This window comes from Cinclus cinclus, chromosome 4 (assembly GCF_963662255.1).
Source record: "Cinclus cinclus chromosome 4, bCinCin1.1, whole genome shotgun sequence".
NCBI classification, from domain to species: Eukaryota; Metazoa; Chordata; class Aves; order Passeriformes; family Cinclidae; genus Cinclus; species Cinclus cinclus.
In genome coordinates this window covers 53,764,912-53,909,090 of record NC_085049.1, presented here as the reverse complement: position 1 = coordinate 53,909,090, position 144,179 = coordinate 53,764,912, and the positions used below count along the sequence as shown (strand labels likewise).

Genomic DNA, 144,179 nt, shown 5'->3' with positions numbered 1-144,179 from the left:
GTCAGCCTGCTCTGGCAACACTGGCCCTCAGAGATCTTCATCTGGCCAGCACAACGTGGCCTCAGAGCCTCCCTGAAGGGGTCATCCCATTTTCCAGTCAGTCATTGTGTATGGAGATCACACAGGTATATCCTCCACTGAGGGCATGTTGCAAATGTCCAATTAGTCCTAAAGAGAGCTCAGCCCAGGCATCAAGGGAGGGAGAGACAATAGCAAATGCACAATATTCCTCCTCAGTGATCCCTTTACCAAGAAGAGGATGTAATTATTGTGTGGCTTTTAACATCATAAAGCCTATATGTTCATCCTGCACCCAGCATCCTGGGGCCTCTCTCTGCTGGGACCTCTGGACATTGCTGTCACCACATGCATGACAGAGACCTGAACTAAAAGAGTAAAATGGAGATTATGGTACAAATATTACTACAACAAGCTAATTTACAAATTCTCTCAGGCAAGTACTCAATGGCATAGTTGTCTCTCAGTTTCTGTAAAACTTTAAATAGAAATAAACCCCCAAAGAGTCAAATCCATATCTATGTCACTCCCTCCCCTTGTGTTTCTCAGTGTCCCCTCATGTTTTCACCTGCTTTGTTTAAAGAATATGTTGTGTGAAGCTCCAGAGAATTATAAAATCAGTGAGTGTTTTCAGAAGAATACAAGGTTTTAGGCTCAGTTTTCACTATGTCAATCAATACTATTATTTCTAGGGAGGTGCCTAAAATTCACTCATTAAAAGAAATAAAAATGCTATGACAGGCTCTACAAATCTAGAGATTTACTGTCTGAGGCTACGTTTAATGCCTAGAAGTCAGAAATTAAAGAACAGATTTTCTTGGGACATCTGACAATTCAGATGTGATTGAGAGTCTCAGTGCTGGAATTTGATGTAGATAGGCTGCCTTTCCTGCCAGACAAAGAGCTCGACCACCTGCTGCCTCGATAAAATAGACCCCCAACCTCATGATGTCAGAGTGAGTTCTGCCATGTCCTGGTCTAGTTTTTAATGGATCAAAATGTGTAAGTCCATCACCCTCTGATGCTGAGTCTGTATGTGCTCTAAGGATGCTAGCAGCACTGTGGAGGGTGAAAAGGGAAATAAAGAGGGAGGAAGGGAGACAGCCTCATCCTCCTCTCCACTCGTCTTGTTGATCAGTGAAGCAAGACTCCTAACACCTGAAAAGTAATATTATTCTTTGTATTAAGATCTTTCTTATTCCTCTTTAGCTGGGAAAATTTTGCACTTTGAAATCCGAGTTTAGAACCTGCCAAGCAGAATGCCATTTCACAAGGTGTTTTGCACCTCAGTAGTGATTGTTGAGCAATGCTTGCTGCCCTGCTGCTAAAGGGAGAACCATATTCCTGCCACAATCCCAGGCTTGACTGTCATTTACCTCCTTTCATTTTAGAGAAACTAATACCCTGGATCCCGATTGTGTGTTCTGGGGAAAGTTTCACAGCCTGATTTGCAAAGGAAAAGAACAACAAACCCCCTTCCTCCCCCAAAAATCTCCCATGACAAAAATTAAAAGTAGATAAGAATGTGACATGTTTCTTGGGTGATATGATAGAATTTGCCATGACATTGTTATTTCCTTTGAACAGGCTATTTCTTTCAACAGAGGTGAGGAAGGAAGAGATGAAAGAAAAAAAAAAGTTTACTTTGGCAGTTGCATTCAGTACTGCCTCAGAAATCCTCTGGACTGGGGACTTCTTGTATTAAGGGCTATATGGTGGTGTTTTAAGATTAGTAGAATGTACTGATGTTATATTGTATCCATCATATCAGAGAATTCCATAAGAAATATGAATATATGCTAAAGTGGGTTGCTCAACAATCTGCAACAATCTTGTCATAGCCATGATCTGTTACTCTCTCTACAGTATCTTTGTTAAAATGTGCAAATAGAGTTGTAAAAGTTTCAGAGTAATGTGCTACTAAGAGTGTATGCAATCTTATGTTTCAATCAAGAAACTTATTCTAAGTTTGCAGTATGACTTGTGTAGGTGTGCTCCTACATAACCTGTTGTGGAACTAAAGAGGTTATTGCAGTATACTTTTCACAGTTTAAGAAGACATTCCAACAGAACTCACAATGCCATATGAGAGTACAAATGCCAAATACTGATCTTCGTTATTCTAATCACAAACACACGTGGCTTGTCTCACCACTTCGCTCCCTTTCACAAGTGCCCTGGGCTTGTAAGCCTTTGGGAGCCATAAATTTTTGGACCAGTTTATACTGTACTGTATCCTATAGTGTGTACAGTCTTTAACAATCTTCAGTGAACAGGATTTCTAGTAGGAAATCAGACTCATGCTAATTCAATATCCTAATGTAAGGAGGGATCATATATGTCATTTCACTGAATGATGCAGCCAGCCCAGGAGCTGCTGATTAGGACATAATGTGCTCTTGGGGAAAGGCTCTTCCCAAACCCGTGGAAGGGGATGATGCCCTCAAGCCAGAGTTCATGTCTCATTCTCACTTTTTGCTTCTAATGCTTGATAGTTTGATTCTGTGCTCTCTTCCCAGATTAGTATTGAGTGACCAATCGAACAAACTGGGGGTTTGAGCAAGGCTGGAGTGAAGTTGGACTAATAGATCATGTTAAGTACTGTGGAGAGAGGCTGATGAAGGAGCACAGAAAATGGATGAGTGACAGCTTCCTTATGGATTCATTTGCAAACACATTAATAGAAGAGCGATTCTTTTTACTGTTCTCTTTTCCATTTTCTAATGTGAATTGCTCTGCACAAAATCTATTCTTAACACAGATTTATTTTTATCCTTACACATAAAAGATCTCTATTACTACCTCAACACACACTCAGGATTTCTTATGGTTTGTGAATATAGGAACTAAACCAAAATCAATTTGACACCAGTCATGTACAGTATAAAGACCGAGATGGGGTCTGAGCTTGAACTTGCGCAAAGCTGAGTAATACTAGACTGTTATCTCATCATTAAGAATTGCTTTGAGTCCCTATCTGTTCAGCAACTCTAATTAATGATCATTTAACTGTACTGTCAGCCCTGTTTAAATCTGAGTGTTGCCAGTTGCTTCCTTCATGCAGGCAGCCAATAGGTGCTGGGGGATTCGTTCATGCATAGCATTGTCCCAGTGGTGCTGGGCCTATAGCATCCCAGTTTAATAGGGCATTCAGGGCTCATTAGCGAGGAAACACATCAGGAGTGACCGCTCCACTGCCACACGTTGCAACTAATAGCCTCGCCGAACAGAATCGTTTCTGTTTCTGCTCACTTGTTTTTGAATCCTTTCAATGTCAACAAGTGGTCATGTCGGCAGGAGCCCGCCATTCTCCCCAACAGTTTTATCCGTTGCTCTCCTGAGCCAGACTTGTGTCCTCCTCCATTGTTCCAGCCACAATGGAGCCTGAGCAATCACAAAGGCTTCACAGCCATTCATCATCAGCTCGAGAATTCTGGGGTTGAGATTACCCGCCAAACTCTTGGGCCATCGTTTTGGCATAATGTATGAATGCCCATGAAATACAAATAGTTTCTGAAGTTTACACTTTTGTTGCAAATGCATAGGATGGCAGTGGGGGGCTGTGGTGAGGGGTCTGGATGGAGGGAAAGAAGAGGAAATAAAATCCAACGTTGCTCTGGCTGGAAATAGACAAGATCCTGTGGAGGCAAGATAAAAGACAATGAGTTTTCTGCTGGAATGAGAGGTGTAGAAAGGAGCAACCAGGGAAATGGAGGTGTGTCCAAAAAAAATATGATCCCACTTTTGGCTCACAGATTTGGAAACAATCCCTTGGCCTTGGCAAGGAGGCATGGGCAGCTCTTGTCTTGATGGGATCCAGGAAGTATAGGGAGAGGGTGCCCCTGGGTGAGCTCCCCTCCTTCCATTCATGCGGATAACCAGCATTTTTCCTGGTTACTGGAAACAGGACTGGCAAAACCCTCCCTGTAAGCACACACCTGCTGCTTGTTATTTGTATGAGGTTAGCATTTAGCCCTTGTTGTGCTAAATGGAGAATGAATGGATGTTTCGGACCTGGTAACATGAGATTTGAAGATGTAGTGGGTTTACCAGGGCCATACTGTTAAAGTCAGAGATGAGAATTAAAGCTAAGACTTGCATGTGTATGTGTTTGTCAGTTTATTTTATGTATTGCTTCTATGGTGTTGTGTTCTTCCCTACATCTCCAGTGGTTGGGCTGAACCCCACCTGCTTGACTACTAGGCAAATCAGACATTCATTTATTGTATACTGACAACCAACTACTCCAAATGATCCACATCCCAAGCATCCTCCAAATGATCCACTTGGAACGATGCAGAAAGAGTGCACTGCGGCCATGGTATTTAGCAGTGCCATCAGATGTTGGCTGGGCACATGGCACAGAGCTTGCTGCACCCTTCCACCTCTTCCTTACCATGCCCTCTTTCAGACAGTTCACATTGTGTTGATTTTTCCTAAGTCAGGATTATTGGCTAAATTCCAGTAGAAAGAATTTGATTTGGAAATTTTTGGAGACATTTGGAGATCTCTGTTAGTACCCTTCAGACTCTTCCCAGTCATTTTAACATGCCAGGAAGTTATAAGGAAATTCAAAAGTGATCATAAGAAAATTAAAAGTGTTGGTTTTTTTTTGTCTGTGACTGAAAAAAAAATATTTTTTTTATAAACCACAGTCATAGTTAAAAATGTTTTTGAGTGCAAGCTCTGAAAAATGGTCTCCTATTCAATTTTACACTGTAACTTTTTACCTATTGCAATAATCAGAAAGGGAAAAAATTGACTGCCTTTACCCTTTTTTTCCTATCAGGTCGGTATCCACTTTATGGCCCAGATTATTATAAAAGTACCAAGAAGCATTACATGTGTATCAAACACATTTCCTGACAAAAGTTTTGGGGGTAAAGCTGCAGTGGTCTCCAACAACAAAGGAAATGGAAAACACTGTGAACATTTTTACACCATGTTTTATGTGATCATTGCCATTCAAAAACAGCCACAAACCACTGATGGTGTAAGTACTGTGTTTTTTGTTATCACATTAAGGTCTTCTGCCATCACAAAGGACTGACTTTGGAAAGTGGGCTGTGCCTGAGATTAATAGTTCTCCATTGGAGAGTTACACCCAGCTGACACTGCAGCAGGGCAGGTGATTCTTCTCGCCTTGCTGCATTTTGCACGTTACTGATGGGCACAGGGATCACTGATTGTCATGTCTTGCAGACAAGATAAGCAGGAGGACATCACCACAAGGAATCTCAGCAGGTTCAGGTGTAGTCTAAGTGCATTCCAGACATCAGGACTTTAAGGGCATACCCTTATCAGCACTATATCTTTAGGGATCCTGAGAAATACTAGAGCAGGGTCTCCACTTGCACACAGGGTTAGGCAGCAGCTTTGCAGATTTTATGTGCAGATGTGTGTAGTGGAGCAATGGAGTAAAACCTTGACTGTGGTAAATCAGAGAGGGTTTTGGCCTCAGTGTATTTTCAGGTACTTGTCCCAGTCACTCCTACCAGACTCATAAGGGTATGCATCTATTCAAGCTTTTCAAGGACAGAATTTTTCTTTTATCCTTTTTTTTTTTTCTTTTTCCCACTCTCTAAAGCGGCTTAGGAAAGAGGTAACTGCTCCTTTTCACAGTCAAAGCAGGATATTCTGAACAGAATGTTAACTAGACTTGGGGCCAGACTGGAGAAGGGTTTTAGCTCTGGGTTTTTGGCTTCAGCACCACAAGTAATAATGTAGAGGGGAAAGTGTATCTGGAAAATTTATAGACATCATACTTTAAAGTTTCTTTAGTTATCTAAAGAGTTGGAAGTTTTCTCTAAGAGAAGGGAAATAATGCTGTGTAAAAAAGCTACATTTTTTTTCCCTGTTGTTTTTGTTGTTAAATTTTCCAGCAATTTTATGGGATTGTTGATTAGTTGAATGGACTTGAAGGCTTTGGAATTGAAAATGTTCCAGGCTGGGTAGGTAAAGCATTCTGGTGCTATTCACAAAACTCGTCCCTGAGATGCACAAAGCCCTCTACAGCTAAAAACCAGACCTCTTAAGTCATAGTCCTGCAAACATTTAACTCTGCCTAAACAAACTGCTCCTTTGCTTAAAATTCTGCACATTTTGGTGAGGTTTTGTTATTCTGAAAGAGAAATTCAGTGAAATTTATGTGAAAGCCTAAATTTGTGGATTTGAAGCATGTTGCAGACAAAGCAGTAAACTGAAATATACACTTGCCTCAAAAAATAGATGTTTCTCACTAAAAAAATGCCTTTTATTCATAGATCCTAAAATCACATCTGAACACATAATGTTTCACTGCATAGAGAGATGATGATTGGAAGTTAATTTTTTAAAATATAATTTATAAGGAAAGTATCTTGGAGGGAAGTATTCTGAACTATACTGACCAGATGACTAGGAGCAAGCTTTGCCCCTGATACCAACCACCTCAGTGAATTATATTGATTTCTTGTACCAGATACCATGCTATGTGGTATTTCAAAATGCCACATCTGAACTGTGGCTTCTTATCATCATCAGCAGGTATATTTTTCAGTTGTGAGTAAGTAAATTGAGAACCTGATATGAGATACAGGTAAATAAGGACCCAAGACCTGTGTTGCTCTGCATCTACCTACAAGAGTTATTTTAAGGGCAAAAAGTTATAAAGTTGAGTCAAATCAAGGATCTCCCTTGGCTCAGTAATGATGCAGAAATTAATCATGTGTTCTTCCATTTCTGTGCTTCACATTTGACATTTCTGTGTTTAAATAGTAATATTTATCAGGCAGGGTAACCTTATATACAGCAATAGTACAAGATAGCTGAAGGCTGGTTATGAGATGGAAAGCTCAGGCTTCAGTAACAGGCCCAGGGAACTGATGAAAAAAGTTAATGATTAAGAAACTTACTTTTCATTGCTGCATGCTCCTCTGAACATGGGGGACTGCCATTTGTGCAGAGTTCTACATCTTCAAAAGTGAAAATCCCTTCACACTTTCTAGGGATGTGATTTTGTGACTTGAGAGTAGTTCTCATTATCTGGTGAAAAACCAAGTGAGCAAAACCAAACTCTGTTTTAGTGCAAACTTTGTGGTGTAGTTGTTAGTTTCACTTTCTTTTTTTTTTTTTTTTTTTCCTTAGGGCAAGTAAGTTAAAGAATAGCCTTTCCTTGTTGATTGCTCTACCATTCATTGGACAACATATGGTTTTTGTCTTGGGAATCATCCAACATGTCACAAAGGCAATGATACTGGACAGTTACTAGGCAGCTTTTGTATACTTTGGGGATAGGGGAAGATGGTATTTTAATAGATTTCCTTGGGGATCTCTTAGAAGGGTAATTTAATTGTTGAAATCAAATTTTGGGCTCCTGTCACAAATCATTACCTTATCTTTCATCCATTTATTCCCTTGTTGTTCAAACTAATAAAACATGCACACAGCTCTCCATTCATGTGACCCCCTTCATAGGTTTTTAACTGGTAACCCTGGCTAATAATGGGTAGGTGGTCTGTTTCTGGGTGAGGATTTTTTTTAAGGGATGGATAGTTTCTCTAGCTACCACATCAATAAGGGTGGCAACACTCATTCACTAAAGATTAAAAGCTACAAACCCACAGGAGTGTTGGTGAAATTCAAGTAGGAATGCCTTGAAGAGGAGGATGCAACCTGAGGCACCACCTCAAATATTTGCATTCTGGACTCTGGCAGGCAAATTCTGGGCAACTGAGTCATTGCAGAAGTAATCTTGAGACCCTTCTTGTGGAGCCATTTGTAACCATTGCTATGGTAGCATTTAATCAGCTCCAGCTTTCACTCAGTAATGCTCTCAGAAGACAGATTGCTGAATTTTCTTGCAGCTGTTTGATTGAAGCATCTAAGATGAGGTGCATTAAGACGATGGGAAACAGCCTGTGGTCCCACTGCTCCAGCTGCTCTTCACCTGATCCAAGCAATGTGCCACCTGCAGAAACATATTCAGGCAGCACCTGCGTCTATCCTGTCTCAGTCTCTTCATCCTCTGTAGTTTCTCTCATTCCTTCAAGGACTTGCAGCTCCCTGCTATCACTTTGAGTGCTGCAGCTCTCCTGGGCATGCAAAACTGAGGATCTTTATTCCTGCAATTCAGACAGCAAGGAGACAGGGATGGGGGTTGAGGAGCTCTGAGCTAGCAGAGGCCAGTTAAGGCAAGAAAAAGTGAGTAGCCAGCAGAGCTGGGGCAACATACACTATGAGGTTAGTGGTGTAGTCTTGGGGCATCCTTAACCCTTTTGCTAAAGCTCAGCTGACCTTCAAACTTTTTAAATTTGATGCTTCAGCCTTCTGGTTATCCCTTGAATTTAGGAGTGGAGAATAGAAATTGTGCTTATTTCTCACTGTTTGAAAACATTGTTTAAATGTCTCTGATTGTGTAAATGATTGGGTTAAGTGATTATTTATAGACAAGATTTCTGAGTTTGTCACAGCTCTACTTGCATGGAGATAACTGGGGGTTTTAAAGAAATTAATCACTGCATCATTCCAAAGTCCTCTTTAAGGCCCTCTTTAAGTGCTTCTTTTGCAGGCAGTGAATCAGCAGCATCCATCCCTACCACTAAATATTTACCAACTAAAAAAGCAGAAAACAGAACATTGAGGAGCATCAGGTCCAAAAATAAAAATGCCTGTGTTCAGACCAAGGAGGTAATAGGCAGAAACTGCATGGTATTTGCTCACTCATTTATTTGCTACATACAGTTCTGTGGTTACTTCTTGTTTTTCACTAAAACTCCTTAAAATTCTGTTCCCTTTCATCTTAAAAATATCCTTTTGGCTTTGTGAGCTCAGAAAAATTGTATTTAGAAACACAATGAGTGACTTAAATAACATTTAGGTACAGCTCCTATCATCCTTGCAATCATTGCAAGTTTATATGTGGGCTTCTAAAATAAAGGGATTTTTTTTCCCTAGTTACTTCTGTGAAAACAAAAATTAATCTAGTATTTTATGCACTTGGGAGCTGATGCTGGCTAAGTGCAGTTCTTATACATGTCTTTATTCCCAGTGCTAAGAAAACCCTATTATTTTTTTGTGTGTGTTTTTTGTTTTTGTTTTTTTTTCTTTTTTTTCATCAAAAATGTTTTTCTGGAACAAACCAAAACAAACAAAACCCAACCGGTCTTTTGTTGGTTGCTCCACTTACCAAAAGGGTCCAGGGCACTCAGTGACACAGCATCTGTCTTAGATGCTATTGAAGGCATTCAGCCTCTAAATGCTCTTCCACTGACGTTCTTTTATGCTGTGGTATTTGAAAAACTCATACAACTGAGCTGGAGGAAAGGAAAAAGGCATCTTTTGAATAGGGTGGAAAATATTTAATCTTCTCTCCACCTGATTGATCCCTTAAATTCTCAGGAACTTGTCTGTGCTGTTTTTCTACTTTAGGGAAAGCGAAGTATCCATAGATCTTTATTAAAATTAATATTGTTTTTGCTATTAACAACAGGTTATTGGAATAGTCCCCTGTAGGATTTTAAATTGAAAACTGGCTGAGGTCTTCAAGCACCAGTGTACTTTTACTAAAAGTGTTCAGGATTAGACCCTAGATTTGTGCTGCTTATTTTGAACTCTGTGTTCACTACTTTTAAAGGAGAAAATGAATTAATGCAATTTCTTCCTTAGCAAAGCTTGTGGACTAATGTTGGTCTTTTCAGGACTGTCCCTTTATACCATCTGAGGTGTTTATTTTGTGTATGAAGAAAGACTTCACTGCTCTGAGTAATGTAATCCTGGCTGTGTGTAGAAATGGGGTGGGTGTATGTGTGTGTGTGGACAGAGGAAGGCCAATTGTTCTTTTTGTTCTTAAAAATCAGTGTTGCTTTTTATAAAGAGATTTTACTGTAGCCCTCAGTATTCTTCCTCATTATAGAGAAATCCAGTGAAATTGTATCTCTTTCCTCAGACTGCTGTCCTAGATACCTTAACACCACATGGGTAGTAGAAGTGCTAAATTAAAGGGGATTTTTTATCACCTTTGTAGAAGTGTTTGTTCTTGTATCTTTTATTTTACTTCATAAAAAGGCAAAAAAAAAAAAAACGTAAAGAAAGAAAGAACAAGAAAAACTTCAGAGAACAGTAAACCTGAGACATGGATTCGAATGCCAGACAGTTGAATGAACAGGATAATCGGGGTATTTTTTTTTGACAGGTGCGACAGCCTGCCTATGACTGGCATTATAATCATTACCATTTTAATAAGGCTCTAATAGGGGGGCCGATAATTCAATGGGGTGTGAGGATCCTAATTCAGCTCCCAATCCCACATGAATGTGCTAGAATTTGTGGGCTTTGTTTTCCTCTTTTGTACCCCTGAATGCAAATAATTACTGGCTATAGATTCAAAAATTCTTAGAACTGGAAGCTAAATTAGCTCTCCTAATACTGCACAAGAATGTCAATACTCAGGAGGGAAAAAAAGGAAGTAAGTGGTTTTTGGTTTTTTTTGGTTTTTTTTTTTTTTGGTTTTTTTTTGTATTACACTTGTGCTACTGCAAAGGTTCTTTAGCTTAAGTGGTTTGGTTGGCAGTGTGAATAGTACCAGCACTGTTTGTAAAGGACGTGCAGCTCCCTTTCCCCTGCTTCTCCCAAAAGGAAAAGTAAATATATTGGTCTGAAAATAATTTCTACTGAAAATCATATGCTGCTTTCTACTTGCCATTTTTTGTTGATGTTGCCTCACTCTGCTCCAGATATGCCTGTGGTCTCCATATTTTTTCAGCAGTGGCAAGTGGTATGTTCAGGATCTGTGGCTGTGCTTTCACAGGAGCAGTCAGTTCATCCCATTCAGATGATCCTACAACACAATTTCAAATCCCGAGGCAACACCCCACACTGCAGTTGAGGCTGAGTGCTGAAGATACCCTGTGGGTGCAGGAGCTGTTTAACACCTGAGAAAAGTGTTTTCAAATGTAAGAGAATACACCAATCTCTGCTTAGGACACCACTTACATTTGTGTTTAATGGCATCTGAGTAGCTATTTTAAAACCCAGGAGGTTAAAGGGTCAGCAGCCCTCCTTTCTTTCTCCTACCATGTGTCTGACTCTTGGGATACAGGACCAGGTAAGGGGGAATGGACTCCTCTCTCTGTTAACAACCAGAACAAAACCCTTTTTTTTTTTTTTGTCTCTGCTAACCTATGCAATGAATTTCTCTATTAATTTTTGATCGACAGTGTATATTATTATTTCTAGCTAACAACCAACAGTGCTACATGGGACAAGCCTTTGAAAAATTGAGAGGAATATTTCCATATAACCCCTTGCAGCTGGAATCAGCTTCTCCCGCCCACCATTTCTGATCCTAAATTAGCTGTGGAGTCTTGCCATGCTTTCAGCCCTCTTTCTCTTTCTGCACATGCATTGCCTAATGTACAAGGAACATGACCAGTACTTAGTGTATAAGGGAGTAAAAGATAAACAAAGGCACTCTATGTCATGTAAGAGTGGGAAATAACTGAGGTGGACAAACCAATCTGTGAAAACCAGCCTGAAACTTTGCCCCAAACTGAAATGCAGAGTTTTGGAGCTTGGCCAAAATCTGGTTAATCTTTCTCCCTCTGTGTCTTTTAATGGTATTTATGGTTTCACAGCACTTCCTGGTTTCATCTGGGTCCAAAACAGGAGACTGAAATATCACTGAAGAGGCTATTCACAGAGTTTCCAGCTGGCTAGGACTATGAAATGAAAGATCTCTCACAATCAGGTCTGTTCTAGAAGGCTTTCTGCCCAATTTCTGTCCCAATGAAGTTCTGATAAGCCAAACTGTTAGAAAATTATCCTAATTAAGTTGAAACTTTGAAAATATGCCCATCCACAAAATAACTTACATCCTTCACCCGATGAACCTGTGCACAGAGAATTAACTCATTAGGTTTCTTTTTTGCCTTTTTATGCAGAAGATACTATTTTTTCTTGACCTGGGAAAGCTCCTCATGGACTTAATATGTACACAGGCTATTTGTGCTCTCTTTGGTATAATGTTTTTTATTAATTTCCAATTTTCATGGACACTAAGATGCAAAAACAAATAGTTTCTTTTTGATTCAGACATTGAAACTACTTCTCAATCCTGTGGCTTCTTTGAGCAGAAAATGACAGGATTTGTAAAAAATCACTGCCTTTCTGCAAGTTCTAGAAGAGCACTTGCTGCTGTTCCCCATTGCATGTGGTTTGATTTAGGCTGGATGTTGCTACAGAGCAATCTGAGATGCTGGGACAGGCTGTGAGGAGCAAAACATAGAGATGGAGAGGGTAATCTTTCCGTCTGTTTTAGCTTATCTTTTGCTGCCTTTGTGGCTAGTTAGTGTTCCTGTGTGACAATTTTCCTAGTTTGAATAAAAATTTGTAGAGAAATTTGTGAAGAACCAACTGAAGATGTCCCTCTTCTTAAGCCTTATTCAGTTTTCGGGGGGGCAAGGTAAAATCCAGTAGTTTGGAGAGGACTTTGATAGTACCCAAAACTCTCCCTGCTGATTTGGACCACATAACATGGTTGACTTTCTTCTAGGCACTGAGCAATAACTTTATTCTTCTCTGAAATCACAGGAGGCTGTACTAGACTGGCTCCTGTCTGGCAAGCACTGTCTTTGGGGATGCTCTCTGGCTGAGCAAAGGTTCCAGAAAAACAATCACAAATATTTTAAAGATTCATGGTGGATATGTACTCACCTGCTATTCCTCTTATCTGTCAGATTTGCTACTGTTATCATCACTGTGTCATCACCATGTCCAGATGTGGGCCCAGAGCTGAGCATGGCTCTGGAACAGCTGTCCTGCCCCAAAGAGCTCAGCAGTCTGAAAAAAAGTACAGCATGCCTGAGGAACATAAGGGAACAATATTTGTCTTTCTTGTGATGGAGAAAAACTGTTTCTAAATTTTGATGATTTGTTTAGGCTACTGAAAAGAGAGTACAGTGTAATTTATCTTGTTTTAGAGCTCTCCACGTGCCCCCTGTTGCCCGTCTGTTTGAGTAAGGTTTCTTCTTGGGTCATGTTTGAGCTATTGCACCTACATAAGATGTTCAGGAAAGTGCTCCTGTGGGTTTAACAAGAGTGGTTGTCAGTCTGAAATCCATGAGGAGAGATCCAAGTCACCAGGACTCTTCCCATTTGACTCAGCCCAAATGAGTCCAAACCTGATAAGAAACACATAATAAAGAAAAACTTTGCCTTCCCTATTGAGGGACAAAGCAGGAGGGGAAAAAAGGTATGTGAAGATGCTGATTTACCTTCCCTAATAGGAATTAGGAAATTAGGCAGAATTTATTTGTGCTGTTGAACTTATAATTGGGTAACAAACTTTCTTGCAGGTGAAAGATGAGTTAGTTATAATTGTCCCAAAAAGCCAAAAGAAAGCAAATACCACCCTATTAATAATTTTTAGTGATGTTACCCGGATCCAAAGGGCTATGACGCAGCAGCCAAAGAAATTATTTCTGCCTATGTCACTGGTTCCTGCTTTTCACTTCCCTCTGCTGCAGCTTGCCCTTGTCAAAGCAAGATCTAATACTGAGTTGTCCCTCAGCAGATTTGTTCAAGGCTGATGAAGTGTTTTGGAGAAGGGACTGCTGCTAGAAAAGCTGCTGTAAAAGTTTTGACCATTAGCATTCACTTTGATGTATCAAAAGTAACCATTTTTCCCTAAAGCGTTGGAAGTTTCATTGTGCAAAGAATTTAGATTAACATTAAATACGGAAGGTTTTAGAAATCATTCACCTTGAAGACTAGCAAAACTGGCATATTCACAGCAGAAGTGAAAGACGTGTTTTATCTGTGTTGTCCTTTGTAATTATGCTGCTGAATAACAGGAGTATTATCACACCAGGGTAAGTGCCAGAGGATTACCCAAAGTTTTTCAAATGGGATGGTAGAGTGGTGCAAACAGGTGCATAGACAAAGAGCAAAAGAGAGGAGGAAAATAAGAGAAAGAAAGCTGAAGCCTCCCAATTTCAGCCACATAGCAAAATTAATGGTTTCTCTAAGTGAATAGCATAGCTAGATTAGTACTGAGCCTGTAAAGTTAGAGGAATGGATCAGATTCTTCATTTCACTCCTTAAGTAAAGGAGGCCACTTTAATTGTGCTTTACCTAAAAAAAAAAAATCTTTTCATTGCAATAATTTTGCAGTGGATAAAATCACTCATAAGAAGAAAATGGGTTCTGAAATTTACTTCCCAAGAACTCCCTTTGCAAACTGGTTGCTGCAAACTGGGATTTCTTTTTGAACATTCCACATGTGTATCCATAAAGAGTGAGGAAAGCATTTCTAAGTGAAGTTAAAATACCTTTGCAAGCAAAACAGTAAACATAAGCACATGCTCATTATATTTTGGTGTTGCTCTTTTTTGTATATATTTGTTTGTGGATTTATTTGTGCATTAGAGCGAGATGGGTATTTCTTAACCTCTTCAGAAAAAATAGTGATGTACTTTCGCACTTTCCCTTTGCAAGGTTAAACTTGGAGAAAGTTTTTGGTGCCACTTTTGGGTATGAAATGTATCAACAGATGCATTTTTGTATTTACTGTTAATTACCACAAACAAAGCTGTTAAGGTTTTGGATATGGATGTCTGGAATAATCTGGGAAGGGAGAGAACAGGACATTTGGGTATTCTGCCATCTTTCTCAAATGGTAGCTTTGGGATCATTTTGTGGTGGAAGGAAGCAATACTTCAGGAATTTGAGTCACTGGGGAAAGTGGCCCATCTCAGATTTCTGTGTTACCTCTGTTTGCTGGCTGTCACTGAGAACAGGGGAGTATTTTATCCTATTGATTTCCCTGCTTTTGATGTAAACCTCCAGGTGACTATAGGCTGGTTTCTACCACTTTGGTCCCCACAAAGATCTGTAAGAGTGACAGGGGGGTTGGATGGGTCTGGGATGACATATTGTTGTTCCCCTTGACTACTGCCTACAGTGGGATTTCTATGATTCTAGGCAAGACTTTGAAGGCATCTGTGACTTTGTTCTGTAGTTAGAATGTGGCAGTCTCTGAAAGGAGGTCTCCTTAGAATATTTGCTATAAAGAATTATCAGTATAAGTATCTGTAATTGCTGGTCCCTGAATCACGTGGTGGGGACAAACCACGGGCTTCAGGGCTATGCAAATAAACAGCAGCCTTGCCATGCCCTGTCCCCTCTGTTTTCCTGTCATCTCTGCTCTTGTGCATCACTAAAGGGCATTGAAATTGCACAAGTCAGTCCTCTCAGCGGGCTTGGTGCCCCGCTGGCTCGCAAGAAAAGGGCCAGCAGGGAGTTTAGGGGCAACAGAGTACACATGTATGTGCTCACTCCACATGCACGCCCTGCCTGTCAGCCCAGCAAGACCCGTCACCCTTCTGATTGTCGTTTTGATCCCATTCCTTCAGCTGACATGCTCCGAGTCCTCCAGCCAGGGCTGCCCAGGACTGACATTTTCCTGTCTCAGAAAGAGCCCTGAGATAACACACACAGTAGACTTTGTGGTAAATCGGATTCAGTTTCTATCTGAATTGGTGATGACTTGATGGCAGTAACTAAACATCGTTGTCTTACTTGGTCTGTGTCATGACATAGCCAAGAGGAGACATCTGAGATCATGCCTAGGTCTAGAGGGACTCACAAATCAGAAATTAATTCCCTTTGAATTACTTTCTCATTTCTGTGTATACATGTGAAAAAAATCACTTCTTTATGTTTTGGAACAACTTTACTGAAACAAAAAGTTTTGGCATTACCAAAATGGGTTTTTTTCCTGTTTTTAGTAACACAGAAAAAAAAAGTCAGTAAACTGAGTTTTGTTGACGGGGTCTGTATTGCCTAATAAGAAAGTATTTAATTTGAAAATGCAGGGTAATTCTAGTTACATGGTTCTCAGAACACTTTGCATTTGGTGAATATTTCATGATCCTGAAGCTCAAGCTCCTCATGAAAATTTGTACCTCCTGTGTGATAATGCAGTAGCTGGGATCAGCCGAAGTCTACAAGATAAGACATTCTTTCATTAGATATGGCTGAGAGAAAAGCTTCCCAAGTGAAGTATTTCTGTCTTGCTGGTTTGCCTGAAGTTTGATCCATGGATATGGATATGGTGAGGTTCTTTTATATTCCTTCTTTTTAGCCCTGCTCCCTAGGAAGTGATGCATGATTAAGCTGGCTCCAGGTCTCAATTTTTTTAACATGTCTACTTGGCTAGAAGAGAAACAGCCAGATGATCTTTATTACTGGAATAAAGCCTGAAACCTAATCTCAGCTGTATTATTACCAGCAGAGGATCTAAAGAGGCATGAGGAAAATGCAGATGCAAGTCTCCTGCTGGCTTGCTGGGACAGCACCAGGTTCCTTTGACCTTTTGTGGGACATCATGTCTTTCAAGAATGTTCCACTAAGACGGATGACAGCAAAATGGAGTTTGTTGTCGTCCTGACAAATTCACTCCTAGTGTTTTCTGCAGTAGCTTTAAAAGCCACTATTTCATCTCGTTTCATATAAGCCAGACTGCTAGTAGACACAATTCAGTGGTTCTCCATGGATGATTGTCATTTTCCATTAGCAATGGGGTCTGGCCACTGAACTTGCCTAGAGTTTGGATTAGTGTGTTCATAGGACTCATCAAACCAAGCTAGGAGAGTAAAGACTCTGTAGAGAAGATTTCCAAAGGCAACCCCCTCGCAGCTGTCAAACATTTAGGTTGTAATTGAAGTTCAGACAAATTGACTGCAAAATTACCCATTTAGAGTATGGAGAATTTTTCTTAAATAAATTAAGATGACTTGGTCAGGTGGGCTGGGACATACCCCTTATACAGCAAGTAAAAAAATCAGGTAAATTCTGCCTTATAAAAGAACTGTATGACAGGAATAAATACGGGGTACAGAGCACAGCACTTGTCACAGCGGTGAGCAAAACTGTGTCCAGAAATTTTGCGAGTGCCCAGGAAAACATGGATAAATGGATCCCTGCAAAAGAGAAATAGGGGCTTATTCTCCAGTTGCAAGGGAACAAACAGGATGAGAAAAGTGCTGGCTGTCATGCTGACTCATGTGGCACACGAAGTCAGGTGTTCCTGCAGCACTGGAAGCGATGGAGGAGTTGTTGTGCAGCACTGCCAGGGCAGGGCATCAGTCTTGCTGACAGACCAAAGCTCCTGGCTATCATTTCTCTGGTCTGCTCAGAACCACAGCCTGCTCTTTGATCACTGTGTACAGGGAATAAGCTGCAAACCCACAGGGATTTGGTTTTCAAGTAAAACTTTCACTCTTCCATAACAAGGGAGGAAGGTTACAAAGGAGGCAGGCTGACTTCAGCTTTGTTTTGTCGGATTTGTTTGTTAGTTTGGAGGGGTTTTATTATATCTGCTCCTCACCTGAAAGTTGTTGTTTGGTTGGTTGTTTTTTTTCCTGGAGCTGTTTTAAAGAATTCTAACATCTCTTGCCAGTGTATTCACTTTTGAAAGGGACAAAATCTAGAAAAAGTAATATTCTCACCATGGTCACCTTTACGTCTCAGAGCTGGCTGGAGCAGAGTTCAACATGTGTGTGAGGGCACCCACAAGAGAGGGGATTTCCAAAAGAGCTGAATAACCACCATTTTTATTTGCCTGTATATTTTATTTACATGAATTTATTAAAATGCCCTAGGCTCGGGGCGGGGGGGGAGTATTTTCTGCCACTATCAGATATATATTCAAATAAACAAACAAAATGCTATTGTACAGGAGGGTGATAATGCAGGAACTGACATTTTCCTTCTTCTCCATTTATCTCAGCAATGCACTCTTATTCTGGAAACTGTGATATTGAATATTGTCAGGTTGGGTTTCCACTAATTAATGAAAAACAGGCTGCAAGCACAAAGGATTAATGTGGCCTATTCAATCTGATCACAAACATTTTGAGAATCTGTTTAGCTTTTTTGAATGGCGTGAGGTAAACCAAGAGAAAAAACATCTTTTTTCAGCTAGTCAGCCAGAAAAAAAAAATCCACATGGATTTACCTAATGGGGTCAAAGCTGAGAAAAGCAGAACCTTGTTCCCAGGAGCCAGACAAGGCAGCTATCTTATGGAGAGGGATGATTCTGAGGCTCTAAAAACTTAGGAGCTACTAACCCAGTGAATTTAAGCAGGCAGATTTGCTCTGCCTTCAGAGGGAGTTTGCACTCCCAGGATCAGGTGGAACTAACAACTCCTGTACTTTCTGGGAGCCAGAGGCCCACTTACAGGGATTTTGCAATGAGTGTAGTATAAAGCATCTGAGTCAGGTTCTCAGCTGGTGAAATCAATGTACTTGGTCAATGAAGAGCCTGGCAGATTATATTCAGGTCCTACTTGGGTGGTGTGGAGTGTCTTTGATTAAACTGCAATCACAAACCAGCAAAGAGATAATTGGCATGTGCATTACGGCAAAACGTGTAAAACAATTCTGCTAGGCTAAGGCTGTAAATATGTACCTAGGCTGATGTGCTAGCAGTGAGCTGCTTGCTTGCTTCTAGGACTTAATTACATGTTATGCCGATCGATGAAAGGTTAAAACAGTTGAATCAATATTTTATTGCACTGCTGTAAACTGTGGTTACAGCATAATAGACTACGAGTGGCTGGGAAGTTTAAAAGCATGTAACTGAATCAAAGTCTGAGTAAGTGTTGTGTGTGCAATTTAGAAACAGTTAATACCTTCCAATTGAGAGGATTTGTTTCTAATTAATATAAAAGCTGTTTATTTAAATCCTAGGCAGGCAGTATTTAAATACACAACAAGTCACCTGGGAATTCCATCTAAACCACTCTGTGGAAAGCTGTTATGCTGTGCTGAAATAAATCCAGCATGAAGTAGCTATACTCTCTTCATTCAGACTGTAAAACTGTTCTCTGCGTGCTGTTTTCTATTTTCTTCTTCTTCCTGTATATGCTAAAATATTCTTGGCCTTGTTCCATGTTAAGGAATGATGAAAGTTACAGTGTTGCTGCAGTTTGCTGTATTCTTATTGCCTGCATATCCTCAGTCAGCCACTGGCTGCGCTTGTTTTGAAAAGGTGTCATGTATAAACAAAATGAAAGACAAGCCCTGAAAGAAAGGAACACAAAGTCAATAAGCTGAAGACACGTAGTATGCTGAACAATGACATTTACAGAGTTTTAAAATTATAGTTTCTAGAGCTCCTAGAATACATGAGACCGTGATTTTTTTTTTATTGATCGGGCTTTTCAAGTGGACTTGTTAAAATATTTTTAAAATTTTTGTGGGGTTTGAAGTGCTCATAGGTAGTGAAGATAGCAGCATCAAAAAGTCTTAAAACCTTGTTAGCAGAAGAGTTGCTGATTTCTTTGGCTTTAATTTTTAAATTTATTTTACTTTTCCCCCTTTCTTGAAATAGGGGAATAAGTAATGCTTTTATTTTTAAAAAATCCAAAACTTTAAAAGTTAAGAATATTTCTGCATAATCTGGAGTGAAAGAGTTTTAAAAATCTTCACAATTTCATGCTAGTCCATCTTTCACCAGCAGTACATACCTGTCATTAATTTTCTGCAGGTAGCTTCATTTCCTCCCCTCCACTTTCCCCCCATTTCATTCAACTTCTCCATTCCCTTTCTACGTGCACTGTGGTGACAGTGACACCTGCAGCTCATCCTGGACTATATCAAAGAAGAAGCCAAAGAGCATTGGGAAAGGTGGTTCTGGTAACTCCCTGCTTCATCTGCAGCTCAGAGAGCAGGCTGTGAATTTTAGCAGTTTCCTAAAGTGGGGGAGTGGGTGAGGGAAAATTTGATGGTTTGGGCTAGATTGTTTCTGTGGGTTGAGCTGGGTCCATGTGAGGAATCAGCAATGACTAGTTCCTTTACTGTCTCATTTTTATCATGCCCATCAAGTGATGGGCAAGTTTCTCCCTTGCAAACTTGAGGAAGGGAATGCTTTTATTTCATTTTCCCCTGGCATGAAATCAGCCTCAAACAACTTTTTCTGCTTCTTAATCATGTTCTAATGAGGTTTTTTATTGAGTATTTATTCCTTCACACATCTTCCTCCAATCCTCTGAAGTGAGCTCTGGCACTGCTCACCAATTGCCATCTCCCCTTAGCCCAGGGACATCTGCCCTGCAGGAAAGCAGGAGTGATGTAAACTGAGTGTTTTAGCTGACAGATCTTTTAATGGCATGTAGCATATTTCTTTGAAAGGAATAAACAAATCAGCTGGTTAAGCTCTGTTTCTGCAGAGCTTCCCTGCTGCAGATGGTTTCCTCAGTGTATTTTGTGGCACCTCTGTAATGTGCAGCTTTAAAATCTCTCAGGAGAGTAAAACCTGGTAGTTCAATCAGTGGGAAGGAACATTGTATCACGACTGGGGAGCAAGGAATGCTTGTCATGCAGACAGTTGAAACTTACAGGCTATAAATGAATCCATTTAGATAACAGAAAAATGAAGCCAATCCTCATCTGTCCTTTATTCTTTTTTCTTTTTTTTTTTAATTTTACCCAACATAGGAGAAGTTGCATTACCTCCTAACAAACTTGCTTCTGCACGTATCTACTTTTTCCTGTCTGCTGCACCTCTTGGCAGCCACCTAAAGTGTGTTTTGGGATGGATGTGCCACCAAGCAGGGGGAAAGTAATTTCCCAGAACAATTATAAATCCTACTGTAAATTGAGGGGCAATCTCTGCATGAGAAGCTTATGGATTTTAATTTTACTGACTCCAAGACAAGCACAACATTCAGTAGCTTTGAGGATGCCTTGGCTCTAATAGCAAGCTGTGTGGCTGGTGGCATGAGGGTTATCAGGAAGTTAGATGCCATCTTCAGCAAGGCTTTGAACAGGCTCTCCATAAACCACAGGTGCATTATGTTGTGTTAAGACATTTCAGATTGGGCTGCATGCCTTGGGGTGAATCCGGAAGAAATCACTGTCAGCGATCAAATATTGATATGTTGTCATAGCCACTGATGTTACCGTAGTTTGAGTCTTTTATGAGTCTTTACTTAGCAAAGACTTAGAAGTGCACTAACTTAGAGCCTGGGTTATCTCTGAGCCAGGTGGCCAGGCAGTGCTCAGGTGGGATTATTGCTGCCGACGGTGTTAGAACGCTTGCTCTGCACCTGCCTCCTCCTCATAACAAGCACACTAAAGATAAAAAGAGTCCGATTCCCTGGCACTGCCAACCAACTCCACCAATCTTTCAAAAACAAATACTCAACCTTGAGTGTAAAATTAAATAGAAAATAAGAGTTACCACTGCCTTCTATTGCACGTTGATTGACCTGAGCACTCTCCAATCGCAAACATAAAAGATTAGATATCACTTTCCATACAGGTGTATGCAAAGCATTTTTCATCTAACTGGGAGAACAAATTGTTCAAAGTTCTGGAAAATGTCCTCGTGCACTTTACAAGTGTACTTAACAAAAGGAAGGCATTGATTTATGCCTTCAAATGTGGTGATTTACAATGTCCTGTCTAGTGTTTCCAAAATGAAGAATTTTTTTAAGCTTAGCAGAATGTACTGAAAGGAGATTTCTGATTCAGTATGTGTGTTTACTGTGCAAATACAGGCACGGGCTTTTTAGAAATTAATTACTCAAAGTGATCTCACACAGGAAAGAGCCAGTGCTACAAAGGATGGGGGAGAAAGGATCTTCTTCTTAGAAACAAGAGAAACCTCAAAAAGAGGTTTCATGTGGTAAAGCCAGTCTTGGGAGGGATGAAGGCAACAAAGTGAAGACACGATTTCTCTTTGGAGGATGTGGACAACATCCTTGACTATCATAATGGTTTTGAATTCAAATTTCACTGATTGTCTTTACTAAAAAAGCTATAATTTTTTTTAAGACAAGGAAAGAGAGACAGAGAGAAAAGGACTACATTTCTGAGAAAAGATAATACCAAAACTAGGTAACAATCCTGAAAACAGCTCATAAAAATTTTAAGCTCAATTTTCAGCTAGCATTGTTCATTTATTACACTAAAGACTGTTCTATATGCTTCCTAAAAAAAATCCTGAACATTGACTTCTTGCTTGTTTCTTGAATGGTTTTCAGTTCCCTAAAATATATGAGTTCTCAATTTCTCTTTCAGTGCTAGTGGAATGAGTATTTTTTCAAGAATTAAAGATGGAATTTTTTCCCCATAGTGATGGGTCACAGCTGAAGAGGTATCTCTGCAGGTGAATTGAAGGGACAAATAATGTTGTTTGGACAAATAAATTTTTCTAAACTGGCATGGAATAACTAAACAACAACAAAAAAATGGATTCAGCTTCAGCCCCCAGCATCAAGGGGAAATGACAAAATTTCTTAATAAATGGTGAGCCCACAAGAAAAGGCCTACCTTTGCAGAAGTTACTTCAGTGAGAAGGAAGTCTGTCCCTCTTCTCCCCTCAAGGATTCGTTATTTCGGAGGGTAATTGTCCTAGTCTGAAAGGATTTATTGATCCAAGAGCTGAAAGGAAAAAACAAGTTGACATTTCTGCCTGGGCAAAGACAGCTTTTTTCCTAGTTGAGAGAGACTGTTAGCTGGATGCTACTGCTGCTGTGATCTATATCCTTGTGGCTATTTAAAATCAAGGACAAGATTTTTCTTTTCTTCACTGGTGTGAACACACAGTGTCTCATGACACAGAGCAGCCACTGAGGAGATGCTGTGTTTTAGTTGCTGGCATGTTTCAGAGTCAGTGGGAAGCTCTGGAACATTCTGCAGTGGACATAAGGTCGGGTCCACACTGCTTCATGGGTGTTTCCACATGAAAATTCTCCAGGTCTGGCAGACCACATATCTGGGCAGATGTGTGGTGGGTCTTGGCCAGGTGGGAGTTCTGAGGAGCTGGCCCTGGCACTCTCACATTTGCCTGGCTCTGTGCAGGCACCATGAATCCCTGTGGGAATAAGGCAAGCAGGCATCACATGCCACCATCACAGCGACCACCTTTTTGTACAATATAAACAAGCAATTTTACCTTGTCCTCTTGTCAGACTAATTTCAGACAGCTCTACCTAAAATTCTATTTCCTCTTTTATGCAGTCACTTCATGTTACTTTGGGGAAGAATATTCCTAATACATTACTAGACATTTGCCTTTCCCCCACAATTATTTTGAAAATGCTTTTCTATGCTTATTCCTTTTGTGGAAAGTTTCTTGACTAATGATTTGGGCTGGGAGATGATAATTTGTCTTTTAAGACCTACATACTGCTTCATCTCACTGTCTTCTTTTCAATGGGCTCTACAAATCACAGCTGCCCACCCTCCCTGAAGAAGGTTTTTGATTATGTTTTAATTCCCAGAGGATTATCTAGGTAGGAATAGGTTGACTCACATCACTGAAGACTTTTTCCACTCTTCAGGCTGTAATATTCAGATTGTTCAGTCCCAGCCAGGAGGTTCAAACTGTGACTAGGTGCCCTGTTTCCCAGGCTGAATAGGATCTGTACTCATTCTGGGACAAGTCAGAATCTGCATCATTAAGCACCGACTCAGCAGAGTAAATTGATGCTCACCTCCAACTATGCTCATGCATCTGGTCCTCTGCCTTTGGAACATGTGTGTTCAATTCTCCTCTCAGACAATGCAGATTAGGGACCTGCCTCTTCAGTTTCTTCGGTTTCTGCTGAACATCCTAACTTGCCCAAAGTATACATCAGCAGGCAGGGGCTGGAGTCCTTACTGCACCATTGCTCACTGTGCTGCAGCAGGGAGGAAGAGATAAGCTGTTTAAAGGATTGGGCTACTGCAAACTTGCTTCCTCTCTGAGCAGAGGCCAACTTGGGCTTTTCAAGCACATGCTGCATCTCTTGCTGCTCAGGTCTGTATTGCCTGCATTCAGCCTCTGTGGTGATGCCATGAATTAGACCCAAATGCTGTTTGACAGCCACAAGGCTGAAAATAAAAATGCAGTAATAAAGCCAGTACTTTGTTACAGCACTTTACACAGTATCTGGTACTGTGGTTGTCATGGAGGATGATTGCAAAGAAATCTGAGAAGTTAGGATTGGTAATAATTTAAAAGAATGTCTTTCCCTGTCTCACATCATACCTCACAAAACAACCAGAAAGCATGAAGGGGAGGGACGGTGGAGGGTCTTTTACTCTGCATGCTTGGCTGAACCTCAGACAGGGTGAGAGAGATCATGGCTGCATTGTCAGGGAGTTCAATGAAAAGACACCCTGTTGGCTCTGAATTTGCTAGTTCAAGTCCATGTGTGTGTTGACAGAGTGCTGAGCTGAGCCCAAATGAATACTCCTGGCTGAGAGGAAAAGCCCATGTGTGTGTCAGGCTGATAAAACTGCTCATCCTGCTGCAAGTGTGTCTGCATGGCAGCATGCTCTCCCATTCCCTGGGCACTGTGCTCTGCTGGGCTCTGCCCTCACTTCAAATTGATTTGGGAAATGGACAATTTGCTTGCTGTAAAAGGGTGGCTGCAAAGCTTGCTTTCTCCCACCTGGTACCCATTTAAACTGTCAGATCTATTACAGCTGTGAAAGGGTTGCATCTGGCACATCTACACCCTTATTTCTCATAAGCATTGTTAATTGAAGAGATTCTGGAGGTGTTTATGGATAGCTGAACACCACAGAGCACTCTGAAGGGTCTCATGGCCATTGGAAAAAATCCACGCTCTGCACAGCACATTCACAGAAACTCAGAACACCCTTTCTATTAGATGTGTTTTAAAAATCCTAGAGGAATGGCCATATGGTGTCTGAGAATCACAGTTTAACTGTGCCTTTAGTCCCACATCCCCAGTTTTACAAAGCTCAGGGCTTGTCTGGGTGAATACTGCTGTGTAGCACCCAAAATCTGTTTCTTCTGGTATCATAAAAGGGGGTGTTGATACAGCAAAGAGTGTTTGTGCACTTTGATCAAAAAAGATATTGACTGATACTTGATGCTGAGGATGTTAGACTAGGCTTTTCAGCTGAGGTCTGCGAACCTTGCGGGACATCTGACCAATGCAGTATGAGCAGAGCCTACAGCCAGTGGCTCTCAGTGTGCTGTTGTCACTCAGACCTGTCTGCCAGCCACAGAGTTAATTTCTACACATAGACTGCATGTCGTCCATCTATTAATCTGCTTCCATAAACATCACCAGCAGGTTCAGCCCACTCAATCCTCCTGCTGAAGCAGCCCCTTTTGTGCCCAAGTGGTGAGCACTAAGACTGGAGAACTCCAGCTCTTGAGTCCCAGTAACACCAAGTGAGCTTTAACCATTACACGTTCAGCAAGAACCACAGCCACATTCACCTCAAAGCTAGTAGTATCATCTCAGCCAGGCCATCACTTCTGAATTCTTCCCTGGCTAAGGGAGAAGCTGTTTTGTGGGTTCATGCTGGAGCGCGAGGTACAGTGTTGTTAAGGCTCGTATCACCACGCTGTATACAAGGTGTTAGAAATGTACCTGACAACGCGTGGTCATCTCAGGAAAAATGCCTGTGCTTTTGCTGTCCTGAGGAGCAGTACGGAAATGCTGCTTTGCTTGACGTGCTCAGCCACAGGAATGTTTTCCATGTAGGCGTATTTCCTCTGCGTTTAAACCAAGTGATTCTAAAAATTCCCTTTGAAACCAAAGGCACTCGGCAGGGATTTTGGCCCTCGCATTTTGCGGGATCTGAAAGCGTTTCCAGCGTGGTTTTGCCCGTCGCTCCCCGAGGGATTTCCGCGCTTCCCAAGCCCGGCTGCGGGCCCTGCGGCGAGCGGGCCGGGCCGGGCCGGGCGGGCTCGGCGGGCGCTGTCCGTGGTGCTGCCGGCGGCGGCGCGGGGTGCCCGGGAGTGTCCTGCCCGCGTGTGTGCCACGGGGGCTGCGGGCGTGTGCAGACGGGTCCTGCGGCTGGTTATGTGTCAGGGGCATCGTGGAATCACGCAATGGCTTGGGTCGGAAGGGACCTGAAAGATCATTTAGCTCCAAACCCCCTGCCATGGGCAGGGATACCTCCCACTAGAGTCCATCCATCCTGGCCTTGGACGCTGCCAGGGATGGAGCATCCGTAACTTCTTTAGGAAACGCGGTCCAGTGCCTCACCAAATCGTATCATTTTGATATAATTACACACAGTCAGGATCTCAGTGCAACTCTCACAATTTCCTTACAGGCCTGCAGTTTTCAAACCTTTCACAAGATAGATAAATCAATATGGGCCAGGGGAACTGTAAGAGTTAGTATTGTCTCCATATCCCTTTACTTTCCCTGTTAGAAATACCACACAGACACTTTTAAAATAGATTGAAATATTTCAGAAACCTTGGAGTGATTCTGCTGATTATTTTCTTCTCTGCTTGTTTCTGATAGAGAGCAGGATGTGTCCCATTAGTTACGGAAGTATTTCTGTTGTATAATAGTATAGCTGCTGGTTATTTTAAAACTTGCTGAAGAAAAACACCCTTTTTGCTACATTCTGTCAAGCTTGATTCATTCATGCAATTATGGGCACAGAAACCTCTGCCAGTTGCAGCCCAGATACGGGAATTGATATTTAATATTTCTGGGGTTCCAGAGAAACCAGTAGAATTGTTGGGCAAAAGCTGTCTTGCAGATGATATGTTCCACTGCTTCATTTCTGAGCAGCATTTCTTTTGCTGCTCATTAGCTAGAAAACTATTCTGATCTATTCAAGAGGCATGACCTGCTCATTCTGTCATGTTCTGCTGGTGGCAGGTACCTCCTGATGCTCATGCTCTCTTAAAGTAGGTAACCTGTGAAGAAAAACATTTAGACCCAGCAGGCTTTTCACTAGCAGCAGAATAATGTTCCCCACTGTTAGAATATGCAAATGTGGGTCTGAAATTCCATCCCTACTTGGGGTGGTGGGATGGTTCATTGTGCAGACTTCATGATTCATAATGTTCCTTTGCAACTCGCCCCAGGTAGCAGAGTTACCCAAATGCAATTGCAGCTAAGCCTCAGTGGAGAAGCCCAAAGCCTTTTTCTGTGTGTCTCCATGTGTTTTGATGGTGTCCTATGGGATACCAAATCCTTTCCCAGAATCGTAGCACAGGGAATATGACAGAGTCACTGAGGGCTATTTTGGTTCACAGGATGCCCACAGCAGCTGCTCCAGCTCTGGCCAGCTCTGGAGCATCACAGAGGCAGCTGCTTTGCACTCACTGAGGATCTGGGGATGTTTCCATTGCCTCATGCTCTTGGTTTGAACCTTTCAGTGTCTGTATGCTGACCTTTGCGTACTTACCCTCCTCTTACTGGAGTGAAAGGGACGAGTAGTTCTTGCCCCTTTGTTTCAGAAAGCAGTTCATTGTCCACTCTGTTTTCTAACACAAAATAAATAAGGAAATCATTTCATCATTACTTGTTAGTTTGGCTGTTTTTTAATAGGGATGTAGGGCAGCTGCACGGAGCTTTGAGAGTTTCCTTAGAAAAACCCCAGGCCTTAAATACAAGAAGGAAAGTCTTGGAGAGGGTACAGAATGGCAATGTACTTTGCTCTCTGTTTTTGACAGGACTGGCAAATGGATATATAATGTGTTTCTTAATGACAAAGAAATCTGCCATGTGATCAATTATTCTTTAATTTCATCACTTTAATAATACGTCATCTTGGAATTGTGACACTGTTGGGCAGCACAAATGACCAATGAGGGTGATTTGGCCTGTGTCAGTGAACAGCATCTGCTCAACCCCGTGCCTGCAGAAATGCCTAAGGCAAGGTGTGAGTTTAACTTTGCTCCCTTCCTTAGCAAATTCATGTTTCTAGGCTGAAAACAAGTATAGGATGTAAGGAAAATCATACCCTGCTGAAAAACCCATTATGATTTATAATTTAATTTGGTTGGGTTTTGTTTTTTTCAGAAACCAGAGAAAAAAGAAAGAACAACAACAACAACAAAATCCCAAGCCTTCTAGGATCCCTGAATGCAGGAAAGGTATTAATTTAGCTACTTATCTGGCCTATTGCCTAGAAACCCCACACTCCAGTGTATTCTTCTCCAACACCACCAGAACACAAAATGGGTGATTATCCTTACTTTACCAATGGAATCTGAAATACAAGGAGACAAACTGTAGGGTCAAATTGTAGGCCAAGGCCCTGTCTAGTTGGCTTTTCCAGATTGCCTTTCACTATAACACACCTCAGTTTATGCCAACAGGACTCTCTTAGTTTCCCCCTTTTCCCCTTCCAGCTGCAACTTTTGTCAAAGGTTAGTAGTAATCAGGCTACGAAAGGTAAATAACGGTTTCCACCAAAGATCTCTGTCAAGATAAATGCCTCTCCATGAATCAGATTGACATCAGGAAAACAGCTGAAGACACATTCTGAAGCCTCAGCCCCACAGGATCGTTAGGAATATTACTGTCCCGACCTAATGAGCTACAACTGATCCTAAACAATGTCTAGGACAAAAGAATAGAGGGGGATTGGCTCCCCTCACCCTGCTGCCTGCAGACTTCTGACAACCCATTAAGGTTATAGCTATTCAGCTCTGTTCAGACAGCCCTTTTTTCCTTCTTTTTTTTTCTCCCTAACAACTCCCAGCTAATGAGCAGACAGCCTTACTTTTATTTTGTGCAGGGAATGTATGGCTAAATAGGTGTCTGTGCATGGCTCTGGAAATTGGAATGAGGTGAGGAAAGCAGAGGAAAAGAGGCTGAAGGTCTTTTAGAAATGTCCCCATCGCCTTCATCTGTCAGGCAGAGACCCTTGGCTGGGGAATCCTCGTCTCAAGGATGGGTGAGGATTCGAGGCAGAGCCTGTGTGACACATCGGGATAACAGAGAGACAGCAGCCTGGTCCTGCCGATCCGTGGTTTTGCAGAACTGGGCAGGCGAGGCAAAGCCAAAAGGCATCTTGGCATGTGCCGTCGGCTCTAGACACTCCTTGGATGCTGCTCTTGCCATGTGCCTCCATCTCTTTTTACTATAAAAATTCCCGAAGGCGCCAGTCTCTCTCTCCCTGTGCCTGCAACCCCTTTCCCTCGTACTTTACTAAGTGATTGGAGTTGCCCTCTTCCTTTTGCGCCTTCCCACCTCCTTCAAGCTCCCTCTTCAGCGACAAGCAGCATCACTAATTGCTTTTTAGGGTCTCTTTTCTGCTCTCTGTTCAAAATTCATGGGGCATTCCCTGGCCCCATTATGCTCCTTTCTGAACCTTTTCAGCTTCTTTTACAAACTTAGCACTTTCTGTGCTTCTCTTCGCCTTGGTGGAAAAAAAAAAAGTTTGATTTTTTTTTTTTTTTGGCAAGCAGGCCCCCTCCCTCTGCAGCCCCCCTCCCTGCCAGAAAAGCACACGCACGGGCCCACCTCCCATTGAATGGGGGGCTTTGTGCAGGGAATTTCCGGAACACAGCCCAGGGCTGGAGGCGCAGTGTGAGTGGAGGGGCTTTGGGCAAGGAGCCTCCCCTAAGCCCACCCCATTACCACGGTCACTGTTTGCCCTGGGCTCTCTAAAAGGACTATTGTTGCCTGTTGCCAGGTATTCCCTAGCAACACTTAAGCCAAGCTGCCTCCTCTATTTATGGCAGAAACTTTTCAATGGTCTCCAAAACACGTGCTTGTCAACTTCAGAGAATACCTTCAAACAGACACAGAGGGGGAAAAAAATAATCCCAAGCACTTGCTTTAGTTGAAATATGTGTGTTGGGGGTGTTTTTTAATTTCTTGTCATTTACCTTGGATCAGAAACCCAAACAATCACAATTCAAAAACAAAAAGATCCCTCCCCATCACCTTCTCCCAGCCCTTGTCTCCTGCACTGCTGATCCTTTCCACCTGCAGGTGGGTGGGGGTCATTTATTAGATGGATGAGCTTTTGCTACACTTTGAATCTTGTTGCACAAAAGATTGCTTCATTATTTTACTACAGATTTTGATGTCTTTGTGTCTGCCAGAGCCCTTACAAGAACCACCATACTTCTTGTGTTGTCCACCACAAATGACCAATTATAAAGGGGGATGTAGGGTGCGAAGGGGGTCACTAATATACCTGTACAGCATAGACATGACACCAGCAAGTCACACTGCCAAACGGTTGAGGTAAGCCTGTGTGATGGATGCACACACCTGCGGATTTATTTCAGTAATTACGTCTTCTTACGCTCGCATTTCTGCCATCATTTGGTCAGCTACAGACAGTCGGTGGTTCAGTCGCGTTCAAAGAGGGAACAAAGCTTCTCCATCTCCAAAAAGTTGCCTGTGTATTTTGGTGATCAAGTGTAATGATGTGAGAGAAAAGCTTTTTACAGCAAGTGTCGATTGATAGAAATAGTCTTTGTGTGATGTTGTACAAAGAGCTCCAGCACAAATTGGTGTCTTTGCTTCTATCACATTACTTGCAGATTGTTACTGCTAAAAAAGCACTAGTCATTGCCACTTATAGGAAAACCTTATCAGATAAGCAGAAAATGTAAGTAAGGCCAAGATTTACAAAGACAGCTGAAGCAATGTGGCACCCAACTCATTGTGAATTTCAGTGGACCATGAACGTCTCTGAGCTGCCTCCCCACATATCCATGATATCAGTGGGTGCATTCCCAGGGCCGTGGAGGGCAACACACTGGTTCAGTGTCAGTACCATGTCTGGAGTTATAATCTGAACTTTTCCCATTTGCAAGTTCACATTGTGTTTCCTGACATGTCCTTTAAAGCTTCAGTACATTAACATGACATCCTGCCCTGTGACTTTTTCTCAGCTGTATGGTGAGAAAAATGTATGTCTTTTTTCTTGCTGCCATGGTGGCCCCAAGATCTGAGCATCCCAGAGCCTGAGACAGCTGCCTGTGATGGGAACACCATGGAGGCCTTCAGAACTGAAGCAAAGCCCCAGGAGTGAAATGGGACTGACTGACAGGGAAATGCTGTCCACTGTTTGCTGCTCTCTCTACCCAGTAGATGGCCAAAGTCAAAGTTGCCTTTCTTGATCTGAGCAAGAATCTGAAAATGTTGCATAGATGCAACTCATTCTGTGTATGATTTAGGGTTGTGATTCTCTGATGAGATATGTCAGGCTTTTAGAAAGATTAAAGCATATACTGCATGGTAGCTCTCTTTTATGACCTATAACTACGGAAGCTACTCAGTCAATGAGAATGCGTTCTTACTCCAAAATTATATATGGGTTTTATGATAATACATCTTTTCCCAGATGTGTGTGCCAGTGTCTCCACAGAGAAGTGAAATAAATGTAGTATACCCATCTATCTGCCCTGGTGCTTCTGCATTCCCATCTGCCATGGAGTAGTTCCTGCTTGCAGCTCAGCCTTCAGAATTCAGTTTTGTTTCTGTTTCATAGAAGTAACATAATTAGGAGATGCTAGATTTCCTGTTAACATATTCCCCTGCAGAGCTTGACATTACAGTGAATGTAAATGGTTTCATGAAGTGCAAAATTAGGGCTGTTTAAATAATTGTTGTAATTGAAAATTCGTGTATTATTATCTCTCAAGATGTTTCAGATTAAATTAATGAAGTTCACATCTGGAAGAGCAGATATTAACCCTTTATGTGTTTCTGATCCCTTAGCTAGGTAATCTGAAGCTCAGATTTCTGGTCCAGCTCCCATATCACAACTGTTCTTAGCTTTGAAAAAGACTATGTTTTAGCCCTTGATATTTATTCTATTAATCTCTGGATTACACTACTTGTCTTAGAGCAAATACATCAAAACCTACCACCTTGCTCTGTGGAAAGTCTGTCCCATAGTTCTTTCAAAAACCAATGAGTACACAAGACATAATAGGGATTTCTGCCTTGCTCTGCATTTAGTTAGCAACTATAGAGCAAAATATTTCAGAAGGCCAAGATTTTTATTTCTGGAACATTCATTGTTGTCCTTCTGGATGAATGGAGTCAGTGTAGGAAAGAGGCATTCATGTTCCTTTTCCAAGTGTCTCCAAAGTTCTTAGCTATTTTAGCCCTATGACCCAATTTAACCTATCTTTAGCACATGAAGGTGCTCAAATAACTTTAAAAGAGGCATGGAGAAAGGGATTCTCTATAGAGGGACAGATCACTCAAAACTTTCTATTTATTTAAAAGGGTTAACTTCTAGCTCCTGCCTTTGCAACTGGCTGACATGCATCCTAAATGTGATTCTGTAAGCTGGGCAAGAATGATGGTTCCCGAGTGAACAGAGGGATACAACAACTCTGGGCAAGGTGTTCTTCTGTGGACAGGCTTACCTAGGAATAGCTGTGGTCATCACTGCTTGCCTGTCTCAAATTATACAATTTTCACTTTAAAAACAACCCATAAAAATGGTGTTTGCAATTGTCAGCCATGTTAGCCAATGGCCCACACGATTTTCTGTTACACCTATTTTGAATAAATGATCTACTAGCTGAGGTAGTCACTGTGTCTTAGTTCGGCAACTACTCATTGATATATATGCCAGTGCTCAAAGTGATTCCGGGGCAGATTTTTCAGCTTGTGATGAAATTGAATTTTCTTGTCTCACTGACATGTAAAATCACACACTTGTCCACATCCTTGAGGATACAATATTTTACATTTATCAAAGGAGAAGTATGACTTCAGTCATTCTCAGATTCCGAAACACGTTAGTTTGCATCTTGAAGACACCTGTAAAAGTCTCTAACTTCCTTAAGACTTGAATCCCAGCAGCTGACCTCTGGCCATCCAGGAATACTGAGCCATCACTGAAGATCACAGTCTTTCCTCCTGAAGCACCTGGACTACAAAAAGGTACCATGAGCAAAACTGGAGTGATTCTCATTTCTCCTGTGTGGGTATACAAGTCGTTCTTGGAATGTAAACCATGTCTCTTGCATACCCAGACACCATGGTTTTCAGCCACCCAAAATCTCTGAAATCTCCATCCAGTTCACCTGTAAGCAACAGTTCAAACTAAGGTAACTAAGGAAATAGAGAGAGTGAGAGGTGTGAAATAAGACTGACCCCATCACACTACCCCACAGGCAGTTGGCTGTCTCACAGCTGTCCCACATCTGTAGCAGCTGGTTCCAGTAGAAAAGCCAAGGACATGGCTGTGGTGGAGGCTGTGTGTCCCTCTCAGTGCCATCTTATACAGAGTATGGTGGAAGTCTGATGCCAGTGGGGACTCTTGTCTTGTTCCCATCGATATTACTATTATTATGTTACTATCCATATGGATGCAAATGTGCCGAGGAACTTTCACGCATAGGAAGCAACCAAAGATGTTTTCAAATTAGCATTATTTTTTTGTTGACTTTTTCATCTTTCTCAGAATCACCTGTAGGCTCCCAGACAAAATATTTCCTCTGTATAGGCCTGCTCTGACCCCATTTTTATTGTGTGGGAAGTGCATATTTTGTTACTTCAGTGAAGTCAAAGGAGTCCCAAACAGACTTGGAGACTCCATCTACCTGAGAGGTCTGTCACTGGCAAGGCTGGGAGCCAGAGGCCATGGCATGCTGAGAGTGAAGGGGCTCCCTGCTGCTCCTTTGCTTCATCCCCTGAGTCAGGTGAGTGGTTGTCTCACACAGGCCAATGATCCCACTGCAGCAGGAGGTTTTTACCTCTCTGAGGCAGTATCTTCCAGCTATAAATGGTCTCTGTCCTGCCTGAACCCTGCTTTGGGACTGATAACTACAGGCTAGAAGAGCATCACTGGGAGGTTGTTGACCCTCTTCTAGTCCAATCCTTTGCCCTGAAGGCAGTGTCAGCTACACAGCCATTCAGAGATTAAGAGACTTATATGCACAGCAACACTATCATGGCTGTACAGCAGTCTGCTCACAGCTGATTTTATTTATTTATGTACATATTTGAGGCAAAGATTAGTTTAAAACCTATAAAACAGTAGGACATCCACAGTCCTACAGCATAGCTGTGGGTTGACTCTTGGCATAAGGATGAAAGCTTGGATAAAGAGAGAGTAAATGCTGCTTTGCTTGCTTATGTTCATAGCTAGATGTTTCCTAGCCCTTTCCCCTATCAGTAGGAAAGGAGTGGGAAACTGTAACTGCTCTGAGTCTTCAAGCTGCATATTGGTTTTTTTCCTGTTTGTGTTATAGTGTTAAAAATGTTTCTTAAAAGAGGTGTTCTCTAACACATTGGGATGTGAGGCTTGTTGTTGCCAACAGTGGAATCTGAAAGGCCTTCTTCCCAAAGTCTTGGAGACATCCCTGCCTTCACCCTGGACATAAACTAAACTGATTTATTTGCTTAAGCCTCGATGAAGAGTATCACTTACACTTGAATTGTCCATGAAGCCTCTCTGCAGTCAGGGTCTCAGGGCATTATCACAGGCTAGGAGACAGAATTCTTCATGGGGACTCAGTGCTGTTATGAGGCTGCAATATCAGCACACTGTTTGGAGCTCCCAAGCACTTAATTAATAATAAAAACAACAACAACAATAGCAATAACACGGACATGGATGTACATGGGTGCACGGACATGCTACATTGTCCCTCTAGTTCAGAACCCCTGTTGCCTACTAAAACTAAAAACTACAACTAGATGAATTATTAAACCAAATGTTACTGCAACCCAATTAATATGAGTTAATAATATTTTCAGTTGTGGCAGAATTATTTGGGCTTCATGTAATAATTAAGAATGGAAACAGGAACATATTTATGTTATCCTAAAATAATTTTTCAGTGGATAACTTATGTCTGAAAGACAGACTCCAACAGTAGATGTCTTCACCTTTCCTTTTTACATTTACTTTTATTTAAAACAACCTTATAAACAGAAACTGGATTTTCCAAAATCACTTTTATCAAGGTCTATGTTTTCAGAAAAAGTTTGTAAAACAGTTTTCTACAGACAGTTTTTAACTGAATACAGATCCAGTTGAAGTCTAAAAATAAATCCCATAGCCTATTTCTGTATAGAAACTGAAATGAAGACAAAGCTTTCACCTCAAAATCTGCTTGGATTTTTAGATTTCATTTATGGCATGGGCTTCCAAAGATTAACTTTTTCACTTTCAAACTGCATTAATAGCATTAGGCATCAATTAATCAGATTCAAAATTTGGAAACAAAGAAAGTATTTTGTCTGCATAATCACTGAGAGGCCATATACCAGGATCTTTTCTTACCAGCTTTTTTAATGATTATTTCAATCCAGGTTTTTTTTTTTTTTTAAGGAACCGCTAAAATCTAGGCTTTGAATTTTGTAAATGAGCCTGCTGCCCAACGCACTTCGCAGCAAGATAAGAGCAGAATGGCATTTGCAGAAATGTTTAGCTATCTCTCTAACAATCCTGCTTGGTTGTGGGCCCCTTGGTAACAGCTTGGCAAATCTGCAAAAGGAATGCGACTATATAGTTTGTGTGTGGATTGTTGAGTCATTATAGCCTCCAAATTGCACAGCAGATCATTAATCATAGGCCAAGATAGGCAATCACTGCAGAAACCTGATGAAAAGGCTCCAGAATAATGCCTGCTAAATCATGTTTAACATGCAGACCTTGCCTGTGCAGATATGGAAAGGGGGAGGTAAGAAAAAAAATTATTCCCCTTTTAGGAAAGAAAACTTCTACTTATCTTTGATTTGCATTCAGCCCTCCCTCAATAGTCCTTAAGCCTGTTATTTAATTCATTTTGGTGCCAGGTCCCATCACAAAGCAAAAACCCTAACCAGGACCTATGCAGTCTATGACCTCCAAACCCCCTGTCTTTTCTTGTCAGTTCTATGTCATTTGTGCAGTTGAACTCCACCAATTTGAAATGCTGACCTCTTCCATAGACAACCTTATTCTCCTTGAGTGAAAGAAAGGGCCAAGGCCTACAAACCACTCAAGCGAGAGATGGCAAGAAAAGAGAAAAGTGGTTGACTCGTAAATCAATTTCCACAGCCCACCCAAAACCCACATGAACAATAACTATGGTATTTTTTAAAAGTTGTGCTGTTGTGGTTTCCTTAATTGAGCTTATTCTTTTATAAAAAGTTTTGATCTAAGCAAAATTGTTTGTTCTGGGTGGAAAATAAGGCCAGATCTTACTCCTGATCCACTTCAGACCAGGGTATATTTATATCAAACGTCCATACCCACCTGTCATCTGCATAGAAAAGGAGCATATAGCCTCACAACAGGTCTTTGTCTGCCCTGGGAGAGGTGGCAACATCTAAATAAAGGGAAACATTTGGGGCATAAATATGTCTGTGCAGTACCAGTATGCGGGCAGAGCCATGGTACCTGCCTTTGTGCTGCACAGCCTGCCCACATGGAGATAGCTGTGCAGCTCCGTCTTTGGGCCCTGCCAGCCCCACATGTGTGTCTGTGGCCTGTCCCAAACCCCTGGTGTCCTGTGAGAAGCAGAAGAACATGCACACATAAGGGCTGCATCAAGCCAAGCACACGCACCACGCAGCACAGACACGCGAGCGGGCAAAGAAGCCAGCGAGAGACCTGCCACCACACAGTGAGGCAAATTTTTAAAGACCTATATTGCACTCCCTGGGGGTCTGATTCTGCCTGTGTTGTTCTCTCAGGAAGGTTTCCTGCTCCTCAGGTGGTCTCATTGGATTCAATAGCTGTGTCTTTGAAGAGCAGATGCAAAAATTGCCTGGAGCACACCATGCCCCAGGCCCCCACCCCCATTAGCATCTTTATGCTTTTCAGAGGCCTGAATCTGGCTGTGCTGTTTCTTACTGTGTAGTCACATCTCTGGGTTTAGGTCTTTAAGGGACATCCTTAAAGAGCACTATCCATCTTCTCAGTGGGAAATAGACCCTCTCCCCTGCCAGGCCTGTGTTTCTCACTCCTGCTCTCCCAGGATCGTAATCTTCTGGAGCATGGGATGACTTGTTAGTCCCTCAGCAGAGGCAGGTCTAGCCCTTAGGTTGAACATAACAAATAAATATTTTAAATTTTCGCATTGACTAGGTTTAGTTTTATATACACCCAAAGCTTAGAGTCACTTGCAACATATTTATGGCATGGCAGAAAAAAATCTCTGTGAGGAATTAAATAAAATATCATTTCCTTGGCTCCTCGCATCCTTAAGCCGTATGACGCTGAAGGTAGTATGACCATGTGCTTCCCTCTTGTTAATTTTTTCCTTCTACCTCTGGCATTGGCCCTTTCTGGGCTACTCAAACTTCCCCTCCAGCCTCACTTCCTTGAAACAGAATTATGGTACTTTATGATCTGAAAGTTCTTGATACCTTACAAGCAAAAACCACACAGTGTGATGTGTTGTTATGAAGGTAGGGAAGTTACTCCATCAGAAAAGAAATATCTACAATGGCAGACTAACTCCTCCAAGGAACCTGGCCTGTTGCATTGGATTTTCTCAAAATTTCTGTGAAAGTGCTGGTGGGATGTGTTCAGTGGGAAGGATTCCTCATCTGGGAGAGCAGATGCTCCAAAGGAATCTGCCTGTGGAGCCTGCTCAGCCAACAGGCCCCATCAGGTCTGTGCCTGCCTGCCCTGGGGCTTACCAGCTCTGAGCCCTTGGGCAGAAGGGAGATTTGGAGCTGTTTATCCCACTTGACCCTCCATACTGATGACCTTCCATCATCTGGGGCCAGCTGATGCTAAGCAGTAAATTAAATTCAGTGGCATGCTGTCTCAGTTCTCAATGGTGTTTCAGTGTGAGTGTTGGAGCCCATAGAGCAGGGATCATTACATGCTGCTGCAGCAGCTGGAGCTGGGGGGTGTCAAGCTCATTACCTTTTATAATATGCCCACCGATGGAGCTAGGTGTGCTCTAGATGGATTTGTCAGAGGCCAGCACTTTTGTCTGGGGGTGAAGCATTGCGTTAATCTGACAGGCAAGACTCCACATTATGTGAAAGGAAGAATTCAGCAGGAAACAGATGTGTGTGGATAAAAATTAATCAATGTTTTTGCAACCTGCACCTCTGAATGCAGCATCTGTAGCAGTAGAAAGAATATATTCTGTACTTCCTCATATCTTTTCCTCAGCAAATCAAAGCTTATGGCAAGCAGTTTGCAAAGTTTAACTCCAGTTCTGTGAAATTCTTGTATGTTACTGAAGTTTTCAGCAATAATTTTGTTGACTTTCTTGGTCATCTTTTTGTACATCATTGTAAAGACCAACAATATAGAAACTATTTTGCTCCTGAATTTTTGAAGTAATGCACTATAATCTTTATTTTACTGCTCTTCTTACTATTCTAGCATACACTTCCATTCCAAGCCCTGTTTTGTTTGGAATGCATTGCATCATGTTTCAGTACTCAGTGTTGCGTTCACCTAATTTGTACTGCGGAAAAAAAAATGTGACATGCCTGTAAGGAAGAGAAAATGGCAAAATCAGAGAAGAAAACTGGTGGTGCCCAGACTCCCTGGATAGATAAGGCATTTCTTGAATCCACTCATTAAAATCTAGATCTTTGGGGAAAAGGAACCTCGGGTGTGGAACAATGAAGTCAGAAGAACACGGCCTGCAGAGAGTCTCTTGCTGGCTACTGTCCATACAGCACAGCAGTGGAGAGCTGAACTGGAAAATCTGAGTACAACACATTTGTCATTGCAGACTGTCTTCCTGAGAGCTTTGTTTCTTAAGATTTTTAAGGTTAAAAGGCCCTTTCTGAAATTCTGAACTCATTAGTACTTTTTTATTATGGCCACTGGGTTACAGGTGGTGTACATGTCTCTGCTAGAGGAGTAAGAAAAGTTTACAGATCTAGGAGGGGATGAGCTCAAGGGAATGCAGTGATATCGTACACCTTGTCCTTCCTTCCAGTGCCTCCTGACTCACATTTCTCACATCCCTGTTACAAGAAGTAGGCTGCTATGTCTTAGGTGGGAACCTTATAAGGCCCAACACTGGGGCAGTCAATTTTAATTTCCTGTTTTCTTAGAAAGGGAGATGGCAAGAATATCTGTGAGTGGTCTTAATTACAGCAGCAGCAGCTAGCAGGCATGCATTTAACAGTGGTGTTAATAAGGCACAAGCTCCTGGTTGTGTCTCACAGAAGCAGTTGCTCAGCCCCTGCTTCTTTTCATGCTGTGGTGTCATCTGGCACAGCTAGATCCTTGTTTGGGTTATTTAATTGCTCCCTTGCCTACCTTATGCAAACTCCATTTGTAGCTGGGCTTTTGGGCACTCGGACTCATGACTGCACTGCATTTAGTAAGCACTCTGCTCTGTCTGCAGGCAGTATTTTACAGTCACCCAGTGACTTTATTCAGTTTGCTGGTCCCCAACGTTATTGTCACTTGCATCATTTACCAATACAATTTTCACAAACAAAATTAGTCATTGCAATGTAGGTGTATGGAAGCTGTCCCACTCTGGAAGGATTCATTAAAATTCCCATAATAGTCTCCTTGTCAGGACTCTTGCCTGCTGTCTGGGAAGTATTTCAACAAGTCTGTCCTACTGTTGTGTTAATTAAACATTGTTCTATTTATAAATGCTCCATTGGTCAGTAGCAATTCCCAACACAGAGAGAGCGGAGTAGTGGCAACTAAAAGTGAAGTGCCAAGAAGATGGGGGTTGGCCATGCAGAGAAACCAAGGGACAATGCAGAGTGAGCAAAGTGCCCCTCTTGGATCTGTCATTGTCCTCATCACCTGCCCTGGGGCTGCAGTGGTCTTCTGACATTTAGCTTGGAGCAGGGGAGGAGGGAAGGATGCTTTTTCACTGCTTTCTCCAGCAGCTACTTTATTTCTGTCTGTATATTGCAGTCTCTTCACAGTGATTGCCACAGGGTCTTGGAGAAGGTGCAAATATACCTGAAAATACATCTGCCTTCAGATAGAGATCAAGTAGCTGAATTAAGGATAGGGCCATTATCCTCCTGTGTTTGTTTCACACTCCTGCCAGCCTTCTCTACAAGCTTCTCTATTTGCACAAACACATCTTTCTGAACATATTCATGAACACAAGGAGAGGGACCTGCGGGAGCCCTGGGGTACTGCTGACTGCGACGGAATAGTCTCCTGGGCCTGGCACTGCCTGGGTGCCAGGAGGATCTGCTCAGCATTGCTCTTTCTATATGTTCCTATTTTACTGATCAGAGCCCTGCTTTGTGCTGTACACAGCACTGCTGTTTGGTAGGGCCCCCTCTCCCTGTCATGGCTTCTGTGACTTTCTGCCTCAGCATCTTGCACGGCATCCTCTGACACCACAGGTCCATGCCATCCTCCTTTCTGCAGATATAGAGACAATTGCCAGCATTTTTATCCAGCATTATTTTCTACAGGTTTGCTGGCCTCACAGGCAGAGGTTGGCCAACATCCTCATCAGCAAGTCCCTGAGGGGTAGAACCAAAACCTTTGTGAAGACCAGGGGTATTTGGGATTTAGGTATGTAGTACCTGCTATTAGATACTTCTGAAGTCTTTATCAGTGCTTTCCTCTTGGTTTCCTGGTCTCCTTTCAACCCATACTTGTTCTCAACATACTGTGCTAGTGAGAGTTGTGAGAATGTCTACATGAAGATGTTTGCAAATGTGTATTTACCCTGGAAGCTGGTTCAGGCATAATTCTCAAGCTGGTGCCAACCCAGATATGAGAAGTGGGAGGCCAAAGAGGAAGAAGAGAAGGAAGCAAAAATGAGAGGAAAAAATATAAAGTGCTGCCAGGCTCATCCATGGACATAGATCTGTCTAGAACCTTAATTGGCTGGTAAATTCCATCTTCAAATCATTGAGCGTGCAAAATCTATGAGAACCACAGGAGACTCTGGAGTTCATCTGAGCAGCAACACAGCCAGGAAGAGGTGGAAGTGATACTCTGGAAGTATGGAAGCTGTGCCTCTTTTATGTTTTTTTTCGTAGGTACCGTAAGTGTCCTTGCTAAATCAGGGCACATAACTAAGTAGGCCCATAATGATGTGCTTTGGAGTAACCTAAAATGTGGTTTGCCATGAAACTTAAAACAGCATGAAGCAAAGTGTGTCCCACTGCCTGTTTTTCAGACTTTTGAATCAGCTGCTCCAAATGGAGTCTGTATGGCATGGAGGATTATATACACACATATATGTGTAATTAAAAGAAACTGCAGTTAAAAGTCTTGGGTCTTTAAGGATTGCCCTTCATCTGAAAGTTTCAAATGGCTGGTTACTAGTGGTCAAAGTGACCCTTTGCTTGTAAACCAACAGTCTGATACTATTCCATTTATTGTCTTAAAGCTACTGCTGTCCCTCAGAGACACAGTAGTGGATGTAGGCAGGACTGTGGGTTTTGTGCCAGCTGGTTCTACCATCATTTGCTGCTGCATCCCCTGAGATGCAAAAGCAAAGATCTCCAGTACAGGGACACTAAAGTACGTCCTTAAATGTGACTGCCATTTAGGAGGCAGGCAGGCTTCCTGCCCTGCTCAGGGAAACCTCCATCACCCCCTTGCAGGCCCTTGGCAAGCAGGACGAGCAACCTCTCAGTGCTGTTGCCCAGGCTGTGTTTGTCCTGGATGGGAGGCAGGACTTCGCTCTCCCACACTGTCAGTCAGGTGCCTTTCAGGAGCACTGTGTTCACATCTACAAGTGCACACATGAATTACTGTTTACTCAATAACAAATCAAACAAATTCTCTCCTATTCAGAGCAAACCACAATGATAAAAAGGAGCTGATTTCCACTATTATGAGCACCGATTGATGTCTTCCCTTCTCTTGACTGTCTATTTCACTTACAGGTGGCTTTTCTTTTTCCTTTTTTCTTTTTCATTTGGAAATGTCATCACCGCTTAATTAGCAACGTGTTGTTACCTGAAAGTAAGAACAAATCTATCTTAGGCCATATGGCAGGGTTTTAATCTGCACTGTCACAGTATAATTGTGTTGAAATGGCTTCCCTTTTCAGTCAAAACTGCATTTCACACTTTACCAATATGGCGCTTTTCCTTTCCTCTTCCAAAATAATACAGCCCTGACAGTCCAGAAAGTGCAAATTAAAATAGTTCCAAGCTGTGACCAGCAGCAGGAGGGGAGAGTGAGCAGAGAGTGGTGTGACTGGTGGGGAGGGAGGAGGACTGCATCCCAAAACTGGAACCTGTTCTGTGATCTGCTTGTGTGAAATCGAACCAAATGAGTTTGGGCTCCATTTAGAAGAAAATTCTCCTCTCCCCTATAGCAAAGGCCTGGATTATGCCACTCGGGACAGTTACAGGAAGTCTTTGTGAAGTTTACGTTTCCTTCCCTGGTGCTATTTGGAGCTATATAGAAACAGAATCCAAGAAAGCTATATGTTTGTGCAAATCAGGAGTGACCAGCAGAAAACTTTGCAACTGACTGTTGTAGTTGTTTACAGGGTCTAAGAGAAGATTGAAATACATGGTTTGATGGGTAACATTTTCAAAGTAATTTTACTCCTAAGCAACTTACAGATGTTTACTCTGATGTTTTAGGATACGTAACTGTCCTTTTCTGGGTGTTAGGTGAAGACAAAAAACTGGATTGAATCCTGTTTGCAGTGGGACAAAAGGAAATATGGGTTGTCTGTCCCCCAGAAAAATAAGGTACGGTATTAGTATTAGCAGGCTCTTCCCACAGCACCTTGCAAAAAGCAGAGTCTGGATCAGAGAACCCCTCTCTCTTGCCAGTTTTTCATGTTCTCCCAAGGCTGCATATCCCCAGGCATCCGTGAGAAACTACATATGGTCTCTGTTTAGCATTTGTGGATCTCAGGCTAAAATTGATTAAGTCAGGACAAAGTCATAGCTAGCAATGAATCTAGATAGTCCATGAACAACACCCTCAGTTTCCCATGCCTGCATTTTTACCTATCTTACCCCTCTGTAATTAGAACAGTAAGTACCAGGTAGCCAGATAGAGGGAGAAAAAGTATATCTTGAAACTTCTCCCCTCTCCTACCAGTTGCTTGTGTTTCTCCAGGACAGAAGTGTCAGAGACAATGAAAGTCCCAGTGCTCTGTGAGGCTTTTCATTTGTCTACATCCTTCAAGGGCCATATCTGGCTTCAAAGCCACAGGAGATTCCTGCATTCTCTGAAGGGGAGTAGCAAGTACCATTTTGCCTGGATGTACTATGCTGCTCCAAGCTGTGCATGGGACAGAGGGCTGGGATTCCTGTCCCGAGGGTAAGAGTTTCCTCCCCACAGGATGTGTAGGGATCACACAGCTCTCTAACCATGGGCAGTCTGATGTCTTTCACATGCTGTCTGAACTGCGTTGCTGTATCCATTTACAGATATAGCCCCCAGAACACCTCAAATTGGAGGGTTGGAGGTACTCCTTTCCTTCAGTCACTTCGTATTTTGCTGGAATTTCATTTTTACAACCCCTATATGAACACTGCAATGCACAGCAGTAATCTATCCCAGTCTTTCCCACCCAGCAGAAGGCTGAATATAGAAGCTGCTCAGTGCTGATCTGCTCCTTATCAGTTATTAACATATAGGTGTATTTGCAATGAGACAACAAAGGCAACAAGGGCAAAAGAAAACAAAGAATTTAAGTGATGACCTGAGGTTTTGCTCACAATAAGAGATGAACCAGAGCTCTCTTGTTATTTGAATGACTGGCAAAACTGTGTTTTGGCCAGGAAAGTCGAAGTCTAGATGTTCACTTACAGAAATCAACATCAGTGCAGGGGGAGCTTTAAATATTGTAGTGTCCTTGTTGATAGGTATTTAACTAGGGAAAGGACTCGAGCATATGGCTAGTTGATCTGGCTAGTTAAAACTGTACATTTGAAACAGATTTTCCTAAGAAATTCTAAAGAGTAAGATGGATCTGGTGCTCTGCATTAGCACAGCTTCTCTGACATGAGGTCCTTCAGCCCAACTGCAAGTTGGCCACACTGGACATCTGCATGTTACGGAGATGAGACTGGAGGGAGAAAAAAGCAGAAACCAGTGACAGCTTTGTCGGGCTGCTGTTTGACCAGGTATCTCATGTGCTTTGCAGAGCTGATGCAGGAAAGGGTTGAAGGTGTAAAGGGATGGTGTGAGTGCGTGCGCGCGCGCACGTGTGTGTGTGTGTGTGTGTGTGTGTGTGTGTGTGTGTGTTTGTACAATAGTCCTGAGAACAAATATAGTTCTGGAGCATGAAACAGAAGGATGACTATCAAGTGAGAACATCCAGCTGCAGGTCCTTTCCTCTTTTTCCAGCTTTTGGATGAACTGCAAAGCCGAGGGGGACTCTTAACTGCCTGGGCCTATCCATTTGTCTCTCTCACTTTCCTTCTCTGTCCCTAACCCCCCCTCCCTCTCCCTCCTGCAGCTCCAGAGGGTGGAGGTGCGATTCGCTATGCCCGTTTTTTATTTCCAGCACGCTTGACAGGCTGGGCGAGGAAGGCGTTAATGTTTTCTGACAGGCCCCCTCTAATTGTTGGAGCTTTTCTTCTCTGCCTTTTCTGTGAAATTCTGACTTAGCGAGCAGCATAACAAAATGCTCTGGCATTGAAATGTGCGCTTGCACTACACTGGGCTCGGGGAAACAGCATTATTCATGAAGATTTTCAGCTGTTTTTGTCTTTTAACTAACCTTTGAGTTTGATCAGAGACTAGCCGGGCTCCCTTTCTCAAAAGGCGGTCTTGGCAACCCGACAATGGAGCCAAACTGTTTTCCCTGTTAAAGAGATAACTATGCCGTTGAGTTGGTACATGGGGGAAATTAATCTTCAGGCGCATACAAATGATAGCTTTACCTCAGCCTGCAATCGCATGCATGGGATTATTAATAGGACAGGGGTATGGAGCAGAAGGAATTCAGACTGGGGCAGGAAACTTAAAAAAAAATCGCAACCCCAAGCCCATCATCCCTTTTGATTGTATAAAACCTGCGATTGATTCTTCACCACTTGCCTTTTGCAGCAGGAATTAGCCCCGCATTGTGCGGCCTGACACTCTAAGAGCTCTCTCGCTTGGGAGCTCGAAGTTGCTGGGGCGCACCGGGAAGGGGGGAGTGGGAGGGGGTGCTACCGGGGGGGTCCCTTCTCCCCTCTCCCCTTTCCAAGAGGCGAGGAGCAGGGAGACGCAGAATCTCCCCACGCTTCAAGTCGAGCTAATCCCTGAATGCACTGAGTAATACGCGCTGCATTACGGAGCGGCGAGCCGGAGCGTCCCGTGCGCGTCTCCCCCTCCCCATCCCCGCACCCCCGCCCGGCCTCGCCCGCCTTTCCTTGGGCAGGTGCCCGCTTCCCTCGCGTGCTGCCGGCCCCTCTCCGCTGGGCCCGGGCGGCGCGGAGAGGAGAGGAGAGGAGAGGAGAGGAGAGGAGAGGAGAGGAGAGGAGAGGAGAGGAGAGGAGAGGAGAGGAGAGGAGAGGAGAGGAGAGGAGAGGAGAGGGGCGGGCGTGCGGCAGCTGCGTTGGGCGCACGCCGCCCCCGAGCCCGGCGGGTCCCCGCCGCGCCGCCGCCGCCGCAATAAAGGCTGAGGCACGACACGCGCGGGGACAGCGCTGCCCGCTGCCTGCCCGGCCCCCACCGCCCCCCCGCCTGCCCCTGCGGGCCCGCACACAAAAGGCAGGACCTGCGCCGCGGGGAGGGGCAGGACAGAAAAAGGAAGAAGGAGGGGGGACAAACAACCAAATAAAAAAAAGGGAGGAAATTTTTTTTTTAAAAGAAAAAAGATCTTTAGAACAGGGAAAGAACCCCCGGGCTCCCCAAAAGCCAGTGCTAGCGGGCCTGGGTGCGGGTCGGCGCCTCTCGCTGAGGGGAAGGTGAGAGGAGGGCTGGAGGCTCGAAGGAGTTCTCAGAGCCCTTCCCGGGAACAGGGCCTTGGGGGCTTCACCCTCCCTTCTTACCTGTGCGGGAGCGGTGGAGGCGCGGAGGCTCCGCGGGGCCGGCGCTGCTCCCGCGCGCGGAAAAACAAGTTTGTGCATAAGATGGGAACACGGGGGGAGCCGTGGGGAGGGGGCAGCGGCAGAGCTGCCCCGAGGAATGGGGAGGGAGGGCAGACCCCAGGGCGCGGGGAGGCTCCCGCACGGCTCCGCGGGCCGTGGTGCGGGAGGCCTCGCCGTGCTCCCCCTCTGCCCGAGGGTCTCGGCCTGGAGGAGGGCACGCAGTCTGGGAGAGGCGTTTGTTAGCGGGACACTTTTCGTGCATTGCGATAAATAAACGCGTAGGTAGGTAAATTAATAAATCCGTGGCCGAGCAACTTTCATCCGCACGCATATCCCTTCTCCGGTCCTCCTCCCCCAACCCCCACCGATTCCTGAGTAGTTCTAAAACTTATACTGCGCCCAAAGAAGTCCCTGATTTATGGAGTTTACTAATGCTAACTGAATACTGTCTGTCAGGCAGAGCTGAAAGGCTCTCTGCGCTAATACAAGAAAAGGCTTTGTGTTGCTAAGCGATTAGAGCAGATGTAATGAGATTTACCCCAATCCTGCTTTGCCCTTTCCCTATCTTCAGTAAAATTGTGTGTGTGTGTTTTCTTTCTTTCTTTCTTTCTTTCTTTCTTTCTTTCTTTCTGGAGGGGGCTGAGGGGAAAAGGGAGGGAGGAGGTGGTGAATTTCTGAGCCTGCCTTATACATTGTAGCGAACAACAGCGTAACTTTGCCTTTAGTTTAATGAGTCTGGATATTTACTATTCAGAAGTGAGCAAAAAAGAACACCTGTCTACACAAGGAAGAGAAATTTCGCCTTTGTAACAGAATGAAACATTATCCTAATGTTATATTCATAGCTATAAATTACTCGCTACACTTTCTTTGCATACCTTATCTGTACACTTGCAAAAGTGGGTAAATAAAGAGGGAGATGCTGTAAAGGGAGAGCGGATGGCGGCATATAACGGTTATTATTGTCATAACTAAACATTAGTTCCACGAGCGGTTAAAACAATGAGTGTTTGTGCTAAAGTAATGAGGGATTTCGTGACCCCACCGTGTCCCGTCCTCCCATCCCGTCCTCCCCCTCGTCTTCCCTTTCACCCCCCCTCCCCCGCGATTAAATCACGTATTGATCATTTCAGGGCGTGGGGGGAGGAGGGGAAGGGGCAAACGTGTGTGTACTTCTAAAGTAATGCAGGAAGGACTATGCATTGACGTACACACATATAAACATCCATGTGTGCGTATGCGTCCGTGCATACCTATATGTATATTTTGATATACATATATATATGTAGAGAGAGAGGCAGAGAGTTACACATACACGCTCGCAGAGGGAAAATTCCGGACTCCTCCACCAAAGCTTTCCCCACTCCTTTTTTAAAATCAACGCATCCCTTGTAACTCGACGGCACATTTGTAGCGGGGCGGACTAGTTTTTTGCTTTTTTTTTTTCTTTTAACTCCGTACTCCCCCCGATCTTTATTGGGTTTTGTGGCTTTTTTTCTTTCTTTCTTTCTTTCTTTTTTTTTTTTTTTTTAAGATGCATTTTGAGCTTTGCTTTCCGCTTGGCTTGGTGCACGCAAACTGAATTTGCAAGTGATGCAGAAGCCAGGCGAAAAGAAGGCGAATTCTGGTCACGTCCTTGCTAACTGACAACAAGCAGGCTAGCCAAAAAGAAAAAAAAAAAAAAAAGAAAAAAAAAGAAAAAAAGCGGGGAATGGGGGGAAGAGTCCAGTTTCTTTTTGAGTCTTGGTAATTGGGTACTTTTACAGGCAGATCACGCTATTTGGGCAGAACAACAAGTTTGGAAAGACCAACATCTCTACGCTGCCACCGATTTCTACTACTTTATTTATTTTTTTATTTTTATCTCATTTCTACTCTCGCTTCCCGTCTTCCTCGCGACGGTTTTATTTACCCAGCCACTGTCTTCGCAGAGGAAACACAGCGCCCCGTGTTTGGGGTGGCGGCGGCTGTGCCATCCCCCGTGTTTTCCTGCCCCGTTGGGTCAGAGCCGCGGAGGAGGACAGGGTCACACCGCCGAAACGCGGGATGGAGCGCCCTCTTTTTTTTAAGGCTCGGGCTTTGGGAGAATTCTGTAATGTGCAGTGATTTCAGGAAGGACAATGCAATCATTAATCATCCCCTCGCCTTTTGATTTGAATACACATTTGCAACACAGAAGGGCAAAAAAACAATGGTGATAGCTCTAGATCTTTGCATATTTATATCGAGATAGATAAAGATATATATGTTACATCCATCAGATACAAACACTTCATATGCAGCTTAGCTCTGGTATAACATCGATCAACATTCTGTCCTTACATTCGTCGTTGTCAATGGCAGAAAGAAAAAAAAAATGCATGCGGTAGGCAGCTGATAATTTTAATTTTAAAAAAGTTTTATTACGAAACTAGTTTGTATAAAATAGGGTTATACAGGACCTTTGTAAGTTTGTAATAAAACAGTAAGAAAAGGCAGTGGTGGAGGGGTTGTTTGTTTGCTTGTCTGGTTTTTCATTTTTTTTTTCCTTTTTTTTTTTTTCCCCGCCCCCCCCAAAACAGCATATGAAAACAAATGGCTACCGTTTTGCGTTTGGACAATAGCTGCATAAACTTTGTTCACTTTGAACATTGTTTAATGACATTATTAATACATTAACAAAGTTTCTATAAAGTAAGACACATTGGTGCTAAAGTACATCTGGAGGAAATCCAAGTCCTTTACAAAACCACATACAAAAATGGCAGTTGTAAGGTAACAGTGACTACGAGTCTAAACATGAAGAGGTAATAAGCATTACATATTAAAAAAAGTATCAAGATATACAGATTTTAAACCATTTGTACAAAACCTCTATAAATTTCTCTCTCTCTTATGTACAAAAATAGCTTAATATATCCCCAACCGGGTTAGGATAGATACAAATAGATTTTCTTATCATAAAAAAATTCACGAAAAAAAAAAAGATTGGAAGCATTCTATGATGGAAACGAGAGGAAAAGTTTGGATCGAGGGGAGGGAGAGGCACGCGGAGATGGGGGTAAATGGGGCTCCAGGGACTTCTTTGAGTACAGCATAGCTTAACTTCAGCATCTCCACAGACATCGGGAAAACTAACTTTGTCCACAGGTGATGAACGCCAGTCTCTGAATGGCCGCGGCGGCGGCGAGGTGCGGAGGCGGGCCGTCTTTCTGCTGAGGAAGAGGAAGAGGAAGAAGAGCTCCTCCGCCGGCCGAGGAGCGCAGCACCCTTTCCCTCCGGGGACAGCCCTCTTTCCCGGGGCTCCCCCGCCGGACACCCGCTCCGCCGGGGCGCAGTCCGTGGCAGTGCGGCGGAGTGCAAAGGCCGGCTGGTCTCCGGAGCCGGGGGCGACGGCCCCGACCGCCCCGCGGCGCGCAGCGCTGTGCCCGCCCGCCGGGAGACGTGCCCGCACCGCCCTCCGACGGCAGGGGAGCTGGAAACGCAACAGGTTCTTTTTCTGCGCGGATTTTTGTCTCTGTGTGATCTGATTTTTGTGGGTTTTTGTTGTTGTTGTTGTTGGTTTTTTGTTTTTTTTTTGGTTTTTGTTTGTTGCTTTTTTCCCCCCTTTTTCAACTGTCCTGTAACAATAAAAGAGAGAGGAGATCAGAGCCGCCCCGGGACCAGTGCAGCGTCGGGCCGTAGAGACGCTCGTAAGTACCGCGGGGAGCTCCGGCTGCGCACCCTCCCCCGGTGGCTGCGGCCCCGCCGCCCCGTGTCCGACCCCCCGCTATCCCCCCGCTATCCCCCCGGCCCTCCGCGGGTGCCTACCCACCTGCGGGGGGGCGGCCGGCGTTCAGAACCAGCTTGTGAAGTCGAGAAGCTCCTGCTCCTCGGGGCTGAGCGGGTCGTAGGAGCCCTCGTCAGAGGAGTAGGAAGAGACGGGGGAACCCGCCATGGAGTTCATGTCGTGGGAGTAGCTGGGAGAGATGGTGGGCGAGAGAACGCCCGCCTGGAAGGCGGCGCTGACGGCGTCATGCTCGTCGAGCAGCTGCTGCAGGGCGCGGATGTACTCGACGGCGGAGCGGAGCGTCTCCACCTTGCTCATCTTCTTGTTGGCAGCTCCGTTGGGGACGTGCTCCCGCAGCGTGGCGAAGCCCAGGTTCACCAGCTTCACTCGGTTGCGCTCCCGCTCGTTGCGCCGCGCCACGGCCGCCGGCTGCTGCTGCGGCAGGCTGTACCCGAACCCGCTGAAGTTGAGCCTCCTCTTGCAGCGCATCAGCTCCGGCGAGGCCGAGCGCTGCCGCTTGGCCGCCCGCGGCGCCGAGGGCTTGCCGCCCGGGGAGGGCTGCCCTCCCGCCGGGCTGAGCTGCGGCGGCGGTGCCCCCGGGGGCGGCCCCGGAGGGGCGGCGGCGGCAGCGGCGGCCACCGCCGCGGCGAAGAAGCACGCCGGCTGCAGGAAAGGCGGCTGCCCGGCGGCGCTGGACATCCTGGCGGGGCTGCCGCTGGCCATGGACGAGGGAGCGTCCTGCGAGGCAGGGGCGCCCGAGTGAGGGCCGGTCCCCGTTCCCTCACCACCACCACCACAGAGAAAAAAAAAAAAAAAAAAAACAGAAAAAAAAATCGAAAAGAGAAAAAAGAAAAACTTGCCACGATCAGTTGAATAAATAAATAAATAAATAAAAAGAGCTAGGCGACAGACGCAGGGGAAAGGGACAGCGGCAACCGACGGGAGCGGACGGTGGAGCCGGGCGGGCGGCTCTGCCCGCCCCCCTCCCTCTCGCCCTCCGTGCGGCGGCCGCGGGGAGGCTCGTGGCGCTCGCGTGTGCGCAGGCTGCTTTGCAAAGCCCCTTTTGCAAAAAAGTGGCTGAGGATTGTGTCTCTTATAAGGGGCGGACGGGGCTCGCTCCCCCCCTTCGCCTACACACACACACACACAGACACACACAGACACACAGACAAACCTCCCCCCGCCACCCCCCGCGCTCACACGCACGCACACCCTGCACCTTGCGCCTTCCACGCTCCCCGGCTTTGCCGGCCGCGACGCGCGGAGCGCCGCCGGCTTTTCAGCGCGGGACACACACGCACACGCACACACACGCACACGCGGACGGACGGACGGACGGACACACAGACACACACGAGCCCCCGCGCCCCCCGCCGCACACGCGCTGCCGGCCGCGCGGCTCCGCCCCCCCCCCCCGCCGCTCCCCCGCCCCGCGCGCCGCCCCCGCCGCTCGCGGGTTTGTTGTCGCAAGTGCGTGCGCCCGGCGCGTGCCGCGCTCCCGGCCCTGAGCAAACACCCGCGCCGGGGCGCCGCGCGGGCCGGGGGCGGGGCGGGAAAGCGTGAGGGAGGGAGGGAGGAAGGGAAAGGGGGGAGCCCTGCCCGCCGAGGCGAGTCCGGGAAGGGCCCCGCACCGCGCCGAGGGGCCCCGGGGTGCGCGGGGCATCTCCTGCCGGGGCCATCTCAGCGGTACCCGCCGGGGTCTGGAGGGGAGGGAGGGCCGCCGTGCGGGACGCTTAGGCGTCCCCAGAGCGGTGCGCGCCCGCGGGAGAAGCGCCCTACGGGGAAACTTCGTGTGCGGCGCCGCGGCTTGTCCTCGTCCCTAGAGAGCACCGGGACTGGTGCCTGGTATCGCTCCGGTAGCGCTGCCGGGCTGGGCTCCGCGAGTGTCCGAGCACCACCGCCGGGGGCTGTCGTCCCCGCTCCGCTTCCAGCGGCCGGAGCCGCCTGTGCCCGGCACCGCACCCGCCCCGCGGGCGGCCTGATGGCTCTATTAGCCAGCGACAGCCGCGGGTGAGCCGGGCTGGGTGATAGGAGGAGGGCGGCTGAGAGCAGAGCCGGGTAGAGACTTCTCTGGAGAAGTCACCTCGAATTACCCTTCCGGAATGCTGAGCACCACGGGGTGAGCCTGTCAGGATAAAATGAACAAACCACTCCTGAGCACGTCCAGCACGGACGGTCCAGCACGGGGAGGGAGGAGGTTTGCCTCATAAAGTCAGGGTGTGTTGGGCAGAGCTGGCAGGTGCGGATTCAGCCCACCCTTCGCTGCCAGATCCCATTTCCCAGGTCACACAGTCTGCTTGCCGGGCTGGGGAAGACGCTGAGCCCCTGCTCCTCCCGTGACACCATGCAAAATGGAAGTAGGTCACCAGCTCTCCAAACAGGCAATGGCGTTGACCTTTGACTGAGGACTCAGGGTGGACCTGGCCTATGCAGGGGAAATTATCACTGCTCCCAGGTGAAGTCTCACTTGCCGTTCAGGACCCAATGAGGAAAAGCAGCACTGAGGTGCTGGGAGTTTGAGACTGGTGTGCCTTAGGGGTCACACTGATTTTTGGGGCTGAAGGGCTGTATGCAGCCTGGGAGGCATGGCCAGGCTGAGCACTGGAGAATGCTGATCTTGGCATTCTCTCCCTTCCCTCCTGCCTTTCACATATCCATGCATTTCTGAAATCTCCAGCACATTTTCTGCCTTCTACTCTTGTCTTATTTCCACTTCTCGCTGTGCCTTTCCACTCTGTGAACTCAGATGTGCGCACTCTCTAACCCACTGAAAAGAGCAGAACCATGGTATGACAGCCTTGCCATGGTGATATTAGGGCTCTAGGAAGGCCCTGGCAGGTGGTTTTAATCCCTGGTACTCTCACCAGCTCCTAAGTATGAAAGGAGGGGACCTGCACAGTCCATGTTAAGGTCTGGAAATGACTGCAAAAATAAACCTTGTGCTGTTGTTGACCTCAATTACAGCAGCCTGGAGCTGTAGAAATCACTTCTCATCTGCTACCAGCTCTCTGACCCTGGCTGTGTGTGTGTGAGCTTAAAAAAGTGCTAACCAGGAACATAGCACAGGAGAACTTCAATGTGAACCTGCTAGCTAGTATTTTTATATTTTTTTTACATGTCAGCTTTTAAAGCACATGTGATGAAAAACATGAAGTAGTTCTGTGTGGTCATATTTATTTTGGGGCCTCTTCACTGGTCACTGACCAGTTTCTGACTTCTAGCCTGCTGTCTCACCATGTGGGAAATGTTTTAACTTATTTTCTCCACTCTTGGGCAGAACAGCCAGACTATAGCAGGATAAAATGTTTGCTTGTATTTCCTCTTTGGGAAGCTCTCCTTCTTCAGTTCCAGGTCTTCTGGATGGTTTGCTCAACATCCCTGGTCTGACGTCAGAACAGATTGCTCTGGAAGCAGTTGTTGCATCACCAGCTCTGTGTCGTTACTTTGGGAAGCGCTAACAGAAATTGCAGCCCTGTAAACTGTATATATATTTAAATAGACTAATTCTTCTGGAGCAGACAACTTCCAGAACTGGTGTAGAAGCACCATATAGGGACATTCCTGCCCTTTGTCCTGGAAGCAGCAGAGCAAGACTGGAATTTCTGGCTCCCTTCTTCTCCAGTCTCAGAGGCTCTTAAAAAGGCAAAATCTGTGAGTTCCAGAGGTCACTAAGTGTAACTCATGTAATTGTGCCTCAGTGGTCCCATACCAAATTTGGCTACCCCGGGTCACGGTATGTGTTTGTGTGTGGGATGGATAAGGGAGGCAGAGCCTTTTCCTCTCATCTCTTTCCTCCCACTGCCCCCGGGGAACCAAGTCACCCATCATAACTGAGGTAATTCCAATCTCACCAGCTTCTCTGTGTGCTCACTGGGCAGAGTAAGGGCTCTGGGGCTCTGCTCACTCTGCAGAGTGAAGGACCAGATTCCTAGATAATAAATATTGTTCCGAGGTCCCACAGCCTCTATCCACTCCTATGCACAGTCCTGCACCTGTGCCTTAGCATTCTTAATCCTAATATAATGATAAATAGCCCTTGCTCTTTTCATTTGGCACTTTTTTTTAGTTTATTTATTTATTTAAATATTGAACTTTTTCTAGTGACTTTTTAGTGTGCCTAAATTGTAGCCACACTCATGAAGACTTTTGAAGTCCTTCCCTTTTTTTTTTTTTAATTTTAAAAATACCCAACAACCCTGGTAAGCTTTTTTTTTTTTCCCTTTTCACTTCTTTTCTTTTTTAAAGGCCATTTACGTTATGATTAAATGCTGTCTTGGAAAAGCAGAACGAAAGTCGTTAATCTATATAGATCTTCAAAGAATCGATACATTCGGGACTTCTGTAGGATTTGTTACACTCCATTTTGTTACAGTAGGCAGCTCGTCTGGATTTGGGCACATGTGTTTCTCTCCCTCCCCTCGCCCTCCCCCTCTCCTTTCCAGCTTCCCCCCCAAGAGTGAAAATAAAGTAAAAGGTCTTTCATGGTAAACAAAACCAGCTTATTCTCCACATAGAACACATGAATAGCTGGAAAAAAAACTTACAATAAATGGTGCATTTTTTTCTCTGCTGGGTATAGCATTCAAGATCAGTCCAGTATTCAAGAAGCAGTCCATTTTTTGCTCAGCAAGAGAGTTTAGAAAAGAAGCGTGGGGTCTATTCAAAGATCTTTTCCCCCTTCACAATTGCTGGGCTTTATGAAACCTATCTTCCATGCCTTGTCAGAGTATTTCTGGGGACCAATTAGTGCTTTGTTGCAAGGCTTCTTTGCTGAATCTTTGAGCAGCAAGAAAAAGCTCTCTTGAGTCTCCCCTTATTTTGACTATTTCAGTCATTACTCAGTGTAATAATTAATATGACAACTGGATGCTGAAGTTTGTATAGAAACACCTCGGCTGCAGGAGAGAGCGTGCAGTGGGTGGTAACAAGCTACAGATCAGACTGAGAAGCCACACACACAAGGAAGGGGGGGAAAAAGAGAGGGAGAGAGAATAATGAATGAAAAGAAAGAGGGAAAGAATAAAGATAAATAAATAGTTGGTGCAGCCTGAAGAAACATAATACAGCCTTAGAAGGGAAAAAAAAAAGCACTTAGAATGGAGGGGGGGGAGGGGGGGATGTCAACTCCAGAGAGGTAAACTTATTTTGAAACAGTTTCCACGTGAATATAATTTTCAAAATTCGCTGTTTTCAGAAGTCAGGAAAGTGAATTTCTCCTGAAAAGGTGAAATGTTCCTTTGGGTAAGTAATGTTTAAGGACCGTGTGTTTGCACTTTTGCATACTTGATAAAGTTTAATTCCTCTTCCTAAGCGTCCCTTTATGGAAATAAGAATTTAACCATGAAACCTTATTCTTGAGTAATTGTTGCCCATCCTGCCCAGGGTGGAGAAGGCTGGTTATTGGGGTAGCAAGTTCGAGTTTTCTTGGTGTTGCATCGTCTACAAGAGGAATAAAGCCTGTGCCCCAATAAAGAATTAAAAATGACGTTTGACCAGGGACACTGCAGAATTCTCCTCGAAAGGCGTCTTGGGATGAACGCTCGTCACTTCTCAGACATTTCTTGGGCTGCCAATTAGGGCATAATAAATAATTAGAGGTTTTAAGCATATTAGATACAGCTCATGCTAATGAGCTACATCAGGTCTTGTGCTAACCCGAAGTGACAGTTTGCATATAGGGCTAAAAAAAAAAAACCCAAAAAAAAAAAAAAAAAAAACCCAAAACCAAAAAAACCCACCACCAAACAAACAAACAAAACCCCCCCCGAAAAACTCACAGGAAAAAAAAAAAACTACCAAAAAGCAAAACCCCAAAACTGAACCAGCCGCCGAAGCGGCTTCTGTTTTTCCCCCTGCGGCCCCGTCCGGCTCGACCCTCCGCAGCTCCCGCGGGTCCCGCCGGGCGGTGCCGCTCGCTGTTCCCCTGCCCTCCGCTTCAAACCTGCCCTCCCCTGTTTCCCCTGCCCTCCCCTGTTCCCCTGTTCCCCTGTCCTCCTGTCCTCCCCTGTTCCCCTGTTTCCCTGCCCTCCCCTGTTTCCCTGCCCTCCGCACCCGCGGAGCAGACCCCTTAGCTGCCGGCTCTGCCGGTGGCCCCATTGTGCGGCCACGAGTTGTGCGTCCGTCACAGCCCCGGGGGATAAATCACACCGGGCTGCCCTCCCGCATACCCCCAGCGACACTTTTTGGACAGCTGAATTTTTTGGGTGGGGGGTCGTTTGCTGCCGCCTCCTCCGAAGCGGTGGTCGCTTGGCAGGAGGGGTAGGAGAGGGTTTGGATGATGCCTGCGCAGGCTGGGAAGCGGATCCCCCCCCTATTGCCGGGGAGGACAGGCTGCGGGGAGAGAGGTCCTCATCTCTGCCGTGAGGACACAGTGCCACCTCCCGGCCACCCGCGCCCGAGTGAAGGAGCCAGGGAAATCCAGGGGGGGCATGGGTGCAGCCTTGAGGTCTCGGGGAGCTCGGCTCTGCAGTGAGAGCGGATATGGCTGGACGGCTTTGCCAGCACGATGCAGAGGCAGGTGCGAGGAAATGCTGCCTAACAGGGTTGTAAAGCAGAGCTACAGAACCATGAGATCGCTGGTAAATGCATTCACTATATTGATAAGGGGGATGCCCCCCTACCATGCACACACACACAAACTAGCTAAGATACTTATGGAATCCTCATCTGGGTGTTTTTCCCGGCAGCTTCTGTTTTCATTCGAAAATCTGCCTTCCACTGCTCCCTGCTCCCTCTCACACTGGCACATCCTGAACCAGCAGGGAAGGCAGGCAGCTGCAGGCCAAGGATAGCCCCAGTGTCCTGGCACAGGAAGGGACATCCTCACCCAGACACCAAAACTCACAGCTCCAAGGAAGCCACCACTCTGCAAATGGGCAATAAAGAGCAGTCTGAAAAGCAGCCAAAGTCCACGGCCCCTTGAACTAGCATCGTGCCGGCCAGGAGAGCCTGCCAACTTCAGTGCAAAGAGCCCTGTGAGCTGCAGCTGAGAGCACAGCCAGAAAGGACTACTTGTGGTGTGTACACCCAAAGAAAGTGTGTTTTGGAGGCAGAACAAAAACAGTGTGTTTTTAGGCAAAGACAAGGTGGGACATCAGTGCATGTGGCTGAAAGAAGAGGGGGTTCACAGGGCTGCAGCAAAAGCCCAGAGCAGGACTAACAGACTAAAGCCCAGCCATTCACACTGGCTGGGGAATCAGGCACATGAGGAAACTTGAAACCCAAATGGGAAAACCTGGTTGGCAGTGTAGTATGCTGAAGTAGTATTTCAAAGAGGACAGGGAAGCTCCAGCAATTTGGACTCTGGAAGGGCCCAAGGTAACAGATGCTGATGTAACTGCATATTCCTAGAGTAGTGTCACTGGGCACACAAGTACTCACACACCATAACACACCACTTTGCTCCAAAACAAGAGGATTTGGGAATTCCTCCTGGCAAGACAGAGCTTTGTTTCCTCCTGCCAGTGCCTTTTGCTATCAGGCAACCTCTGACAGTGCAGAGATTAAACAGTGCACTGGTGGCAATATGCTGGTGGTATTATTATGATTGCGTAACAACAAGGGTAAAATATAATCTTGCAAAATAAATACAAAAAGCAGGGGTTAGGAGGCAAAATAGATAATTAGAAAGATTTGGCATGAGCAGCATTTTGGGTATTTGATATTTCACTTGCCATTACCATTGGGTAGAGTGAACATATGTAAGAAAAGGGATGGAGAAAGAGAAGGAACAAAAACCAAAAGCAAGTAAAAGCCATAAAGAAGTAAAAGAGAGATGGAAGATTAGTGAAAAGAGAAGGAATAAGGAAAGAAGGAGGAAGGCACAAACAGAGGAAAGAATAGATTATCTCACTGAAAAATACACCAGATGGCAAGGCATGGTGTGTGGGGAAAGTAAACAAGACTTGTTGCTGGAGTCTGTCTTGTCCTGCGCAGGGGCTATAATCAGACTTGTCAGCATCCTCATTTCACTGTTATTTTTTTCCAAGGTGGCCTTCAGTCTCCCTGTCATGGATAGGACTGTGTCTTGTGCTGGACCAACACAGGACACAAAAGACTGGCTACTGTAATGAATTTACCGGCTGAGTAGTTAAAAAACAGTAGTTTTTCTTCTGCTGGTAATTACTGGGGATACTTGCCCCTACTGCTCTGCCTTGCCTCGCCCCATCCTACTGCCATATGAGCAGGATCCAATGTGTTTAGTGTGCATCACTTTTGGCTATCTTGGCCTGCCAGCCCATACCACAGGATTGTTGATCAGTTCAGAAAACTTTCTGTCCCTACAGGCAGTTTCAGGATGTTCTAAGAAGCAGCTCTTCTGAAAAGAGGTATGTATTTGCACCCAAAGCATTGAGTTACTTCAGATGTATGTTATATAATTGATAATTTTAGTGGGATGGATTCTGACTCCACAGTCATGGGGTCCAACACGGATTTGTAGTGAGAACCATGTAGATGGCTCCACTCAGTTCCCCACTGTAAGGCTGCTGGGTTTTGTACATATGAACAATTTACAGTAAGTCTTTGCTAGCATTCAGAAGTCTGAGGTTGCACAGATTGTGTAGTAGAGCTTCCCTCAAGGACAAAATAACCGTAAAGAGGATTTGTCCTCATCATGGAAACATAGCAACACTATCTGCCTTAGCACGATTTGTCTTTGTAAGACTTCATCTTCCTAAATAGCAAAATAGGTGCCTAGTTATTTCATTTTTTCACCTGTCCTCTGATATTGGGCTATAGCTTTCCAATTTCCTTTACCTCCTTTGGTGACTCTTTTCAAGCCAAATCTGGGCTCTTTCACATAATACTTTACTAACCTTTCCTGAAATCATTTATATGTGTCCCACCCTTTTCCCCTTGTGCTTTCCATGGCTGACACCATATGCAAGCACCCATGCATCATCTGCAGTCCTTCTTCCTGCCCTGGGGCTCTGACCTTCTCTTTCCTGCCCTTTTTCTTCCTTTACCTGCTCCCCTTTCCCCATGCTCAGGCCCATTTCCCAGTGTGAGGTTCATGGAGATAACACCTCTCTCATGCTTCCCTTATGCTGGTGTCTCTCTCCAGTGTCTAGTGAGTGGAATGGTGTCTCCTGCTCTCTGATCCCTTTGGAAGCAGCCCCAGAGGCTCTACTAAAGGATAAATCCCTCAGCTGCTGTGCCTTGCCAGAGCCTTCTGTGCCTGATGCTTGACATCCAAAGAATGTCCTGGAGAATGTCTGATGTTTGTCCAAGGGGAGTGGTCCCAATGGGAAGCCCACCTGAGGCTGAACACGCAGCTGCAGCAGGAAGGAACGGACCGGAGGCTGAACTGAAAACGATGTGTTGACAGGAAAAAATGAAAACAGCTGATGTTGATCAGGAGGAGGAAGGCTGTTAATTCAGAGCATGCTGCTCCTCCACGTTGGGTGCAGATAGAAACAATCTGCTGGAGAGCTGCTCCACGCTGGTCATCTCCTGCAAGCCCTATGCCTGCATGGAGCTGTTCGTGTGCCAGGGGTGGGTGGGGTGGGCGTGCAGGGAGAACGCCCCCTTGGCATTCTGTCCAGGGGAGGGAGCAGGGGAAGGGATGGCTTTGCCTTGCTTGCTCCACTTTAAATACCTTTGCACAGATTTCTGCCCTCTGCAGTTGGGTCAGAAGGCTTCACCTGCTGTAGTGAAGGGGCCTCCCTGTGTGGGCATTGCTGCTTCTGCAACATGGACTCACAGCACTACAAAATGAATGGTGACACTTTCCAGGTAAGTGATGGGGTCTGTACCTGCCTTTTGCAGAGGTGGAGGGGTGTCCTGCCTTACTGCTGCACTCCTATGCTTGTCCTCCACTCTCTGAGAGGCAGTGTGACCCAAGAGGGGAAGAATCAAGGTGGCCTGTTGTGATGCTTTGCAGTATCTGAACAATTTTGGCAGCCTCCATGCTTGTCTTCTCTTAACTGTGCTTATAAAAACGCAGTGAGAATGCAAACATTGCTACAGTATCCTTGCACACATGGCAAAAAGACAAAGAATCAGAAGCTTATTAGAGGTCTTAAACGTGTGTGATTAAAAAAAAACCTGTCTTCTTTTGTTAAAGGAAAACAGATGAAGTAACGTGCTGTTCTGGTGGAGTTTTTGTAACATTCTGTGACTCTCTTGTCCTCTTTTTTTAAAGTTTACTGACTGACTTTGAACTCTTTGCTTTGGGAAATACAGGAAAGACCTGAAGTTCATGCCTTTTGAATACAGGCACTGATGTTACTACAGGGGCAAGTCGTGTGACCTCAGGCCAGCATGGTTAATTATTAGGACAGAATTCTGCACTTACGTGTCCTATGCGATGCTGCTGAAGCCAGAGACAAGTTGCATCAGATGTAGAAAAAAAGAGGCTTCTATTTTTTATAAAAGCAGAGATGCCAAGGAAGCCTCTATTCCTACTGCTTTGTGTGCTGAGGCTGAACTCCCAAAAAATTTCTCTAGGGTCTCACCTTGCTGCTTATCCAAGTGATGTAATTGCTTGGTTCCAATGACAATTGCAGTGATCAGCATTTAAATGCCTTAAGAAATCTGACTTGGAAACGAGTTCCATTTTCACAAGTAACTTAGAAATATTTTAATTTGAATTTTTTTCCTTCCCCCATCCCCTATTTTGAGTATCTAGTAAGTTTGAACTTTATAACAGAGATATGAAAATTTTATATCCCTGAAAGTGCAAGAAAAAGTTTCTCAGGCTTTAACAGTGTTGGAATTAACTCTGAAGGGCTTTAGTTAAATGTCTCAGCAATGGATTAGAAGGCTGACAGGGCTGTGTTATTGACTCTTAATACTGCCACTTTCCAGGCACAACCACTTGTGTCAGAATGGCAATACCAATCCATGTGTGAAGTGCTAACTAAAAATGCAGGTTTGTGCTCAGGTAAACATATCCTTGCATTTGCATAGCACTTTCTTTGAGATTGTATTAGGTCCAGGGACAGTTGTTTATGCTCATCAACTGGTTCTTCTTTTATTTCCTGGAAAAAATAAAACCTGAGCTGGAAGAAAATTAGATCTGAATTTATTGTACACTAGAAATCACATATACATATCACAGATACAATATTTCAACACAATAAAACTGTTTATTTGACTCTGAATCTTGATCACAATAGTAATAGGACAGTAGAAGTACCCCAAAGCTGCAATTCCTTCATGTACGTTGAGGAACAAGAAATTAAAGTCCAAAATGAGAATGGAAAAACTGATCAACAGTTAAAAATATGCATAAGTACTGCAAAAAGCTCAACAATAATGTGAGTGCCTGTGTTTTTGCTGCTATCACCTCCAGTGCATGTGTTGAGCTGAGGTTAGTTGTATTGATGAAGGCTGCCTCCATATATACTGACAAGAACTGGTTACCAAGGAAAACAATCATTTAAGTCTTCCACCCCTTTGCAATTAAAGATGTCGCCTCTGTGACAGGCTCAGGCATGGACTGAGGCTTGTTAAAAAGCCTTCCAGGGAACTGAGTGTATATGCAGATGTGAGAGAAGTTAAGCAAGTATGAGGCTGTTTGCTGCATTAGTGCCTACTCCCCACTGCAATGTGTCTTTCTCTTAAGCACCAATATAAATCTATTTACAAGAGTGGGAAAATGACAGAGGACAAATTGAAAGCAGCTGATCTCAACACATCAAGGCTAGTGACCAATGAGTTTGGAAAGGTTTTCCAAGGCTTTTTTGTGTAGTCTCATTTTACAAAGAGATAAATTATTACCATCAGAATTACCTTGCAGGACTTCAACTTTGCATTATATCACCTGCAAGTATCCAAACCACAAATTCTTCATTTGTCACACACATTCAAGTCATTCTTGTAAGTTGGTCCTCACAGCGTAATTCAGTAAGAACTTTTAAAATATATAACTGCATGTCTTTTAGAGCAGTTTCACTGCCGACAGTTAAACCCAAAATCTCGATCCATTGGACAGACAATGGTGGAGCCAGTTCTGTCCTTAAGATCAGTTCTGGCTGTGGTGGGTGAAAACAGAAGGAAAAAGAAATGCACAGACAGTATTTGAGAGGACAGTTTTGGTCACACTACCATAAAATTTTAGTACTACAGACGTTTATTTTGACTTCTGCCAGATTCCTGTCATTGTTTTCCCTTGTGGTTTCTTGAGGTGTAAATGGGTTTTGTTAGCCAGCTGACACATCACTTCCAACTGCTTTTCCTCTTGGTCCTCCCCAAGCAGGAGCTGGATGAGGATTCAGGAGGCACAGAGATGCTTCAGGGAGTGTCACAACTGAACAGGTGGCAGTCTTCCTTCTGGTGCAGAAAGCCAGCACTTCTACTACAGTTCCTACTAGAGGTCCCTCACAAAGCTGGAAAACATTTGGAAAACCTTTGCAGCCTCTGGAAACAAAGCCAGATAGAAAAATGTGTGGTCAGTCTGTTAGCGGCAGCCTCGGAGGCAGCCTTGGAAATGGCTGGAAGAATCAGCAATTATTTACTTTACAAAAGAAGGCAGCTCTTCATAGCTCTGCCTCAGGAAACGTAGGCCCACCAACAACTTTATGGCTTCAGGGCAGCTGGATTTGATTATTAATTTGTTTTCTACAAAGGCTATCTTTACTGAGGACAATATTTGGGAACTGGGACTCTTTACTCTGATTTATATGTTCAATTGAGCAACAGCCATAATGAGGGCAAGCTCTGCCTGAAAATACAGATCTTTATGAGGAATATTTGAATGGGTACCTTGACTCCAGCTTTAGCCCAGGGCTTGTTACACCAGGACTCATCTGTGTTGCAGATGTCTGGTGTGATCTTTGAAATACTACAGGCAATTTGTCCAAGGTCAGTAGATGTTAAGAAAGAATTAAATAAACAAGTAAATAAGACATTAATGTGGCCTCCAAAAGGTTGTGCATAAAATTTACTCTGATATCAGAAAAATTTAGTCATTGGAATCTCAGCAGGCATTTACCTACCATGCCAAGTACTCGCCTTTTAAGATCTGCCTCCACTCCAGGGCTCAGTTTCCTCTTTCTGAACTGGAGAAATAGCTCTTCCCTGCTTAGCAGGGGTTTTGTGAAAAGAAACATGTAGAAACACACAAGGACATTCTACTAATAAGAACCATGAAAATAAACCTTTGAGAGTGCTGGAAATTGCCTTTTGGAATTTGCAGAATAGAAAATCAATAAGAGAAAGGGAACAAATATAAATGAAAACGCATCTTGCCTTGAGTCTTTACTCATTAAGGGATTTAGGGAAGATCTAAATATTTCCTCCAACTTTTTGTTGTTGTTATTTTGGTATTTTTTTCCTCCTTTGATTTTTCTTTGCTTGATATTGTTTTGGGTTTTTTTTATTTTAAATTCACCTTCCATACCCTTCCTGTGAATCCTACCTCTCTCCTGGGGGATACCTGGAAGTTACAAGCAGAACTGAAGATCATGGTCTGCATCTCTGCACAGAGCTCAACTACATTAACCCTGAGTATTGATGAAAAGGAAGCCTGAGGGGAGGACTTTGCACTGCAGCTGAAACCAAAGTGCAGTAATATTTCCAGTCATCCTTGAGGGGTGAAGTCAGGCAGGAATGCTATTAGGTTTATTTACATGTCCTTTTTGACTACCTGGCTCTGAGGAGGGCTCTAGTTTGAGAGAAGGGATTGGGGTCTCTACCATCATAAATCAGAGCAGCCCCAGAGCTACTCTGCTTCTTGCAGCAACAGTTGCCTTGATTCCCACTCAGAGCTGTTTTATGCTCTCTTTATATCACCAGTGCTGTGCAAAAAGAAAGTGGAAAAAGGCAAAACTGACTCCTAGGGTGAATGGCAGTAATTTTAGCTTGTGTATTTTTTTATTTCCTTTCAGGAATCTAGGTACATTGAAGACTCCCCCAATAAAAATGGTGTGATTTCTTTGATTTTCTCTCTGAAAGAAGAAGTTGGGGCATTGGCTAAAGTCCTGCGCACATTTGAGGTAAATATTTTCCTTCAGGTCCTTACAATTTTGTGTTGCAGCCACATTTTCTCAGGGTCCTGGAGATTGTGATTCTATTTCATTGCTCTTACAGGGGAAAGAAGCCTGCATTTCTTTTCTGAGCTTAAAATATCTTTACGTCTTAGAGCAGAAGCAGCTTTTTGAAACTAAAACCTCTACCTTTAACTGACATGAGTGTGGGGAAAAAAAAAACAGTTTTTTCCACTTAAGAGGGAATTATTTGATCATAACTGCTGTAGTAAGAGGTAGGAGTGAGTTGGGCTGTGATTTAAGATTGACTTATAACCAAATAATTTGCCTTATAACTTGGAAGGCAAACATAACCTGCATGTGAGCCATGTGACTTGCAATGTGCATTGCACAAGGTGTTTCTGCTGGGTCAGCTCTTGTCCACCTCAATAAGTCTGATATAAAAATTTCTACCATCTCCTGCCTGCAGTACAGAGTGGGTAGAGGGTGCCTACAGAACAGCACAAAAATGACAGCACTTTTTTTTACACCAAAGGGACTCAGTAACTTATGCTGAGTGATTTGGAAAGTTTCTTGGGGAAACAAGAAGCCATTCACCTTTCAGGACATTTTGTGCTTATTTATTCTTGCAGAAATATTTTCCAGATGTCATGAATGTTGTTTGAAAAGCACAAAATCCTTGCAATTCAGGATGGTTGTGTTGCAACACATAGAGCTGTGTACTCTGTGCTCCCAAGCAAATACACTTTTATATTGGTTCTGTGGCTATTTTTTTTTTTTTATGTAATAGTTGTGCCTGAAAACAGAAATTTCTTTAAAACACTCTGAGAAGTTGTGGCCTGCATATTTTCCATTCATAAATTGAATTTACTAGGAAATGAAAAGTTGTTTGTTATGGGTACAAAGGAAAAATAATTATGAGTTTTAGGACATATTTGATTCATTAAGATAAATGGAAATTTACACCAACAACAGAAGAGCAAGTCTAAATCTGTGAATTGAGCAGTAAAGTCCTGCAAAATATCCATATGTCACTGATGTGTATGTCTGTAAATGAATTAGACTGTTGATATTCTCTTATTAAATACATTGCTGTCTACTAACTAAATTGCTGTCAGCTATGAAGAAAAATTTGTAGAGGAGCTAGTATAGAAAAGAGAGAAGTAACCATTTTTTGGATATTCATTTTCTTGCCCCAAAGCAGATAGCTAAACTAGACCAACAAAATCATGGTTTTCCTCGGTGCCCCTGATTGCAGCTGAGAGGCTGGGACTCAGTTGGTTTTCCATCCCAACAAAGTGTATTCTTTTTGTGCATACTTGCAGCCTCCTCCAGCACCAAGGCTTAACAAGGCACTAGGCATAGGTGCTCTTATATCAGTTTTACATTTGGCATTGCAGTGGGGAGATGGATGGATGGATGGATTGAATTTAATGGTACAAAAGCAGCTCCTCAGGGCTGTTGTTAGTGAATTCATGGTGTAAACCAGAGCTGCCTTTGAGCTGTTGTAACTCAGTTCCAAAAACTGCACAGAGGTGTAAGTTACATACATGCACAGCTGCGAAAACCTTCCCCCTTTGCCATCTGGGCCATAGCTATGGTGGCCTCAGAGGAACAGACTTTGTGCTCAATGGCATCAACAGCACAAACAGGCCAAGTGCTGATAGGCAGGTGAAGAGTGGAAACAAACAGGAAGAACTTGGGGGAATTTTTTCATCTTGTACTCCTTCACTGTTTAATAGCACGAAGAGTGAGATGCTGCAGGGGTTAACTCAGACTCTCTGTGGGTGGGCTCCTTGGGCAGGGAGATTCCCAGCCTTGTCCCCTGGGCTGTGTCACCAGCTTGTTGCTGGCTTGTGGAAATGCAGTGGGTTTGTCTCAGATGGGCTTCACAAGAGCAGATGTGAGGATGGCTGCTCTGGCTGTCATTGCCTCATGCAGCCACATGCAGTAGGAGAAGAGAAAACTGACAAGCCACAAACAGGATCAGGCTGTTTCCAGGAACACATGTGGCACTGCAATTGTTGACTTCATGAAGGGGATCCACACCTTATACAGCTGCTGGTGCTGATGGCCACGTCTTGCATGTCTGTAAACTCTGTGCTCCTTGCTGAGGCTGGGAGCTACCCAGACTCCTGGCACCTCTCTGAGCACTCATGGGAATTCAGGCAGAGAGCACAGCTCAACACTCCCCTCCCAGCTCGGATTTGGGAGCTGTTAAGGGACAGTGCCTCTAGCACTGGCTTTGAGGACTTCGCCTCTTTTCTGAACAGTCTGTAAAACTTGTCTGGGACATGAAGGGGAGAGAGGGAGGGTTGAATGAGCTGTAAATATGAAAGACTTGAAAATTTGCCCTCTCTCCCAGGAAAGGAAGCAAGGGAAACAAGATCCAGACTGAGTCATAGGGAATTGAGGGAATACGTAAAGAAAGGAAAGATCTTGAGGTGCCATCAGCACATAGGATGTCTTTTTGTAGAGGAGTTTTCCGTATGGACCTAGAAAGATGCATCTTCTCCTTGGTTTTGAGAACTAGGAAAAAAGTAAATTGTTACTCTGGTAGTATTGTTCAGCCACTCTTGAGTCCCTTCCTGGGATGTACTCCCAGGTTCACATCCTGCCCATGTCCCACTCCTGTGCTGGGGTGGAACTGCCCAGATTTTGGGTCCTGCTGCAGCTTGTTCTCCATGGGCAGCAAGAGCCCAAAGGGCTGTAGCCTGGGTCTGCCTCTGGATACCATGAGGTCCAAGACTTCTGGCTCATCAAGTATCACGGCAGGTAAAATCTTTACTTACCCACAGAGTAAACCACCTAGGAAAGGAATTAGTGTCCAACACAGCCCAACAGCCCAGATGGAAGGGGTAAGCCCCCACTGTGGAAGCCGAGGGGGAGGCTCAAGACTAAGGGCTACAGAGTTTTCATGGAACAGAATTATGTCTAACTGAGGCACCAAGTTTGAGAGAATTTCAGTGTGTTTTGTGGAAAAAGTAATGTTTGTCCTACTCAAACAACCCTCAAGGTTGCTCATGGTAGAGTACTGCATGCTCTTGCATTTGTTTTTTTGCTCAAAGACCCAAACTCTAGTCTTCTCTTCAGGTCCCAGTTGCACACAAGTATGTAGCTACAGTGACAATTCTTGTTTTTCCTATGTAGCTTGAAGGTTTTTTTCCCTGAGGAATCTCCTCAATGAACTCAGCTTTTTTTGTCTGCTGTCTTTATGTCCAAAACCTACTTGATTATTTCTACGTTTTTCTTATGTTTACTTAGGAAGACCCATCTGAATGCCAGACCTCAGCAGGCTTCTAAGTTTTCTGATCCCTGGCTCTTGTCCCTTCTCTCTGGTTTGCAGATCCTTGCCTGACTGCATTAATCTGTTCCTCCTGGACTGGTCTCTGCTACTACTGGCAGTGCAGTCCCTGTAGCCCCTTCTTCATCTGTCCTGTGAAGAGATGTGTCTGCAGGGCCAGATTCACACTCTGATGTGCTGTAAAGTGCTAGCAGCTCAGTCGTGCTCAGCAATAAGCAGATTGCTAAAACTGAATCTACTTTCCTTCCACTAGCTGCTCTGTTTGTATATTGGGATGTGGCAGACATGCATTTTTTGCCTGTCAAACCGAATTCTTTTGCACATGAAAAGACCTTTGTCACCTCTGTCCTCATTGCAGGCTTGGGGGTGGCTGTAGGGACAGTACAAACCCACCAGCAGGGTCTTTACACCGACTTAATTTTAATAGGATCTACTGTACACTGAGGTACTCCTTGATGCAGTCCTGTGCTGTGTATTTGTGTTGTAGAAGATGGCATCTAGGCAGTCAAATCTTGAATAAATACCTTTGTCTGAAACAGAGCAGTACACGAGTGCTTATATATCATGCTTAAAATCAGGAAGACAGAACAGTTATTGTGAAATTGTGTTTCTTTTTTGATTCAGTGGACACATCAAAAATGTTCTAAGTTGAGACAAAGAGAGAAATCTTCCAGATTTCTTATCAAAACTGAAAAAGCAAAACTGAGCGCTTTGAGTTGTCCCAAGTGTTGCACTTGGTACATATATTTGGTTCTCTGCAGTGATAAAAGCCTATTGAAATTGAGGTAGCTTTTTTTAAACAACAAAGGTCATTTGGAAAGAAAAAAAGTGAAGGAAAAACCCACATTGTTCCCCCTCAGGGATTGCCTTTTCTGTAGTTAAATTCATCATTAAAAATTTTAGAAATAAGAATTTCCATATGCAAAAAGGATTGCATTCAGTTTCAACTGCAGATTTTCCACATGAATTTGTGAGTGCACTGATTTTCTCTGAAATTCTTTTTCAGATGGATTTACAAGTTGTAGATAATTAGCTGTTTTAAGTGGCAAACCCTGGAATACATTACCAGTTTGCTTAACCCTTTGTCAGAGAGGAGCCTTCTATCTTTTCCTCGCTGATGGGACCTTCTCAGATATAAAGCAGGACTTCAGGGCAAGGTGCAGCCATCAGTGGGTATCAGCCATCAGGGCTCTAGCTCAAAAGGAAAAAAAATAAAAAAGTTAATTTGAACCAAGTACTCCTGCTCCCAGAGTAAGTTACTGCTCTGTGAAAGGATGGGATGGGAGCAACAGGCTGTACTAGATGAGACCTGGTACTGTCAGAGTCAGCAGAGGTAACTGTGGTCTGTGTCTGTTTAGGAATTTTATTTATTAATTATTTATTAAGGTCCCCCGTGACTGTTATCTCTTTGTCCCCTAGGAAGGTATTGGCTCTGTGGTGGTTGGGGCTGTTTCTACATCAGGGGAAGCAAACAGTCACTGTGGCCAGGGGGTGTGTTGGGAGTGTCTACAGCCATAGGTGAACAGGTCAGGCTTGCCTCTACCACAGGATTGTTTTTTCTTTGTATTGTACATATGCGCAGCAATGATTATTTCATGATGCTGCTCCAAATCCACATCCTTGGTCTTATCCCTTCTCTTCCTACAGCCACAAGAGCAGGACTTCTTGTCTAATGAACCAGCATGGGTTTAAAGAGAGAAGTGCCCTCTTCACAGCTGCTTGTGCAATGCCACATGCTGTCACATGTTTTTGATTTGTCCTGCTCCATGTGTTTTGTAGCCAGATTCTGCTGCAAGCCAAATTTTAGGGTTGGAGCAGAAGTGCTGAGTGATGGACACCAGGGACTGCTCCAGGGCCAGCTGCCCTCTGGTGCTCTTTGCTGGCAGGGACCTGCTCTGGGACACTTTTCTTCCATGAGCTTGGAAGGAAGACCCTAGTAGTTGTGAAGGAGAAGATGGGGAAGTGCTGTCTCTAGCTGAGAAGTAGGCCCTTGGACAGTAAAGCTGAATCAGATGGCTGCCTTTACCTTTGCTTTGGGAATTCATGGCTGAAAGCATCACTGTAACTTCCTAAGTCCTCTGATCTATGAAAATTAGGCACTGAGCTTACACCTGTACTTCTGAAAGTGTCCTCTTGCAGGAAACACTGCACCATATCACGACTAGGGTTAGAAGAACAACTCATCTGGTCTTTTTGGTACTAGAAAGTGCAAGTAAAATCTTTATTTTGAGAGATTTTACCCAAATTCTCACTTAGTGTTGATTAGCGGCACCATAGTGTTGTTGAAAGTTCATCTGCTAACAATGTAGGGTCTCCTGACAAAGCCAAACCTAATTAATGACAACAGTCATGAAAACAAGCTGCAGCTGCATTTCACAGCTGTACTTAGTTTTAGAACCATATAAGGAGTTTTTAGTAATTAGTGAACAGAAGGATATGTGAATGTTATGGGAAGTAGTAACTCAAAATATTTTCAGAAAGTATCCATCCCTACTGAAAGCTTCTCTGTGTAGCTGTCAACACACAACTTTCCTTTTCCAGTGACCAGGCCATTAAACAGATGGTGGGACTGAATTCTCTTGGCAGTGACCTCAGCAAAGCTGCTGGTGTAGTGCAACATCAGTCTGGTTTTCTCCTGCTGGTGTGGGGCAGCTGCAGCATAGGTGTGCTCAGTTAGGATGGAATAACTGGGCAAGGGGCTGGAGCTGCTTCACAGACTCTGAGAGGAAGACAAGGCTGAGATCCAGCCCTGTGGGATCAGGCAGGGATGGACATGGGCAATCTCCTCCCTGCATCCAGCATTGCTTTAAATTGATATTTGTATTGCTGCCCCCTTCTGACTCAGAACTAATTCTAGCTTGATTTTTGAGCTCTGAGAACATATCTTGAGACTTCCTTCCCAATGGGCAGTGATAGAAGTACAGCTGACTTCGATATTAAAATAATGAAAGCTGAGTTCCCCCCCACCCCAGGAGAGGGGGTTTTAAGAAAAAAGAACTACAGCAGACACATGGCTGCATGACAGGATGTGTCCATAGGGAAGAGACTCAACCTCTCCCCTGGTCGTCAACCTGAAGAGAAGGAGAGAAGTACCAACCTGTCCTCCAAGTTCCTTGCAGCTGCAATGGGTGGTGGGGTGAATTCAGCAAAGACACATCTAATCTCACTCCATGGGCTCATCTGATTCCTACCAGCTTTTAAATAGGAAGGGCAGAAGAGATTCATGTTAGTAGTTTAGGTGGGAGTCCAGCCACAAACATGGGACAGTTGGCGTCTTCCAAACGTGTAAACTTAGGAGTTAGGTTCTATCAACAAAAAATAGATCATAAAACAGGAATAACTTTTATTAGCTGACTTTTGAAGGCATACATTGTCAAGATGTCAACCTCTACTAAAAATCAGAGACTGAAAACTGCTTAAAATGTATGAAACCAAGAAAGTGCCCCCCATTCTCCTTTCTCAGGTAACTATTTGTCTCCAGAAGTCAGTGCTTTAAACAAAACATCAGCTGTTGGGAGAAATGTGATGCAATAGCAAGATTTGGCAACATCAAAGATGCAAAAAATGTTCTGAACAATGTGAAACTATGAAGATTAAACACTAGATGGAGTAGTTGGACTGGAATGAAATTGAGATTTGTAAAGCAACTCTAGTAACAGAGCCACTGTAAATATTTTGAAATCGAGGGCTTAGTAGCAAGGCACAGCATGCAAAAACACATTTCTCCAGGAATGCCAGTTCAGGGAGTTGGACATATGCTGCTGGATTCTTGCTCCAAAAACAGACACCAGAAGGACTCTCCTTTCAGCTTCTCTGTTATGAGGTCCTGAAGTCTCAACACAAAGAGGTAACAGGTTGACTCTGCATGTTGCTGAGTGACAGATATCCCTTAAATAAACAGCAAAGCAGCTTGACTCTCTGTGGAAAGGTGTTCTGCTTCTCTCAGGTGCAAAAAAGGGAATTAACTCTCTCCGTGGACTTCTTCCATCTTCTTTTTTTTGCCCCCTCTTTTCTTCACTGTCCTAGGTTGCAATAGTTTGAGAGACACCGATACTCCTGCTGCCTTAAGCATGTATTGTGCCCACCCTGCAGCTTATCTCTTCATTCCCAGCCCCTGCATCATTCCATTAATTCTGGGGGCATTGGTGTCTGTGCAGCTGCTCACTGAGCCGAGCTGGTACAGTAGAAGAGTCACCTGATCAAAAAACAAAGGGATGCATTTTAAGGAGCCTTAAACTGCAGAAAAGAGAAGGTGCTGGGCTGATCATGTTGTGGCCCTCCAGTACTCAGAGGGGCCCTGTGAAAGATGGGGACAGAGTTTTCAGCAAGATCATCTGTGGTGGCACATGAGGTAATGGCTTTAAACTAAAAGGGTGTAGATGCAGAGTAGGTGTAAGGAAGAAAACTTTTAGGATGAGGATTGGTGTGACACAGCGAAGGCGCAGCAGCTCCCCGTGCCTGCTCTCTGTCAGAAGCTGCCAGTGCCTCACCACATGGACAGGACAATGTGCAGTCTGTTTGGGAAACAGGGCTTTGGGGGCCTAAAACAAACTGTCCCCAGGGCCAAGGACAGTTCAGGCCATTCTCTCCTGCAGACAGCCCTATGAGGATGGCATCTCTAGAGAGCAGCAGTTGGTGAATGTGCTTTTGACCTTTTCAACTTATTGTATTGGTATCTAGCCAAACAGTTTGAGTTCATCCATAGTGTGCAATGCTCAGGAAACAGAATAATGACATATGTTTCCTACCAGGGAATAAACTGCCTTTTGTGGAGGAGCAAATCAGGCCTTTGCTGCTGGTGGCCAGATGCCCTCCTGTGCTGTGCAAGAGGAGCAAAGAAAACCCTAGAGAGGCTTAGAAAGAGGAATGTACAGTTTTAAAAAATCTTCTATTTTTCTTCCTTGTAGGTCAAAAGTAGATCCTCACAGCATTACTTCATCCATTAAATCCTGACCCCACTGTAGCATGGCATTTGACGTTGACACCAGCAGGGCCATCACTTCACTCTGTGTAGTCTGGAGTCCTCTTTAGCCTGAAAGACAAAAAAGAAAATTTTCTCAAGGGATGCTGATCATCATGTGTCAGCCTCTCTGACTTTTCTGTGGGTAACGATTCTATGATTCTGTCATATTCAGGCCCAGATTTCCTCCAGGGATTTGTATATTACTCCCAGGGGACAGAAGCCCAGACCCGGCCATGGCATGCTCTGTCTGCAGCACCAGTGTGAGCCTGACAAGGTGGTCAGGAAGGTGGTCAGGTGGCAAAGTCAATGCCAATGGAAACCTTTAAAAGGTTTTCCTCAAAAAAAAAAAAAAAAAAAACCCCGAAAAAAAGCAATATTTTCATATTCAAATTATAGTGCTCAAGAAAACGTGTGAGTTCAGTTAACAGGAGTAGATGTTCCTGGACTTTTCTTTTTGGACTTTGTTTTGTTTCGGTTAATGTTTTTCCTGGACTTTTTGTTGGAAAAATGGGGTTTTTAGCTACTTGTTGCTTACACAGCAGTATGTCTGAGGTCAGGCTCCCACTGACTATAGTCATCAATGCTATGGTTGCCAATGATCTCTTTCTTCAGAGCTAGGAGACACTGCTGATGGGCAGCAAAGATTTTGATGAAACAGAACTTGAATTTCTGAGCTGAAGAAAAGAATCCTTCTCTGTGAGGGTGATTAGGCTTGTGAGCAGTTGCCCATAGAGACTGAGGAGTCTCAAAACTTGATTGGACATAACCCTGGGCAATCTGCTCCAGCAATCTGAGCCGATTCTTGTACCTGTTGATCTCCAGAGGTCCCATTCAACCTCACCAACTCCGTGATTCTGGGATTTAAAACACTCATCTTTTTATTTGCACAAGCCTGGGCTGCCTTTTTTTGGTGCAGATCCATGTTTCCCTTTGGATCTTTGCCCAACAGCTGCTCACAGCCCTGGGAACTGCAGGTGGCTTTGCAGGTGACTGTGCAGAGGTTTGGTAGAAGCTTATCTCACAGGGTGCCCAGCTGCCTGCTCCTCCAATCTTGTCTCAGGATGCTCATCAAGGCAGCATTCAGTTTCCCATGAGAGGGTACTCTACAGGTGGAATGCCTTCTTCCTGTGTTGATCCTGGGGAAATGCCTCTGTCAACACAGACAAGTTCTCATTATGTGCTTGAGGTACTGGAGTACTGGAGTTGCCATTTACAATACAAAGCCTGTTTACAATTTGTATCTTGCTTCTACCTTTCTCTAAGCCTTCAGTAGTGCCAGGTATTCCTGAGGGTGCTCTATACGATATGAATCCCACATACTTTTCATTCTTCCTTTCTGTTTCTCTCTGTTGTGGAAGTCCTCAATTCCAGTGGCCGCTTTTGAGTTATTTGGATGATACAATATGGTTTGTTGACTGATACATGTATTTATCCAGTCTTTATGTCATGTTCCTCCCCACAAAAACTGTGGTACCAAAATTTCTCTTTCTCATAGGAAAAAGGTATAAACTTGACCCACATTGAGTCCCGGCCTTCCCGTCTCAACAAAGACGAGTATGAATTCTTCATTAACTTGGAAGGCAAGAATGTTCCAGCACTGGACAAGATCATCAAATCCTTGAGAACTGATATTGGAGCAACAGTCCATGAGCTTTCACGAACAAAGAAGAAGGACACTGGTAAGGATGTGATGACAAGGTTAACATTGACACAGATTATTTATGTCACATACTGAAATTACTTATTTTTCCTGTGGTAAAGGAGATGCTCTTGGATGTTTATGACTGCATTTCCCTCTCTGTCTGTTTTTCCTATACTGTCAACTTTTTCAGTTGGAGATTTTTCGCTGTGATTCTGACTAGGTCTCCTGGGAAACTAGGGAGGCTCTGCCACCCACTTTGGTGGGAACAGGACTGTCCATTACTTTAAGAAATCCCAGAGAGGTCAGTTGCAGTTCTGCCTTCAGAGGGAAATAAGATTTTTTGAGTCGTTCATGCTCTTAATTCTCAGAGATTTGCTGGAGTTGTGGCTGCTTGGTGCAGCAGTGGCTGCCCAGCAGATAGTCTGAGACAGACTTATATGCCTCTTCAGATAACAGATGTGATTTTAATAGGATTTCAGACTTTAAATACTTTAGGTCTGGATCTTCCTCTTCCTTCCTAGGAACAACATGAAAGGACATTAATACCTTCTTGACATCAGTGCTGGTAATCCTTTTACCGTTTCCTTTGTATCCTACCCATGACATTACATTTGAAGATGAAAAAGAAGGCAGATTCTCTTCAGAGTCAGTTTTCTCCATTCATAGAGAAAGGGACAAAAGGTTGATTAGGTGATTTATGATCATGTCAGATCGAAGAGGTTCACTTTTGGGGGCACTTTTTCTTGTTTACAGAGGAAAGCTACAGGACCTACCAGGGCATAATTTTAACTTTTCTAGCTACTATGAAAAAGTTAATAAAAAACTTTATTAAATAATAAAGATGTCTATAAACATATATCAGAGTCAGACAGAGATACAGCTCTAAATATCATCCAGGAATGTCTTGTGTGTGAAATTCTGAACCTCACAGAAGTCAAAACTCCTGTGGTCAGCTGTAGGATTAGGATTTCACTTCATGTTACTGTGTTGATCAAAGGAGTTTTTGAGCTAGATTATCCTGTCAGTACTTCAAAAAGGGACTTGATCCTCTTCTGTCTGAGAGGATAACTTGTGTTTGTTTGTTGGTTTCAGCAATTCAGAAATAAAATAAAATGGGAACAATTTATTGCCGAGAAGAGAGAGGAAGATTGATATTTCTTTTTATCCTTTCTCTTTTTTTCTTTTTTTTTTTCAATTTCAACTCCTCTCATGAGTAATAAGGTTCCAGTCAAATTTAAATCCCCAGAGGACCATATTTTGAAAAGTCAAACAAGCCCTGCTTAGGGGATGAACTGTGGGTGGCAAATCCTGGGCAGAGGCAGCTACAAGGGCAGAGTGAGATGCGAACAGCCCGAGCTGTAGGAAGTGTGGTGAGATGCTGTCCTTTATCAGTGATGGCATTGACAAATAACAGGCCTTGTGGTGCATTTTAAGCCAGCTTGCCTTTCAAATTTATCCTCCTGGCAAATCTGGTCATTGTCCACAGATGTGCTGGTGTGAAATCTTATTCCCAAAATGCAGAACAAGGGCGCTATGCCTCCAGGGAGCAAAATCTCAGACAGATGGCTTATGGGGATGTTGCCACACTTGTCTCAGTGGGCAGGTAAAGGCTGGGAAGGTTTTCTTCCAGAGGCAATCTGGGATCTCGTGGGACTGATTCTTTTACTGCAGCTTAAGATACTCCCATTTCTTCCATGCAAAGGATTCATTTTGCTCCTGCTCATTATTTCAGGAAGAAAAACCTCGTTTTTCTGTTTCCTGTGGGAAGCACACAGTCCCATTCTTGGGGCACTGTTTTGTGGCCACTCGGAGGACATTTCTGTATTCTGTCCCTTCTGTATAGCTCAGTGTTAAACACTCTGTGTATGTGATTTATTGGGCAAGGGATAAATTAATGGCTTTTTATTTTTTATTTATATTTTCCTTTTCTTGGGGGTGGGTCGTCACTTTAACTGCTTTAGTATCTTTTCTTAACTAAATACAAAATTTAATTGACACATTCCAATAAGTACAAATATCATATTTGGATCAACAGTGTGTTTTTAGGTGAGAGCAGGCCAGCAAAGTGTTCTAAATCCAAATGTAGCTTTGGAGCTTCAGATGAGAAGGGCTGGCAGTTGCTGAGCCAAAAGCTCTTTGTGTACATGGAAAGACACAGTTGTTGCGAAAACACAGTGCATCTCTTAGTGGCTCTTTTTGGAAACAAGATGGGTATCTGCAGTCCACTTGGAGCCCATGAATAAAAAGGATTAAATATTATTCTGTTGCAGCATTAGGGAAATGCAGACAATTTATTGCATTTCTGAAACAAGCTGGGAGTTCAGGATCTGTAGGGGCCTTGTTTTCTAGACCCTGAGGCTGGCCAGAGCATTTGAGAATGTTTAAAAAAGGGCTAAACCTGGGCCTTGAACTGCTATAAATTGCATAGACCTGTCTTTGACCCTTCTCACAATGGTCCAAGTGGAGGATTCTGCAGAAGTCCTCACTGCCCCTGCTTTGCTGCCTCTCATATAAATGACTTATTAGCATTCTGCTCAGCAGAATTTGACCCCACGGTAATTTGGTCACCACTTGGGTGTCCAGCACCATCCCATAAATGCTGCTGTTTCACTTACAGGCAAATCAATATTTATTACTGATCAGCCCACGTTTGCTCCTCAGACCTTCACAGAGGCCCAGTGTTGCAAGAGCTCACCCTGGCAATTCATTAATGGCTGTGCAGACAGACAGCGAGTCTGGCAAACGGGCTGGAGGAGGATGTTGCAAACAAAATATGGGATAGATTCAGCCGGGGGTAATTTGATTTGATGTTTTGAATGGTTTCTGGGAGGGCTGGAGACAGCATCCTGGCACATCACATGTAGGCAGAAGACCCACCAGTAGCCTTTTTTCACCCTGGCCCTCAATGTGAGGGCTGTATGGGCTTAATGCAGTGTTTGCCCCAGAACTGTGCTCAGAGTCTTTGATTCTTGTTTCCATGAGAGCTGAGAAGGTTCAGCACTTTCCAGGACCCAACTTAACTTATGCTGGTGCAAGCAGCATTAATTCTCCTTGGGATTTCCCTTTCACAGCCTGCCACTTTCATCCAACTCTGCAAGGTCAGAGCTGCTCTCGTTCAGCTACTGCTGGTATTTGGGTAGGCAGGATCAGGGCTTCATGCCAGGAAGATGAGTTGCTGCTCCTGTGTAGGGGAACAGCAAGTCACCCATCTCCGCACCCAGGACTGACACCACGTCAGCCTGGAGTCAGTTTTCCTGCACCAAGTACGAAAGCAATCTCGAGAATAAAATATTTAATGAAAATAAGTCAGTAGGGAAAGTAAGTCAGCAATGGTTGAAACCCTGCCCAGCGAGGCCTTTCTAATTCAGGCCAGCAAAGCCCTACAGACATCACTGTTGAAATCCAGTGCTGATTTCAGCCCCCACCAGTTTTCTACACAGCCTGAACCCTTCAGGTCATGGTGCATCCCAGAGAAGAGTAGATTTCTCTCTAACACTGACAAATCCTTTGCTGTGGGGCTGCTGGCAGCTCTTTTTTCCCAGTGCATACCCCAAAACCATTCACCAGAGTGCCTCATCCCAGGCTGGTAGTGGGGAGTCTGAAGCACAGAACAGTGAAACTCAGTGATACAGTCAGGGGGTAAGCCCAGGTAGAAAATGGGCAGGGCATGGTGTAAGTAGTGACCCCTCTCTATGGATCAAACACAACTTTCTCTATTCCCCCCTGTGACTAGTTTAAGTGAAGGGGTTGGAGGCGCAGGCAACTTTCTAGCAGCGAGCGGAGAGAGAGTTTCTGGAGCAGCTGAGACCCAGCGGCGCATCCAGCAGCAAAGAAACCCATCTGGGGACCTTCCCGGGTCTGCTGCTGCCATCTAGTGACTTGCCCAGGTCTGTTTTTTAGGGCAAAGAGAAGCGTGAGCATCCTGCAGAGGGGCGGACCAAATCCCACCTGCGCTGTGCCGGAGGAGCGGAGGCACGGCCGGCGGTCCCTGCATCCCGGGAAGCTCGGACATCCCGGCATCTTCCCGGCCAGCTGCCTGCTGGAAAAGAATGGTCCCAGAATGGAGCCAGGCTGGCGATGGGACAGCAGTCAGGGGAGTGGGCACTCTGCCTGTGCGTGGGGCTGAGCAGCGGCCCCCAAAGCGAGCCCTGTAAAGATGCTGCTGCAGCGCAGGTGCCTCGCAGAAACACAGCGCCACAAGTGCCCTCCGTGCTGTGAGGCTCGGCACAAAGCACGGCGGAATAGTCCCGGAGACAGAAATCCTCTTATCCTCTAGGTGGTCCATCAGGTTTGGGATGAGCCCCATCACCAAGACGCTGCAGGGAACTCATTTAGCAGCTGCTGGCCGAGGATCAGGTTCGCTTGGCACAACCCCCAGAACAAAATATGAAGGTATGGCCGAGCAGCAGGGCTCCAAACTGAGCAGAGAGCCACAGAGGAGAATCAGCTGTCCACGCAGTGGCTGAGCAAGCAACATCCATTTGTACACGAAAGTCTCACAATGAATTGCAAACATTTTTTACTGATAGAGGCTGCCCCTGTTCAGTCTTTGTATTGAATTGCCATGAAGACACTTGAATTGCTCTTTTTTTAATCTCAACACATCACATCTGGAAATCCCTATGGTTCTTCTTTGTCCTTCACCTTATGTCCTTCTGTAACAAGGGGGTCACAGGGGCATTACACTCTGTGTGGACAACATGGTCCCTTCTGACATGCTGGCTGTGCCTGGGACAGTGTGTATAGAATATGAGGTACAAGGCAGTAGAGAACCATACCAAGTAAGTCAATCAAGTTAATGCATTATTGTGTAATGTCTGCAGTGATACAGTGCTAGAATGAGGTATTAAGGATGCCATTTATCATTTTGTTTCAGAATCCTAGCTCAAGTGGGGCCACCAAGTAGGTCTTAAAAAGAATGTTTCAGACAGTCCAAAAATTCTTTATCCTTGTTGTGCAGTTTCTCGTCCTTCCTTTGAAAGGGATAATTCTGGCTTATTGTGAAAATTTTCTGCATTTTGATAAGCCAAGAGGCCAGAAGTAATGTACAGAAAATCATAAGCATTACAAGGCAGCTCTGCACCAAGGGTCAGATGCTCTTGATCCTCTGTATTCTTCCAACAGTGTAAAACAATCACAAACTCGAGAGAGCTTGCTTGGTTTGTTCTTGTTTCCTGCTACGGGGAGAAGGATTGAAAGAATTTAGCCCCTTGCCCATGTTTCTTGATATATATCTGATGAAAATATGAAAATGTCAGTAGAAGTGCCAAAATCAAGTGACAAAGAAGGATGCCAGTCTCTATTCCCTTTGTTTTGCAGTGCCATGGTTCCCAAGAAGTATCCAGGAGCTGGACAGATTTGCCAATCAGATCCTAAGCTATGGAGCAGAACTGGATGCTGATCATCCTGTAAGAATTATTTTTAGCATTTTTTTCTAGTTATTGACACTGATGTTTCTCTCATTTAAATTTGCTCTTCTTTAGTACAGATCTAGTAGACCAAATCTCACATGGTACAGGACAAGAAGGCTACCACCTTTCTAGGGTTATAATCAGTCCAATCCCTGGTTTTGGATTAAATCAAACTAAAGGTTGCAATAATTGAGCAAATGCCAGGAGATCCTAAAAGTTTTCTCTATTCATAGACTACCATAGTAGTGGTTTTCAGAGCACAGGGCCACCACAAGGACAAATCTAGTGTTCCCAGGAGGCTCTGAATTAATGATATCAGGCTCATTTTGTGTATCACTAAAAAGAAAAAGAAGCAACATATCATAGCCCAGAGAAAGAAAGACTTTTTTCATCCTTGATTACATACACGTGATTAAGCTCAGTGTATTGTTATGTGGATGCTGAATCTGACATTGTACTTTTATGGTAAGACATGACAAAAGAAAAGGTTTTTGGTTCAAAGAATTTGTGGTTTAAATGGTAGCATCAGAAAGTTTTGTTCATTGACTTAGATGAGTAAAAAAAAAATGTTTTGCGGTTTTTCAGTTTTGTTCAGATACAAGAATATTTTCTGCCTCTGTTCCCTCTCCAAGCAAACAACAACTTACTTTCATTTGTCAAAACACACTGAGTTCCATGCAGCGCACCAGAAATTGCTGCTATTAGTTTAATTGAGATAGGGTGATTATAAATAAATTACATGCAGTGCACCAAAAATTGCTGCTATTAGTTTAATTGAGATGGGGTGATTAGTCATTCACTACCTATTGCTTAATTCGAGATGTGTTATGTACCATGTACAATGATTCATGATGTTCACTGTGGTCATATGAAAGGCAGAATGAAAGGAGGTACACTGAGCCAATGGCCCCCTTGTGTGTCATGAGGGAATAGACCAAGATTGTGTTTGATAAAAGAACCAAAAGAAAAGAAAAATATATGAAATGGAGTGAAGCGTCTCTCCTTCAGTTCCTAGAATTAGTGAGCACTTGTGCCTTAGAAAAGAAAGCCAGCTGTTGGGGTAAATAGGTGTGACAGTCCATAAAGAGCAGAAAAAGAGAAATTGAAGGAGCCCATGTTTTTAGTAGCTAAGTGATGCATAGAATTTAGTCACAATGACCTCCGTGACAGGTTAATCTTGGGCAGTGCATTTTTTGGGCCATTGGTTACCTCTTTTTGATTCACTCTCTCGAATTTACACTCCACTTCAGCTGCCTCCTGTACTTGGTTGTATTTTGTGGCCCCTCAGTCCAGTTGTGCCGTTCACCACTAAAAGATGCTTTTATGGACTGCTGCAGTGTCCAGGGAGCTGTTCCTATTTGCCCTCCAGAAGGGCATCCTAGCTCAGAAGGGCAATGTGTCTGCACTCCAGGTGGTGAAGGCACTCCTGCTCCTGAGGGTCTTTCATTCTAAACAGCAGGCACACTGGGGTAGGAAAATGGCTATCCCAGATGAAGATTTAGAGGTTTTATTTCTTATCGTTGGTTTTATTGCTAATTAGCTGCAAAGGTCAAGCTCCCAGCAACAAGGTCTATTAGACATTCTCTGTAGTCATTAATTGCCTTCAAATGGCTGAATTTGTACTACAAGTGGGTTTTTTTGGGCTGCCAAATGGCTACTGATCCTCTAGCAGTTTGAAAATGAGCACTTTTATGTGTGGCTCATGCTGAAAATCTGCCTAAAAAGTCCGATGGAGTTGATGGATGTTTTTCTAATGTGTTTTGATTCTGCTCCTCTAGAGCAGCCCAGCTGTGCCAGGGACAGCAACAAACTTCAAACCAGAAGGGCATGGTTATCCAAGCGCTGATAATTCTGGGTTGCTCTTGCCAGGAGCACCTCGTTGTTGCTGTAAAGGAACAAGTTTCCCTATCTTATAGGAAGTAGAAATAAGGAAAGACTTGGGCAGGGGGGTGGAGAGAGAGTGTGGGTGGATAGCTGCTCTGGTGGCTCTGCAGCCCAGGAAGGAGCAGTGCCCTGGGTGAGCGGAGCCTGGCAGAACAGTGGCAGCTTTCCCACCGACCTTGCTGCACTTCTTGGATGCACCAGCCGTGCCTGAGGGTGCTCACTGGGAGGAAGGCTCTTCAGCTTTTGCACTTACACATGGGCTGGCCATCACTGTTTCTCCTCAGGGGTTCAAAGATCCTGTGTACCGTGCCCGGAGGAAGGAGTTTGCGGATATCGCCTACAACTACAGACAGTGAGTACCCACTGCATGGGCACAAAACAAACCCTCATCTCCTGACCTCTCCAAGGGTCCTCACCCTTCTGGCGATCCTTGCTTTTCCACAAGAATCCTCCTGCTGTTGGCTTTTCTCTGCCATGTGTTTAATTCTTCCTGTTCATGCATTTATCCTCAAATCGCAGCAAAACAAAAGTAAATTGTTCCAGGCACACGTTCAGAAGAGACATCATCTCCCTTCTCTCCCCACAACACCCCTCTTTCCCAGCTTTGTTGTCTAATTGAGCAGCAGACTGTTGCTACTACAAAGACCTGAGCATTGAATAAATCTGGTATTCCCCATTAAAAGAGGGCTGGGGGAGGAGTGCCTATCATTAACATTAAAGCAAGATCTGCATACACTATTAAAATAATGAATAACTTATGGTTCTGATGCTAATCCAGTGTCTCTTACCCTACTTTTATCATGTCTAATCCAGCTGCAATCAGCAATTTGGGCTTTCATTTCCCAAGAAAAATAAACTAATAGAGATGATAAATTCAGTTAGAATAGGCTTATTTGATTGCTTTCAGTGATCAGATCTGGAGGAGAAAAAAATCTGTTCCCAGAGACACATGTATAGATCAGTACTACTGGGCCTGATTCTTGCTGGGACTGGTAAAAACTGTTTGTGAAAAGAAAAAAAAATGGATCTAAAGATAGCCCCTGAGCCAAAGAACTAATGTAATCACAAAATGAGAGACAAAATTGGGCTGGTTGATGGAAAGTAAAAAACGTCAGGTGAAAAAAGTCAGAAACCCAGTTTATAGCTAGAAAATTTGGGTAAGATTTTGTGTCCTGATGTGAGCAGATCAAATGTCCATTCTTAGATATCCCACAGAAGGTACAGAGAAGTGGGCAGGAGGAGAGGCACAACCAAAGTTATCAAGCTTCTCTGAAAAGACAAGGGTTCTTAAGTTGTGAAGGTGCTACACAGCTGCAACAGTGAGATGGATCAGTGGTTGCTTGCCTTGTATTCTTCCTAACATTAACACTTTTCTTGTATCTCTTTTTTTTTGTTTGTTTTGCATCTGTTCTTTCTTAGTGCTGTCTGCCTCTACTTTGCATTTGCTTTTTTGCTTCTTGTCATAGATTTACCCACTGTTTTTGTCGAATGCTTAATTTCTCTGATTTCTCTTTTCTTTGATTTTAGCTTGCCTCTTCCCTCTGCCTTTGCTCCTGGCCACACTGATCCCTAGAATATTTTTTATTAATTGGACTTTTAAAAGTTTTTAAGCCATAGCTTCCCCCTGTAGCCCTGGAAGGTGGTTGAGGACTATTTAAGAGTGCTATAGGAACAAAATCCCCGAGCAATCTCTCATAATTCAACATGATGTTTAAAGCTCCACAGATCAAGAGCTGATAAAGAGAAACAGAAAGTGATGGCTCTCCAGAGGAGCTGCCCTGAGGCTCAAGAAAAAAAATGGGAGAGTGGGAGATGGTGGGGTTGCATCAAGAGTTTAACAATGGGTCTCTGGGGCTTGGAAAGCTTCAGCATTATTCCAGCAGTGTTGTTAACCCTATTAAGTTACTTAAACCCCTTTGATTTTTCAAAGCTGCTGGATTCACCTATGGCCTTAACGTTATTGCTAAGGAATTGGTTACTCACAGGAGGCCAAACTGCATTGCTTGTGATGTATAACTCCTGTTAGCTTCAGCATGAGCTAAGCACGTGGAGGCCTGAGGGTGGGATTTAACTCATAATTACTCCTTATAATTATAAAAAGTCAAGCTGGCTGGAGTCTGCATCTGTTATGACACACAGAGCACAGGTCAGAATTTCTCTGCCACTGCAATGAAGTTTTATGGAGGTGATCCTTTCATGTTTTTACAAAATTAATATAATGCTCACTAGAGTAAGAAGTAAAAGAGCTCCTTCATATCTAGAAGGAAAAATAAATTGAAACCAACAGCCAGCAAGTATTTTTGGAAGAACACCTTTAAAAGACAAATAAGCACTGATCTGTTTTTAACACAATAATGCAGGGAGCTATCTCAAGGCCATTATCTCAGCCAAGGTCAGTAGAGTCCTGTCCAGCCAGTGCTGGGGACAAGTGAGGCTCCTGTTGCACCTGCATGTCACCCCAAAAGCATCTCTCCTCCTGCACCAGCAGCTCCTGGCCAGTCCTAGTAAAGCTGCAACATGAACCAAAATAAGAAAACTCTTTTGAAAATGGCAAGTGGGAAAGGACAAAGAGCATGTTGTTGATGGCATAGGACATTTTCTGCTGCTGCTGTTGAGGGTATCCATTTTCTTTCTAGTGGACAACCTATTCCTCGTGTCACCTATACAGAAGAAGAAAAGAAAACTTGGGGCACTGTCTTCAGGGAGCTGAAGAGTCTGTACCCAACTCATGCTTGCTATGAACACAACCACGTGTTCCCACTGCTGGAGAAGTACTGTGGCTACAGGGAGGACAATATCCCCCAGCTTGAAGATATTTCAAATTTCTTGCAGAGTAAGTTTGAAGCACCTAAAAGAACCAAATTAAATGAAAGGCCTCAGCTATCAGTGGGGGTGATGCTTCCAGGGAAGGAAAACAATCCCTGATTTTTCAAAGGCTTCCTGTGATGTTGGGCACATGACTTAGCCTGTGTCCCAGATTCTTCTCTAATGCTTCCAGGGTTACAATGGGACAGATGCTCAGATATGTGCTGGTGGTATACCTGGGCAAAAAACTGCCTGCATTTAAACTCTGTTTGACATAATGTGCTGGTTCGGCTTCAATGCAAAACAAAGATTAATAACAAAAACCAAACTACTGTCAACAAAGGTTCCCACTATGAGGAGCCTGGATAAGGGTAAATCAAACACATCACGGGTGTTTTTAGGATGCTGTCCTTCTGTCCCTTCAGGCTGCACTGGGTTTCGGCTGCGTCCTGTCGCGGGCTTGCTCTCCTCTCGGGATTTCCTGGCTGGGCTGGCGTTCCGAGTGTTCCACTCGACCCAGTACATCCGCCACTCCTCCAGGCCCATGTACACCCCTGAGCCGTGAGTACTCTGGCACACGAAGGGTGCACAGCTGCACCACACCGCCAGCAGGGTCACTCCAGCTGGGAATGACTGCAGGGGACTGTGCAGCACTCCTGGGAGCAGAGCTAAGGGAGAGAAGCTGAGGGACTGCCCTCTTCTGAAAATTTCTAGTCTGTTCAAAAATTTGCTGGATCTGTTTAATCTACTTCTGCAAGTTCTCCTGGGGCAGATGAGACAGTTTTGCTATTAAAGGTCTGCTTGTGGGGTGGCTGGGATGCAAGAGAGCAGTGTACCAGGGCATTTAACTAAGCTGTTAGCATCTAAGTAGTGCAGCAGGAACTCAACCTGTTGCAGGCAAGCTTTTGGCAGTAAGATAGGAGAAGCTGAGACCATTGAACCCATCTGTTTTTCATTTTGGAGTGTTTCTCTCTGTCCCTGTCCATTTTCCTTTTCTACTTGCCATTTTAAAACCAGATTTCTTATTCTGTTCCACATTGTTTCAATTCCTTGCATATTTTTTTTTTTTTTGCTTTCTACTTTCCACAAACTCTTTTCCCTTTCTTTTTTCTGTTTTTGATTCTTCTGATTTTCCTTCCTGCGTTTGTTTATCTCATTGACATCATACAAAGCTGAAATGTCTTCCACAGACTTGGCCTTTTTCAAACATCTTATCCCCTTCCCCTTTCCATCTCACCAAATCACTTCTCTGTATTTGAAAAATCTAAAAGTGCCTGCTGCTGAGGGATGTATGATGCAGAAGCACAGAAAACCATGGGGTTTGAAAGCATTTCCATCACAAGAATAATTTCAGAGCAAAATGTTTTCGTGTGAATGATATGTGCTGGTTGGAGGAAATGCACTGTGCTCTTGACTGTGTACTGTCTCTAGGGCATTCTTCCAGCATTGCTGGACTTCTCCTGAATCACAGTTATTCAGATGCCATGTTTTCCTGCAGTGATATTTGTCATGAGCTGCTAGGACACGTGCCTCTTTTTGCTGATCCCAGTTTTGCTCAGTTTTCCCAGGTAAGTGACTTGGTGGTTATGTTATTTATATAATTAAACACACATTAATAATTCAGAGGATTATCCAAGAGCTGTGAAGGGTGGTGTAGATTCACATTTAAGCGTACTGCATAAGAGCGGCTGAGATGGTTTATTTAGTGCTTGAAATCTGGACACAATTCACATAGGTGAAATCATAAAATCCAACTCCAAACATGATCTTGTGTGAGCTGCTTTTTGACAGGCCCTGTGAAGCCATCATCTTAAAACCTTCCTGCAGATGTTGATCCTTCTGAATGAAGTCACATTGCTCATGAATGAGATGGATAATTGCCTCACCATGATGTTCAAATGTTAGGGAAAGTGGATATTTTGTTTTGTTTTCTGTTGAAGCGACATTGGAGGCTGAGTGAAGTGAGGAACCGTAAGCATGGAAGAAGGCTGGAGAGGAGATTTCTTTTTAGTAGTGTTAATGCCTCTGGAATAGAAGCCAAGCCCTGGTGAAGCAGTAAACGTTTGGCTGCATCCTACCAGAAAACATGGAAATACACAAAATGAGAAAGGCATAAAGACGGGAAGGAAGGAAGGAAGGAAGGCTTGATGAAACCTCTCAAAATATAGCAGTCAGTTCAATGTAGTTAATAAATTCTCAGTATTGCCTTCAGGATTTGCCCTTTCCCAGAACTGGTGTTTCCTTCTAGATGAGCCCTACTGTACCTTGGCTTACTAGGATTTGACATGGTGACAAGCTGCTCCAATGCCTTTGCTGTGTCTGGGGCAAGCCCTCTGATTTTTGCAGTATGCAGTCCTCACTAGAGCAAATCAAGAAAGGAACCTGTATGTAGCCTCATGTGTCTGTCTTTTGAATCCGACTATTGCATGCCTCCTGAAAGAATCTCTATTAGCTCCCAAGGTATGAATAATCTCTTTCAAATCATGCCCTGTCATTCAGAAAAAAATAACTCATTCAAGGCTCCAGGGAAACTCCTTTAATCAGGACCCATCAAAACAAAGAGAAATATATAAGGTGTGCAGGTGTGATTGATTTGCTTCCTTTTGACCCTATCATTCTCTCAGATGTTCATTGTAGACTTGATCAAAAGCCTGTCAAAGCAAGAGGAAAATTTTATTTAACCTCAATGGGCTTTGTACCATGGATCATGCCTTGTAAATGACATTTGGACAAGACCCTTTGTTCATTTTTGGAGAAGTTTCTGGTTTAAAATTGATCTTGCATGATAGGAACATGTCCTGTAAACATTTGTGTGTGGTAGTAAGCAATGGTAACATTTAAAATGTGAGCAATTACATAAGATGGGGCAGGAAGAATGTTTGCAATAAACAGCTTGAAGAATAATGGTTTATTGTTACAGGAAATTGGACTGGCATCTCTGGGAGCTCCAGATGATTTCATCGAGAAACTTGCTACGGTAATTTAATAAATGAGGGATCAATTTTCCAAAGCACCCTGTGTTGTCTTAATTCTGCTGCCACTGAAGTCACTGATAGAACTCCCATAGAGCTGAATGGGATCAGAGTGAAGACCATGATTGGAAAACCCCACCCTGAAACAGTTGCACTAAAGAAAAACAGCTTTGGCACCCCTTATTCAAAGCGACAGTTGTGATTAAACACAGAAACCCAAACTAGATTTCCTCCAGCACAAACATATTGGGCAAGAAAAGATTTTTTGTTACTACATCCCCACAGGAAATTTCAAGGGGCAGCTTCTGTAGTTGTTTTACCTTCAAGCATCTCTTCCACTTTGCCAGGCAGGCAATATCCTCTGTAGTCAGCACAGATCACCTGGATGCCACTCAGAGCTCACTGAGACCCAGAGCCCTGAACTTTGAATAAAACCTGGGGTATTCCTCTGAGATTAGTGTCCCCACTGCCAACTGGGGGCCACCTGGGCAAAGAATTCCACCAGCTTTCACTCAGCTGATAGATGGGGGTAGCTTTTTCTGAGCCAGGGCAGGTATCCCTTCAAAAGGACAGACCCAGGAGTCAAATTGGGCCACAGACCATCTTCCTTTCCTATGGCACCAACAGCCTGTTCACAACCCTGCTGCAGTCAGATGCCCTGTGTGAAGCAGGACTCAAACTTGTCTAAACCAAAGTTCAGACTTCCACTGGGTTGGCCAGCCAAAGTGAAGTTTTATTGCTATAATTTCATTGTGCCTGCTGCCAAAGATAAGCACAGTAAAAAGCAGCTTTGTTTGTCATGGAACAGAGCTGATTCTCAGGCCGAGAGAAGCTAGTGCTGTGCTTCTCCCAAGAGAAGAATTTAAGTCTGAAGTGATATTTATTGCATTTACACACTTGAATTTGACACATGGCAACATTTTATATAGAAATGAAAACTCCAAATGCATTCAAATAAATGGTGTACACATATTACTTTTTATCAAGGAATCATAAGATTCTGTCTCATTTTCATTCCAGGTTTATTGGTTTACAGTTGAGTTTGGACTATGTAAGGAAGGAGATTCTCTCAAGGCATATGGTGCAGGGCTGCTGTCTTCATTTGGAGAGCTGCAGGTGTGTTCTAGGAAGTATTTCAAATATGTTTCAAATATTATTTGAATTTCTTTTTTGAATGTCTTCGGATCTTTGGTTTTGCTTTATACTTTGTGCATAGAAGTAGCATGAATTTAGTACTTCATTGTAGAGCTCTGATGAATGTTTTAGGTGTATGGTTACACAGGGAACTCACCTCCTTCTTTCCCAGTGACATTATCACTGTATACCACAGGAACAGCTCTTCCCTGAAGTGGGGTGGCTCTTTATTTCTTTCACAGCACATTCAAACACTCTTGCATTGAAATAAATTTCTTACCTTTTTGTTTATAGTATTGCTTATCAAGTAAGCCTGAGATTCAGCCTCTTGTCCTGGAGAAGACTTCTGTGCAGAAGTACCCTGTTACTGAATTCCAGCCTATCTACTATGTTGCTGAAAGCTTTAAAGATGCAAAAGAAAAGCTAAGGTACTCCAGTCATTCCAGGGAAGAACCCATTCTTGTCTGCTGCAAATGCAGTGGATCTCATTGCCATAATGGATCTTGGGTTGACAATCATGTTTTGAGAGGCTTTAGGAAAATTTGTGCAATGCTTAAAGATAATAAACATATGCTCAGAATCTTGGGCAAAAATTAGTAGTAACAGGAATATACCGATACAAAAATTTGTGCTTAGTGTAACTAAGAGCTTAATCTATCTAACGAAAATGCAACAAAAAGTAATTACCTGTTCAATGGCAGTGATATTAACATTTAAGGTCAAATCTGGCTAATTAATGCAAACCAAGTAACTTTATCATTACTGGAATTATCAGTCCTTGTAAAAAAAAAAAATCTCATGGCATCTATTCCTTTTCCTCTAGAGTTATGTCTAGGTTCAGTTCTGATTCTTGGAACAGGAATGGCTCAGCCTGTGTTGGGGTTCAGCTTGCTTTTTACCTTGACAGTGTTTGCACTCCTGTTAAAACACCACACACCACCGTATTTCTGGATGTTAGTCAAGCCACTGAGGGTTGGCCTCAGTTCACACTCAAAATATTTTTCACCTGGGGATGTCACATAGGGGCCTTCAGTCCCTTATCTTTCTAGCATTCACAGATAAATTGTTCTACATCCCAAGATATTTTGCTACCTCAGGCTCCCCGACTCTGGGATCTTCCTAGCTCTCTTCCCTTCTGTTTCCTTAGTTGCAATGAGTCTGTGGCTTCTCCTTGTGTCCTTCTCTCTGGGAAAATACCTGGGAAAGATGGCCTTCTCTTCTGGGCTGTGCTATTAATATCTTGTACAGAGTTTCTATTTTCTCTGTGTACATCTCTAACTGAATAGCAAGCTCCTAGAGGAAGTGGAAGATGCTGTCTTTACTTTGCTGCAACATAATACCTTGGAGCTTTTGTTTTTAATTATTTGTTTCAGTGATCAAATTGAAAAAAATTGTTTAAATTGAAACAGAAGTCCTGGGGATTGGTCCAGTTCCTATGTTAGTGGCTTGCACCTGGACATGTGTGATTTTGGGTAACAGAATACCTTTATGAAAAATTATTCTGAGATTGACCTCAAAGATCTCAGCTTAAGACATTCGTCTTCTAACTGGGATCTTACCTTCAGCTGAGATTTAGGAGAGCCATCTTCTAACGTGAGCTCTCCTGTTAGAAAAGCTCGACCAGTGTTGCTAAATTCACCATAGTCAACTTAATATTTTTTTCCCTGTCACACCTTGTGGCCTGTTCATACTGAATTCTGTTTGAGACAATGTCTTTAGCTGATAATAATTAGATTTAGAAGTATTGTGAGGGTGGCATCCAGCATATTCCACTGCTCTGGGCATATGGGATTTACCCTGCTGAGTCACAGTCTGTGTAGTGGGGCTCCATAATCAATTCCTGCGTGCTTCCCTTCCTCTTTCAGCAATAACTTCAGTAATCCAAAGCAGATATATAAGCCAGTATCCTGCTGGGGTCTACAAGGAGCCTGGAACAATAGCTCTGACCATCTCATCCCATTCAGAGCCCTTATTTCCACAGTTCTTTGGTTATGCAAATTAATATTTTCCCAAGACACCAAAATCTTAATGCTTCTGACACAGAATTAGCTACTTTGCAACAGAGAATGCTGCTTCACTCCATTAACTATTGTCTAGCTCTTACATTACCTGGTAGCTTCCAGGTAATGTAAGAGCTAGAACCATGCCAGAAGTTAGGTCTCTGCTTGTTCCATGGCATACCAGGATGGCATGGGTCCTTGACCTTAATTCCCCAGTAGCTCAGAGTCAAATTAGAATTCCAAAATGAATTGCAAAATTCATTTTGCACTAATGAAAGGAAAATGAGATTTTCAAGTTTGGAAGATCCCAGTTGCTACATAGTTGGCCTATACCAGAAGAAGTGTTGCCAAGACAATTGCTTAGTTAGTCCTGTTCAGAAAAAAACAGAGGTGATAAGGACAAATGCAGTTTCCAGTGAGCTGCAGAACATTATAGGTCTCAGATCAATCAGTAAGAATTTCAGTTATTTCCACCCACAAATTTTCTTATCCCCACAATCAACAAAGGCATACACCAAGAAAAGAGTTAGTGAAAAAAGAAATACTTTCAACTGTACATTTGTTTATGTTTTTTTCCCTCAGGAAATTTGCTCAAACAATCCCTCGTCCTTTCTCTGTTCGGTATAATCCCTACACACAGAGGATTGAAGTCTTGGACAATGCAAAGCAGCTGAAGAACTTAGCTGACACAATCAATAGTAAGAAAGTGCAGATTTGTTACCTTGAATTCCTCAAAACTTGGATCAGAAATAGGAACCACAAGGCAGATTCCATCTGGTTGCATTTAATGCTCTGAGCCTATCCGAGATAAGGCAGCACGTATCTCCTTTCTCATGAAAAAAATTACTTCCTAATTTTAGCCAAGCTTCAACAAGCATTTCCACTTGACTGTAACTTGTTAAATCTGAAAAACCCAGTTTTGGGGGAGATGCTAGGAGATGTCAGATGGCCTTGAGGGGGATCCTGATGTGCGGCTCTAGCTGTTTTCAGTAAGGAAGAGAAGGAGAACCATGACTTTGATCACATTTCCCCCCTCACACTGGCTAGCCTGCTGAGAGCCAGCTCCTTTAATCCTGTGAGCGAGACTTCTTTGGTTAATGAAGGCAAAGTAATGACTGCAGACTTAACTCCAGCAACAAATGTGTCCAGTTCAGCACTTCTCTGCTCACCTTATTCTTTAAGAGAACAGATATAAAGGGTAAGAAACATACAGGAGTGTTAGAAATGGGCTAGTCCTGGAATTAACTGTTCTGATTATTTCCTTTGCAGGTGAGATCGGGATTCTCTGCAATGCCCTCCAGAAGATCTAATGAAGATTTCCTGTAACTTGCTAGTGACCAGGAGCTATCATGTATGAGTGCCAGTCTTGATCTAGCCTCACTCTAATATCTTCCAGTGTACTGCCTTCATACTTATATATCTTAATTATTAGAGATTAGCAGAGAAACAGACATCTATAAGTGACCCTCAACTCTTCTGGCCTTCAGACACTAATCCATTTTTTCTCACTAATGTATAAAAATTACCTTATTCCTGGGAATCCTGGGGAAGTCTGTATACATTTTGTGCCAAAGGTAAGCAGAAGTAGATCTTCACCATGCAGACCTGTAATCTGCTGCACCTGTGAGATTTGGAACCAGGGATGGGACATCAGTGATGAACACCTTGGCTTCTCTCACAGTCACTCTCCCCTCAGTGCCTCCCAGTTGTCCAAGGTTCCCATGCAGTCTGAAACTCTACACCTTGCAGAGTATACAGGGAGATTTTTCAGAGAGCAAGGGGAGATTTTTCTTAACAGGCATACCCAGCTACTCACAGTGACTGGCTGATGTGTGAAGGCTACATTCTATGTGTGTGTGTCCTTCTCTGAGAGGTGTCTCTTAACTTTCTGGTCTCACAACCTGGAAGGTGGACACCAGCACCTTGGAAATGGAGAGGAAGTGCCTGTTACAATGCAGCTGAAGACATCAGAACCTTCCAATTCCTAATTCACAGCTAGAGTCCCACCAAAGCCAAGGAACACCTGGGTCAGCTGTGTCCCAGTCTAACTGCATTCAAATCCAAGCATGTTATCTTTCAAAACAGGTCCTAAATAATAGCACATTTTTGTATCTTCACTGTTCATCTGAGCTTTAATCTCCCTTTTTTTTTTTTTTTGGTGAAAGCAGATTTATTTTTTCTGGAGTATATCTCAACTGACTCAGCAAATGGAATCAAAAGTGACTTCAGCTTAACTCAATGGCTGAGCATGGAGAGAGAAGTTTTGCTTTTCAAGAAGCTGATTCTTTCTGTATTTATCCAATAAATTTCACTCAAATCAGCAAAATGCCCTCTTGGACTGGTCCACATTGTATAAAGCCTCCTCGTAGCTCCCTGGTTGAAGGAGGGAACTCAGCATCGGAAAATTGAAGCAGAACGGAGCAGAGCAAAGCTGAACAGCATTTCCAGCTTGAAACAATTTTGCATCATGACACTAAAATGGCTCGGGGTCACATTTCTGTTAGAAGATTGGAAGATGGAAAGGGATTTGAAAGCCCATGAGTCTCATACCTGTGATAGGACTAGTTTTGCATTTATAGTTTGAAAATCAATACTGCTTTAATGTAAGCATCATCCTTTAGGAAGACAGAAAGTACAGTTCTTTTCATTATATATACAGTGGGTAATAACATTAATCTAAGGATACCAGCTGGAACCCTTTCAATAGACATATACTTATGCAAAATGCTATAATTTTGGTGCTTTGAAGTAACCTTTTTTATCTCAGTATGTTTTTATTCCATTTTTTACTCATCACAGTGTCTCGCTAGATCTTTGAATCCCACTTGACATGTATTTTCGGTGTGAAAGTAGCCCATATTTTTCTCTCTTAATATAATAGGACCCATGAGGTAGCTGTATGCTACAAAGAGACAATTTCATCCCAAGGGTAAAGTCTTTCAAACTAATCCTCAGACAGCTTTCCAAGCTCCTCTACTTCTGGTTGTTGCTATGCATAACAGCAGCAGTTGATCTATAGTGATACTGAGGGCCCAGGATTCATGATTTTCTTTCATGTGCAAGTGGCATAGTTAGACAATATTGATGCCACATATCTGATTCTCTGTCCCTTAATGAAGGTTTAAATGAGCAGTAACTCCAGCCAAAGCAGCATAGCATGGCTGCTCAGCAAGACAGAAGAGAAAAAAGCAAATGTTCAACATTTTAAAAGCAGAGGAAATGTATGAAAAGTAGATTTTCTTGTAGAACAAATTATTTTGTACATAACCACTTTAAATACTAGATATAAATCACATTTTAAACAATACTCCTTAATAGGTGACTTCTTCCCATGCTTAAAGAAAGTTCCAGCTGTGTAGGAAAATGCTGTTTTTGCATTATCTGACCAGTGTAAATCAGTGTATGGTAACCACACAAGTCAACCAGAATTAAATACCCAGGTAGGAGAGAATGCCCATCTGAGGTGTTCCCCAGCACAGAAGAAGGCTGTCTTGGGCTGGTTGACTGTCACTCATCCTGCCAACATCATGAGACTGATATAAACACTTCCTAATATGTGCCATCACTTAGAAATGCCCAGCAAAGCCCAGCTTGCTCTACATTTGCATACTCCCCAAGTCCTTGAGTGCTACTCTCACCAACCTATCCCAAGCTAATATTTTAAGTAACCTTCCCATCTTCTCTCCTGTTATGATCATGTTTCTTGGCGTCCTCATCTCCAGCTTGGTTTCAGGTGATCAAAGAAGCTTTTTGTGAGGCCCTTTCCTTTACAGTGACCTCAGCCCAGGTCAATGGCTGTGACAGAGGGAGGGCTTGTCGGCACTGCTGGACTCCTCTGGGTATCTTACAGATGCCTACATCTGAGAGCAGCCTTGGAGAAAGGACATTTTATTCCCCAAAGAATGCAGAAATGGTTGAAAAAGGGATTAAGCACAGGAGCGGTCCAGAAGAACGCATTCCTTTTTAATCCCTCTCTGATTCTCCAAACTATGCTGGGAGCTATCAGAGAAGACATTTTGATGTTCAGGTGTAACCATCTAAATTAACTTAAATAAACTAAAAATATTAATGTTGCATCCATCTCAAAGGAGTGACTCTCTGTTCATACAGGATAAAGATATCTGCAGTGGTGCCATATAAAAAAACAGGGCAGGTTGTTTGTGGTGATCAGACATGGCCTTCTTCTCCTGTGCCCAGCCTTGCCACTACTGCTGAGGGAACATGGGAGTGGGAAGAGCTTTCTTTCTATTAAAGCCCATTTCTCCATCCTCCTAATTCAGTTGTAGCCGCCATTCAACCATCTCTGAGTTGCCCGCTTGCCCTCCTGGAGTCACCTGGGACACAAGCCAGGCCAGGAGGGTGCTGCAGTGTTCATGAGGGATGGATTCTACATCAGGGGTGGGTTCTGCATGGCAGATAGTGGACTGCCCCATGGCCCCTGGGCACAGGCTGGCCGTGGCTGGGACACCTCTCTTCCCAGGCGGGCACCCACTACACCCTGAAAAGGCCACTGCACATGAGGTCTGGAGGAGCCAACATTCCTCAGAATGCTGAGACCTCCCTCCTGGGTACAGCACTGTGAAATTCACCTAGGGTTTGTCTATCAGCTGGGAAATAGAACTTCCCAGTGCTCTGTCTAGGCCCAAAGGAAAACGTGGTGGTGTCAAGATCCCTAGAGAACAACTTTTTCTTATACTGTCTTTATCTACCCCAGCCAGGGAAGAGGTAAGAGCATGATAACACTTAGGGGTGTGACAGAGCCAGGATAAGCTAAGGGGCTCATAAAAAATGGCTCCATCCACAAAGGGAAGTCAGAGGGTGGTCTTATCTCTGGACCTGCACGATGACTTTCACTGGGTGTCTGGCACACTGCAGCTTTAGGTATGAAGATATGGGTGCTCATATCCAGATTTAGGTTTTTTATGTCAAGTGTTAGGGAAGGGAAGATACGTCCACCCTGTCAGGAGCAGAGCTAAATCCCCCTGGAGCTTGTCCTGCCACCCACAAGAAAGATGTGACCCTGATCTTCTTGAGAGTCTACTTCACTGAAGATAAAATCAGGACAGAAACAAGTTTCAATGGAGGAACATAGGCTGGAGGCAGCACTCCTCTCTTGGAGGGGTAGGGTAGAACAGGTTCAGATCCTGTGGGTAAGAAAAGCTCAGAAGTAGGCAATGATTTCTGACTCTGGCTGAGGTCCCTCTGGCACTCCCAGAATTGTGTCTGTGCAGAAGAGACAACACTCAGATTGGGCTATGATTTGGGAGAAGAGCCCATTTGCTCACTGGGGATATAGACAATACAGAGACAGTTCCAGTGAGGTAAGAGAGAGTGGAGATGAAGAACAGTCTCAGACATGGCACAGGTCAGTCCAGACTGGCAGATGTAAGTGGAGCTCAGGCTAATTGGCTGCCTCTCCACAAAGGAACACCTATCCAGGGCTGAACAGCTTGCAGAGACCTTCAAACAGAGCAGGAGGACTGCACTTTGAAGTGACCCAGGGGAGGAGGGCTGTCTTGGGCTCTTGCGCATGTCCTACACGGGCAGCCGCCCTCGATGTGCCTGGCACGACCAACATAAATGCCCCTGTGCCTAACACACACATCCAGCTCGTGTCCCTGCTTCTGGCAGCTCTAAGCTCACCACACACAGACACACTACATCTCCAGTCCCACCAATTCCCCTGGCCATTGCTCCCACACCCTCAGGCATCTCAACATCTGGCTCCACTCAACATCTGGCTACTGCAATCCACTCCCCTATCTCCCAATGAAGACTGATTTGGTGGGGATGTCAGGCCCAAAAGAAGAGGCCAACAAGGAGAAGGAGATGTGTGGCAAAGAGTCATTGAACAGCCAAGGCAGCCTGGATTCCAACAGGGAGGATGACAGAGCTTCTCTCACCCTGACCCTCACCCTCTACAAAGTGAGGAAGATTGAGCTCTCTAAGGCAGCTGAAGTCTTTGAGGTACAGGCCTCAAAATCCCCTTCCTTTGCTGAGCCCTCTCTTCTGTCTCTGCTGCCTTCATGTCTCCCAGTCTGCATCTGTCCTCCACTCACCTTTCTCCTGCTCCCTGCCTGACTTACACCTCATGCTGACTTCCCCCTTTGTCACTGTCTTGGTTTTGCTCCAGCTGCTCAGGGGGCCGGTCTGGGCTCATGACAAAGAGGGAGAGTGCTCTGGAGGGAGGGAGGGAACATCTGGGCACAGGCTTTTTGAAGAATCACCATTTCATGCAATGGCTGCTTAGAGCAGATACCAATCAGTTGCTTCTTTCTAGCAACTGTGGTGGCTGGCATTTCAAGCACTCAGGCTGTGGGGTTGTTAGAAGCCAGTGAATTTTCTCTGCATATTTGTGAGGAGATACAAGGACCATGAGAGCTGTGAGCCACACAGGCATTATGTAGTCTGGGCACTGAAGTACCCCTCCCAGGTGCTCACTCTTATCTGCGAAAATTAATAACTCTAAAGAAAAGTATTGTACTTGTTATTTATTTTTCACAATTATTTAATGATTATGGTGCTATTATACATCAATAGATCTGCTTTCGCTCTGGCAGGGTTTTAAGTTATCCAGCCACTCATTTGCTATCTCTGCACAGATGAAATTCTACAGTCAACAGTATCTCATCTCTCATCTCCTTCTTTCTCTACCCAATGCTATAATGTTTAATTTTTAACTCTGTATTTTAGCTCTTTGCAAACCTGACATTATTGGACTACATTGCTTAACATGCATTTCTAGTTAATACCTCTTTTAGTCATCTTTCAAAGACATTGTAGAAATGTACTTAGACTTACCTGGATTTTAAGTCTTTGGAGAAGCTTCATCATATGAACACTTGGCAATTGCAGATGTTTGAAACTCAAATTCATCACTTTGAAACCCGTCCAGCCAAAAAGCCCAAGAACTCTGTGGATGATCTTGACATTTTTGTTGAATGTGAAGTTTACACCGCTGATGTTGGCATCCTTATCACTTCCTTAAAGAGAGTAGCAAAGGATGTGAAAACCAGCAGAGAAGACAAAGGTAAGAAATGTATGCAACTCTTACTGCAATTCTTTTGGAGTAACTTTTTTAGTTTTAGCTTCAGCTTCATAATAGTAATTCAATGTGTCTGGAAAGCCAGTGAGTGTGCATTCACTATTTGTCTCTGCATGGCTGCTTTCCATTGCCATTGGTGCAGAGAGGCACTTCATCATAGCCAGTGGAACTGAGGTGAGAAGTGTTCCTGCAAAGAGGGGGGTGAGAAGGATAGAGCAGCAGAACAACAGGCTGAGGAGAAACTAGGAACTCCTCAATGACAGGAAGAGTGTGTGCTGAAAGCCATGCAGAGAACTGATTGCTTCAAGACAAACACAGAGGCAGACAGGTGTTTTTCCTGTTTGCAGGCAGGAACGGGTGAATACAGCCATTAGAGACCATTAATATAATCGTGAGGATCACAGATGAGAAAGCTGAGGGTCCAGCTCACAGACTGAGTTCCCCGAGTACAGAATTGCCATGGGGTTTCCCTTCCTTGACAAGGCCAGACAGATACTCCCAGAGCACTTTTAACTTTTAACACACCCACAGGTGTTTGGGCACCTTTAGGTGTTGTTTGAAATTCACTGTCCGGCAACAATGAGACACAGCCCTCAGTCCTTGTCAAGCTGTTCTCAGGAACTGTGAGCATATTAAAAGGACATCGCTGTTATCAGGGAAACTGGAGACCCCAAGAGGCTTTTGGAGCTGGAGGATTTCTTTAGGATTTCCTTGGGATTTGAGAGGTTTTGGACCTGCCAGGACTTGGAACTGCAATAAAAAATAGGGACAGTTAAAATAAGGTGTGTTTATGTTTGTTTTTTTTTCTGTTGGGAACAGGCAAATGTGTATAGGGACACACTGGGGCAGCTGTAATCAGCACAGGTTTTGAGGATATATGGTAGTAGAGGGCAGGAAAAGTACCTTGCACCACTGGTACAGCCAGAGACAAAGGCTCAGAAAATAGTTCTGGGTGCTCATAAGGCATCTGTCAGACTGGTATTTATTCCTACTTATCACAGAATTGGTTGTAATGTGTGAAAAAACTGTAATTTCCCCTACACCTCTGGGTATTTTTAGACTTGTACTTCTCTAAGCTTGATGTGAGTGGATGTAACATAATACAGCAAAAATTACATATACCATTCAGTAGAGGGATGTTTGATGTTTTGTCCAGTATGAGACTAGGGTGACCCAAAATGAACCTTTCTGACTTGTGACACAGAAAGTCTGATTACAGCATCAGTCTGACCTTGGAAAGCAATATCAAGTGTTTTTCCAGCACTTCTTTTTAAATTGTTTTCTCATAAATACTGGCATTTAAATTAAAATTATCACATTTTATTTTAATTTTAGTCACTGGAAAAGCTTCCTACTTCATAAGAAGGAAGCTGTTTAGAAATATAGCTAAAGAATAATGTTGCTGGGAAAGAAAAAAAAAGCCAGAAGGAAAAAAACCTTGAAGATTCTCCTTCACCTGTTTGGTGTCTAGAAATTCTAGAAATTTAATGTTTTCCTTTTAAAGTATTTTTTCATTTTTAAAGGTATGAAGATGTAAGACTGCTTTTTAAACAAGATCAAAATATATTCTTAAATCCAGAATGTAGAAATAAATTTGTTGTCCTGTGTCAAACAGAAAACAGATTTGATGTCAGAAATATTTTTGCCTATAATAATTGTTTCTACTAATTAAAACTTAGAGATTATCACAGCAAGCTAATTTCAGATGATTTTTCATTCAATCTCCCAATTTGGTCAGGAAACAAATCAACTACTGAGACAATTATGGTAACATGTAGAAATTCATATTCTTAGATACTGATGAAAAGAAAGTTTATAATCTTCAACACAGGTTTTATTTTCTCTGTCTCTTAAAATTTATTTAATTCTCTCTTATTTAACTCTCTCTGCTTTCTCTCCAGTACCCTGGTTCCCCAGAAAAATCCAAGATCTGGACAAGTGTCACCATCTGATCACTAAATATGATCCCAGTTTGGACCGTGGTCACCCTGTAAGTTTAACATTACTATTATTTCATCTTCAGAAGAGAAACTCTCTGTAGGGAGATTGTTGTAAGGAAAATTTCAGGAGTAAAGGAATACCCATGAAAGAAGAGAAAAAAACCACAAAGGGCAGATAAAAGCTCATCTTCAGTGGAATTAGGGACTGCATGAGTCCTTGCAGTCCCTGCACAAAAGGGGTTTTACTGTAACAGCTTTATGTGTGCACTCTGAGCCATACCCTAAGCACACACTCTTAAGAGACAGAAAGAAAAATGCACTGTAGAGTCCTGCTCTAGTGGTGATAGTAAGGCAAAGGACTGGGAGCAAACAAAGAAACAATCCAACACTTATTTCTTATGAGTTTCCCAGCTTTAGTTCTTATGAGATGTGGGTTAGGCACAGACACAAAAGGGACTCCACAGGGTTGTTCTTCACTCGACAAGGCAGGTCACAGAAGCATTTCATTCTGTCAAGCATCACAGGGAAGGGATGCATGGAAAGGAAAAAAAAGAAGACATACTTTGCACTGAGAAATGCAGTGAAGATGCAGGTGTGTGTCAACAAAATCTACAGAAAGTTTTTGTCCTTCCCTTTTCTACGTGCCTGAATTCTATTTAGTCCCTATCCTTAACCTACACCACGTTCTGTTGTGAGCTGTGTACAGTTCTGTGTAATGAAATAGACCTTTCCAAGTCTATAAGTCTACCTTCTATTTTTAAGAAATGCTTATTCAAATATAGTGCTCTAGGAGAGCTTCATATCCTCCTTAACCTGACATCTTTCATTCTTCCTTATTTCTTTCTGATACACACACTCCAAGTGTTTGCAATTTTCCTGAGCTAGCTCTTTGGCTCTTTCCCATTAGATAAATGAACACACATAGGGAATTCTTTGAACTGGACTGAGTTCCCCTCAACCTTTGCCAAATAGAAGGTGTGAGCACTGAAGATGTTGAGAGAAAGCAGCAGTGGTGCTGAGTTACTGAAGTATCGTGGGGGGATATACCTAAATTGCAGAATGTAGTGCAATTTAGAAATACCTAACAAGTTGAAAACAAGTTACTTCAGGCACTGAACATCACTTGTCTGTGGCAAGAGAGAGCAGAGCACAGGCTGATTTACCAGGATTCTGAGCAGGGCTCAAAAATGGAGAGACTGGAGGAAAGCACAAAAGAAGCTGATGTCCAGGTAGCTCGGCAAAGATTTTGCATATGCTTTTCCTACCAAATAGACAGTTTGGGTTGTTTATCTCCACACCTTCAGTTTGTTCTTTACTGGCCACAACAATCAAGCTGATGTCACTGTGACACCAATTTCTGGGCTACCCTGTCACTGGCTGCAGGTTCCCAGGGAGGCTCCTGTGTGCCAGGGGTGGGTACACAGCCCACAGCTCTGGACAAAGCTGAGATGTCACAGCATCTATGTGGGTCTGGCCTAACAGTTCTTCATGTGTTTTGTATGGACTTGTTACAGACACTGACAAGCAAGGGTGGCACCTGAACGAGCATATTATCCACAACACAAAATAAACATGCTCTCAGGATCCAGCCCTTTCCTCACTTGCATGGACACAACACTCATTAACTGCAGGGTTACCGGCATTATTGCTACACTAAAAAATATGTGAATAGACCTAAGAGACAAATTTGTCTTGTAGTATAAAAAGTGGTTCCAGTAAATGCTGAATATTTTAGAATAATAAATATTTGTGCAGTGATGGTGATCAATGCCGTTTTATGAGTTATATTAGCACACAGTTCCAGATTTAAGTTTTAATTCCTGTTATGAATGATGTAAAATTAAAAGAAATGTGATTCCATGTCTGTATGCATATTCAATAGCTGGCAAAGCCTGCTTGAAGTTTTAATTCTAGTAAACACAGAAGGAGCAGAAAGAAGACGCTGGCATTCAGTAGGTAAACCTCCCCTTTAAACAGATACCACTGAGTCTGTCTTTATCACAACATAGCAGTAAGTGGGCAGTGACAATTGGATGGGGAGCCTGTACTTCCCAGAGATCCAGTGGTGGTTCTGATGATTTCTACTCATGCCTGCAGACCTCTCAAAATGTAATATTTTCCCCCCCTCATTATTCTCTAACCCAGGGATACTCTGACCTGGAGTACAACAAACGGAGGGCATTCTTTGCTGGCCTGGCCTTTAACTACAGAGAGTAAGTACAAGGCTGCTGAAGGGAAAGTTCAGTGGTCCACACATAGTTTCACGTGCAAGAAATGTCAGAGATGCAATATTTTGTCAATGCATTAGTGGGGCCACTTTTGAGACAACAAAATTCAGCCACAAAAGCTTTCACTCCATACAAAATTTTGTGATGATACAGCAAATACATTTTATACAAAAATCTTAAGATGGCATTCATGTATCCCAAACCAGTGCTGGATTTTGTTTTAGCAGAAGTGATGGCAATATGACCCTTTATTTCATTTTTCAAGTTCCATTTATGACTCGGTCTTGAGCTGAGGCTAATCTTCTTAAAGGAAATTTGAGGAACAATGTTTATGAATGTATTTTTGACAGTAGGAAGCGATTTACTGGTTTTGTTATTTGCTTTTTAAAATGTCTCTGTCTATGCACACTAACTACCTAAAAACAGAAAAAGCTCTCAGTTCTCATGTAAGTGATGGAAAGTGTTTCTACCTTTATGTGCAAAACTTCACCAGAACTACATTGCTTTATGATAGGGTAAATCAAAGATTTAGGTACAGCTGGTCATGGATTATCAGCCTCATGGTATCCAAGAACTGGTGAAGTCTCTGAAGTCTTGTGAGACTTCCGAATAGAGTTTTCTCTCTTCCACCAAATATGAGAGTCATCACAGCTCAGAGCAGCCCAAAAGCAGAACAGAACTGACTCAGAGCTACAGAAGAAGCAACAGGGAGGACAAGGAGAAAAGACCACCCATCAGAGAATCAGTGCTAGCCACGCAGCAAATGCTGGGGCAGCTCCCTGCTCATGGATTTATAAAAGCTCTCTGTGATGGTACTGTGCTGATCACATCCTCTAGGGAGGGCCCCTCCAGGCACACACTGTATTTTACTTGCTAGATTGCCTTCAGCAGAGGTGATTGCAAGCCTAGAGGTCTCTTATTCCATCTGTGAACCAGAACACAGCTCCCTTTCTTAAATATCCCTCTGTTTCCTCCCCACATGGTAACAGAAGGGTGAACACCCACGTTAGAGCTGACCAAGAAAAATAGATGCTTCATTATTTACTGTATTGCTGTTTCTATTTTCATTATGGCAAAAATTCATGTTGCAGCAAAAAAAAAAAAAAAATATATTGGAAACTGAACTTGAAATCCTGAGACATGTCATATTTCTTCTCTTCATTACAGAGGAGACCCTTTACCTCACATTGAATACACAGCACAGGAAACTGCAACTTGGTGAGTCTGGCACTTATGCTCCAAGTCCTGGGCCATTCCATAGCAGTCCCAGGAAAGACTGGCAATGTGAGACAGCTACAACCTTTTTAAAATGTTATTCATCTACCCCACATTTTACTCTTTGGTTAAATGTCATCTCTTGGTCATTTGTTTTGCATAAAGCCATTCTCATGGCTGGTCTTAACTATTCATTTCCTAGAGCAAAAGGCATTTTCCTGACCATTTCCCTGCCTGCAGATCCCATCAGGATACCAGAAGCCAGAAAACACCTGGACCCTATAGAATAACTTCGAACTGAGCTCTAATTCACCATAACTGTGGTGCTGGCAGTAATATTACATTTTCAAACTTGTTACCAGGAGAAAATTCTCACTCACAGAACAGAAATTCGCTCAGAGGACATGGTTAATTTAGTATTCAAAGGACAGAGGAGCCTTCCTTGTTGTCCTTCAAGTATTCATTACTTTTAACATGAATATGTATCATTTTCTCAAATGGAAAGTAGAGGAAATTTTAAATTACCCTTCTAACATATATTATTATTTGCACTGTAAAAAGGCCTTATATATCATATGAAATGATGGTAGTTTACTTTTACAAGGGTGCAACGTTTTTTCACTGGGGCTTTGCTTTCCCTGAAGGTCTGCCATTAAAAAAAAACAAAAAAAAAAATCCAAACAAACAAAAAAAAAAAAAAAAGACCCCAAAACACAACCAGTGAATTAAACAAAAATAATTAAGTTCAAAGTATTTTTTAAATATTATGTGAAGTATGTGGCAGATTCGAGAGAGAGTCCTTATTTCAAGTTCCTCCGTTTCCACTTTTTCCCACTAACTTTAAAATATATCAGTAAGCAGCAGCAATTCCACATTTGTGTGATACTACAAAGCATTAATATGTCCAAATGTATCAAGCAAGAGCTAAGTCCTGGGATTATGCAAGGTGCCTCATGTGCACATAAGAGTCTTCGTTCAGAAAGTTAAATAGAAAGAAGGCCTAAAGTTGGGGAAAGGAAAAATGAAGACCACATTTTCTAACTGTGCAACTGAAAACCCTAGAACTTAAGTAATTTGTCCCAAATCACAAAGTTTATTCTAATGCCAGGATTTAAATCCATAGAACTAAATGTCTCATGCCAGAACCTCGACCACAGTGCCATCCCATCCCTTTCAATACTTAATTTATTTTAAATAAAATCTACTGTGCCACGGAAATCCATGACCACATAAAAATCTTGCATCCAGCTCATCCAGGAAGGCACATTTTTATTGAGCTCAAACAGCTTTTTATAGCATCTTTCAATAGTCAAAGATTGATGGTCAGTATCATGCTCGTGATTACTTCCACCAGCCAACAATCTTGGCATGGGGTGGCGTGTGCGAATGTCACATTTAAGAAAATTTAATTTTGTGTTCTTTCCTGTTTTTCTCTTTTGCTGCCAACCTTCGTCATTCCAGCTCTTCTCCACCTAGAATTAGTCTCATTGTGGCAACAGAATATACTTTTAAAGGAATATCTGCCCCTTTCCTTAAACAGCCAATCCCAGCAACCCAGGTTGTCCTGTTATGCAAAGCTGTTTCCAAAATTAGCCTTCCCAATTGTTATCACAGCCCCCTGAGGCTGTGCCCTGAGGTCTGCTGCATTACAGCACAACTTAATTTAGCACTGTGCAATTGCAGGGGAAATTCGTAGCACAGACTAAATTCCCTTGGTGTCACTCTGAGGAGCTGCTGGATGCCTTCGGTTTGTAGCAACATGGTCATAAAAATGAGAACCAAGTCAGTGAAGAAATACAACTTTCAGAAAACAGAGGGCACAGATGATCCGAGCTTTTGTTTTCAAAGAGACTTTTTGGAAGGCCTTGAAACTAAGTAGTCAGAGATGCCATATATGTAAATGCTGTGTAAGTAAAATGCAGAATTCAGGAAAAAATTATGGGGATGCACCTGTCACATCTTCATAATGAAGTTGAATAGTGCCACCTTTTTTTCCCCTAAAATAATAAGGAAATTTATATAAAATGAGGTTATTGCCTTTAAAGTCTTTCAAACATCTGGCTCCATCTTTTGTTAGGATGCTCCTTTCTAGAGTGTTTCATAAAGTGTGCTTCCAGCAGTCTTTTCATACCTGCTACTCTATTGACTTTGGAGAGTATATTTAGATATTGTCTTAGAGGAACACTTAGCTATGGATAATTCTTCACTGGTCTCTGGGAATGCCTGCATTTCTGCGGCAGCCAGTGTTTGGACTCAGAGCAGAATGACACTTGGATAAAAGAGACCATATGTGCAGAAGTGTAAACAAGCCTGCTCTCTCTAGACTCCAGTCTGGGCATGAACCCTGCACTGGTTCAAATCCCACACAACCCCACTGAAATCAGTAGTATTCTATGAGGAAATAAGCCAGAGGAACATTTGAACTCTAATCCTCCTCATTTTTTCCTAATTCCTCCATGGAAATGGCCCAGTCTCCCGTGGCTTTTGCAATGGTGACAGCAGCCACTGTTTCCCTGTGTTCTTTTAACTTTATTTTCCTCCTAAGGTTTTCCTCCCCTGCTTTACTCTGGTTCATTACTCCCACACTGTGAAAGACATTTGTATAAATAAAGAGCCATTACCAGGGACTGGCTATCACCTCCATAGCAACAATAGCATCACAAAAAAGAGAATAATAATAATAATAATACTAGTAAAAAAATTACAAAACCAACAAAAGGTCATTTCCCATACTCAGCATTTCCAAGAATGATCTCAATTTTCATAAAACAATGTTTATAAAGTTGTTGACACCCTAGGGCCACGTCTGAACAAAAATAACCATTTCTATAAGGTTGCCATCCTATTACTACTTGCTTATTTTGCAACAGCTAAATATATTCTAAACCACAACTCTAAATCCAAATACCATCAAGTTTGTGAGAAGCTTAAAGCCTGTGCCCAAATCAGGTTACATATATTATTTTCAGCTGGTCTCTTTTTGTATAGTGGGATAAATGCTTCAAGAAGCTGGCATATCTTTCAAATACATAGCCTGTGCCAGGAATTTTGAACTGCAAAAATACAAACCTCTTCACCTGTCTAGATATTACTCTTCAGTATCAGAAAAGGTGTTTTTTTTCCAGAGGTTTCTAAGAGGCAAATCTAGGCTAGGCTTCAGGGTGGAAAAGGAGGGACCAGCATTTCTAGTTATACCCCAGCATAGGGAGGAGGGGAATACCTGATTTGTTCCATTTCTAAACTGAACAACAGAGTATCCCAGATTCAGCTCTCTCCCTGGGATTTCCCTGATGCTTCCAACACACTTAGCAAGAAGGTGCCTAATCAAGAAACACATCTGTATCAGAATTAGAGTTCTGTAACATTAAAGGAGACCTTTTAAAGGAAAAGTGAAATAAAAAGCCCTTATGGTTTGCTACATTCAACCAGCACCAGCTTTCAAGCACCAGCTGTCCCGAGCTCAGATTTTTAGACCATGATGTATATTGTGGGTTTACATCTCTCTGTGGATCTGTATATAACTCAGAGAAGTACTGCTTTATTGAGGTGTCCCACACTATCCAGTTTTTTGATTTTTTCAGGAGAGAAGTCTACAGGAAGCTGAGGAGCCTTTACCCTACTCATGCCTGTACACAGTTCCTGGATGCTTTCCAGCAGCTCGAGAAGCACTGTGGCTACCGAGAGGATAACATCCCTCAGCTTCAGGATGTCTCCAGATTTTTAAAAGGTCAGCCATTATATACCATGGTTCATTCTAGGTTTTCCTGCATGTATTTGTGCACCACAAACCATTTCCTAGGAAACAGGCTGGTGAGCAGAGCTGATGAGCTGTAGTGCTCCCTGGTGCACGGGGAGATGTCTCACAGGGAATTCACACCAGGCACATGAAGGGACCAAGCTGTGAGTTTGTGTCTGTTCTGTGAGTGGCAGCAGCTGGTGTGGCACTAACCAGCTAATCCCAGTACTAGCAACTCTACAGTCACAGCAGACACTGCTCAGCATGACTTCCACAAAGACTTTTTAGGGGTTTGGCTCTGTTTTATGCTTCTACATCCAAGCTGATAGTAAGACCCAAGCACAAGTACAGGTACATACCTCTCAAGTACACATTTTCCTGATCCACCAGGCAGGATGGGGATGTGTGCTAGAGAAAATGATTTCCAGGAGATCCTGCTGGTCAATCAGCAACTGCCTTGAAACAGCTCTGCTTCTTTCTGTCTCTGTAGCACCACCTGTCACACTAAATTTTTGGTGCCTACCATGTGGCTGACAGGAGAGCACAAATGCTGTGGTGCTAGTCCATAAAGGCATGAAGATGTGACCTTAGAAAAAGGACACACAGGTTTGCCAGACTGACCTATTAGCTGGGGGCTGACTAGCAAGGAGCAGGAGCATAAAGGAGTCTGCATTATTGGTAGGAGGTCACAGGGTGCATGGATTCCCAAGGCCAGGTGCTTTGTGTAAACCACCTGATTATCAAGAGCTACTAAAGAAAGGTGATCTTTAAAGCCTCCTCCTCAGTGAAGAGATGTGATAGAGAGAGAGCTGCTTATTACCAGGATGAAATAAACAATAAAAAATACAGCTTAACTTGAAATATAATGTATTTAAACACAATACTCAGGAAATCGAGTGACCTGCTCACTCTAAGAGTAAGGGATACTGGTTAGCTTAAATAAGGTTTGTGTGTCTGAAGAGTTTTCTAAGACATTGGCATTTCTCATGAAGATTAAGTTGTTTGATGACAAGTAATTTATTCCACGTTTAGTGTAAGGGAAGGGATGGTTGCCATGTGAAAATTATCTTCCTTGAACACTGTTGCACCCAGCTGTAGGAATTTTTCTGTGTAGGCATTATGTATTTTCTCATGTATTCTCACTTCTATTCAACTACCCATCTTACATCTCTCTCCTAATAACTGGGATGATAAATATTTTTTCTCCTGAAGTAGTTGATCTACTACTAATTAATTTAATTTACACAGTAGCTGATGGCAGGGAACTATAGGAATTGTGATTCTGCTTTGATTATCACAGATATTAATATCATTTAAGTGCATCAGGTGACTTCAAAGTGGGACAATTTAGGACAATATAAGACTATCCTGTCATAATCCTATTAGTATTGCTCAAGTTAGTTGACAGGATTTGATTGCCTGGAGTCTACTCACTTCTTTTTCAGGCTCTGGTTCTAATTTTTATCTGTGTCATAAACAAAACAAAACAAACTAAACAGCAGCTCTGAAAAACTTGCCAGTAATGTTTAGAAAGATGTTCTTGGTGAGTTTCAACTCATCTACTATTGAAACAAGGTGTCTGTTATAAGCTAATTTTATTAACTAACTGGGAATGAATATCAAGCATTTCAGAGGCATTTTATTCCATTCTGAAATGGACAGCTAAGGAAAATATTGAATAGTTCTTGTAACCACTGGTCCTACCCTCATTACCCCACAATTTTTAGCTAATCTACCCTGTACATTAAAATTGGATTACTTTAGCCTACAGGTTATGCATGAATGAAACAACATTTTTTTTCAGAAGAGCTGTGTTAATGGCTAGATACAATTAAGAGTGAGGAAACTATTTTAGTCCCATTATGTGAGGCTTTGCATGGATATCTTGGCTTGTTTTCCTCTAACAAGGTCATTTGACTATGCAGAATACTTTCTAGAATAGCATGAAGATTGACATTATTGCAAGGCCCAAACTCAGTCTGAGTCAGAAGCATCTGCAAAGTCTAAAATATGACCAGAAGTTAAAGGAAGTTGTTAAGGGCATTGAGCAATCTCCTCTTAAATGCTGACAGTCTTGGGGCATTGACCAATTCTCTAGGGAGCCTATTCCAGTGTTTGACCACCCTCTCAGTAAAGAAATGCTTCTGAATGTCCATTCTGACCCCCCGACCCCCCCCCCCCCCCCCCCCCTTGTACAGCTTTGAAATTAATAAAACCATAGGAGGCAGAGAGAGAGAGAGGGATAACCTGGAAAGAAAGTGATCATGTTAAAACCAGCCCACACAGCCAGATAAACTTCCATCTTGTCTTTAACTTAGCAGTATCTGTGAACATAAGAAAGCAATTCCTTTTGATTTGGTATGAGATTTGTCTGTGACTGCCTATTAGTGAGGCTGGTTTGAAGAGAAATGAACTGTACTTCATAAATATTTCACAATTAGTTAAAGGGAATTAAGCGGTTAACAGTGCGATCGTTTACACGTGGCAAGTGTTTTTCTAAAGGGTTAACTAGAGGAACCTAGACACATCTTTCTAGGAAAGATGTTTGGACTTAGGCAGTCATGCTCCACAGCTGGAAGAAATTACAGCCAGTGAACTCAAGCAAGCTCACACTACAATGCACAGGCTGCCTGCATATACCAGTTTTTAGGCCAAGAATTAAGCCCTGCAGATCACTTTAGGTCAACTGCTCCAGACCTTTTCTGCAACACTCTTTGATTTCCCAGATCTTTGGGCAGCAGGTCCAACCAGCCACTCCCCCCAGTTCTCTACTGATTGCTGGTTTTATTGTTCAGTCGTGAACTAGGAGTTCAGATTTTGCAGATATTACCTTCAGCAGATAACTTTTTCCTAGGGCTTTTCAAGGCAACTGGCCAAGTCTGCTCCATCAGCAGACTGTCTGTATTGCTGGCCTCCATTTAAAAGGACATTTCAGGGAATACAAGTTGTAATTTTCATTTTCCCTCCTTCTCCTGCAACATGGATGCTAAAGATATATAAATTCCCCTAGACTCTTTCATAGTCCTTCCAAAATTGAGTTACTATGGTCTTGGTTTTCATATAACATAATTTTCAGCTAGTGCATTTTTCACTTCACTCAGAATTCAGCCTGAAGATTACCAGATTCTGACATTTTCACATGCCTCTGGATTGGACCAAATAGCCAAAGGTAGATACATAATCTCCATAGGATTTAAAAAAAAATAAATTCATTTTTGAGGGAGCTCTGTACTAATTACCTTTCACTTGAGTGGAAGACTAGAAGATAACTGCATATGCCCAGCATCTACTCCATCACAATGTCAGGAAGAAGCACTCTTTGCTGTCCTCTCATTCCTATAGTTCTTCATATATTTTGTCACTTCTTTGACTTTTTTTCCTTTTTTTTTCTTTCTCTGGGTGTTTAGTTTGGTTTTTTAACAGGAAATGTACTAATAGCCTGTCAGAGTAAGACAAGAACTTTTGGAAGAAACATGAAAAAAACCAAACAAAACAAATCTTGTAAATAGCTTGGTTTCTGGGTGGGATTTTTTGTTTGTTTGTTTACATAAAAAAGGAAAAAAAAGGCTTCATGACACAATAGGACATGGATAAAGAATTGAGAATAAAGCCATCTCTGATTTTTTTTAAATGCAGTTTATGCTTTAAAGAGGATGAGATGTCATTTATGGGAGCTGAGAATGCAACACAGATTTTGAATATAGGACTTCAAAAAGATTATCATTGGCTCACTTTGAAAGTGGTGATTTTTAATTTTCTTAGCTTTGCAGACCACCAACATGTTTCCCATGAAAATGTAGAGTGTGAGCTCTAGTGACCACCAGACTGGTTATTTTTTTTGTTGTCTCTCACAGTCGTTTCATGCTAAGGCAGGGTGCTCTAGTGTAACACTGAAGCTAAAATCACAGTGCAAAAGTGTTGCTTCCTTTTGTCCTGTTCTGTGGAGCTCTGCAAACCAAAACACCTATGATTACATCACTGGGAGGCTGCATAGTGAGTTCTAGACAAACATAATGGTATAAACAAGAGAAGAAGTAAAAAGAAAAAAAAAAAGATGCAGGTTCTGTTGATGGTAAGGACCATGTGTGACCTCAGCCACACCACGGTCACATGGAACACAGATAATTGTGTGTATATGTGAAAATGGTGCACTGGGGCGGGCAGTACTCCCACGCCTCGTGACATTGCTACGTGCATGCACACAGGATGGATGCGTAGGTGATTCCATATTGCAGGAACTGGTCCCGTGCCAGCACAGGGGCACATCAATAATGACAAGCTGAGGCATGCCTGCTATGCTTGGTGGAGGGAACTATTCCAACAGAGCAGGACGGATCCCTAAAACAACTCAGCTAAAGTAAATGTGCTGTGTAGTTAACCCTAGAAACAGCTGAATTCGGTGTCCCTTTCCTCTGCAGAGAGAACAGGTTTCCAGCTGAGACCAGCTGCAGGACAGCTGTCTGCTCGGGACTTCCTTGGCAGCCTGGCGTTTCGTGTCTTTCAGTGCACACAGTATATAAGGCATTCCTCTTCTCCTATGCATTCTCCAGAACCGTAAGTTTGATGCCCTGACATAATTCCATCCTTCTGAATGTGTTTGGGACCATTCTATTGGGAGTGGCCCTGGAGTTCCATCCAGTAGTCCACAGAATGAAACAATTTGAGAAACTGGTAGCTGGAGAGTTAGAAGGGGAAGTCAGGCATGAGAGGGTGTGGCTCTCTGTCTCTCTTGCAAAGTTGTCTGGGGAAGGAAAAGACTGAAGAATATCTGGTTTAATCTTTTCATCCTGCCTTCAGTTACCATCTGCTGGGCTTTGATTTCCTGCTGTGAAACTCTCCTACTAAGTGCTGGCCAGACAACAGCAATTACATTTCATGAGAAATTACAAGTTCACACAGATGCTTTTGTTGTATGCTGGGACAAAGCAGGGACCTTTCAAAGATGTTGCGGCACAGAAGGTTAGTGCCCATGCCATCCCAAGGAGACAACAGACGAGGTGGCAGGGGTCAGCTGGCTGCCTGTGGCAGGAGGGAAGGCTCTGATCCTTGCAAAGCCAGGCCAGGTATGGAGGCAGCCACTGTGAAGCAGCACTCACACCAGCTCCCTTTGTTGGCTGAAGTCCTACACAGGGAGTTCATCAAGGGCAGGAAAGGAAGCCTTTAATAAACAAGAAGGTCCCTTATTTTCCAGAGACTGCTGCCATGAGTTGTTGGGGCATGTTCCCATGCTGGCTGACACGGAGTTTGCCCGGTTCTCACAGGTGAGAACATTTTCTGCTGGCTCTTTAACCAACTGCACTGAATAGCAGGCCAGAGGTGCCTTAAATACATGGAGCTCACCATGAAATGCAATTCTAAGACTGGGCTGTGTCTGAGTCATGACCTTCAGGCGTGGTGGGCTAGCAGCAACCAGGGAGATGCTTCCACCAAGGGAGTGGTAGCAGTGCTCCCCACAGACATGGTGTGAAAGGAAGGGCAGGCAGAGCTTCTGGGACTTCTCTGTGGGAGGGCTGTGTCAGTCTGGAGAAGGATTTCTGTGTGGAGAAGGATTTCTGTGGGGCTGGAGTCTGAGCTCTGCTGACCGAGCTGCTCCCCCGGCGCCCTGTCCTACACCACATGAACCTACCCAGAACCATCTGCTCAGCCTCCAAGCTCCACTGGTCTCTGGATGTACATTCTTGTCTCACAAGACACTTCAATTGTGTCCATCACCATGTCATTCATCAGAGTTGTTTTTCCCTTTACAGCTCACCAGATTCTCACAGCATTGCTCACTCTGGTGAGGAGGCTCCAAAAAGCAAACAGAGCTTCTTTGTACAAAAAGGGGTTATTCAGTACGAGCAGTCAGTGTCAGACCCAACTGAACTCAATGACCTCTCATAATTAAAGACTTCAGAACTATGAATGTTCCTCAAAACCACAGCAGAGGGAAGCAGATCTCATTGTCCAGGCTTATCAAGTGGCCAGTGTGGAAACTGGTAATAAGATCAGAGGGGTAACATGATGTAGGTCCCTGAAGAAATACCTTTAAAAGAAAGTCACCTCAGCTCATATGTTGCAGTTTCTAGTTGTATTAGCTTGAATACATGCCAGTTACCACTTTGATCACAAATATTGGCTATTAACAGAATCAGAAGAGTACTACTTTAAGTATCCCAGTCATCTATAATTTATTTTGGAAGAAACCTCTTCAGTTCAGTCAAATACTGGAACTTAAGACACATTAGAAATAAGAGATTGCAGCAACTTCAAAGCTTTCAATATTCTTCTTTTCCAATCAATAACACAGATTATATAACATGAGATCACATTCAGTGAATTTTCACATTTCATTTTTTTTGTCCCCACAAAATATTTTCAAAGTTGAAATTCACTCCACGGAAATTCTTTTTTTCTCCACTCAATATGAGACGATGAATGGTGAAAATGCCCTAATTGTGTTTGTTTGTTGTATGATATGGCTCCTGGGATAGCAAAAAAGACATCTACAGATTCCTATTGTGAGAATAACATTTAACAGGGAGCACAGAGGAAAGTAAACAGAATCATTCCAGCACAGATCTGACCCACTCATAAGGGCTGTCAGAAAGAGTGAGGGACAGAAAGGTAAAGATAAAACCCATCTTTGCTGTCCTTCCTTCTCATGCCTCCCTGTAAATTTTTGCCTGGTGTAGATAGTCATAGTCCAGCATTAAGACAAGAGATGGTTAATGTTGCAGAGAACACTGAGGATTAAACACTCATCTAATGTGGCTCCCAGTGGTGTGTAGCTGGGGGCCAGGGAGAGGTAGGCATCCTGGAAGCCATGGAAGGTCATTTTGGGTGACAAAAACAATGAATAGTTCATGCTATTCATGCTAGAAATGATGTGGCCCTCCCCCTTCCCCTCTTTCTCTCCCTTGGGCTGAATAATCACACTAGTGTAACACTGTCTGCTTTCTTACTTGCTTTAGGATATTGGACTGGCTTCTCTTGGATCATCTGAAGAAGAGATTGAGAAACTGGCCACAGTAAGTACAGATGGCAGTTTAATATTAGAGGCAAACCCCAAATGAATCACTGCACATTCCTTGCTGTGCAGGGAAGGCTCTTTTTGTGTCTCAGATTGACTGCAGAAATGGGACCATGAGCAGGATTGTCTCTTCTCCTCCACAGGTTAGGAAGGTGCTGGAGCAGGAACTGAAATCCCTCTGGAGGAGCCCAGAATACTGTGATTTCACCTGAGGAAATTATTACACTTCTTGATCTTATAAGAATATATTTCTTAAGATGAGTCTTTACAATTTCAGACAAAGGATGGTCCCAGCTCACATTCCAGATTCTCCTAAAACACTAGATACCCAGTGTGATACCTGTATTTTCTCCTGCACGAGATGCAGAGAACCATCAGAATTTGGCTCACCCCATATTCATTAACTTCATCAAATAGTTGAGCATTTAAAAGCAATTTGAGAGCAGGTACTGCCATTCAGTTCTGAGTCACTGGGTTGTCTGCAACTGTCAGAACAATTTGTACAGCCCCTTACTGCCATTTAACTTGTTCTGAAAGTCATCTGGAGGCCAGGTAATTTTTTTTTCCTGATAATGGCAGGCATTTACCAGTCTTGATAATGTTTTTCAGAGGAGGAGAGGAGCCTTACCCTCACTGAGTGAAACTCGTTTTGTACAGGCAGTGAATGAGAGGACAATGTCACCCCTGAAGTTCCTTGCCCACAGTCCCACTCAGGAAGGAGGCTGTGGCTCACCTAAAATCCACATATCCATCCTTGGGTTATGACTAAGTAAGACTACCATTAAGTTTGAAGAGTGCTACAAGTGCTGAATCCTTTGTAACTTCATCCAGGTCCTGGACTGGTGATATGAGGAGACTATAGCAGTGACAGTCCACATTTCTTTTTCCACTGTCTGGGTCTAGAGAGGCTAGAGTGAGATTAAGATCCATGCCTTTGCTAGGGTTAAAAAATTCAAACTCCCAGAGAGCCATTTTGCATCATTTCCCTGGTCTTGGAGAGACTGGGTTAAGGCCTGTGGTTTATAAGGCTTTCCTCTGCGAACACCTCTTCCTGATCCTGAGCTGAATATGCCTAGACAAGAGATAGGGTTAACTTCAGCAGAGTAATGGGTCTCATGTCCAAATCTTTTCTCTAGAGTTTGGGGAGGTAGAACAAGGGCACCTTTTTAAAGGGCTCCCTGTAGTTCGGGGTCTGTGAGAATACAATTTTGTAGGTGCCATTTAAGTATTCTGAACAGCAAACCTATTCTGGTTTGAAATCCCTATATTCAAATGTTTAAAATTTATATACCTATTTTAGGTTTATTATTTGAGTTCCTTTTCTAAAAAGTAGAGATATAGAAGAACAAGGAACTGTATTCATTATCCTGACATGAAAATCTAACACAATTTCTGTGTTTATCTCCAAAAGTCCCTGTCATTCCCTGTTCTTTATAAAGAGATTTTGGTAACTATCTTAGAAGTTTCTTTAAAGAGTCTCAAAATTGTTTGTTGCTATGGTTTAAAACATTTGTAAGATGAATTTTGAAATGCCATTGTTTCATTCAGCCCTGTGATTTCTCTAAGCAGGTGGATCCACATGCTAGAGATGAAACTGCCATCCAGAGTGCCATTAATACATTTCTGTACTCTGCTAAAACAGTGAGAGGTTGAAAGAACCTCACTAACCAAAATCCAAATATGGGATATCTTGAAAAATACTAAAAACAATTCCCCCTCCTCCCATGTCTCATTCTGCAGTCAAAAAAGCCTAAAAAAAGTTAAATGAGAAGACACTCAAAAGACTTTTCACTGTGAAACAATGAGAATCAAGATTATTAACAGAATATAAAGATGTCATTATTTGCTGAACTGTAGAGAAAGCAAATCAGGATCCTGAAAAAAGAAAGATCCTGGAATGTTGTTTCTTCAGTGATAAATTGGAAAGCTAAAACCAAGTCATCAGAATGGAAAGGTGTGTGAAGGAGTGTGAGAGAAAGAAAGATACTGTACAAAAAAGGCAAAACAGACAGAATAATAGAATTTCACATAGTTTTACAAATTGTCTGTGGTTCTTTAAGCAGGCACCTGAAAACACCATACCCATGAAGGCAAGGTCTATCCCAGTCTATGAGGCAGCACAGTGCTCTGTGTTTCTAAAGGAACTTGAAGAGTTGTGAGACAAAGCCATATTCCTGAAATGCCTCATTTTCTATTTTCCCTTTGCACAATCCCCATCCAGCTTCTCTGTGTCCAGGACTTGTCCTCCACTGTCCATTTCCTCAGATTTTATAATAAGGGAAGTGCTAAAAGTTTGGCAGAGCCAAGAGTTGCTTTCATCCACCTGCTGTCCAGCAGGTAAAGGAAATAGGGTCCTAAGTATGTTTTTATCACAAGAAAAGCCCAGAGAAATGTATATTTTCTGCTGGAGCACGACTGAGATATAATTGTCACAGTATGGAAAATGGTGTTTTCAATTCTTCTGAATGAGATCACATGGACAAAGAAGGAGGGAAACTCTTCTTTTAAATACCTGTCCAATGATCTTGAACCCTCTGTCAGGATCTACCTGTCCTTCTGGGGACTGTGGGTGGAAATCTGTCAGCTTCCATTGACTGCAGTGAGGCTCTGGGCTAAGAGGTTGCAGGGTTATCTGTAACATCTTCCAAAGAAAGAGAAGGATTTGACTTTATTTACCCATGTATTGTCATTCAAAGTTCTTAATGTTTTTTTCTAAGTTTCTATTTTTTCCTTACAAGTTTTGAAAAAACGCTGTATGTTTAGTGTGTGTTATATGCTGAGGGAAAAAATAATTTTCTTAAAATATGCAACTATAGGATAAAAGAAAATCAAAGGAAATATGAAAAGCTTAAAAATTCCTGCTTTTGCAGACTGTTTCTCACAAGTTGTTCTTATTCCCAGCTTTACTGGTTCACTGTGGAGTTTGGCCTCTGCAAGCAAAATGGATTGATCAAGGCTTATGGGGCAGGACTGCTTTCATCTTATGGGGAGCTGGTGGTATGTGTCAAATGCATAGTACTGAAACATTTCTATAATCCACTTTCCTGAACCTCTGGTAAAAGCAAATTATGTTTTTCTACAAAAATTAATATGATTCAAAATTCAGACTTTTCTTTTACAAAGAAATAATTCTCCCTTCACAGAAGCTACTGAGTAGGGGAAAAGCTAAATAATACTTTGGTACTGTACCCATCTTTCATCTAAAGAGATGAAATGCAACGAAAGCAACCATCCCATAAAATACTAGATTTGTTTCTTCCTGCTTCTGCCAGTAGCAATGCAGCTGACTATGACACAAAACTCATGCTCCTTTCTGAATTATTCACTAGAGGGCAATATTATGCCTATTATGAGTTTGGCTATTTTGTCCATGCCATTGACATTCACACACATAAGAACCAGAGAGGCACCGACTGAGTGGACCAAATGAAATGCAAAGAAACTGGAAATAGCATGGACATTAACAAAAAGAAATTGTTTTAGTATTTTTGATTTCTAAATACATTTCAAAACTGTCAGTTCTAGTTTTACATAGATCAAAATCTGCAAACACAGGTGTCATATTGCCTTGCTTAGGCAGATGAACTGTAGAAAGAGGACTTGTACACTTTCTGCAAAAGTGGGTTTCCCCTCCTTTGACCAAACAGCTGACAGGACAGATATTAATTGCTCCTTAATTCTGAGGAGCACTGATGTAGATGATCACTTTTTAAATGCAAAAACCCTAAACTGGTATCAGTAGAGCTCAAATGCTTCAAACTGTGTAGATATTGGAGGTTTTTTATTTTTTTTTTTAATTGGTAAGAGCCAAAGGAAAATAAATACCACTCTTTTCAGGCATTTTTATAAACCAAAAACCTTTTTTTCTTTTTTTCATGGGAGATATATTTTAAGCTAAACACATAAACTCAGCAGCCTAACAGCCAGATACATGATACATTCGCATAAAATTGTGGCTGAATTAGCATAGCTTGGACTCCCAGCACTGGAGATAGATAGCTTGTCATGACAAAAAAGACATTTCACAAAACTCTCCCACTTGTGTACAGGTCAGCCCACCTCCCAGTCATTTGACAGGTTGGAAAAACAACATTTTGATGTATCACAAGGCATTTCAAGTAGGATTCCCCACAGAAGGGCAGCTGAAATTATCACAGAGAAAGAGGAACCTTCCCAGATATCAACCTTCACTTTTACCACTTGCTGAGTTTAGCATTGTTTTTCCTCACAACACTTGGAATTTGGAGAGTTTTGTGAGGTAACTCTGTGGCGAGGTCTCTCTCTCCATAAACTGAAAGATCTGCATGTTCATTAACCCTCTAGAGGAATAAACATGATTTCCTTTCTACACAGCAGCCTGATCTCAGCCTGATTGTTCATCAACTTCACACTATGTACTGCTGAGGCTACTGTTTATCTGGGAGTCCTTCAGTACTTGCTATATTCACTGACAACAAACAGGAAACAGAAACTTGCTTTTAGTCAGCCAATAAAATACAGAAATGTCCAATCAAAGCACAATTCAAGGCAACATTTATTCTACTCTGCCTGGCTTAGTACCTCATGGTTTTAAATTAAGTTAATATGCTCATTAAACAGGGTACTAAAGGGCAGAGGTAATCATACTGCTTATATTTATGTAGCTTTCACAGCAATATGCACAGCAAAATCTATGCACATGTGGTTACCTCCTTTTTCTGTTTGACTCAAATGAAGGTAAAAATCTCATCAGAAATGCTCACTTTTGGTGTCTGCAGTTGAGTGCACCAGACCTGTGCTCTCTCTCCTCTATTTTCTTCCCCAGACACCAACAAGCTCTTCTGCCTTTGGTTAAAACCATAGACGAAGACTGCTTGTGCACAAAACTGTGCTGTATAGAACAAAAAAGTACAACTGCATCTCAAACTGCTTACCTCTGAGGCTGGCAGTGGAAGTCCTGACTGCCCTTGAGCTGATAAATGACAGTTTCTTTGCCATTACTTTTATCACTGGTAACTGCTACTAGATAAACTTTTGATAAAGCTGTGTCTACCTCTGTGTTCATCCATCATATTACTGAAAATACATGCAGGAGTGATAGCATTTATGTTCAACAGGTAATAAATAGGATTATCCCCTTTTCAGCATGTACATATTGTATATAACACCTAAATCTGAACTTAGGCAAGCAGCTAACCAGCAGTTTTGCTCTGCACCCTGCAGAATCCCTTTGTGAGCTCTGCAAGTTCCTCACTGTGCACCTTCTGGGTCAATGGCTTAGTGGTTCTGTGCTCTTCATCTTGAGCTCCAGAAACTAGTTGTACATAAGTTAATTATATCCATGAACTTAAATGTTGAAACGTCCTTCTTTAGCTGACTGATTTCATCTCACAGATTTTTATTTAGAACAAACCCAAAAAGTAGAAATATTTCCATTTATTCATTCTGGTCTGCCTGAGCATCTGACTCTAACTTCAGTATAGAGACTGGCAATGTGGGTAAAGTGGTGAGGTCCAATGCCTAAGCACCTGTTAGCAAATTGCAAACCTGTACCAACTGCTTCTTTTACAGCTGAAGAGAGAAAATGCGTGTAGTGCAGTGCCTGCTCCATAGAAGGGATATTTTTAGAAATAAAGCAGTGTCTAGACAGATCTGTTAGAGAAGATGAAGACTGGAAGACAGGGGAGGCTCATGGTAGGCTTCAGTTTATTGCTCTAGATAAGTTTTGAGGCTGCTTGGCAGAAAGTCATTATCCAACCTAATAGTTATCTGCCAGTCTTCTCAATGGGCACAGACACAGACTTCTGCATGGAGGTGTCAGACTTGATTCCCTGTCATTTATCTGATCAACGTGTTTGGCAGAAGCAGTGAAGTTTTGGCACTTTATTGGCAGTGAATAGAGCAAATACTTTAGGAATCTCACTGGAGGTCGTGTGTTGAAGGAGACACACTGCAGCAGCCTGGGCAAGGGAGAGATTGCCTTGTACCTGAAGGCTTCTAGGCAGGAGTAGCAGAATGATTCAGTCACCAAGGAGGGAATAAGGGCTTGATTACTAAGGTTAGATGGTGGGCTACAGGAAGATAACAACTAACCAGTGGGAGAGGGCAAGCAGCAGTCATCCTGCTCATGTTATATGAGAACTTAGCATCAGCAAGAATCCTGGGAACATCCCTGAACTGCAGCCTGGGCTGACTGTCTGTGGGTGTGTGACTGTAACCAAGGGAACCACATCCTCACTATGAAATCTTCAAAACATTTCCCTTTTCCCCACAGCACCCAGTCTTACCAGTTTGAACTCAGCTTCAGGTAGATACTTTCTGTGGATGAGTTGATCCTGCCCAAACTCAGGGCATAATTTGGGGGAAAGGCAGACAATGAGAGGTAGAGCTAGACACACTCTGCACGAGTCTTTCACTTGAATCCCTGTTATCGAACAAAGCATTTAGTAACAGCAGCTAGGTATCAGAAGGACAACCATCCCCAAGCCTAAACTGAGCAGTTGTAATGGGTCTGACTGCTGGCCAAACTTGCCTCCTCTGAACTGTAAGAATTCCTCCCCAAAAGCTCTCAGTATTGCACTGTTTATTTCACTATACTCTGTCAGCTGTTCTACATTATCCCAAATGCTTCTTCTGTTAACACTCAGCTGGACTCTGTCCTACATACTGTAAAATCTTATGGCTCATACCACACTTCTGGCAACACTCAGTGCTACATATGCTTTTCTTGCAGCACACCCAGTACTTAACTTGTAGAGGCCTTTAAGGCCATCCGGTTTCAAGCTGAACTTCCACTGAATTCAATGGGATTTCAGTTCTGCTTGAACACTGACACTATAGTGGGACCCCTGTCAGGTTTCGAGTTACTGAAATATTTTCCCAGTAGTTCCCCAGAGCTTCTAAAATTGTAAGAGCAGCCTATGTTTGTGTGTACCAACCATCTTAGTTTGTATGAGTGCTATCCAAGGTTTACTCTTCAATTACACTCTGCAAATGAAGAGCAAGAAAAACACCATCTTTTACATATTCTTGGAGGTTTTTGCTTTTTACTTTTTTGGGGGGGGTTTTTTGTTTGTTTGGGTTTTTTGTTTGTTTTTTTGTGTTTTTTTTTTTTTTTTTAATCCTGGTATTTGTTTCTGCACCAGTTCATCAAAATGTCTAAATATGTGCTTAGGAGTACTGTCTGAATTTTTCCAGCTAGCAGATTGAACTGAAAGTCTTGAGCAGCATCAACCACTCTTGCCTGTTATTTACTAGTAGTATCCTGAGAGTCGACATTTGCATTATAAAATGGTGAAGGGAGCCTTCTGAAGAGTGAGGAAGAAGAAAGGGGAAGAGGGAGGTCTCAGAGAAGGGTGGGTACTAAAAGACTGTCCCTAGGTGAATGGAGTCCTCTGTCCAGTCTGAAAAAATGGTTTCATCCTTGACAGGGTGAGTTCCTTTTTCCTTTTGGTTTGCACCAGGACACTTCACCAGCCTGGCCAGCTGGAGACCCTACCAGCTTTTAGGCACATTTGTGATGCAGTTCAGATGTCACTGGAGCTAGGTTTAACGTGCCTCATTTGGGTTACAGGGGCAGACAAAGTGTTTGGGAACTCACTTCAAGTCTAAGCAGAGCTGCCTTCCCAGGACTCTGTGCAAGTGCCAAACTGGTGGCTGGTTTAAAACACAATTCCATTATATGTAAGCAAACAATACAGATGTACTTATGGACTGCAGTGTGGACAGAAGTGGCTGCTGGTAACCTCCTGTTTGCCTGGGGGACAATGTAAAAGAACTGGAGAAGAACATATAGAAGAACCTTGGTGGGCTCAAAAGTACAAATGTATACTTGAAGTATAGTGTTTATTTATATCTTGGATTTCAGAGAAGATTTTAGGCTGCTATACTGGCCTGAGAGCTGTGCATAAAATACCAGAAGCATTCTGCCTTCTGTTCTTCATTGCAACAGGAAGCATGACACTTGTAACATGGGCTAGGGGACTCTAAAGTAATGCTAGACAGGACTATGAAACTTCTGTGATACTATATGTAAAAAGCAGCATGATATATTTTTCTTCTGAATATTTGTATTTTGGGATGTGGCATACACTTTACCCCTCTCTGTCTGAGAATATGGCCGTGCTATCCAGTTGTGCATCACTCTAATACAAGAAATATATATATATATATATATAAATCTTAAGAAATATTTGTTTTATTAACTGCTAATTATGAAAATCAGCTCTGGCCTATGAAAGAACAGGATTTTCTATTACCCCTACCTATTCCCCAAAGAGAATTTCACAGCCCAGCAGGGACTAATTCTTTCTCTGTTCATTCACCTGCTCTAACTGATGCTGTTCCTGCTACAAAGTATGCTTTGTCAAACAAGCCAGAGCACAAGCCTTTTGATCCAGAAGTGACTGCAGTTCACCCCTACCAGGATCAAGCCTTCCAGCCTGTCTATTTCATAGCAGAAAATCTGGAAGATGCCAAGGTCAAGCTTCAGTAAGTAAAGTGTTTGTGGATATTTTCATTGAGGGGGGCACACTGGGTTGATTCTTAATCTCAGATACATCTCTTACTATTGCAACAACCACGCCAAGTTGTCTCACTGCATCTGCATAGTGGCTTTTACAACAAAGTTAAGCATGAGCTTGTGCATTTCAGAAAAGGCTCACAGAAATTCAGGATTTATTTTTGCTATGCCCTATCCCATGTTTCATCTTAACAACGCTTCATTTCAGCACCTTCTGAAGTAAATTCTGTAACTGAACTGTGAGAGTGCAGTCTCACCCTATGTGCTAGTCCATACAAACAGGAGATCATGAAGATCTGATTTACCCAAGGCCAAATCAAAATTTTATAGCAGTTGCTGGAATTAACATGGATCAGCAGGGTGCTCAAAAACAAGATTGCCTTTCTTCTCTGATTATATCTGCAGAAGAATTCAGAATCAGCATTCACTGGCAATCTAAAAATTTTCTACAAAGTAGCTGTCTGCAACCTAAATAACTTTATTTCAAATTAGCTTGAGGTGTTTCTATACACATTTCCTTAACAGTCTGATGTGCATGCAGTAAGGATTTTTTTTTTTTTTTAAGTAAGCAGGGCTTAAATTCTGGCCTTTATCTCCAACAGTTAGAACAATATGACCAATTCTGGCTGGAGGCAGGGTATTGGTTGTGGAGTGAGCTACTGGGGAGCATGTAGGAGATGAAATGAGGAATTTATTGGAGGAAGAGAACCTGAGCCAGACTCCTTCCCTACTCTCCCTGCCTCTTCCCCAGAAGCACTGTCTACTGGGGCTATAGCTGTGGCTAATTAGGCTCCTCATCTTCAATCTAAATGTCCACATTAAAATTTTAATATGTGTAGAAACCTGGATGAGAACTCACTGACAGAAGAGAGAGGACTCGCAAAGCATTTGACTCAGGCAAACCTGCAAAGAACATACGAGGACAAGGAATACACCACTTTCACTCATTAAGCTTTTTCATACATTTTTTCAAGACAGTTGCACAGCCAAGGCTGCTCAAAATAACTGAAGGCACAAGAATCTGTCAGTACGGGAAACATAAGGCAACATCAGTGCAGGGGGTTCCTACCAGCATGTACTTAATGGAAATATTGTCAAAAATGGCAAGCAATCATGTTTTTTTTCTTTTAATAGAGACGGAAAAATAGCCCAGGATGCCTAGTATCCACAGGTTTTTAGACTATTACACAGAAAGAGCTGCTGCAGGTTATTTCTTGGAAGTGAAGGCGGCAGACATGCTGTGCTCCTGCATTCCTCAGCTTGTGGTTGTAATAACTCTGAATTGTGTGAATGCAGAGCTGCAAGAGCACAGATGGGTCTCAGCCAGCCAGGCTGGGATGAGGCACTGCAGATCTTTGGGGCTGCAAGTGGTTCAGCCGTGGGAAGGATGTGCTATACCAGGCAAAGCTCAGGAGAAGCAGTGAGGAGGTGTCACAGCATCCTCTGCTCCCCAGTAAGGTCGTGATTACACCCTGAGAAATGAGGTCCTGCAGGTTTTGCACTTAAGGAAATGTCTTTTGAACTAGAAGCTCTGTCCTGTTTCCCCACAGGAGCTACACAATGAAGATCAAGAAACCTTTTGCTCTGCACTATGACCCCTTCACAAGCAGCATAGAAGTTCTGAACACACCACAGAAAGTCAAGAGGGCACTCCACCAGACCAAAGAGGAACTCAAAAACCTCTGCTTAGCCCTGGAAAACCTCTCTTAAACCCACAGCAGTATGTCTCATCTGCCACTGAGATACTTGTAGGTGGTGCTAATGCTTCAAGGCTTAGTGATGAAGTTGTACTCGCAGGCAGAAATCCTAAATGCATAAACCAGCTCAGTTCAGGTAATCTTTTCACTGTAATTTAGGCTGCTGATTTAGACAAAATAATGAGCTTCTGCTTAGAGTGTTTCAATGACAAACAAGACTTACTCCAATTTTTTGATAGGTGATAGGAGCTACATTTCTTTGTAGCACACTTATGTGTTATGAGACTCTTACAGACTTTTTTCCTTCCCTTGCCACCTTTTCAAGTTATCTGTCACAAAACAGCATGGTAACTTTTCATCCACACAGCCTTGTACTCACTGCCCCAATGGCACAATCACAACCTCTTAGGCTGGCTAGCTGCCTACAGTTAGCAGTCCTTGCTGCTAGAAATTACCATCAGCTTTTGCCCACAAACTATGAATGGACCCCTAAAAACCTGCAAATGCAACAGTTTGTTAGAGGAGAACTTCTGCTCTCTATTTATTTTTAAGTGCTCATTCAGTAGCCTTTAAATACAACAAAATTATTTATTGTCACATTTAAGATCACAGAGTATTTGTACCTTCATTGAAAGGAAAGGCAGAAAATAAAAGGTCCAAGGTACTCTGGCTCTGTCACATACAAGGATGCTTAATTTGAATGTGAAACTAAACTTCCAGGAAGGAAATTCTTGTGTAAGGGAAGATTTGTAAAAAGCCCTTTAGTAAATAAGCTTCCATTTTTTTAATTTATTTTTTTTGTCATGGAATTCAGATTCCCCTGGATACTATTAGAAATCTTTGTTTCTTATTGATGTCATGATGATTATAATAGTGATCAAAAGGCCAAATCTATGGAAAACCTAGTGGAAAACCTAAGATCAACCACTAGCAACTGTATAGCCTTGCTATGGAAAAAATATCTGGTATTTTCTGCAATTCATCTCCCTCACCATCTCCTGAGATGTGCCTGATTTATTTATGTTCCACAGGTCATGCTTCGCAGAATCAGTCTTATTATTACCTATTCCAGACTTTCTTACTGTTTGGGTCCCCTCCCTTCCTCTACAGTGCACAAATAGAGGGTAATTCAGGAAAAGAGGAAGATGCTCCAGACCAGAAGTGTTCCCTCTCCTCTTACAAGCAGTGCAAGGCAGATGGGTCGATGCAGGTTACAGGCATGGCATAAGAAGGGAAAATGTGTATCTCATGGCTCAAGCTGGGTGATAGTTATCTACAAATGTAAAGGTAGATTTATCCTGTGCCATTTAGAAACTCTACTTATTTATTAAAAATTGCATTTAGCACATGGCTGCCTTGTCCACTGTTACCCACCACCTGCCAGAGTACAGGATCCGAGCTCTGAGGAAAATGTGAGGTGGTTTGGCTCTTGATGGAAAATGAACTACTGGGAAATTTATTACCATCTCTGCCTGAACTCCTCACTGTGGGGCTACGAACACGTACACAGACATCACCACAGAGCAACCCAGAGGCTGTTATTTCATACAGACTTTATCTCACTGTGATTTTTCCACTTGTCAGGCTCTATAGAAACTGTCTTATTGAAAGTTAATAGAATGTTGGTTCTTACAGCTTCATGTCTACAGCACTTCCAAAAATTTTCCCATGAGCACCAATATTCAGGATTTGTGGATCTCCTGCAACTGCTCTATTTTATTAAAATGTGGTGATGCCTGAAAAATTTGGAAGTATCTTGGCAAAAATGGCTATGAGACCCCCTTCCTCTTAATAGTAGGAACATCCCAGGCTCCTTTTATATTTTAGGGTTTTTTTTATATAATTTTTACTCCAGGAGAACACTTGCATATCATAAACCCTGTTTTGCTAGAAATTCAGCCAGGGGCAGAGCTGAAGTGAGTTCCTTTGCTTCCAGTACATTTCTGCTGTGATGGAAGATGATCTCTCAGCATGCTTTTATGGGTTTAATTCTACTTATCCTGCTCATAAACACACACACACACACAAATACCATTCCTCCTCAGAGCAATTTGTTTTCTTACATATTGTAATAATTTATCTGTCTGCTTCCTGCCAATTGGTGCATAGGCAAAAATATTTGATAGCTCACAGCATATTGTTTTCAGAAGTATTATTTTCATCAATCAGTTCTTTTTCAGTGAAAATTGAATCATGTGCTTCAATTCTGTGTGTTTTCCTTTTCTTTCTTTTTAAGTGGAAGATAATGCCAGAGCGGAAGAGCTATCAAAATATTTTCTATAGACAGACTCTCTGGGCCATAGGGTCTTTTTCATGTATTCCCTCTGAAATGGTTCAGTGTGGAATTTAGGCTTGAGTTTGGCTATTACTCAGAACAGACCTATATTTGGAAGAAATGAGAGACCTGATGGATTTGTTTTGCCCAAGGCCTCACACTTTCTTTGGAGGGACTCCAGGCCCGCCCACACACCCTTGTCTTTTCCAGGTCCTGTAGCAAGGAGAGAAAAAGAAACCATTTTGGAGCCAGATACTCCTACCCTTACACATGCTGACTAGTACCCAGACTCTCAAGCAATCCCAGCAACAGCACTGAGCCTGTTTAAGGTGCTGCACACAGGCAATAAGAGCAAGATTATCAAAACCACCCTGGGTGTACTTGCTTTTTCCTTGCCTTAGTGATAGTCAGCTGGCATACAGGGCTAGGGTAAGCAGCACTGAAACTTGGTGAAGCTGCAAAAGTAATGGATTTGGCTACCTGAACTTTTAAGATTCATAAATATTTTTCCAAAGGCGGTAAATCTTTCCCTGCTTGTTCAGGCAGAACCTACACCAGGCTAGCCATGCTTGACACTGCCCTCCAAGTAGGTCTAAATTTTTTTTCTTTTCTTTTTTCTTCAGTGTAGTGACAAAACTAGTGACAAAAAGCTTTCAGGGTTACATCCTTATGAGTTACACTGGTCATTCTGCTCTTCCAACAGTCATTCTTTCATTTCCTCACAGAAGCCAACAAGTACCTCATCCTCCTGTCAGTCTAAGGCAGCAGTGATGGGAAAGGCAGTGATGGGGCCTCCTGATGAAAATAATGGCACAGAGGGAAAAGCACCAACCAGTAAAAATATGTCTTTTTGTCAGTTTGCGTTTCAGCAGTTTCATATTAATCTTGCACAAAAAGGTTCCAAAGCCAAGTAAAACACATCTTGTGACTTGAAACTGAACTGATGAACTCCCCATGGGCCCTTTGCTTATCCCGATAAACTTATTTTTCCTAGATGGAGTGCATTTAGAAGAAAATAGTGTATGTTATTAAATGTGTACTGTGCTGTTCAGTTATACATGGGAGAGTTAGTAAATTCAGTTTGTGGGTTTGGGTTTGTGTTGTTTTTTGGCTAACCAAGTCTGCCCTCTACCAATTTTGGTCCACCTTCAAGCCTCCAGTCGCTTCACTGCTTCCCTGCAGATTTGCTAGTGATGCCAAGGGTACCACTGTGTAAGGAGAATACACAGTTATGCAATTTGGGGAATTTGGCAGGCCAGCAAGAGGAAATTTAGGCTGGCTTCCCACCCACTCCCATGAGAAATAGTATTGTATTACAAGGCAGAGCTGTCATCCTCAGAAAGACCTTCTCAATCACTTCTCTCTGGTTCCCTTAACATTTTGATCTTTGTACTACCTGGTGAATATAAACCTTTCTCAACCACTCCAAGAAATGCTGGGGTGGGAGGGGTGAGATGAAGGAGGGGTGAGTAGAGAAAAAAAAAAAGAATAAAGAAGAAGACCTTCCAAGATAAGAAACTTCATTACCCTTAGTCTTCTTTGTCTCTGCTGATCCATGAAGAAAGAAGAAAATAAATCAAGCTTCCATGGAAAAGATAGTGTACTCCCAAACAAACCTACAGCATTAAATTCTTCCATGTACACTTCATGCATGAAGATCTCCTTACACCCATCACTGAAACACCATACCTCCCCCAGTGAATCATGACCACCAATTAACTGTGCACAGAACTGTTACCCAACTTTTTGAGTCAGGAAATGAAGCTACCAGGAAAAACCCTGCAGCAGCTTTGCCATACGCACCTACTGCAAAAACAGAAGGTTCTCTGGAGACTGCTTCCATAGATATCCTACAGTATGGAGAAATTCCAATTGGCACAGAAACAGAGGGGTACATACACACATCCCCAGTAATCTCACCCACCACTAATCAGGAGTTTATATGTGGGCTTTGAGATTTAGTCAGAAGACATTGCTTCGTAGCATTCTTCATCTGGCACATGATCAGAGGTTGGCAGAAAGGGTTATTGGCTGTATCATATTAAATATACATTAAGTTTGGGTAAAGCTGGTGGCTGAGGCCCAAAGTGAAAGCAAATCTCTGGCACCCTCTCCCACCACACAAATTCCCCAGGGGAAAGACAGACTAGGAAAGGAGCAGAAAGGCTGACAACCGGCAGAGCAAAGGCATGAGAAGCAGAAAGGGCCAGTAGATATGCCTGAAACAAGTTTGCTTTACATAGGTTTTTCATTATATTTGAGAAATGTTTCTGTGTGAATGGGAGCTTTTCGGCATAAAGGATGACATTTCGTACTTCTGAGAGTGTGGAGGAGTCAAGGTCACTTAAGACTTTTTAACCCTGCCTGGGGAATGTTAGCCTTATCTGAGGTATTTAACTTTGAGCATGGGGTATAAAAGATAGAGAACAGAAAAAGAGCTTTAGAAAACAAGTTTTTATGTGGTGGAAAACAACACACCAAAGAAGGGCAACAAGTCTTGTGAAGGGTCTAGAAGACACCTTATGAGGAACAGCTAAGGGAGATGGGTTTGTTTAGTATGAAGAAGAGGAGGCTTGGGGGACCTCATCACAACTCCCTGAAAGGAGGCTGTAGGGATGTAGGGATCAGTCTCTTCTGCTGTGCATGCAGTGAGAGGATGAGAGGAAATGACCTTCAGCTGAGGCAGGGGAAATTCAGACTAGATATCTAAAAGATTTGTTCCCTGCTAGGGTGGTCAGGCATTGAAACAGGTTGCCCAGGAATGTGATGGGGTCACCATCCGTGGAGGTGTCCAAGAAGTATCTGAATCTGGCACTGGGGGATGTGGTTTAACCATTCAGGAGTTACAGTGGTAGTGCTGGGTAGACAGTGGGACTGGATAATCTTGAAGGTCTCTTCCAAACCTTAACAATTCTGTGATTCTACAATTCTGTGGAAGTTGATGCTGACGAACTCTTACTGCCTTGCAAGACAGAGGAGTCCTAAATTTTGAGTGAAGGCTGCCTTAGGAAGGAAAATGGACATTCTTAAACCTGGTCCTTGATGAAGGCAATTAAGACCTGGCAAAAATGGTTACACTTGGGTAAAGAAGGTGACAGCTACCATCTGATGTATCCAAAACAAATCTCTATTCCCATCCACCAACAGTGGTGTGAATCTTCAAGGTATGTCTTCCACAACATTAACTGCAATAGAGTTAAACATAAACATCTAAATATAAAACATAGCACCCAACACTTGTCAGGTACAGTAACTAGAAGGATCCTGCTTTAAAACAATGTTGGATGCCATTTAAAGTGGTGTGTTCTAGTACAGCTCTTGTTGAAGTTGTGGAGTTTGGGCATAGTGTGCAATAAAACAGGATGTACTGCTGACTTCAGTGAAGCCAGTTTGGCTGATCCCACTTGCAGACTCAATCAAAAACTAAATTTCTGTTGAGCAGGCTAATAGCTAAAATGTGGCAGTAAAAATAGAGGATCCATTTACAGTCATATCACTGTGCAGCTTTAGTACTTTCTTATTACATTTACTAACAGGGAAAAAAAAAACCTCTACTGTCAGTATTATGAAATATTTCTTGAAGTGGTAGACTGGCACTCTTTAGATACTCTGATAGAAAGAGACAATTAAAATTAATTCACAGAAGGAAAATATCTATTAATCTGTTAATTAACAAATGCTGTCTTTCAATAACATCTCACAAGATGACAGATGATCATGTTTTGTACAAGGCTGTTAGGAGCAGTCTCAATAGAACCTGTAAAATGAAAAAAAAAAAAAAAGGAAACAAGAAAAAAAAAAAAGGCCTGTTTTTAAGTATTTCCTGAATGAATCCCAAAACTGATGGGTTAGAAATGGAATGTGTCTTGGATGATGATATGAAATTTGTACAGTGTTTAATTCTTGTACTTCAGACATTTCAATTTGGTTCTGACTCTTGAATAAGTTCATGTTTCTTGGTTTAAATTTGAGTAAACAAAATGATTTAACTCGATTCCTGTGTCTCTAGTGTCCTACAAAGGCAGGCTTTGCAACTCAATCTGAGGTTTAGCCCCTTTGTGAAATACTGTGTGAGCTGCAGGGAGGTTGAGGAGGAAGGAGTGTTGTAAATGAAACTTGCTAGCCACTGTTGCTTAGTAACTTTCCTCCTATTATAATCTTTATCCTTGGGCAGAAAACAAATTAGAGGTCACCAGAGTGGGTTTTCTGTTACAAATGTATCATCCAATATTGCTATCATGTGCATACATAGTTTGGGAATAATTTCACCCCATCACTAATGTGGTACTGGCTTTCTGACTGTATCGGCTGTCTGGGCAAATTCTCTGTACTTTGTGATACATCATTAATTGCTGTACTGCTATATTACTCAGTTAAATGGAGCTAAAGATAGATTAAGAACAAAAATTCATGGAGAAAATTTATTTCCTATTGCCTTGACATCTCTATTTGTCCAAGAACTAGACTGCAAACATAAAGTAAAGAAGCAATGATGTAATTATACAGAAAGCTAGAGAACACATCTCTCTTTACTGCTTAAATGGAAAATATGGTCTCTACAAAGAATTTCCTGAGGAACTTCTGCAAATTCTTCCTCACACTGAGGAAACTCACCAAAGCCTTAGAGTGTTGACTAACAGCTAAAGACACTAAAATTATTACAGAGGACTGTGGGCCCTGTGTGATTTGTACTGATGGCTTAGTTCTGTATTAAGCTGATAAAAGGTGCTATTACAACAGAATTTCAGAAGAGCTGTCTTATGCTATGCTATATGTTGTACTATGCTGTCTGAGAATTCAGGCAAGGAAGTTCAGGTATTTTGCTTTCTAATATAACAGATTTGAGATTGTGAAATTCTGTTTATATTTGTGTGCAACACAGAGAAAGATAAATTGTATCATTTAGGAAACATGGAGCAAGAGGAAATATTTTTTACATAAGGAGCAGCACTGATATAAGTAAGGAAGAAGGTACTCGTGTAGCTGAGGACACCAACAAAAAATCAAGAACTGTTTTACTCTGAATTCCTCCTACAACACCACCACAGTCTTCTGCTAGCAATTTCTCTCCAGAGAAACAGGTTCAGCATTTGTCACATTAACAGACTTCCACCCTCAGCAAAGGAGTTATTTTGAGCATGACATGAAAATCTTTCACTAACCAGATCCTGAGAGATGAAATTAGCACATCTTCAAGATATGCAGTACACAACCTGTTACTCCACAGTAACACTGCTGTTTCACACTACTGGTCAGTGGAAAAGCAAAAGCACAGCAGGTGGGGAAAAAAAGGGAGAGAGTCCTGGATGCTTGATAGTTCTGAGCAGCAATTTTTCTGTGCTTGAAGCAGAGTAAGGGGTGTGTGATCTGTTCCTGAATTAATGGACCACTCTGACACAGAGCTGGAGTGGAAGAGTACCTGCAGTGCACATACTGTTCCTCATGCCTCAGGTATATCCTGTGCTTATGCTATATGAAAAGATAATATATACTTAGGTTTTTCCCATGTCCTTGTAAGACAGAAATTGGGGATAGACATGAGCTGTGATGCTTCAATAAGTTTCCTTGGGCAACAGAAGAAGTAGGGCATGGAAAACTGCTGAAGAGAGCCCGAGGACTCACTCATGTCCCACAAGAACTGTTTTATCCTGAAAGCAGAATCAAAAGATAGAGATGTTTTTTGTCTCTGCCAAAAAGGGAAAAAGAAGTTGTGCATAAAAGCTTTGACCCTATCAGAACTGTGCCTGGAATAATAAATGCGTTACTGTACAGAATCACAGAGTTTGGAAGGGACCTCTGGAGTCTGTCTACTCCAACACCCTACTCAGAGAGGGTCAACTAAAGTATGCTGCTCAGTATTGTGCCTAGCAAGGCATTGAATTTCTCCAAGGACAGAAACTACACAAACTCTCAGGGAAGCCTGTTTTAGCATTTGACCATTCACAATATTAAAAAAAACAAGAAAAAAAAAAAAAAGAAAGAAAAAAAAAGAAAAGAAAAGCTTTGAAAATTTGAAAGGAATTTTACGTATTTGATTTTGTGCCAATTGTCTTGACGCTTTTCACAGGATACTGCTGAGGTGGCTATCTACCCTCTTTAGTGTCCCCATCAGGTATTTATACAGATTGTTCAGATCCCACTGAGCCTTCTCTTTCCCAGGCTAGAAACAATTCCAGCTTTCTCTGTGTCTTCCTGTATGTCACATGCTGTAATCCGTGGATAATCTTCATGTTCCTTCAACTCTTCATGGTCCTTCATTAGACTGGCCCCTGTATGTTTTTGTCCTTATCCTTGTTGCTGCAGCACTGCAAACATTGTTTCAACACCGGTGAGCACAAAGGAAAGTTCGCCTGACTCCATTTGCCTGCAGTGGTCTTCTTCATGCCATCCAGGATGCTGCTGGCCATCTTTGCTTCAAGGGCACATTCCTGGCTCATAATCAATTTGTTGTCCACCAGGCAGGCCCCCCAGGCTCTTTCTGCGAAGCCACTTTGCAGCTGGTGGATCTCCCTGGTCTGCACAGGTGCCTGGGGCTAATCATCAGCTGCACAGTTTCACCTAGATTCTGGTCGTCCCATACCTCCAGCCAAGAAGACATCAGTCTTTTCCAAGGTCTCACTCAACAGCAAGCCTCCATTCCACTCCTCCCCTCCTTTTTTTTCCTTTTCCTGTGAATACAGTTGTAGAAAGCCCTTCCTGTTTTCCTTTATATCCCTCACCAGATTCAACCCCAGCTGGACTTTCATTTTCCTAACCTCATCCTTGCATGATATAATATTTGTGTTCCTTATGGGAGATCTGAAACTAATTCCACCTTTTGCATGTTTTCTTTTTGTGTTTGAGGTTTGTCTGGATCTCCTGTTTCATCCACACAGGCTTTATCCCATCTTTCCTTGGCTTCCTGTCTGTCAGGGTGGCTCATCCTTGAGCTTGGAAAAGGCAATACTGGACTAAATGCTCAAGTTGTCTTGTGAAAATGTAGAGGATGGAGGAGGTGAGAGGGAAGGAAAGCAGAAAGAATTCTACTGCCTTCCACTAAGGCAACCTGTAGTCATGTTAGAGACCCAAGGTCACATGCTTACTCCAGCAGATATCTAATTTACCATGTGAAGAGGACTGCTCTAAATGAAGAGCACTTGAGAAAGGCTTATTCTGTAATAGCAAATTAACTAGGCTTATTGGACAGACTCTCTGGATGTGGAAACCCTCAGTAAGATTTTGCATCACATCCCGCCCCACAACTTGGCATTGGTATAAATCTGGAACTCTGGTCTGTTGACTAACAGGAGGCTCAGCTCCCCAAAGGCTTTTACCTTCAGGCAACCATAGAGTCATAGAATCATTAAAGTTGGTAAAGACCTCGGAGATTCAGCCTTTGACCAGTTGTCACCATAACAACTAAAGCAGAGCACTAAGTGCCAGGTCAAATCCTTCCTTGAACAAATTCAGGGAAGTCTTTCGCATGTAACGGATATCAGAGAAACACTTGTTTTTCAAATCCCTCTGTAGTTATGTGTGAGGAGGCACATCAGACAGTACATCTGATTGTGCAGAGTCTCGGATGTTCAGGGAGACTGCTTCAGTTTTAGAGAAAAGGAAGATAATGTTTTGAATACATCTTCTCTTGGAATCTGTTAAGTGACATGGGCTACTAAATCCTGAAGGGATGAAGAGGCCACTAATTATATTCTTACTAATAACATATTCAGTAACTTGACTTTTTAGGTGGCTTTCTTATTTCTATTCTTCCCTGACGCACAGCACTGAAATTCAAGAGAGCTGGAGCAATCCTGGAATGTGGAGAGAAGACCATGGAGGTGTTGATACTCCAAGGCAACACACTACCAAGGGACTTGTCAGTGGAGTTAGCAGGTGGAAGCCAGTCAAGGAACTTGTAAGTGGCTCTGAGGATTGTGGTTAAGAGCAGGCAGAAGAGTTACTTTATATAAAGGCATTGATACTCTAGTATAATAGGAACAGGATTTCATCCTACTTGCTTCTCTTTATATCCTACAGGAATACCATACTCTCACATCCCTTTGTAGGGTACCCTTCACCTGCTACCACGCTTCAGAGCTCTAGCAGATTTTCACAATCTGCTCGGCTTCTCTTGGCTGCCCAGATCCCGAACCAGCTCATATTCAGCCTGGAGGATCCAGACTGTGCCATCCCCAGCCACAGACCGCCCATGGTCCCCTGCCTGGCCAGTGCCACCTTTGTCCCTCAGGACCTGGTCCCTGCGAGCCGGGCTCAGCGCTATTGACCTTCTGCCCAGCCTTATTTATTTACCTCCTGCCCAGCCCTATTTATTTACCTCCTGCCCAGCGCAGTTTATTCACATTCTGCCCACGAGGTGGTAGCGCAGCATCAGATTAATGTAAACACAGGGCTTGGCTGGGCTCCTGCCCTCCTACCTGGCACACTCCTGTTGCCGGAAAAATGTGGGCAATTTTCTTCCTTTTCGCTAACTTTCTAATTAAAGAACAGCGTGATATGTTAGGCCAAAGGTCTGATACATCTGTAAGAATAAATATTTGAGAATGAAGAAGAGATATCTATTCCATGCCCCAAAGGGCTGTGTGGAAAGAATGAGTGAATGATAGGGATAAAATTCAGCTTGGAGATTTTGACTCATTTCCAGAGCTGGGGAGGCCAGATATTATCAAATGCTGCTCTGGGGGGATGAACCAGTCTGGGCTGCAGTGGTCTCTATCATCACACTTGAGTGGTTGCAGAGTGTGACAGATTGTCCTTTCAAGGCCCACCAGAATCCATGTCCAGCAGCTTGTAGGACAGTAAGTTTGGCATCTCTCTAGTAGAATATTTGAGCTCTTTTCTAAAACTAGTTTAAATGACAGTTCTGTCCTTGGCACTACTACTACTACTGGTTTCAGACAGTCCCATCTAAAACCTTCTCTGATTTTCCACCACTTCTTGATACACACTACACCTGGCAGCATAACTATGACAGATCAGGAAACTACCTTGCCATTATTATTCCCTCCATTATACCAAATGCTTTTCCTCAACCAAATTCCAGCAGTCCAACACAGGTTCATGAACTGCTGTGCCATCACAAACAAGCAGACATTGTACTTAGAGCAGTGGGTCAGGAGTGGGGAGAAACACATTAAACTAGAGCTAAGCCCATGAATCCATTTTATCATGGACCTATGCTTAGCTTCTGGTGGTGAACAAGCTCTCCTGCCAGGATTTGTGTCTTATTTTTCAGTCTGCTGTACTGCATGAGGTAAACTTCCCTTTAAAACATGTAACTCCCCTTAATGTTACAGAGATAACTACCTAGAAAACTATTTAATAACTAAATAGCTATTCATTTTCATTTAATTATTAAAATATAGCCAAGGCAATGAGCATCTCCTGAGGATTCATACCTGCTAAAATCATCTTCTTAGAATAAGGACAAAAAATAGTAAATTTTAAGAGTGATTTTTTTTGTAGTCAGTCTTTTTTTTTTAATAGAAAATCAGAGTAAACCCTTTGAAGTGACATCCTACTTGTTGAGCACCAAATTGTGCTCAATTCTGGGATATGTAACCAGATACCAAAAATCAAGTAGTGATTTTTGCTGGAGAGGAAGAGGTAGGAAGAGAGCTTTATCTCTTAATTAACATGGTCTCTATCATCATATCACATAATAGTTAGGGCTGATTAGTAGGGCACTCTCTAGACTACCTAAATTGCTCTCTCTTTCAGCAGGCCACCAAAGTGTTTCTGTCCTCAAAGCCAGGCTGCTGGGCTCCCTACACAGGCTTGAGAGGATGTGGTGTGTTAGTATCAGAGATCAAAAGAAGGTTTTCAACCTGGCTGGTACCAGAACCTAGTACTGGAACAAAATTCCCTTGTTTGAGTTTATTTACCAGTAATTCTAGGTGGTCTCCCATCAAAGTGCTGGAAAGTCCTCCTCAGTGTCACAGTGACTGCCCACAATCCTTACAACCAAGACAAAGTGTTGCACAAACTACGCAGGCTCTTTGTTCCCCAGGGCATCTCTACATACCATGGGTCTGACTACAATCCTTCATCTCTTACTGTAACTGTAGCAGGAGGCCTTTATTTATGTCAGAGTACCCTTATAGGGTGCTGATAAAGTATTACAAAGTATTCCAAGGAATGGACATAGCTGTCTCCAAGAAATGGAGCTGCTGTTCCAGTCTAGTGAAACTATCCAGTTGAGTGAAAATACTTGTACTGATAAAAACAGTTTTGCCAGTATGTTCATGCCACTGTTGGGGATCTCAGACTCCTGACAGACAGAGCCTGGCAGGAATTTGGAGCATAGATGGGACCTAGATCAAATGAACAATTCGGAGTTAGAATCATATAGCAATGATCCTTTCAAAATGCTTTTATTTACAGAAACCCTCAACTGAAATAAAGTCTCCTAACAGGAGGTCTTGATTACTTTTCCATTTCCAAACCACACATCATAATGGGGATGGAATGTGGTTACCATAAATTGTTGGTTTACAAATCATCACTGACTTGTTAGCAACAGCTAGGATGTTAGAGTTAGAGCAACAGTTTGGATGTGATAAAATAGCAAGGGCCCATTTTTCATGGCATTGTTGGAATGAATATAAATGAATTCTTCCCAGAGGTTCATTGTGGTGGTTGTGGTAAATAACAAACTGCATATTTCCTGCTGATGTTGAAATCAATGGGAGCTTTATTATTGGCATCAGGAGAAGCAGGATTTGACCTCAATAGAAAAGAGAAGAGGAAAAGAGAAAAAGATGAGGAAAAGAGAAGAATGAGATTGAGAGTTCTGAAATGACTGGTGCTTCAGTTGCCTGGGTGGAGGCACTTCAAAAGAGGAGTCTGAAAAACAGAAAACTGGGGCCCCTTTTCATTTGGATTTTCTTCCAAATTTTCCTTTGAATTCTCTGTATGCGAACATAGAAACTGAGGAATAACCAGTAATAGACACTGCTGAAAATGCAGATTTTCAAATTTTCCTTTTTCTTGGAAGTATTTCTGCCTCTCTAACAGCACTGAAGGGTTCCTTTATTGAGTTTTGGATGAATCCTATAAAAAACAGCAAAGGCATTCTTTCAGAGAAGGCAGCACAAACTTCCTTCCACACTTTTATTTGTGTCATGATGCAGATCACTCTCAGTTATTTAACCTTGCTCAGGTAAAGTACATATTTGTTAATAGGCAGAATTAGCAACCTTGCCTCTATCACAGAGGTAAAACTTTGCAGGAGAAATTCTGCATTACAAATAGAGAAACTAAGATCTAGCCCAAAAGAGGTCACTACACTCATTTAACTTAAAGACTAAACTATATAAATTTACGTATTTCTCCTTATGTACTCTTGAAAATTAGATTAAACCAAACAAAATAACAACGTATTCATTCTGACCACATGGAACAACACATCACAAACTTCTGTTATCACATGAATTTAAAGCACTTACCAGCATCACAATTCTTAAACATAGTTGTTTGAACACTTAAAAGAGCAAAAACCTGGTTCTCTAAAGCTGAGAATTTCCAATTACTTCATAGAGATCAGAGGAGATAATTAGCTGAGTAAATTTAATATCAGTGGTGTCATGTTAGTCTCTATTGAATATTTAGTACTTGGCCACTTAGATTTTAACACAACAAACATATAAGCATCCTTCCCAAAGTGTAGATGTCCTTAAAAATAGCTAATTGATGTTGCCAATAAATATGCAAAGAACAAATTCAGAGAATAATTCTTCTGCCCAGAAGAAGTATCTGCCCTTTTGATTGATGTTTTATCTTTCAATACCCACAAACCACATCTTCTGAAATACAAGTCTATATCCAAAGACTGATCTTTAAAGTTTACCAAACTCCTCATGCAGTAATGCAAGGCAGGATGAATTTAGCCTTTGCTGAAACCCCTCAGAATTTGCAGTATAAATTAAATGGGCTCTAGCACATAGAAAGGGAGAAACCAAGTCCAAAAACACTTCTAAAAAATATTTTATTGTAAAGAGATAATGCGGTTCATTATTTCCCATCTGACATAATCTTTTGGTTATCCATGCAAAATTCTCATCAGTTGCAACACAGCCCTTTAAATAGCATATTTGTCCCAGTCAGATGAGGAAGGTTTGCAAAAGAAAGTTGGGTCTAATAAATATCATTTTTCCTTAACAGATTCAGACACTGTTGAACTCTAGCATGTAGGAGCAGATGATCCAACTGAGATTATCACAGGAAATCCAAGAGGAATTTAATCCAGTCCTTTGAACTTTCAGTAAGATTACTTAACTGTGAAGTACACAAGGAACTATGTCAACTATTGTCGCATTTGGCTAAAGACCCCTCATTTACCAAAGCATTCTCTAGAAAATGATCCTTTATCCCCCAAGTGTTTCTGTTATTGCTTGAAACAAACACAAACACAGTCGAGACTGATTTTGAAGGAAATGCTATTCTTGAAGGAAATATTGTGCTCTAGAAAATCCTAACCAGTCAAAATTTCCCTCTCCCAGGGCAAAAGGTAGTTCATGCTTCTCAGAAGATGCACTTAAATTTATTAGCTCCATTTATATTTTACTTTGACAACTTATTCCAAATCTAATAACTGGAGTACACAAGGTCCCTACTGAAGAGGCAACCCATCTCATTAATGTAATAAATTTGTTTCTCATTCCTCCAGAGTGGAACAGAGGTTTTGGGTCCAAAGTAGCAAAATGCATGCCACAACAGAAAGACTTTTCCTTATCAGTGCACTGCTCTATAGAGGATTTCAGAAAGAAGCATTTCAGCTTCACTGCTTTCCCCTGACCACTGGGATGTTCAAAAGAGAAGCATTCAAACTGGTATCTTGGAGGTGTGTGGTCTCTTTTTTTATTAAATGGATTTGATTGCACTAGATTGAATTAATTACTGTGACTATTTACACACTGCATAAGCCTGGACTATGGTTTTACTAGGTGGTACAATTTCCCAGACTCATAATGAATAAAGGTACTGCTATTAGAGGAATTTCAGAATGTTTCAACATTTCCCTACGTGGCAGATGGAATGGTTTTGCAATGTAAACTTATCTAACCTAAGCTGCCTTGCTTGCACACCGGTAGCTGACTCACTGTGCCAGCAAGGAGCTTAGTCAGGGCTAATTTGCCCATCTTGGGAGAGTTTTGCAGCCTCTGCTGAATTTCCTACTCCCATGACCAGAACTGCCCTGCTGGCACTCATCTGCAGCTGCAGGCCAAGTCTGCCACCTCCACGTTTCAGTGGAATCACAGCTCACTCAAAGCTCACTCCTAAAACGTCCTAATATGTGCCATAGTAACACCAGTTAATAAAGTACTTGCCTGACCTACATCAGTTTTATTAAGAGCAGAACAACACAAAAAAACAGACTTAGGACTCCAGGAAATGTGGACCAGAATATTTAGAGGCTGTGCAGACCTTCCACGGCAGAGCAAGTTGTCTTTAAATGTACTAAAATTGAGGCATAACAAAGTCATTTTCTCTAACAAGGTGTTTAGGTCCAGTTTGTCCTAATTCTGTACTTTTCATATGTTTATTTGCCAGTACATGAGCAGTTCAGATAATGATGTTATTTCAGGATTATCCTTTTGTCCACAAGCATTTCCACATCCCCTTTCAACTACACTTTTCTCCTTGGAATCAATTCTTGGTTACAGAATGTCCATATTTCAACATTCTGGGGCTTAAGAGAAATGTTTAAGTGCTTCTTAAAGCCACAGTTAATGCAGGGAACTACTCCCAGTCAAGCAGTGGGCTGGGAGGAGGGTTCATTGAGACCTCACGTTTGGGAGGCACTGAGGGAGGCAGCCAGCACAATCCTAAGGATGCCCAAGAAGTTGACAGCCTCTGTAGAAACTCCTGTGGAGATCAGAAGATGCTTCAAGCTGAGTGCTTCTCACATCCTGCTCAATGGATATAATAGCAACTGTTCAGGCATCTGGTAGCCTTTGGCTATGTGCTTCCAAAGGAGTGTGTAGTGCTGCACACTGGTCAAACAGCACAAAGGCACTTGGGCCTGTGGTTTATAAACAATGCACAAGCCAGAATGTGGTATTTGGAAGGCTGATGTGTTTCTAATGTATGTAGACGTTGTTGTAAGTAATATCTAAATTATAAACACTCCCCCTCCTCCATCTTCCAAACAGAGTCAAAAGTACCAATCCTTGCCAGGGACAACAAAGTAACCCAAGTTTGGAGCTTCTCGGTCAAGATAGTTTTGAGTCATGACATTTATTTAAAAGAAACATCAGGAAATTATCCAAAAAGTGAGATCACCCCACTTTGTAAAATATCTTTTTATCTCCCAAATATTTTGCCTAGTATCAGTCACGTTTTCCTGGAAAATTGTAGTCTGACATAGAAGTTTCCCTGTGCAATTTCAGGTGGATTAATTTTGGCTTGACAAAGTCAGGGTGGGGTCAAAATCAACATTAAAATGGAAGATCTTGCATCAAACTAAATTATGGAAGAACTTCTCCATCTTGTATTTTCTCTCAGCCAGCTCACAATAACTGTGCTTCTACTACTGAACATCCAAGCCAAAAAACAGAAAGACAAAATCCAAAGCCAAACCAAAAGACAAGAAGCAGAGACAGCAAAGAAGACAGAGAAAGAAAAAAACAAAACTACCTCACATACAGACCTTACTCTGAAAGCTCAAAGATAAGAAAAACAGCCTCTGTAAGAGTCAGTTTCAACATTAGGAGATGACAGATGCAGCAGAGGTGGCTAAGCAGTTAAGCTGACCTACTGTCAAGAAAAGCTAATAAAAAAAAGATAGGAAAAATATGGGAAGCTTGCCACTTTAAAAGGAAAAAGTAATTTTTAATACTGAGTATGCAAACCAACAAAATACTCAGAAGTTGGATCAGATCCATAACAAAGTAACTCAGTTTATAATTACATGAGGATCAAAAAATGCCAAAACATGTAATGAAGATACCATAGAGTACTTTTCCTTTTGTGGAGCAAGCCCATTCATACCACTAAATATGGAAAAAGTAGTTAAAAGGAGTTCAGCATAATGATTAACAAAAGGGAACCATAATGGATGGGAATGGGCAGAACTGAGAAGGAGAGAAGAAAATGGCCTGAAATTAATATCTGTAGTGAGTGAAAAAAAAATGAGGCAGCTGTGTGTGAGAATGACACCTGAGAAAAACCTGTAACAGACAAATACATCTAGAAGAAATCCCCATTTCTAAGTTTGCAAAGAATGATAGTATCTCACATCAGTACAACTAATACTGTTAGAAAAAGAATAAGCACGCCTTCAAAAAACTAGATTGTCTTGGTTTAAGGCAAATTTGGGAGGAAACCTCTGAGTGGGGTTCTTTTAGGAAACAGATTCAAGCAGTCCTTCTCCCAACTGGTTTGGGGAAAATATTTCTTTGGAGAGAAGTGGGAAAAAAAAACCTGTTTATTTTACAGGCAAAGCACTTCTCAGTGCAAAAATGGACAATACTAAACAGCAAAACCTCTCTCTGCTCCAAAGAATGACAAATCCAGCAGAGTCCCTTCTGTGGGTGGCAGCCCAGGTCACTCAGGCTGTTCTCAGTCCCTCCAGAGCTGGGAAATGTCACAGCCCAGGCCAGGCCTGGTGGGACACAGCTGTGAGCTCCTGGTGCTCCTCTGGGTTTTCAGTCCAGAGCAGGTCCGAACAGTTCCAAGAAACAGGAAAAAAACATAGTCCAGGGAACTTCTCTGCCTCAGCTAGCCAGAAAAACTAACCAAGAGCACAGGAGATCTTTCTCCTGCTGCCCACTGCAGACAGCACAATCTGTGTGAAGGATGCAGGGCAGCAAGTGCAGTCTCCGATAGCAAACTCTGCATCTCTTCTCTCCCCCTTCACTGCTAGAACCAGCCTTAGAGCTGCAGAACTCAATATCCAGTGCCAACAGAACAGATAACTGGGGATACAAGCATCATAAAGTCACACCAAGACGTTCCACCCCTTATCCCCATATTGTCAGCTTACTCCCATATCTAATATATATAAGAATTCAAATTCTGTAAACACATACATCATATGTATATATATACAATATACAGTTATATACAGAAAATGACAGCGACATTCAATAGTAATAGTTACATAAGATTCTCACCCAACAATCAAATCTGAGGTACACATCCTCTTGTTTCATTTTTCTGTATTATTCACCATAATGCAGCCTGGTTCCTGAGCAAAGACAATCTTACAAATGGGTTTGTCTGTATTTGAGGCAGAAGTGATTTAACCTGTTTTCCTTAACAAATTTTGACATGCACCTCTGGGACTTTGTCTCCCTTTACTGTATGCAAAGACTCAGACCAGGCAGGACTTGCTCATTTGGTGGAACCTCAGGTGTTAACTAACCAAGTGGCCTTTGCTAGATGCTGCTCTTAATTTTTAAAAAAATTCTTACTCAGTACTTTTAAGGTGATTCTTAACAGTCCATTGTACTTTTTTTCACTTTGTCTGCAGCTCGTGCATGATAAGGAATTTCTGTCCTTACGTGTTTTGATGGGATTAGTGTGCACTGCAAACCAGTGTTGACCGAGGCCTCATATTCTTGTGGTTCAGATGTGCCAGGCCAATGAATTCACACTGTTCAAAAAACACTGGTTTCCCCAGCCTCTACTTGGCTAGAGGCAGAGCTCCTCTAAGCGGGGTTATTGTTCTTTGTTCAGGCACACATTTTGGAGGTTTTTTTAAGGGGATTGGACATGTTAGTGCTATCATACCTGGCAGTTTGGCTACATGCTACTGGAGCTGCTTCCTTTTTGGTAGAACTTTTCTTTAGGCCACAAAGGTTTTTCATGGAAAAGAACTTAATATCAGTACAACTATTACTGTTAGAAAAAGAATAAGTGCCCCTTCAAAAAACTAAATCAACTTTCAGGTATGAAATGGGAAAAGGTTTTGAAATGCCCTGAAGTTTGTTTGAATTTCCAGTAATATAAATTGGAGCAACAAGCATACCATCACTTACCACAAAATTAGTTTTGTGTTAGCCTGTATACTTAACTCATCATAGTAATATCATAAGTCACTAGAAATCCCCAGAAGAAAGGGTTAGATATAAGTTGATCCATCTGCACTGAATAAAGTGAACGCACTTCTAATTTTGTCAGCTGATAAATCACTTCAGGATCTGCCCAGCAGCAATGCTTAGTCCTAATTCCTTGACAGGAAATGCTACCAAATATTCTTATCATGTATCTTTGCTCCTATTGAAGACAAAGGAAACCTTAACCTGTTATTTTGGTGGGAATAGAATGAGGTCAGCTTTTAAAAACCATATCTATTTCAAAGAAAATCTTCTGTGCCTCATAGATATATCCCATCATTTAAAAATCAAACACCAGAGTACATGAATTACTCCTTTTTGTGTTTACAGCATCAAATATTTTCACATTTCTTCTTCAGACTTTGAACTGTATATCAAAAGAAAAGAAATGGAGAAGAGGAAAGCAAAGTTATCACTATCTATTCTACCCAGTGGCAAATGGAAGGATCAAACTCTTTACCAGGTAAAACCTACTATGTCTTCAGATTGCACATTTTTGCTAAAGGGACAGCAACATTCTGTCCCCAGAAGCAAGTTCTTTTCTTCTTGTAGACACCTTATTTAATATTGGAACATAAATAATCATCCTGAACCTCTTGCATTTTATCCTGGATCCACTACTGCCATCAATGAGAATATTGAAAGAGGAAGACATAGGCACAAGTCCAGGTCCATGCCATTTGGTATGTTTGAAAAATGCCCACAATTTTATGGGAAACCTATAAAAACAATTGAAGTAATTGTGGCGGTCTTACATTGTTTGGATTGTTTTCTTTCCCCAGCCTCGCGAAGTGAACAGAGCCATGACAATGATCTATTAGAACTGGGGCCAGACTTGCTACAGAAAACTTAATACGACCTGAGAACCAAAATGTACTCCAAAATGCCCCAAACAGCTCAGGGGTGAAATGAATTCTTTATCTATCCTGTATGCTAAATATATAGAAATTATTCCACTATCCATATATCTACATGGACCACTTAACTCCCTCTTGAACTCTCCTTAGTGCTTTAAATTGCTTGTCAGCCACATGTGAAAATATCTAGCTCATCTAAAATTTACATTCCAGGGTTTTCTGTAGCTGATTTCTCTCAGCAGTAAGGTTTTTTTCTGATCTCAGTGCCACTGAAATGGTGGGACTGAATTTTGCAGAGATACTCAGAACTCTGTGTGGAGCAGAAATGTCACGGGTCAGAATTTCAGCAGTCCCTTATTTAGGGCATCAGCATGGGGGAGGGCTAGCTGAGATAACAAGGTAATATGATTGCTGCTGCTGGCAAGAGGACAGATGTCAACATTGCCTCTCCTTTTCATGGAAACATACCTGGTTTTATGAAGAATAGGTTAGCAAATATTTTAATACAAATAGCAACCTCAGCAGAGCTGCCAAAGCAGGCTCCAAAGAGACTGACTTGTTTACAGTTTGGACCAGTGCCTTAAAACCTGACGTGCTTATTCAACAGAAAATTAACCCCAAAACGGGTATCATCATTACTGTAGGGAGAAGCTCCAGAAAGATAATATCATAACTCACTCCAGCTGAACTCAGGACACTGTCCACTTTTTATCACATCCAGTGCCCTTGTAGTCATTCAGAATAAACAAGCAAATAAAGAAGTGAGGTATATCACATGCGATAGCTTGGGTCACTGGGACTGCATAGATGTTTGGATCTGGCCCAGCCTCCTGCCTTCACTTGAATTACTACTGGAATCTAACTTCTTGCATTGTTTTAAGAGACTAGATTGTTCTCTCTGTGTACTTTGGTCATCCCAACTCAGATGTTATCTTTTTCTTTCCCACTCTAGTTTTTGGCCACAAAAAGTATACATGAAGAAGAGTGCTGAAAACAGCCTTTATTTCCCAGCTGCAGTGTGTGTGTGTGTGTCGCGTGTGTGTGTCTATGGTACTGTTCTCCCCAAAAAGACTTTGACAAAAAATGCCATTTATGAGGGCGTTTGTCAAAGACGTTACTAGTGATCCTCATGAAAATGAATGCTGCTATAGATTTGACCTTGGAAGCAATATTAGTAATACCAAATTGATGTAGGTAAAA

At 42.8% G+C, this 144,179-nt stretch overlaps 3 protein-coding genes across 3 annotated transcripts; 2 read left to right on the top strand and 1 right to left on the bottom strand.

Annotated features, from left to right (window-relative positions):
- Positions 1-49,427: 49,427 nt before the first annotated feature.
- On the bottom strand, positions 49,428-50,506 carry ASCL1 (achaete-scute family bHLH transcription factor 1). The gene has a single exon (XM_062491263.1). It carries the CDS (start codon positions 50,092-50,094, stop codon positions 49,438-49,440), a length of 657 nt encoding a protein of 218 aa, XP_062347247.1. The 5' UTR covers positions 50,095-50,506; the 3' UTR covers positions 49,428-49,437.
- Positions 50,507-59,064: 8,558 nt separating this feature from the next.
- PAH (phenylalanine hydroxylase) lies at positions 59,065-90,727 on the top strand. The gene is made up of 13 exons (XM_062491262.1): positions 59,065-59,106; positions 63,204-63,311; positions 73,065-73,248; positions 78,531-78,619; positions 80,791-80,858; positions 83,143-83,339; positions 83,737-83,872; positions 84,810-84,879; positions 86,232-86,288; positions 87,304-87,399; positions 87,712-87,845; positions 90,000-90,115; positions 90,687-90,727. Exons 1-13 carry the CDS (start codon positions 59,065-59,067, stop codon positions 90,725-90,727), a joined length of 1,338 nt encoding a protein of 445 aa, XP_062347246.1.
- A 4,459-nt stretch (positions 90,728-95,186) lies between these two features.
- LOC134043151 (tyrosine 3-monooxygenase-like) lies at positions 95,187-122,803 on the top strand. The gene is made up of 12 exons (XM_062491260.1): positions 95,187-95,384; positions 96,273-96,447; positions 98,364-98,452; positions 100,548-100,615; positions 101,798-101,848; positions 105,427-105,572; positions 110,000-110,135; positions 110,773-110,842; positions 112,535-112,591; positions 115,495-115,590; positions 120,929-121,062; positions 122,644-122,803. Exons 1-12 carry the CDS (start codon positions 95,187-95,189, stop codon positions 122,801-122,803), a joined length of 1,380 nt encoding a protein of 459 aa, XP_062347244.1.
- The last annotated feature ends 21,376 nt before the right edge of the window (positions 122,804-144,179 follow it).

Bases quoted from the DNA above. Each gene is read 5' to 3' on its own strand.
- LOC134043151 (XM_062491260.1), top strand. From the start codon at position 95,187: ATGAAGACTGATTTGGTGGGGATGTCAGGCCCAAAAGAAGAGGCCAAC. The intron at 100,616-101,797 runs GTAAGTACAAGG...TCTTCATTACAG, and splicing joins CTGGCCTTTAACTACAGAGA to AGGAGACCCTTTACCTCACA. The intron at 110,843-112,534 runs GTGAGAACATTT...TACTTGCTTTAG, and splicing joins AGTTTGCCCGGTTCTCACAG to GATATTGGACTGGCTTCTCT.
- ASCL1 (XM_062491263.1), bottom strand. From the start codon at position 50,094: ATGGCCAGCGGCAGCCCCGCCAGGATGTCCAGCGCCGCCGGGCAGCCG.
- PAH (XM_062491262.1), top strand. From the start codon at position 59,065: ATGGACTCACAGCACTACAAAATGAATGGTGACACTTTCCAG. The intron at 63,312-73,064 runs GTAAATATTTTC...TCTTTCTCATAG, and splicing joins AAGTCCTGCGCACATTTGAG to GAAAAAGGTATAAACTTGAC. The intron at 83,340-83,736 runs GTAAGTTTGAAG...CTGTCCCTTCAG, and splicing joins TATTTCAAATTTCTTGCAGA to GCTGCACTGGGTTTCGGCTG.